Source organism: Triticum aestivum, chromosome 4A (genome assembly GCF_018294505.1).
Source record: "Triticum aestivum cultivar Chinese Spring chromosome 4A, IWGSC CS RefSeq v2.1, whole genome shotgun sequence".
NCBI classification, from domain to species: domain Eukaryota; kingdom Viridiplantae; phylum Streptophyta; class Magnoliopsida; order Poales; family Poaceae; genus Triticum; species Triticum aestivum.
In genome coordinates, this window is record NC_057803.1 from 751,571,695 (window position 1) to 751,715,873 (window position 144,179).

General features: G+C 43.9%; 6 protein-coding genes, 2 long non-coding RNA genes and 1 pseudogene across 11 annotated transcripts; 6 read left to right on the forward strand and 3 right to left on the reverse strand.

Moving 5' to 3' along the window:
* Nucleotides 1-37,845: 37,845 nt before the first annotated feature.
* Nucleotides 37,846-43,283, reverse strand: LOC123088641 (peroxisomal acyl-coenzyme A oxidase 1). The gene is made up of 14 exons (XM_044510848.1): nt 42,911-43,283; nt 41,797-41,905; nt 41,623-41,684; nt 41,107-41,316; nt 40,883-40,970; nt 40,638-40,800; nt 40,322-40,520; nt 39,977-40,174; nt 39,487-39,618; nt 39,267-39,387; nt 39,018-39,128; nt 38,830-38,899; nt 38,543-38,726; nt 37,846-38,431 (listed from the first exon to the last, which is right to left on the reverse strand). Exons 1-14 carry the CDS (start codon nt 43,058-43,060, stop codon nt 38,222-38,224), a joined length of 2,007 nt encoding a protein of 668 aa, XP_044366783.1. The 5' UTR covers nt 43,061-43,283; the 3' UTR covers nt 37,846-38,221.
* Nucleotides 43,284-67,370: 24,087 nt separating this feature from the next.
* LOC123088643 (uncharacterized protein At4g28440) lies at nt 67,371-72,838 on the forward strand. The gene is made up of 2 exons (XM_044510849.1): nt 67,371-67,751; nt 72,359-72,838. The coding sequence occupies exons 1-2, from the start codon at nt 67,475-67,477 to the stop codon at nt 72,568-72,570; spliced, it is 489 nt and encodes a 162-aa protein (XP_044366784.1). The 5' UTR covers nt 67,371-67,474; the 3' UTR covers nt 72,571-72,838.
* A 402-nt stretch (nt 72,839-73,240) lies between these two features.
* On the reverse strand, nt 73,241-75,821 carry LOC123088645 (GDSL esterase/lipase At5g45950). The gene is made up of 5 exons (XM_044510851.1): nt 75,126-75,821; nt 74,904-75,034; nt 74,314-74,547; nt 73,805-74,057; nt 73,241-73,714 (listed from the first exon to the last, which is right to left on the reverse strand). Exons 1-5 carry the CDS (start codon nt 75,676-75,678, stop codon nt 73,527-73,529), a joined length of 1,359 nt encoding a protein of 452 aa, XP_044366786.1. The 5' UTR covers nt 75,679-75,821; the 3' UTR covers nt 73,241-73,526.
* Nucleotides 75,822-77,735: 1,914 nt separating this feature from the next.
* Nucleotides 77,736-80,824, forward strand: LOC123088644 (homogentisate 1,2-dioxygenase). Its single transcript, XM_044510850.1, has 8 exons — nt 77,736-78,184; nt 78,287-78,532; nt 78,724-78,803; nt 79,117-79,284; nt 79,385-79,560; nt 79,746-79,815; nt 79,929-80,083; nt 80,169-80,824. The coding sequence occupies exons 1-8, from the start codon at nt 77,970-77,972 to the stop codon at nt 80,496-80,498; spliced, it is 1,440 nt and encodes a 479-aa protein (XP_044366785.1). The 5' UTR covers nt 77,736-77,969; the 3' UTR covers nt 80,499-80,824.
* Nucleotides 80,825-81,670: 846 nt separating this feature from the next.
* On the forward strand, nt 81,671-87,335 carry LOC123088646 (cycloartenol Synthase). Of its 3 annotated transcripts, none has more exons than XM_044510853.1 (19): nt 81,671-81,908; nt 82,062-82,309; nt 82,414-82,599; nt 82,756-82,845; nt 83,011-83,208; nt 83,467-83,551; nt 83,680-83,846; nt 84,044-84,232; nt 84,332-84,445; nt 84,559-84,678; nt 84,764-84,886; nt 85,029-85,127; nt 85,230-85,286; nt 85,420-85,466; nt 85,540-85,683; nt 85,923-86,100; nt 86,368-86,448; nt 86,682-86,765; nt 86,954-87,335. In XM_044510853.1, exons 2-19 carry the CDS (start codon nt 82,112-82,114, stop codon nt 87,065-87,067), a joined length of 2,274 nt encoding a protein of 757 aa, XP_044366788.1. In that variant the 5' UTR covers nt 81,671-81,908; nt 82,062-82,111; the 3' UTR covers nt 87,068-87,335. The 3 variants fall into 3 exon arrangements, with proteins under 3 accessions (XP_044366788.1, XP_044366789.1, XP_044366790.1); XM_044510854.1 differs by having other exon boundaries at nt 84,332-84,439; XM_044510855.1 differs by lacking the exon at nt 86,954-87,335 and having other exon boundaries at nt 86,602-86,727.
* Nucleotides 87,336-87,378: 43 nt separating this feature from the next.
* LOC123088647 (B3 domain-containing protein Os01g0234100-like) lies at nt 87,379-91,344 on the reverse strand. 2 transcript variants are annotated; one of them, XM_044510857.1, is made up of 11 exons: nt 90,837-91,344; nt 90,571-90,669; nt 90,388-90,468; nt 90,005-90,148; nt 89,687-89,824; nt 89,551-89,588; nt 89,260-89,407; nt 89,039-89,076; nt 88,827-88,950; nt 88,431-88,637; nt 87,379-88,311 (listed from the first exon to the last, which is right to left on the reverse strand). In XM_044510857.1, exons 1-11 carry the CDS (start codon nt 90,906-90,908, stop codon nt 87,880-87,882), a joined length of 1,521 nt encoding a protein of 506 aa, XP_044366792.1. In that variant the 5' UTR covers nt 90,909-91,344; the 3' UTR covers nt 87,379-87,879. The 2 variants fall into 2 exon arrangements, with proteins under 2 accessions (XP_044366792.1, XP_044366791.1); XM_044510856.1 differs by having other exon boundaries at nt 89,260-89,452.
* Nucleotides 91,345-91,756: 412 nt separating this feature from the next.
* LOC123084615 (uncharacterized) lies at nt 91,757-92,023 on the forward strand (annotated as a pseudogene).
* An 8,239-nt stretch (nt 92,024-100,262) lies between these two features.
* LOC123083655 (uncharacterized) lies at nt 100,263-100,768 on the forward strand. The gene is made up of 2 exons (XR_006439348.1): nt 100,263-100,406; nt 100,517-100,768. It is a non-coding gene; the product is annotated as an uncharacterized lncRNA (long non-coding RNA).
* A 7,547-nt stretch (nt 100,769-108,315) lies between these two features.
* Nucleotides 108,316-108,826, forward strand: LOC123083656 (uncharacterized). Its single transcript, XR_006439349.1, has 2 exons — nt 108,316-108,456; nt 108,575-108,826. It is a non-coding gene; the product is annotated as an uncharacterized lncRNA (long non-coding RNA).
* Nucleotides 108,827-144,179: the final 35,353 nt, after the last annotated feature.

A 144,179-nucleotide genomic window follows, 5' to 3' on the forward strand; every position in this document is an offset into this window, starting at 1 on the left:
TCAATTTTCTTCAGAACCTCCACCGGATGTCGAGAGGCGTCAGGTGATATGTGGCAATAGCAGTGAGGACGGCCTTAACAAGAATGACCCGACCCGCGGTGGCGACATGTCTTCTTTGCCAAGGGGGGAGCTTGCGGGCCACCTTATCCTCGAGCTGCTGAAAATGAATCCGCTTGAGATGCTTAACAGACAACGGCAGTCCAAGGTATCTCATTGGGACTGAGGTGCGAACAGCTGGGAAAGCATGGAGAATATCATCAAGATCAAACATCGTCGCAACGAATAGGAGCCACAAGGCTTTTGGTGCAGTTAGTGACGAGGACGGTGACCTCCCCAAAGGAGGCCAGGGTGGATGCAAGGAATTGAACGTCTTCTTTGACGGGCTTGACAAATATGGACGCGTCGTCGGCATATAGCGATGCACGGATGGTCGTGGCTCTTCCACAAAGCGGCTGGAGGTGTCCCTGAGTAGTGGCCTTGTTTAGGAGGTGGTGTAGAGGGTCAATCGCCAGGACGAAAAAAAGGGGAGATAGGGGGTCTCCCTGTCGTAGACCATGACCATGCTTCAGCGGGTCACCCATCATTGATCAAGACTCTTGATGTGGCCGTGGAAAGGAGGGCTGAAACCCACTCCCAAAATTTGCTTGGGAAGCCGAGGTGTCGCAGAAGATCAAGGAGGAAGTCCCATCGCACCGAATCAAAAGCTTATTGATGTTGAGCTTGAAGAGCAAAGTTAGGGTTTTTCGGCGGTGAAGCTTCCTCGCCAAGTTTCTGACATACATGAAATTATCACGGCTACTTCTCTTCTTTATAAAAGTGCTTTGGGAGGCTTTGCATGTGCGGGGCAAAACATGTGGACATCATCTTAGCGATAAATCTTAGCAATGGCGTGGATGAGACTAATGGGACAAAAATCTAAGATGCACTCCGCATCATCCTTCTTAGGGATGAGGGCGATGTTCACTGAGTTGAGTCAATGGAGGTTGGCAGTGTGCAGGTTGGAGAAGTGGTTGACCGCGACCATAATGTCTCCTTTGATGATTTCCCAACAGTCCTTGAAGAAGGCACCGGTGAAGCCATCCGGCCCCGGCACTTTGTCACTTGGGAGATCCCAGATTGCCCTCTTAATCTCTTCCTCGGTGGAGGCAGCCCCAAGATCCGAGAGGTCACATGCAGGGACCGGAATAGTACTCCAATTAATGTCAATGTTGCGAGGTGGACCCCTTTTTGTTACCTCCAAGAAGTGGTTTTGGATGACGAACTTCTTGTGATCATGATCGGTGACCCATCCACTATTGTGCTTGAGGCGGTGAATGAAGTTCTTTTTTCTTCTGTGATTGACACGGAGATGAAAAAAGCGGGTGTTGGCATCTCCATATTGAGGTTGGTGATTATCGAACATTGCCTTTTCCGGGCATGCTCAAGCATAGACAGACTAATCACCTTGCGCTTGAGCCTCCTACGAAGATCACGCTCATCAGCACTGAGAGGTCGGGATTCTTGGGCCTCATCCAGACAGAGAATTACCTCCAGAGCCATGTGGACTTGCACCTTCGAATGCGCGAAAATCGTCTTGCTCCATTTTTTAAGCGCTTGGCTCATCTTTTTCATCTTGTAGAAGAGAATGTGGTAGGGGTCCACATGCTTCACCTCTCTGCCCCAAACTCCTCGGACGATATCTTGGAACAGGCATTTTGGTCCAAAAGTTTTCAAAGCGGAAGCACTTGTTTCTCGGCGGCCCTTTATCATTGGCAAGGAGAAGTGGGCAATGGTCAGTGAGAGAAGAAGAAAGGGCACGTAGAAGATGTGTGCCAAATTCGATGTCCCAATCATCATTGCAGAAGAAAGAGTCGAGCTTGCTCATAGTTGGATCATTTCGCTCGTTGCTCCAAGTAAATTTTCGGTTTTGAAGGTGTATCTCTTTAAGTTCACACGCATTGAGCGCGTTGCGGAAGTGGACAATTCGACTCTGATCAACATTTGCACGGTTTTTGTATCTAGCTCTATATATTTGGTTAAAGTCATCGGTGACCAACCATTTGTCTCCACTGGGGGGCTTCTCCTGAGTCAGCTCCTGGAACAATGTGTCTTTGAGGTTGCTTCGAGTCGGGCCATACACAGATGTTAGCTTGAATGAAGTGCCTGATGAAGCGATGGTGACTTTGGCAGAGAGGAAAAAGGCACCGAAAGACACGTCCTGGACGGAGACAAAGGTCTCATCCGAGAGAAGCAGAATGCCGCCGCGGGTGCCTGTTGCCGGACGATGTGCGAAGTTCTTCAATATGTGCCCTCCCAGGTAGGAAGCAGTGAAAGGGTCGACCTGCTCGAGCTTGGTTTCTTGAAAACAAATGATATGACAGGAGTAGCATGGACAGTCTGGTAGATGGCAGCGTGACGATCAGGACATTTTAAGCCTCGGACATTCCAACTAAGAACACTCAAGTTTTGATCTAACATTGATGCACTCGGATCGCATCAGAGGAGCAGACCCAGCAGTGTCGCATTGATGGCGAAGGTAACCCTGGGAGTGGCAGCCAACACGACGGGGCAACAGCAGATTCGCAGGAATTCTCCACCGACTGCGAATCCGGGAAGAAGGGGGAGCTGGATCCAGCAGCCAACCTGAGCGACGAGGCTGGATCTGGCGACGCCTGGGAGAGCTGCGGAAAGAGCGACCGCACCAGCTCCTCTCTAGCGAACCTCGGGGAGGGAAACCGGCGAGGCTAAGGAGGGCGGGGCGGGGCCGCAGCTGGCGGCGGCGACGTTGGTGGCTGCGGGCGTCGGAGTGACGCGTCGCAGGAGCTGGGGAGCGTGCGCGAGGGACATCTTCTTTGTTGTTTTTCAACTCCAACATTTTTGTTTGCGTGAAATCTACTCCATCCGTAAACTAATATAAGAGCGTTTAGATCACTCCTTTAGTTATCTAAACGCTCTTATATTAGCTTACATAATATTTCGGAAGCCACTGAAATTTCCAGTCTCTCTTCTGTTCAGATCCCTAGCAATCTCTGTTCATTTATCCTTGTTTTGCCTTCAGTTACCGTAGAGCCACAACTATCTTTTTGCCAGTAGCCTGACATTTTTTGAGGGAAGACCATCATGGCTAGCTTTATTAAGATCAAATAATCAGTACATCATCCATTAATTTAGTTGTGAGGCAACCCGAGGGCTCCTCAGACCAGCTACTCGAAATTTTATTACAAAAGCAATACTTAGCTAGCTCATGAGCCGCTCGATTAGCGGACCGAAAAAAATGTTTAAACTTAACCTTCTCAATAGAAACACTAATATCCACACATTCCGCAAAGATTGCTGAAGCAGCATCCCACCAACGTGACTCACCAATGCAGAAATCTACAACGATGAGAGAATCTGACTCCGCTTCTACACAGTGAAGTCCCAAGTTGTTTGCAAGAATTAATCCATCGCACATCGCCATTGCCTCCATAGTTACCACATTTGCAGCATAGGGGGCATAGACACATTGAGCCGCCAACAGATTACCATGTCCATCCCTTAGCACTGCAGAAGTAGAACTCGCACCCTCATCTTCATGATATGCTGCGTCAACATTAAGTTTGATGAATTTTGGCTCGGGGTCTGACCCATTTATGTTCTCCTCCTTCAGGCTTCCGCACATACGAACGTTGGTAATTACTCGCAATTGCTAAAACAGAAACATGCCATCTTGTAAGGGGTTGGAGTAGCTTCATCATGAGTAATTTGCCTTCTGATCCACCATAAGTGCCAACACCCTACAGCAAGAATCTGCTTCATATCCAATTGTGGTTTTAAATGTGACAGACATTGCCGGTAGTAGCAATAGATATTCCATGATGGCCGAGCCTGAACGGTCAATGATGATAGGTTCATTAATAGTATCGAGCATTCCCAGCTTGCTCCACAACTCCTTCGCATGCATACGTTCGAACAGGAGGTGCCGAACATCCTCAGCAGCTTGATGGCAGGTTGGACAAGCTCCATTAGATCCAATATGTCTATTAGTAAGTATAGCTTTTAAAGGGATAATTCCGTGCAGGACCCGCCAACAAAAAATTCGGACTTTACGTGGGATTTGTAATTTCCATAGAGAACTCCATATAGGCAGGATTTGGGACCCTCCTGGCTGCGCCATAGTGTTTGCATGGGCCCTGTATTTTTGTATCCACTGAACATGATACGCTGACCGAACTGTGAATAGTCCCTTTCGGTCTGGATGCCATGCAATGAAGTCTTCAAAGGCTTGAAGATTACCAGGAATTTGCATGATTCTGCGAACATCTACCGGTATGAATATAGACCTGATTACCATATATTATGAGGCTGGGGCCTCCATCTCAGGTCCGACTTACTACCAAGGGCGACCCATCTCTCGTGCCGTAGAAAAGGCCCCCGTTTTGCTCCACTCGGGGCGACGCGGGCGGCGACGAAACCCTAGCCGCCAAGCCTCCTTCCCCTCCCTTTTCCCTCCTTGCCGCCACCAGAGGGGTCGCCGGCATAGTCCGTGCGGCGTCCCAAGGAAGGTGGTGGCGAGGCCGTGCTGCTCCGTCTCCGCGCGGAGGGCTCTCGTAGCCGAGGCGGCGGCCTCGGATGGTGCGGCGGCGCTGTCTCTGCGGCGAGCGGTGCTCGCTGGTGCTCCTCCTCTCCCCTTGGCCGCGCGGGTGGCGAGTGGTGGAGGCGCTGGGCGAGGGTCACGGCGGGTGGCCTGGTGCCCCTGGCTACGCGTCAGATCTGGAGGTCTCTTCCTCCCCCTTCCTATGCCTTTTCCCCTCTGGATCTGGGTCGTGGTGGCCGCCGGTCACCGAATCCATTGAAGGTGGGGATGCGGAGTTTGCGTGCTCGGACCGGGAGAAATCTTTGGCCGGTGGCGACGCCTGCTGGCACCGTTCCCCTTCTCGGAGGCGCCGTCGAGGTTCGTTTCCATCTCCCTCCCCTCTCATACCCGGGTGAAAACCTCAGCCAGCTCTGGTATGGGCGGCAGCGGCGTGGCTTGCGTCGTCACCTTCCTGAAGGTGTCGCCTTGGGCGAGTTGGGGGTGTGCCTTGGCACTTGGTTGCGGTTCTCCGGCACGCAGCGACATCGTAGTTGCCGATTTCGCTGGGATTCACAAGATTAGCTCCCTGTGGCGGTCCGTAGGTTCACTTGTGGGTTGCCATGGTTGGGGGAGGGGATAGGGTTCCTCTCCCTTGTGTACAGCTGCACGGCGTGGGCGCTTCGGACATGGATTATAATTTTTTGAGCTCTAATCTCGTATAAGCTCCAGTTGTTTATCAACTCTGCGTTTGTTTCTTTGGTGACCTCGTCCTTAATCAGCTTCATTTCTTCGTGTATGGACCATTGAGCTGCAGTGAGGTTCTCATCCTGGTGATCTTGCACAGTGGGTTGGTCACGCTGAGTATCTCCCAAGGTGCCACAACATCTCTACCGTTCTTTGCTCTAGGGTGAGCTGCTTCAATTTGCGACGGTCCGGCGCCCTTCAATCCAGGGCGAGGGGCAGGGGTCCCCTTCGGAATTGAAGGAGGGTTTGATCATGGAGGTCTCCTTTCGGAGTAGATGAGGGCTTGTTCATCTTCGCTGGGCGCGATTCCCACTATTAGGAAAAGGGCTATAGCTAATATGGACATTAATGACGCATCACAAATGTGGTGCGTCACTGCTATATAGTAGTGACGCATCATATATAGGTATGCCATTAAACTCCAAATACTAATGGTGCACCACACCCACGGTGCGCCATTACTAGTTTTGGACAATTTTTTTTATTTTTCCAAAACTAGTAATGGCGCACCAGGGTATAGTGCGCCATTACTAGTTTAACCAGTAATGGCGCACCACACACTCAGTGCGCCACTACTAACATTTTTTTTCAAAACTAGTAACGGCGCACAGAGGATAGTGTGCCATTACTAGTTTTAACTATTAATGGCGCACCATCCACTGGTGCGCCACTACTAACATTTACACATCACACCAAATGCACCCCTTGGACCGCCTTTTCAGTTTCAAAAAAATAAAAGAAAATGGTAGAGATGTCAAAAAAATAAAAGAAAATAAGATTCTCATGTGATATGTGGTCTAGTTGTTAGCAAAATTTACAAACATGAATTTTCGACTTTTTTGCAAAATCTCTTGAAAATTTGTAAAATGGGCATAACTTTTGCATACGAACTCCGATGAAAAAGTTTTTATATGAAAAATCATCTACTCGAAAAGTTACATCCGAATTCAACCGGGGGAACCTTGTTGAAGATTTTTAGAATCCTCAAAAACCTAACAGAAAAAAGTTACGGGGCTTTCAAGATCTGGAGAGGCAAAAAAATTCAAAAAAATCAAACTCAGTAATGGTGCACCTGCCCATGGTGCGCCATTACTATCTTCCCGCCTTCAAAATTCAAACTATATCAAAAAAATAAAAAAAAATTAGTAATGGCGCACCTGCCTAAGGTGCGCCATTACTATCTTCCCGCCTTCAAAATTCAAAATAAATCAAAAAAATTGAAAAAAAAGTTAGTAATGGCGCACCTGCCCACGGTGCGTCGTTACTATGCCGTATATATGGCTGGGCGGGGTCCTCTCCTCCTTACCTCTTCATTTTTCTCCTCCACTCCACCTCTCCTCCACTCCATCTCATCCTCTCCTCCACTCCATCTCTCCTCCTCTCCTCCACCATATTCTCATCCTCCTCTCCGGCGACCTCCTCCTCCTCCTCCTCTCCGGTGACCTCCTCCTCCCTCCTCTCCTCCCCTCCCCTCACGGTTTCTCCTCCCTCCTCTCTAGTGAGCTCCTCCTCCCTCCTCTCCGGTGATCTCCTCCTCCCTCCTCTCCGGTGAGCTCCTCCTCCCTCCTCTCCTCCCCTCCCCTCACGGTTTCTCTCCCTCCTCTCCGGTGAACTCCTCTCCGGTGAACTCCTCTCCGGCGACCTCCTCCTCCTCTCCGGCGATGTAGGCGAGCTCCTCTCCTGTGACCTCCTCCTCCTCCTCTCCGACGATGTAGGCGAGCTCCTCTCCGGTGACCTCCTCCTCCTCCCTCCTCTCTTCCTCACGGTCTCTGCTCGGCCCTCCTCTTGGGCGAACTCCTCTCCGGCAAAAGAACGTACAAGATTCAAAAACGAGAACAAAATTTGAAAAAATATCGTGCAAAAAAACGAGCAAAAAAAGGAGCAAAAAAAGGGCAAAAAATCGCGATCTAGATCCAAATTCAAAATTCAAAAATAGCAATGGCGCACGGTGGGGGTTAGACGGTGCGCCACTACTATTTTCCCGCCTTCAAAATTCAGAAAAAATCAAAAAAATAAAAAAAAAGTCACCAGTGGAGCACCTGTAGCAATAGTAATGGCGCACTACAAGGTGCGCCACTGTTACTTGCAATACTAATGGCGCACCAGAGGTGCGTCATTAGTATTTGTTACTAGTGGCGTGGTAATAGTGGCGCACCTATAGTGCGCCATTAATAGCCAAAATAGGTGCGCCACTAACAGCCCTTTTTCTAGTAGTGTCCCTCTTGAAGCTCGCTTGCTGTCATGCTTTGGTGCTTCATTCGCGTTGAAGGGCTCCATCAACATTTAGCTAGTCCTCATGTAGATCTCTTGTGCTGTCTGTTGTGGTGCCTGTAAGTTGTTTTTGTAGTACCTTGTATCTGCCGTTTTCAGTTTCTTTGTTTCTCTTTTCCGTTTCTGTTGTATGGGGCCGATGTAATTCCTGGCCGATTGATGGCTTCGTTAATTCAAAGTCGGGCTCTTCTTGAGGCTAGGGTTTCGTCTATACGAAGACCACTTTTCCTTTTTTGAGGGAATACCCTCGTTATGTTTTTTTTCAGACAATCTCGCGAAGCTTTATTAAGTCGTCACAATGTTTACAGGGACGAAATAAAGATCTCCGGAATGGCCTAACCAAACATGGCGGCCCACCCCTCGAGAAAGTGCATGCTTCGCTAAATTGTGAGCCTCAAAATTTGAGCTCCTAAATTCATGGCTAAACTTACAAAAATCAAAAGACGACGAGTGATCTATTATTTCATGTATGATTGCTCCGTACCGAGAGGCATTTTCCTTCGTAATGTCTTCAACCACCACTTCGCAATCGGATGCCACATGGATCCTCCGCAGATATAAGTCATCAGATAGAGCAAGTGCTTCTCGAATAGCCAATGCTTCAAGTGTTTCTGGTTCAGAGACATATCTGAAAACCAGGGCTGAAGCTCCGAAGAACACTCCTTCGGCGCTCCTGCATATCGCACCCACTACTCCGTATCTTCTGTGTTGTGGTGCCGCAGCATCAACATTTACTTTCGCGTTGTTCGCTACCGGCGGCTGCCAAACGGAAGGTCTTGGGGCCCACCTCGCTACCACCGGCTTCGATGACACTCTATTCACAACTTGCAGCTCGATCAAGTAGCACGTGATGAAGCCGTTAATTGATAACGGTGACTGAAATATATCCTCATGTATTGCTTTCCTTCTCGCTCCCCAGATTGCCCATGAGGTGATAACAAGCCGCACAAAATCTTCCTTGCTTAGTATCTCATGTAAAGCAAAAAGCCAATCCTTCGGGCTCTCCTCTTGTCGATCAACTAGATGTTGCACGAGGTGTTCAGGGGCCAACGCCCAAACACTGCTGGACATTGGACAAGTTAGTAGCGCATGTCTCCATGTGTCCCTCGCCCCACAGAGAGTACATGTATCCTCTGTCGACATATGGCGGTGCATCAGCAAATCGCCTGTAGGCATGGACTGCCTAGCTAGCCTCCATACAAACATCCTGAGCTTTGAAGGTACTTGAATATGCCAAATGCTGCTCCATTGCTTGCTTTCATGCTGAACATATGACGATCCCTCGGCCTCATGCAGCCATGCCTCTCTGTTTAGTTTTGTCCTCCAGATCATACGGTATGTCGAGCTAACACTGAAGATTCCTCGTGGTTCCTCCTGCCATGCCTAGAAATCTGAAATTGTACGCGTACAGAGTGGTATCTTGAGGATTTCCTCCGAATCAAAAGGAGTGAAGATAGACCGAACTAGAGCTTCATTCCAAGAAGCTGTCGTAGCAGTAATGAGTTGAGCAACTCTAGCCGGAGGATGCTGGACCAAGGATGTTATAGGCCTTTTAAAGCTCTCCCTCGGGATCCAGTTATGCTCCCAAATTTTTGTGGTTTCTCCATCCCCAATCCTTCTGATGATGCCTTGCGCCAAAATGTCCCGGCCATCCAAAATAGCCCTCCAAATCTACGACGGATGAGATCCTAACTCAGCTTCTAGCAAAGAGCAGTTTGGAAAGTAAACTGATTTGAGAATCCTTGAGCTTAGTGACAGTTCTGAGGTCAATGTGCGCCATGCCTGCCGTGCCAAAAGTGCCAAGTTAAAAATCTCCATGTCACGGAAGCCGAGGCCACCCATATATTTCGGCCTTGTCATAACGTCCCATGCCACCCAACTGGGTTTCCTTCTTCCCTGCTTACTCCCCCACCAGAATTGCCTTATGATTGATGTGATGTTCTCGCAAAGCCCTCGCGGTAAACGGAAGCATGCCATAGAATATACAGGAATCGCTTGTGCCACTGATTTAATCAGTACTTCTTTTCCCGCCGAGGACAGAAGCTTCTCCATCCATCCTTTAATCTTTTCCCAAACCCTATCTCTTAGGTATTTGAACGTTCCATTCTTTGAGTGCCCCACATCAGTAGGCATTCCCAGATACCGGTCAGACAAAGACTCATTTTGGACCTGTAGAGACTCCTTCACCTCTGTTCTGATGGGGCTTGGACACCCTTTGCTGAAAAATATAGAGGATTTCTCATGGTTTATCCTCTGTCCTGAAGCGTCACGATATTTCCCTAGCAGGTTTGACACTGCAAGTGCTCCCTCTACACTGGCCTTGAAAAGCAACAGGCTGTCATCTCCAAATAGAAGGTGGTTAATGGTTGGAGCCGTGGGGGCCACCTTGATACCTGCTAGTGATGACTGAGAACTGGATTTCAGGAGGCACGAAAGGCCCTCTGCTGCAATCAAGAATAAGTAGGGGGAGATTGGGTCTCCCTGCCGGATTCCTCTAGATGGTTTGAAAGGATCAAGCTTCTCTCCAGTGAAAAGAACTGAAAAAGAAACAGATGATACCATAGTCATGACTGTATTGATCCACTGTTCTGCAAAACCAAGTTTAGTCATGATGGCTCTCAAGTATGTCCATTCTAGCCTATCGTAGGCCTTCATCATATCCAACTTCAGTGCACAAAAGCTATTTGACTTCGCCCTGGACCGCTTCATAAAATGCAAACATTCATAAGCACAAATAATGTTATCCGTGATTTGCCTCCCTGGCACAAAAGCGGACTGCTCATCCGAAATAATCTCAGGTAATATGATCTTCAACCTATTAGCGACCACCTTGGATGCAATCTTATATAGTACATTGCATAGACTAATGGGTCGAAACTGAGATAAAACAGTGGGATTCGTTACCTTCGGTATAAGAACCAAAACTGTGTCATTGATGCATTCTGGGCTTTCTTCCCCACGTACTATGCTTAGGACGACCTTAGTGACCTCGTCCCCACACACGTCCCAATGTCGCTGATAAAAATGTGCAAGAAAACCATCCGGGCCCGGCGCCTTGGTAGGAAACATTTGAAACAGAGCATTCTTTACCTCTTCATTTGTATACTGAGCACAAAGGGATGTGTTCATCTCCTTGGTCACCTTCTGCGGGACATGTTCCAGCACTTCTTCCATATTATTAGCACCCTCCGTGGTATACAGATTTTGATAGAACGTGTTCGCCATGTCCCGAAGTTCAGCCGGGTCAGATATGACAACGCCCAGAGAATTTTGTAAGGCCTTCACCATATTTTTCTTCCTACGGAGGCTAGCCCGAAGATGAAAAAATTTGGTATTTTTGTCCCCCGCCGAAAGCCACTCGACTCTTGCCCTCTGTCACCACATGATCTCTTCTCTGTGATACATCTCGATCAGCTGTTAATTGATCTTTAATTCCACGTGAGAAGGCCCAGTTCTTAGTGGGTCGCACCTGAGCTCCTCCAGAATTTGCTTTAGCTTTTTAATCTCCTTCCTGACACTTCCGAAAGTGTCCTTGCTCCATCTGGCCAGCCCGCCTGCAAGGTTATGAAGCTTCTCCCGCATCTGTTCCACACTATTGCATGGTGGCTCCGATGCCCATCCCTCTGTCAAGAACGTTTTGAGCCCCTCATGTGTCTCCCACATTAGCTCATACTTAAAGGATCTCTCTCTTCTTTCAGTTGGTTTGCTTCCATAATCAAGCAAAATTGGGGAGTTATCCGATGTGGCACATGTAATATGTGATACTGAGGCCAAAGGGAACCTCGCTAACCAGTCGGCATTCGCCATAGCTCTATCTAGTCGGCACCTTGTATAAGTACCCCCCACAACCTTCTTTTCAAAAGTCCAAAAATTGCCCTTATACCCTAAGTCCACCAGCATGCAAGCATCCGTAGCGTCCCGGAAGGCCTGGATTTGAGCGTTACTACGCTGTCCAACCCCCTCGTGTTCGTTTGGACGTAAGACTTCGTTGAAGTCGCCTATACAGAGCCACGGAAGGGCACTCAAAGTACTTATGTTCTGCAGCACCTGCCATGTTTGGTGCCGCAGGTGAGTCTGCGCCTCACCGTAAACACAAGTCATCCGCCATATTTCCTGTTCATTCTCCTCAACCGACACATCTAAATGATAATCAGAGTAGCCAAGAATCTCCACTTTTATTGAATTATTCCAAAATAGTCCAATCCCACCGCTCCTACCACGGCTATCAACAACATATGATTTATCATAACCAAGAGTATTAGCTAAAGCTTCTACCCTAGCTCCTTCAATTTGTGTCTCAACTATACACAGTAGGGTAGGGGCAAGTTGCCTCGCGAAATCGCGAAGCTCGCGAACTGTCGCGGCGTTGCCCGCGCCACGACAGTTCCAACATAAGGCACTCATTGACCCCGGCGGCGCCCCTCGAGGCCCGCCACTGTTTGTTCAACCTTTCCTTGTACTCCAGTATTAGCCATGGTGTTATTCCCATCATTAGTGTGCAGCTTCGTTCTCTTAGGCTCCTTCTTGCTATTTGGGCTGGGAGGCACCGCGGGGGCTGGAAGCGCCAAAGTAGCGTGTTGTCCCTTGCTTGTGGCTACTGGATTTCCGGCCGGCAAACTCTGTCCCACCGCTAGATCAGACCCCCTCTTTCTGTTATTCTCTGCCTCCTTCATCACAGCATCCCTATCTTCCTCGAGATCCTCCTCAGAAGCATTTTCGCCGTAGTGAGGCTGGTACTGAGCACTCGTTTCTTGGCCACCTGATCGTCCTCCCCGTCGGCCTCCACTTCGGCCTCGTCCCTCCCCCGGCCTCCGGCCTGTACGCATGAACCAGCCTACCCGCAAATCTTTAAAGACTAAGGCTGAAGGAGGGTGTATCCCATTACCATGTTCCTTGAATTGGTGGCCAAGCATCCCACAGACCGCACACCAATCCGGCAGTTTTTCATATCTAACTCTGTAGATCTGCCTTTTGCCATCACGAATCATAGATACAACGTTCTTGAGGGGTTTGGACACATTGATCCTCACCCAAACGCGATAGAAGTTACCCTTAAAATCTTGTGACTGTGGCTCCGTGAACATCACTTCACCAATCTTAGCTCCAAGGGACGGCACCAGGTATGCATATAGCTGTGGCATATCATGAATTTGTGCCCAGATTTCGATGGTATCTAGTCGAACTGTGGACGGCTTCGTGATCCCATCATAGGGTTTGATGATCACCGCATCTCCCCTGAAGTGCCAAGGTCCATCCTGCATAACTCTCTCCCAATCCCCCAAGCACGAGAATTGGATGGTATATAGATTATCCTCCAGAGGCTTGAAATTCGCCTCCTGCGCCAGGTCCCACGCTGATCTCATATTCTTAAAGAACCAATATTGGCTGTACGTCTTCTCAGAGTGCACCCTTGCTAGGGCGATCCATCTAGCTGCTTCCGGCGGCGCCACTTTTTCATCATAGATCACATCATCAAGGTCTTCTTCTTGAAGCCCCAATTCCCTCATCATCTTTTCCACATCATCCGTCTCCGATGAGCCTGCGGCCGCTGCATCCTTAGCCGCGCTCGAAGACATATTCACTGGAACCCTAACCCGATGGAGACAACAATCGGGCCTTGAAGCAGCAACCCTAACCCCCCGATCCCCCCCTGCCTGCAAGCGCCCAGGAGGCAACCCCCTGAGACGATCGCGAGGGGCGGCAATCGGTGATCGAGGTAGGGGAACACGTAAAACCCTAACGAGAGGGAAACTGCGATAGTCACACTACGTTATGTCTCGTTGCAATGATTACTTGTACATCTCCGGGCCGGCCCATATGCTACGGTGCAAGAGAACACACTACAACCGTCCTATAAATAACTCAGATTATTTATTACGGCCTCCTCAAATATTAGGGCCGGCTAGACCTAACTAGCAATTGCTAGATCCCGTACGTTCCCATGCATGGCTTCTTTCTGGAGATTGTGTGAAGGAAGACGATGAAGGCCCGGCGGTTCGTGAACGTGGTGACGGCGGATAGCTATCTATTGAGCCGCATCAAGCTCAAGAACAATCTCTTCTACCCATCAGCCGAGGAAGCACAGCAGCATGCCGCCATGGCGGCCGCCAGCAACAAGAAGAAGGAGAACAAGACGGCGGCGGCGGCGGCGGCGGCGACGGAGGACGTCTTGCGATTACCCCCGTCGAAACTCAGGCTCAAACCATCTTCGCGCCCGTCCTTCACGAGGCTCAACTACATGCCCTTCTACGGCGTCAGCGGCGGCAGCGAGGGAAACGTCCTCTGCGTCGACGACTCCGGCCACGCCGCGCTCTACGACGCCGACGCCGACACCCTCGAGATGATGCCCGGCCTCATTGGTCCCAAGGGCTGTCGCCGCCCCATCTCTTTCTCCGTCGCCCGTGGCGCCCGCGCCGGCACGCTCTACGTCCTGGATCGCGTTTTCCACAGCCGCAGTCCCACTCCCAGCAGGTTCGAGGCCCTCGTCTACGACAACCCCGACCCCAACCCGAGCCCCTACGCCGGCAAGGAAGACCACGCCTGGCACTGGCGGCCGCTCCCTCCGCCGCCCGTTCACCGCGACTCCTTCGTCGGGTGCCACGCGCTGCTCCACGGCAAGGACGGCGGCAGCGGCGGCACCGTCTACGTCTCCTATTGTACCGATCGTGACCCCGTCGGCACCTACCGCTTCGACACGGGCACCGGAGAGTGGACCAAGGCCGGCGACTGGAGCCTGCCCTTCTTCTCCCAGGGTGTGCACGTCCCCGAGCTCGGTGACGACCTCCTGTTCGGCATCGAGCTCCACGATCCCTACCGCTTCTGCGCCATGGATATTGCCTCCGGCCTCGAGATGAACGGAGCTCCGGTGTTGCGGCATGCCTGGCTTGACATAGCTGAACCGCTGCCAGAGTGGCTCTCGAGGATCAACAGCGTGGCCTACCTCGGGGACGGCAGGTTCTGCATCCATAGGAGGTTCGACATCATGGCCGAATTCGGGATGGAGTCGGTGTCGGTCGACACGGTGGTCCTGCTCACCGGCATTGAGGTGGTGCGGGTAGGGTCCAGGCTCCGGATGATCAAGCACAAGTCCAAACGTCTCAACTGCGACATCGAATCTGTGCTCTGAAAAAATATATATCTGATTATTCTTGCAGGCAACATCTGCACCCAGCTTCAGGGAAGAGATTTGGATACAATTAATTGCATGCTTTGTGGCTACAATCGGATGGGTTAACAGCCTAAAGCACACAAGGATGTATACAGGTTCAGACCCTGGGATCGTCCTAGTAAAAACCCTATTCCTGTTTGGTGTCGATTGTATTCTGGCGTGTGAGGCGCTCAAGGAACAAGATGAAGCCCACTAGCGGTTCAGCTATAGAGGGGCCAACTTGAGGCTAGCATCGGATTTATTAGTTAGTTTCTGTACTTGCCATGCTCCCGTTCCTAAGGCTTCTAGAGAAGCAGCTGGAGGTGAATCTCCTGCCCTCCTTGCCCGGATAGGCAGGGGATGCCAGCCGGTCTGATTGGTCTAGCGGCGTTGTCCCTTTGCCGGCAAAGAGACCTTTTATTTATCAACCCCATCACTTGTTAATTAGGAAGAGACAAGCTCACAGTATTCAAAGAAAATTGCAGCAATTAGTGGATGATGAGTCACGGAGGACAAACAGAATTCAAATACCAACCTATTTTAATCAGTCAATAGCAGGTCAGTTTAGAACATGAGCCAACCTATTTTAATCAGTCAGTAGTAGTTCGGTTAGAACACGAGAAATGGTTAAAAAGGACAGGATGCTGTTCTAGATCCTAGAGCTGAAAGCATAACAAACAAACAAAATAGGTGGCATTGCCTTGAGGAGCGAATCATCGCGGCATGCCGATGAGGCTGCTCGGCAGAGGACGTAGGGCTAGAGGCGGCATAGCAGGGACTTGATCTGGCGGTTAGACTTTGGGGTTAAAAGTTTAAACCTTCACATGTCTCTTTAGGGCATGTACAATGATTCTATCTTAGGCATTGCCATATAGGATAAATGATGAGGTGGATGAGAGATAAATCATAAGGAAAGGCTTGTCTTTCCTTATTTAAGAGAAGACAAGAGATGATCTCTTAGCACAATATATCTCACCACATTCTTAGAAATAACTACTTGTTGAAGATAAGGCTAAGAAATGATCCATTGTAGACATGGTTTTTTGTTATCTCTAAATTACATGCAAGACTTAAGATAAGACTATTTTATCAACCATTGTACATGCCCTTACGACTAGTCCAAAAAGACCATCCTTATTAAATAGTACTCTGACGATGTTCATTTTGAGAAAAAAAAAACTTAATAAAACTTGCATAGGTTGGCTTATGACAAGATTAAGTGATCTATGAGCCGCCGAAAGATGCGATCCACTACACCGATGGGATGGGCGTTAACTCGGTTCTGGCTAAGGTGGGATGCGATCGTGTTAAGCACGCCGATATAAGAGCGTGTTAGTTCTTACAACGACGCTGACCATCATAATCAACTTACTCCCACGCGCTATACACTCACCCACCCAGACTCATCCTACTTCAGTTGCAACTACATCTTGGAGACTAAGACTCTTATCTTGGAGCTTACTTCAACAGTGAACCGAGGCTGCTGTGTGAAAGACTTGCCCACATCAAAAATATTGTAAGTGATCTATGAAGCTTTATTATCTAAATGCGGCCTTCGAAGCTTTGTTTACTTTGCACACTATGTACATCTGTTGTTGCAAATTAAGCAATAAGCAAGTCTACCCACCAAATTTCTATTTGTTTTTCGTGTTCCGGTTATCATCGTGGTATAGGGTCTTCATCTCCATTTCACTCATAGAGAGATTTGTTCTAATTATTCGGAAAACAAAAGTAGGTCCAAGATCATTCCACATGCAACATAAATATAAAAACACCGGCATACTCATCTTAAAACAGGTCGGTTACTCTTGCTGGTCTGGTTTGCGGGGGTGGTAGGCAGCAAGGTTAGTAACCATCGCTGGACATTTCAGCAATAAAGGCTGGGGGCAGGGCAAGGTTGGTCATGCCGACACGTTTTAATCGGCGGACCCACTCGATCGGGTCCAAGAATTGAAGGGGAGAAGGAGGGCCGACGTGCAAAGACACCGAGGAGGGTCTAAAGAGCAAGATGGGTTCTAAATAAGAACTTCCTGAATTTTGATATTTCAATTATATTGTGGTTTCGGGGTGAAAAATTATGAACTTTAGCATGAAGAAGAATCCTTTCTGTCTCACATCCAGAGGTTGCATTCTTTTTCCATTTCTGCCTGAAAAATAGATGTTGGATGTAATATACTTGGTTTTAGGAATGAGTATTGATGTACATCCAAGGAAAAAAAATAGCGCGCTACAACAAAATAGTGTTGGCCTCATAATACGCTATTAGCGTGCTACATCGCGCTATAGCGTGCTATTAGCCAAACGTTGTACATTGATTTATTTAGCAATGCAATTTCTAAATATGCTACAGCGTGCTATTAGCAACGTTATAGCGCTCTATTTTTTTCAGTGTGTACGTCTCGCATATTTGTGTGCGGCCATTGATTTTCCAACGCATTTCCAACAAACAAAAGATAGGGAAACTCAAAAACAAGATCGGTGATATCTGCTTTCCAATTAGATTTTGTCTAGTTCTGCATATTTGTGAATCTTTCTGTAACTTCACACTAGGATGTATATGGATAAAAGCTGTAGAATACATAGGTTACACCGTTAGTAGTACCCATAATATCGGTTTACGAAACCAGTTAATTACAATACGTAAGTTATAGCATTAGTAATACCCGCAAAATCAGCTTTACGAAACAAGCTACATATGCGCGGCATAACAACACAATTTAAGCACATTAATTACATTACATTACAACGAAGTTACACACTAGTATCACTTGTATAATGGAAAAGGTAGTACAGGTAACAAATCCAGTGTTGTCGACAAAACAACAAAGGCGATAGGTGAAGTGTCGTACGCTTGACATGTCAACAGCTCAAACATGTGATGCAGCACGGATGTCTGGACGGTGAACAATTCCCGCGTGCGTGAGCAGCGCCCAAAGGTGGGTCATGAACTCCCCGCCGGTAGCTAGGTGGTCGGCATGGACATCGGCCTTATCGGACGGCGCCAGGAAGAGCACCAGGTCGGCCCAGAAGGCCGCGAGCAGCTTCCACGGTGGCCGCTCGTTCTCTGCCAATAGCTTGTCAGCCAGGCTGGCTCCAAGGATCAAGATGGACACGTCTTGCTCCATCTTGCTGTTGTGTGTCTTTCCCAATTGTAACATCATTTTACATCTGTCCGACAATGAACTTTTGGTTGTGTCGAGGCGCTTTCGGGCATCTAGAATAACGGCGTCTAGGATCTGCGTGGCCGTGTAGCTGTGGTCGGGCAGCATGTCCGGGACGAAAGCAAGCAGGTAGGCGCAGTAGTTGGACAGTGTTGTTGCAACGCGGCGGTCGGAGTTGTTGGTGCCCTGGTCCTGGTCGACGCATATGGTGGTGGCAATGTGCCATACGAGGACCGTGCGCGTGCTCCTCGAGAGGTCGAGAGGCGCCCAGTCCAGCTGCAGCACCTTGTTCCTCAGATCGCCTGAACGGTCGACCGACAGCCGGCCACCACTTTTCTCGAGGGAGCTGAGAACCTCGTCCTTGATTTCGTCTGACAGGGTGATATCCTTGCCGCGCTTCCGGCCTTCTCCTGTCTTCTCCAGCAGGCGTAGGGTCAACAGGGAGAAGGCATTCGTCTTGTGCGCGGTGTAGCCGCAGGAGTTGAGCAGCGAGTACTGGCCGAGCTTGTTGTTCCACCAGTGTGCCGGATTTTTTGCCCGGCGTGCCGCCACCCATTTAATCAGCGCTCGACGAATGCCGAAGCCCCGTTTCCACCACCGCTTTGCCGTCATCCACCACCCCTTGTTGTCTATCCTCCCCTTGCTTCTCACGTAATCGCACACGTAGTGTACAATGGCCCAGTTTGAGTAACCCGTGGCAACGTCTTGCAGGATGTCAATGCTAAGAATCATGAAGACGACGAGAATGTTGTTGAAGAGGATGAAGACAACCGCGTGACTGGAGGAGTATCCCGTGTTATTCTCAAGGAATTCCGCTGGGATATTTGAGTACGATATGATGCCCTCGTAAACAAAATCCAAGAGGAGCACCTTGAACAAGACAATAAGGACGATGAAACGAAGGACGCGTAGCGCAGCTGGGGCCGCGGGGAAGAGCGCCGGGTACTTGGTGTAGAAGAAGTCGTACAGGAACGACAACTCGACCTCCACGAGATGGAAGGCATGCTTGCCCTTGGCGAGGACGAATTTCAGCGCCTCCGGGTCACCCTCCTCAGCGATGGGGAGCCCCGGGCAGAAGCGCCGCTTGAGCAACTTGAACAAGGCGAAGGAAAGACAAGTATCTTTCAGAGGCACAGGCTTCTGGTTATCGTCAGGAGTGGGACTCGGCAGCAGCTTGCCCTTGCTGTTCCAGATCATGTCGAACGTGACGAGCTTGCCCTTGCTGCCCACCTCTGAGAGGTAGGAGGGCGCCTTGGACGGTGGGCTGGAGTCCTTTTCCTCGCCGAGGACCAGATACTTGCACTTAGCCATGTCCATGGGGCTATGAATCCTATCATCAGAGGCATAGACATCTTGCATGTAGTCAGCCACCACCTTGGCGCTGCGCACAAGACCTTGTGCCGAGCTGGCCTTGCGCAACGCCTTCATCCTCTGGGCGACCCTCAAGATGCTATACACCCAGCAGAGGAGGAAGTAGAGAAGCAAGATCCACCCGCCCTCGGAGACGTCGCTCCGGCTGACGAGGAGCCAGAGCACAAGAACCGTCTTGATCATGTGCTCCGCCTGAACACCTTTGCTATTCTCGACCTCCTGTCGGGTGAAGGCCGACATGCCGTCCACGCTACCGAGGAGGAGCAGAAGCCCAACGGCCCACAACAGTTGGCTGTCAAGCTGTTTGGGCGCCTCCACGGACTGGACGAGGCCGATGGTGTAGACGAACACCGGGAAGGAGACAATATAAGCACCCCGCAGCAGGTTCACAATGATTTTGTTGCGGGAGCGCCGGCGCCGAGATCCCAACAGCACCTGGAAGCCGATCAACACAGCACTAAGCATGGCTAGGAGGTTGATCTGCAACCCTTTGTCTGCGTGGATCAGCATCAGCATGTTGCTAGGGCTCATTTCTGGCGCCGGGGTATCGGCGGCCACCGGCGCGCCCTCCCATGGACCTACCGACAGGTCTTCTACATCTCCTACGGGAAACATGTTGATGGACAGAATGGGATGATGGAAGTATAAGTACCATAGCACCTCCTCGACCGAGTACATTTTCTCAATCTAGCTAGCTGGCTGCTCTTAGCTCTAGGTGTCTTGGACTCTTGGGTCTGCCTGAGCTCTGAAGAAGCGTGCCATCTATATAGCTAGACAGAGCTTGACGAGGATGCTTAGTCTTATGAAAGGTGGTCAATCTTATTATTTTCTGTCCCCGCAAAAAAAAATCTTATTATTTTCTGAGAGCTCGCGCAAGAGATGGTGTGTGTGAGAAGAGAACCAAGGTAATGAAAAACTAACAGTAGCTAGTTTTCACACGATTAGCAGGTAAGCTTTCTTCCTCTCTTCTTATTTTTAAATTGGGATATTGATGTAGACATACATGACTTACAAACCTATCATTGCGTGTGCTGAACTGCTGATATAGACATGCATGACATGGTACATACAAGGAGCCATGTGAACCATATTTTGTACACGCTCATGCTAAAATGTTTGGGCCATCAGAACAAAATTTGGGCTAGAAAAAGCATGTTCCACTTTTGTTGGTAAACTTTCGATTTAGAATTGTATAATGTAAAGTATGTAAAACAATTGGTTATGCACATTATGTCCACATTCATGATCACCTCTATCATTTTCATTTGCTCGTAGCATATGCCACCAAGGAGAACTTGGGAACCGTGTACCCAACATCCGGTTATAGATCTTTTCCAATGACAATATTTCTGGACCAATTATATTGCAACAACACGTCTTCAAAGATGAAAAAAGAACAAAGAACATTTATTATAAACGTAAAACATATTTAGACTGTGATAACTGTCAACCATGTGGCAGATTGCAAAAAGTACCACACGACCCCTTCGATCTTCTGGGCTGCTGCACATGCACTGGCAGTAGTTTTAATATAGGCAAAAGCGAGAAGGGGATCAAACCCACACCCTCCCATAACAAATGTAACGACAACAACCAGCTGGGCTAGCTCCCTTGGTTGATTCCACAAAACTTACAAACTAGTTGTATGTTCTTGAGAAGAGATTGACCAAAAAAAAGAAGACTGCGATCACGAACTGAAAATCCAAACCAGCAGCCTCACTTGTCCGGATTTTCGGACTATACGCTCTAGTTCCATCATTTTTCCGCACGTTTCACACCGGTTCACATGGTTCACAAACCCGGTCGTCCCCTCCCTCCTTTTCACATGATGGCCAATTCCTAAAGACCAGACCCGTCAATTCCGCCAGACCTTCAAATGTGATTTTCACATATACTAATATGTACTGATAAGCATTGTTTTGGTTGTTTATTTCTTGTGTGTTCTTAAACAAGGACAAGCGCAGTGGCTAGGCGTTCGCACGTCAATTATATTCCAGAGGCGTGTGCACTGAGACAACCGGCCGGCCTACCACTAATCAAGCTGCAAGGGTCAATTTGGTGTCATTTTACCCAACCGCCCGTATTGTTTAAGGTATAGACTGGCAGGTTAGGTCAAGCATGGATCCAAAATTGTGTGAACATGCATGACCATATATCATGGTTAACCTGTCTTTCTAAAACCATGTGATATAGTATTGAGCAAGACATATCCAGTATGACATATTTCAAATCAAAACATACTAAGTCTTGATGTGGACGGGCGATAGCAGGTTAATCATCAATGTATTGTCGCGTCATACTCTACCACATGGAGCACCTCTGATGTCTACACCAGGTCTACAAGTACTTCTTTCTTGTTAACCCCTCCAAAGTATTGAAACCCAAGGTTTTTACCATGTAGACTTGCTGAATTTCGCTAATAGTTTGTTTCGAAAAGGAAATTGAAACGCCCGTCAAAATGATTCATACATACATTTTTATTATATTATCGAACAAATCCTTACAAAGTAATACACTGATTGAACCGGACCCACCTTCCTAGGGACAACTGTCGCTACAGCTACAAAGCTTAATGAAGGGGTGTCCATGATCGGGACCGTGTGCCCTAATCTCATACCTACTCACATCAGCAAAAATCCGCTGTCCTCATCAAGCTGTCCAACGGCGAGCCAGGAGCACAAACCGGTCCAGCAGTGCCTTAGCGAGCACCATATGCGCACGCTCCATAACCCGCTTGCGAATTGAACCTTATTCTCGATTGAGCAAGCTTCACCCGCTTGTCTGACCACTAGTGGCAAATCTTCAATATGTTATATCCAAACTTTGCATCGGCCAGTCCACACCTTGGACCCTCAAGGGCAACAACTTGGCCAGTCCACACCTTGGACACTCGACAGTCAACACCTAATCATTTAGAAGATACCAAATCTCCAAGGTTAACAAGGAAGGATAATTGTGCTTTTGGTAGATGCAGGATCATACTCACTAATTCTCTAAAAGGATAAGCATAAAAGCACGAAAGACCTAGGGAAGTTGGAGCAAGTGAATTTGGAATTCTATATATGTCCTCCAAGTTGCCAACCCTACCCATTGGGGCTCGGGTGCTATTTATACTAGGCGCTTCGGAGATCTAGCCATTAGGTAAATGTGGTTGTGTACGGACATGCGTAACGGCTAGTCTTCGACTATGGATGACCTCGAACAAGGATGTCCTCAGTAGAGGCTTTATGTATGGGGGAGTACCAAAGAGTCTTCAGTAATGGCCACGAAGCTCTTGACTCAGCAGTTCTTCGACTATGGATGACCTCGAACAAGGATGTCATCAGTAGAGGCTTTATGTATGGGGGAGTACCAAAGAGTCTTCAGTAATGGCCACGAAGCTCTTGACTCGGCAGTTCTTCGACTATGGATGACCTCGAACAAGGATGTCCTCAGTAGAGGCTTTATGTATGGGGGAGTACCAAAGAGTCTTCAGTAATGGCCACGAAGCTCTTGACTCAACAGAGGATATGGTTGTTCGAGGTCATCCATAGTCGAAGACTAGCCGTTACGCATGTCCGTACACAACCACATTTACCTAATGGCTAGATCTCTGAAGCGCCTATAAATAGCACCCGAGCCCCAATGGGTAGGGTTGGCAACTTGGAGGACATATATAGAATTTCAAATTCACTTGCTCCAGCTTCCCTAGCTCTTTCGTGATTTTATGCCTATCCTTTGAGAGAATTAGTGAGTACCATCGTGCACCTAGCAAAATCAAAATCATCCTTCCTTATTAATCTTGGAGATTTGGCATCTTCTAAACGATTAGGTGTTGACTGTTGACTGTCCAAGGTGTGGACTAGCCAAGTTGTTGCCCTCGAGGGTCCAAGGTGTGGTCTAGGTGTTAGTTAAACGGGTTTCAATACTCTGGAGGGGTTAACAAAAAGGAAATACGTGTAGACCTGGTGTAGACATCAGAGGTGCGCGCTCCATGCATGTAGTAGACTATGATGCAACAATACGTTGATGATTAACCTGCCATGGCCCGTCATCGACGTCAAGACTTTGTCTATTTTGATTGAAATATGGCCTACTACGGTCATGTTCACACAAATTCAGATCCATGCTTGACCTAACATGACAGCCCGTCGCTCGTATATACTATCTGAAATCTGAATAGATATGGAGTTTGTAGCCGCTGTTAGGCGGGTGGTCGCTGTATTTGCAGCTTGATTAGTGGTAGGCCGGTTGTCTCCACTCTGCGCTTGTCCTTGTTTAACAACACACAAGAAATAAACAACCAAAAGATTGCTTATCAGTACGTATTAGTATGTGTGAAACTAGCATTTGACGGTCTTGCGGAATTGACGGGCCGGGTCTTTAGGAATTGGTCATCATATATATACTGCAATTAGGCACCTTGATCGTACAGCAGTCGAAAGCATGACATATGAGGTCTTTTTCTTTTTTGAGGGGAACACATATGAGGTTGTTATACGATGTCCATTTGCGATGAAGTTTTGTGGTCACTCTTCTGCCAACCCCGCTTGTGGTGAAGTGGCAAAGTAAATACTACTGTGAGTTGTTATCCTAGACACACACTTAAGATTTTTTTTATTTTTTATTTTTGCATGGGATATGGATAACTCTGTAAGGACCGCACAGTTACAACACACTACATAGTTAACCTTAAATAATACTCCCTATGTTCCTAAATATAAGTCTTTCTACAGATTTCAATATGAACTACATACAGACTTATATTTAGGAACGGGGGGAGTACAAGTTGAAGAGACAAATCAGTACTATGCCTACAAGAGACAAATATCTGGCCCGATATTGGTTGCTTTAACGTCCTGAGCTTGTCAACTTTGTGAGCACCAGCATCATAGAGGTGAGTTCTACTTCTCCTTCAATGATCTCTATTTTCTGAAATATGTTTTACATTTATAATAAATAAGAGGATGTTCTTTGTTCTATTTTCATCTTCTCAAGACATGTTGTTGCAATATAATTGGTCCGGAAATATTGTCATTTAAAGAGATCTATAACCGGATGTTGGATACATGGTTCCCAAGTTTTGTTAAAAAAACATTTTTTTCTCCTTGTTGGTATGTGCTACGAGCAAATGAAAATGATAGAGGGGATAATGAATGCGGACATAATGTGCATAACCAATTGTTTTACATACTTTACATTATAGTACAATTCTAAATCGTAAGTTTACCAACAAAATTGGAACATGCTTTTTCCAGCCCAATTTTTTTTTCCTGATGGCCCAAACAGTTTACCGTGAGCGTGTACAAAATGGTTCACATGGCTCCTTATACGCGTACCACCATATCATGCATGTCTATATCAGCACACGCAATGATAGGTTTGTAAGTCTACATCAATATCCGGATTTAAAAATAAGAGGAGAGGAAGAAAGCTTACCTCTGCAAATCGTGTGGGAACTAGCGTTTTTGATTACCTTGGTTCTCACACACCCCATCTCTTGTGCGATTAGTAGAAAATAATAAGATTGACCACCTTTCATAAGACTAAGCATCCTCCTCGTCAAACTCTGTCTAGCTATATAGTTGGCACACTTGTTCAGAGCTGAGGCAGACCCAAGAGTCAAACACACCTAGAGCTAAGAGCAGCTGGCTAGCTAGATTGAGAAAATGTACTCGGTATGGGTGCTGCTATGGATCTTATACTCTAGTCTGCACATCAGCATGTTTCCCGAATTAGAGGGAGATCTGTCGCTAGGTCTGCGGCACGGCGATACCCCGGCGCCAGAAAAGAGCCCTAGCGACATGTTGATGCTGATCCGCACGGACAAAGGGTTGCAGATCAACATCCTCGCCATGCTTAGTGCTGTGTTGATCAGCATCCAGGTGGTGCTGGGATCTCGGCGTCGGCGCTCCCGCAACAAAATCATTGTGAACCTGGTGCGGGTCGCTTACACCGTCTCCTTCCCGGTGTTCGGCTACACCATCGGCCTCATCCAGTCCGTGGAGGAGCCCAAACAGCTTGAAAGCCAGCTGTTGTGGGCCGTCGGGCTATTGCTCCTCATCGGTAGCGTGGACGGCATGTCGGCCTTCAGCCGGCAGGAGGTCGAGGATAGCAAAGGAGTTCAGGCGCAGCACATCATCCAGACGGTTCTCGTGCTCTGGCTCCTCGTCAGCCGGAGCAACGTCTCCAAGGGCGGGGTGGTCTTGCTGCTCTACTTCCTCCTCTGCTGGGTGTATAGCATCTTGAGGGTCACCCAGAAGATGAAGGCGCTGCGCAAGGCCAGCTCGATGCACGGCCTTGTGCGCAGCGCCAAGGTGGTGGCTGACTACATGCAGGATGTGTATGCCTCTGGCTCTGGTGAAAGGAATCATATCCCCATGGACGACATGGCTAAGTGCAAGTATCTTGTCCTCGGCGAGGAAAAAGACTCCAGCCCACCGTCCAAGGGGCCCTGCTACCTCTCAGAGGTGGGCGGCAAGGGCAAGCTCATCACGTTCGACATGATTTGGAACAGCAAGGACAAGCTGCTGCTGAGTCCTACTCATGACGACGACCAGAAGCCTGTGCCTCTCAAAGATACGTGTCTTTCCTTCGCCTTGTTCAAGTTGCTCAGCCGGCGCTTCTGCCCGGGGCTCCCCATCGCCGAGGAGGGTAACCTGGAGGCGCTGAAATTCGTCCTCGCCAAGGACAAGCATGCCTTCCATCTCGTGGAGGTCGAGTTGTCGTTCCTGTACGACTTCTTCTACACCAAGTACCCGGCGCTGTTCCCCGCCGCCCCAGCTGCGCTCCGCGTTCTCCGTTTCGTCGTCCTTCTTGGCTTGTTCAAGGTGCTCCTCGTGGATTTTATTTACGACGGCATCACATATTACTCCAATGTCCCCGCGGACTTGCTTGAGAATAACACGGGGTACTCCTCCAGTCATGCGGTTTTCTTCACCCTCTTCAACAACGTTCTCGTCGTCTTCATGATCCTTAGCATCGACATCCTGCAAGACGTTGCCACGGGTTACTCAAACTGGGCCATTGTACACTACGTGTGCGACTACGTCTACATGAGAAGGAGGACAGACGGCGACGGCAGCAAGGGTTGGTGGATGATGGTGAAGCGGTGGTGGAACCGGGGCTTCGGCATTCGTCGAATGCTCATTAAATGGGTGGCGGCACGCCGGGCAAAGAACCCGTCGCACTGGTGGGATAACAAGCTCGGCCAGTACTCGCTTCTCAACTCCTGCAGCTACACCGCGCACAAGACGAATGCCTTCTCCCTGTTGACCCTACGCCTGCTGGAGAAGACAGGAGAAGGCCGGAAGCGCGACAAGGATGTTGCCCTGACGGACGAAATCAAGGAGGAGGTTCTTAGCTCCCTCAGGAAAAGTGGTGGCCGGCTGTCGGTCGACCGTTTAGGCGATCTGAGGAACAAGGTGTTGCAGCTGGACTGGGTGCTGTTCGACCTCTCGAGCAGCACACACATGGTCCTCGTGTGGCACATTGCCACCACCATATGCGCCAACCAGGAACAACAGGACCAGGGCACCGACCAGCTCCCCAGTAGCCGCCGTGTTGCAACCACACTGTCCAGCTACTGTGCCTACCTGCTTGCTTTCGTCCCGGACATGTTGCCCGACCACAGCTACACGGCCACGCAGATCCTGGACGCCGTCATTCTAGATGCCCGAGAGCATCTCGGTACAATCAAAACATTGTCGGGCAGATGTGAAAAGATGTTACAATTGGGAAAGCCGGACAGCAGCAGCAACATACCAGTGCAGCAAGACATGTCCATCTTGATCCTTGGAGCCAGCCTGGCAGACAAGCTCTTGTCGGAGAACAAGCGGCCGCCGTGGAAGCTGCTCGCGGGCTTCTGGGCCGACCTGGTGCTCTTCCTGGCGCCGTCCGACAAGGCCGACGTCCATGCCGACCACCTAGCCTCCGGCGGCGAGTTCATGACCCACCTTTGGGCGCTGCTCACGCACGCGGGCATTGTTCACCGTCCAGACATCCCTGCTGCATCAATTCCTTGAGCTGCCGACGTGTCAAGCGTACAACACTTTACCTACTGCCTTTGTTGTTTTGTCGACAACACTGTACTACCTTTTCGATTATACAAGTGATACTAGTTTGTAAGTGTAACTTTGTTGTAATGTAATGTTATGTGGTTAAATTGTGTCGTTATGCTGTGCATATATTGGACTTGTTTTGTAAAGCCAATTTTGTGGGTATTACTATAATTGTATAACTTACGTATTATAATGTTGGACTGGTTTCGTAAGCCGATATTATGGGTGCTACTGACGGTATAACCTATGTATTATACATCTTTTATCCATATCAACATCCTAGTGCGAAATTCCAGAAAGTTATTCACAAATATGGAGAACTAGACAAAATCTAATTGGAAAGCAGATATGTCTGATCTTGTTTTTGAGTTTTCCTATCTTTTGTTTGTTGGAAATGTGTTGGAAAATTAATGGGCACGCACAAATATGCAAGACATACAGCAATACTCATCCCTAAACCAAATATTTTCCATCCAACATCTATTTTCAGGCAGAAATGGAAAAAGAATGTGGCCTCTAGATGTGAAACAGAAATGATTATTCTTCATGCTAAAGTTCGTAATTTTTCACTCCTAAACCACAATATAAATGAAATATCAAAATTCAGGAAGTTCTTTTTTTAGACCCCATCTTGCTCCTTAGACCCTCCTCTCTGCCTCCTTAGACCCTCCTCCATGCCTCTGCATGCACATCGGCCCTCCTTCTCCCCTTCAATTCTTGGAGCCGAATGGGTCCGCCGACCAAAACTTGTCGGAGTGACCAACCTTGTCCAGCCCCAGCCTTTATAGCCGAAATGTCCACCGATGGCTACTAACCTTGCTGCCTACCTCCCCCGCAAACCAGACGAGCAAGAGTAACCAATATGTTTTAAGATGAGTATGCCGGTGTTTTTTTATATTTATGTTGCATGTGGAATGATCATGGACCTACTTTTGTTTTCCGAATAATTAGAACAAAGCTCTCTACGAGTGAAATGGAGGTGAACACACTCAGTGGCGGAGCTAGGGGGGCCAGCAGGTCCCTGGCCCCCCCTATGGCATTGTACAATACAAATGATTTTGTACTTAAGGCTAGTTTAGACATGATGTTTAGACAAAATTAGCTTTCTTGGCCCCCTCTAAGTGAGAATCATCATATTCGGCCCCATTTAAACTCCAATCCTGCCTCCGGCCCTGAACACACTATACTGCGGTGATAACTGGAACACGAAAAACAAATAGAAATTTGGTGGTTAGACTTGCTTATTGCTTATTTTGCAACAACAACATAGCGTGCAAAGTAAAGAAAGCTTAGAAGGCCGCGTTTAGATAATAAAGCTTGATAGATCACTTACAATATTTTTTATGCATGTGGGCAAGCCTGATTCAGGCAGCACATCAGCCTCGGCTCACTGTTGAAGTAAGTCCAAGATAAGAGTCTTAGTATCCAAGATGTAGTTGCAATTGAAGCGGCATGAGTCTGCTTTGTCTGGGTGGGTGGGTGAGTGTATAGCGCGTGGGAGTAAGTTGATTATGGAATCTTGTTCGTGTCCTCATCGGCATGCCCCAATGATTCGCGAGTCTCCTCGAGGCAACAATGACACCTATTTTGTTTGTTTGTTATGCTTTCAGCTCTAGGGTCATTCTGTCCTTTTTAACCATATATCTCCCGGGTTTGTTCTAAACTGACCTGCTACTGACTTACTAAAACAGGTTGGTATTTGAAATCTATCGGTCCTACGTGACGACATCATCCACTAATTGCTGCAATTTTCTTTGAATACTGTTAACTTGTCTCTTCCTAGTTAATAAGTGACGGGCTTGAGAAATAAGGGGTCTCTTCGCCGGCGAAAGGAGCAATCGGACCGGCTGGCATCTCCTGCCTATCCGGGCAAGGAGAGCAGGAGATTCACCTCCAGCCGCTTCTCTAGAAGGCTTAGGAACGGGAGCATGGCAAGTATAGATCAAGCCTCAAAAGCAGAGGCGGAGCTAGGATTTGAAAACAAGATGGTCCTTCCCAAAAATTAAAAAATTACGACAAACATGACATGCAAACATACTAAGCAATTACCAATACCACATATAAATAGATCAATATGGTCTTACAAACATACTAAAATTCTTAATTAAGTCTCAGTTTTGCATTAAAAAAGAAAAGGGTTAATTAGATAAACAATAATCCTACACTCACGGGCATACAACGGACTTTTACGGAGGCCTTAGTGCTAATTAACCTCTCCGCCCCCTGATTTTCAGGAAGGGTGGGGTCCTTCCTCTTCTTAATCCCAATCAAACGATGCCACATGTAACAGTCCGTGAAACCTGTAAAAATCCGTTCGTGTGTCTAGCAAAGCCCTTAGACAAATGCCACTCCAATTATGACGATTCATAAAAATGCCACTGCAATTTTCAAACTTTGAAAAACACAACGAGACACACCAACTAATAAATCAGACAAAGACCAAACTAACTAACAAGTCGCGTATACTCGCGTCAGTAACATACATTTGTAGCAAGTCTGTAAGGATTAGTCTACACCAAATAGCGCACTGGCGACAATGACAGGAAGTTAGCAGGCTAAGTGGCTAACACAAACAAATACGGGGGATCTGATGGTGTAGAGCTTAGCACGAAATAAAAGAGATTTCGGCTGTACGAATCAACCTTGCCGGCCGCCGGTGAGCTTCACGTGGACGCCCTTGTCCATGAACTTGGCCAGGCCAAGCGCGGTCTCCTTGCGCTGGCAGGGACGGCTGGGCACGCCGACGCCGGCGCTGCTTCGCGGCAGAGGCCGCGCCAGCGTGGGGTCGTGTAAGGGTGGCCGCCCCGGGTAATTTTTTCCACACCTAGTTTCCTCCCCCATCTAAGGAAAAATCACCTCAAAAAAATTTCTAAGGTCAGAATTACAGATATATATCCTTGCAACTGTCAGATAATTACAAGCTAATATTCCTGAATTATTAAGGTATAAGAAACTGATACGAACAAGGTCCAGCAGAAAGAAGCATGCCGGTACGAAGGGCCTCGGACGCGTCTCATCGGAGACGGTAGGAGCAGGCCTCGGCTTAGAGCATCTCCAGCAGTTCGGCATTTTTCAAGGGGGAAAAGCCTCTTGGGGCGTCGTCGGCGGAATTTTTGGCGTGGGGGGAGGGCGGGTACCGATTACCAACCATGGGGGGCGGGGGCACCGACGATGAAGCACAGTCGCTGACTCGGCGGGCCCATAGGGGGGAACCTGGTGTGGTTTGTTTTCGCGCCATTTTTCGTTCCCCCGTCGCCCCCGGCATGTTGGGTTCGGCCTGGATCCGCCGGCGTCAATTTCGGCTCAAACTTGCGAAACTTGGGCTTCTGGGGGCGCGACTGGACGAATTTTTTTTGCGCGGACGGAAAAAAGGCGCCTTGAGGGGGGAGGTGGAGATGCTCTTAGGCGCCAAGAATCCTCATAGTATATCCGATGATAGCTACCACAGTAGCCTAGCCTCAAGTGGGCCCCTCGATAGCTTGTACCTTGGGGAATGTAATGCGGCACCTTTTTTAAAAAAAAAGTAAGGTGGCACTGTCATAATTATAATGTTGCGCCACGCCCCTGTATAAATATAAAGGTACCTTCTCTCTTCGGAGAGGGGAGATCGATTCATTCACACACCAACAAACACATCCACGCATACTCTCCTCCAGAGTGACCACCATACACCCAGCCGGGCTAAGCCGCCAGGCTTCATCTAGCACCTTGAGCACCTCACACGCCAGAATACAATCGACGCCCAAACAGGAGTAGGGTTTTTACTATGACGATCCTAGTGATACATCCTTGTGTGATTGAGGCTGTTAACCCATCCGATCGTGGCCATAAGCTCTACCTACATACAAATTCACTTAGCCGGTAACAAAAACACCGACAACGTGAACATGACACACATTTTTTTTTGTCCTTTGTAGTTGCCCAAGGCTTTCGTTAGTCGTCCCCTCCATGCTTAGCCTACTACTACCTCTGTTTCTAGATATAAGACGCTTTAGAAGCTTAAACTGAAGTGACTGAACTTGTTATATTTAGGAAGTAATAGCTACGCATGCATCATCCACAACTCCTTGATGAGAGCCGTCTTTAGCTAGCGTACGTCTTCGACGCGGTCACCGGCTCCATTATCTTGTACCTCCTCCTGGGGCCATGCAATCAGCGCCTTCCAAGAATCAGTTGTTCCCAATCTAGGCTCTTGTGCTCGTCAATTTCCGTTACAATGCAGACTACATCTCTGGCTACGGTGTTCCTGACTGCCGCAGACCAAGGTTTATTGAATGGAGGCAAGTGTTCAAGCTCCTGGGATCGGTATTCTTGAATTGGATGCGTGGATCCAGTTTCGCGGTTCCACTGTGGTCGGTCTAGTGTCTGCAAATATATCCAGATCATGAGGAGCACCTACGGATTCCGTTCACATAATCTAGCATGCATTCCTCTCTGTCGGACATGCATGGTAGGAGTTCAGAGCTTGTTGTAGAGCACATGCATGGCATGTATGACCATAGAAGCTTGGAGGAGGAACTCAACCGACTGACAATGGAAGGCTATGGCTACGTGGTCTATGGAGAAACAAAGCAAGGTTTCAAACTAAAGAAGCCTCAGTATGCCGAAAAACCGAGCAATTTAAACGGTGTTGTAGCAGACGCCGCCACTGATCACGCTGGACAAGATCTGAGTAAGACTGTCCCATTGACCAGCCACAATCAATCTGGTTTAGATCACTAATTTAATGATCTAAATGCTTTTATATTTCTTTACAGAGGAAGTACTTATGATGTGAGACTTAATCTATACCTACACCTAGGGACGCAGCGATTCAGTGCTCGAGCTCAGCTGCTCCCGAAATCGCTGGCGTTGGTTCCTGTTTGGGGATTCGCACAATTCAGTCTGACACGTCTGGACAGATGCAGCGGAAAAACAAGATACTCGCTCGTATACATGGCGAACAGTGCGCCAAGCGGGCCCAAACCGTATGGGTCAGACGCCGTCCGCGCGTGGTTCAACCTGGTCCGTGGACCAGAACGTTTGTTTTTTGTGCTGAGCCGTGGAACAGTAGATCGGTACAAGGCCAGCCGCCGCTGACTGCCATCCCCCCAGCGTGGAAGATGCCGGTCTTAGCCCCCCCCCCCCCCCAAGATGCCGGTCTTAGCCCCCCCCCCCCCCCCCCCCCGGGCCGTGAGGTGGTGCAGGTTTCCCCTCCGGGAGGAGTTTGCGGACAGACTGGAGCATCCAGATCCGGTTCCTCTGGCGGTGATACCGCGGCGATCTGTGTAACTCGTGCCAATTGCCAGGCATCTTGTAGCGGCGGCAAATGGCTTCGAGAAGGAGACATGCCCAATGGGCAATGGGAAGCCGACGGTCAAGGTATGTGGCTGGGCGAGCACCCTTCCCATCCTCGGCAGCAGCTTCGTTAGCAATCAGACCGAGGCAGCAGTAACAAGGAGCAGTTTTGCTAGGGTTTTCTGTTTTGATCTGAACAGAAAATGTGCTAAAGTTGTATTTTCGGCACCCTTGGTTGCAGGTTAGATAAAGGGGATTTTGACACTTCTTGTTATGTTAAAACGATCCATTTTTAATCTCAGGCTAATTAAGTTGATCCCAACATTTTCTGATCTTTAATACTAGACAGATTGAGTCTCAGTCATTCCTTTTCTGAAGCTAGTTAAGTTTTTGTTCTCATGAATGAAACTTTCAGCAGATAGGGTCTTAATTATTCATTTTTTAGATACTTGTTTAGCATCCTTTCTGCTGAGAAAAGAATATCACAAAAAAAAAACAGGTCGTTCGGTGTTCGCATCTTAATATGTCAGAGTTTCTTCTAGTTGTGGCTTTTCAGGTTATGAGACAGGTGCTTCAGAATGTTCAGAACATCTAATTAGCTCTGAAACATCAAAGCCGCAATTTGTTTTACAACGCTGCCTATTTTTCTGAAAATGAAGCATGTGGCTGTACTTTATTTTGGAGTGGTATATTACAAATATTTGACTGAAATTATGTGCATATGTGACCATGTGAGACATTTTCTGCTAGATATTCACTACAACCCTTTATTATATTTTAAACTTGGCAAGAAAAATAATAATATCTAGTTTGTTTTGAAGTTGTTACCCAACTAATTAAGTGAGTGCAATATCACCAACAGTTATTTGTATTAAAATCGCACCTATTATTTCGTTATTTTTGTTCTGATATTTGTTAGTGAGTTTCATACCTTTTTAGCTTCAGTTTTTGTTTGCTACTACATGCAGTTTTTCCAATGTTGATTCTTGTGGTTTGCATCTCTTGTGCCATTTAGTCAAATAAAGCATATTCTATATATGCCTTTTTTCCTTTGTAGAGAACAATGGTATTGCTTCAACTCTATTTAAGATAGTGTGTGTTCTATTATTTTCTTGTCTGAAAATGTTTGATTTGTATATAATATTGACTCTTTTAGCTAACAATCATATGTTTCTGTACAAAAGAAAAATCAACATGATAGAGGTAAATAAACAAGCTTTCTGAACTTGATTACTACTAACTGGTGACATGGCTGGCAGACGGAAACAGAGCTATGGAGGTGGCAATCAGTAAAATTTATCCAGATAGTGTGCACCGTTGGTACAAATGGCACGTTCTGAAGCAAAGGAGAGCCTTGGACCGTTGGTGCGAATAGAGCGTCATGCTAGCAAAATATACACGTGAGCTATATTTGAACAGTTTGATCGGCTACTGATCGAAGGGACAACATGCAATGTTACAGAAGTTGAGAAGATGAGGAAGTATGTTCTGACACACAATAATGCAGCTAAGAGGGAGAAATGGAGCAGAGGCGTGTACGAGGTGACAGTGAAGGGCGACGGTTCAGATTTCGAGTGTGATGCGGGCAGTTCGAGCACATTGGCATGCTGTGCTCTCATGTCCTAATGGTAAGAAATCATGAAGCATATCATTTGTTCTCCCCCATTAAGCAAAAGCATTTGATTCATCTCTGTTTGGCAGTTTCATTAGTTTTCGAGATGACATTGTTTGTCATAAAAACCCATTGCGAAGTGGTGGACGAAGGATGCAACGGATATCCTGCCTGGACACCCTGTGCGGTACCAAAAAAACTAGTCGGTTAACAAGTCCTTTACTCGAACTCTGTGCGTGCATGCTATGGACGTTGTCAGGATGGGCGACGCGAGCGCCGAAGCTTTCGAACACATGTTGGGTGTCCTCAACGAAAACATATAATAGAACACCTGCACCCAGGCCGGTCCCTATCTAGCCATCCATTCTGCGCATCGCGATTCATGCAAACACATTTCTCTTTTTTGTTTCTCTCACATAAAACATGTTTTGAAGTTCAAACCTTTGCAGCATGGCAAAGTTTTCTATCTAGAATCTAGGATAAATCGCTCAGATTTTTTTGTCAAATATAAATATACAAATTTTGATTTTCTAATCTAGAAAAACATAATTTATATATTTATGTTTGACAAAAAAATCTGAACGATTTATCCTAGATTCTAGATAGAAGGCTTTGCCATGCTGCAAAGGTTTGAAGTTCAAGACATGTTCTATGCGAGAGAAACAAAAAAGAGAAAATTTCATATAAAAAGTTAGTTGTCTTGCACAGATCTTAAAGCAATATTGGACACCCAGGATAGCAGGGCCCGGGTGCAGATGTTCTAAAAATCCACGTCCGTGTCCTCAAGGCATTGCTCGGCACTGGAGCGCCATTCACGGAGAAGAGGAAAATATGCTCGCAGGAGTGCTGCCTGGGGATGGAGAAATTGAATTCGTTGCAAATGGGTGTTCAGATCATGAAGTCAGTGTCAGTGTAAGGCAGGCCGACATGACGAACAGCCAGGAAAAAGCAACGTATGAGGGACTCTGAGTAAACGGACTAGGTTCTGCAGTATGTGTCGTCGTGACGGCCATGAAAGAACAACTTGCCCGGACTGGGGTGATGCCCCTAAGCAGCCGTGGAAACCAAGAAAATGAAACAACTGTGGAGTGGAAGCACATTGCTAGAACACGTGCACGTGAAAACTAGATTTTAATTTCTGTATGTTGTGCTATGAGGATTTCTGGTGCTTTTCATTTGAGCTTTGCTTTGCTCCACGCTTGTTCGTCCACATCTGGCGCAGCTGCTCTGATTTGCTTTGCTTTGGAGAATTCAAACAGCTGCCTTTGCACAGGAAAACGACTGAGCCAGTTCCGCCCCCACAATTAATGCGCCAACGGGCTGGCTTTATTTTCGTGCGATACATGTGCTATACCAACAGAAATACAACGACCTGCACGCATCTACATGCTAGCTGACGGTTATGATTTCGGGATCAGCTGAGCCTGCGCTCAGAATCGAATATCCGTACACCTAGTCTCTATCTCTACTCTCTACCTAACAATAAAGCACGGAACACTTCTGGTCGTCTGTCATGCTGTTTCGCAGAAAATCCCATATAGTTACTGGTAATTAAGCCGTGGTACATGTTTAAGCCATAAACAGACCAAAACGTCTGCCAGATAAAACGTTTCTTGTTATGCAAAAAAAAAAACCTGCAGTTTCCTAAAATCAACCTGCGGTCCATATCATATGTTTTTTTTTAAATAGTCATATCTTTTAAACTGTAGTTCAGATTTTAACATGTTGCATATAAATTTTATTAAGAAAAATATGTAGAATCTGAATATTAAGTTATTTTACCTGTTAAACATTTTTTTAAAATATTATTTTCAGTGCAACCTTGATAAATAGTGCGTAATTCGTCTTTATTTAGCATCAGTGCAGATCCAAATAAAAATGAACGACTCAGCAAAACCAGATTGTAGACGAAAGAACCCATCTATAACCACGCATGCACATGATGGAAAAACCTCGCGGGGGGCAAAGAAATCAAATTTCTGATCTTATGCCAAGTGAGATACATTAGGATTGCCACATTCAAATGTGTTGTGATTGTGTTGGCATTGATGTCATGTTGAAATAAAGAACGTAGACCAATTGAGATCTTAAGTCATGATTATTGGGTTAGGGGCGTGTGTCATTTTTTTTCCGTTCCAACGCACGTTTTTTTTGCTAGTAATAATAAAAGGGTTATTGCTTCTGGCGATACATCATTAAAATTGCCCCCAAAATTGCAAAATATTGTCCACCGATGCCACCAGTAAGTGACAAAAAACGTTTCGCAGCGAATTCCCTGCCTGGGCCGGCCCAACCATAGGGACCTACTATACTGCGCTCTGCGCGCCAGAGAAGACACAGCGCACCCGATTGGACCAGCCCAGGCGCTGGCACTTTTTTTAGTTTCCTTTTTATTTTTATTTTTCTGTTCGGCTTTTTTCGACTTTAAATAATTTGGAACTTCAAAAAAACTTTGAAACTAAAAAAAAGAAATTTGAAATAAAGTGTTCTAGAAAATATAAAAATATTGTGAATTCAAGAAATACTCAGGATTTATTCTAAAAATGTACACATATTCTAAAAAATGTTCATAAAATCAAAAAACGTTCATGATTTTGAAAACAATCCATGCATTAAAAATTACTAATGAAACTGAACAAATTTTTTGCTAATTCAAATAATTTTCATCCATCTAAAAATGTCCTAAAATTTTAAAATAGATTGTGAATTACAATAGTGCTTATTGATTCATAAAATGTTTGCCGATTCAGAAAATGTTCATGTATTTCAAAAATTGTTCGTGAATTAAAAAAATCAATCAATTTTGAAAAAAAGTTTGTCTATCCTAGAATTGTTCGACGATTCAACAAACAATGTTTAAAAACCGTTCACATTTTTAAAAAATATTTGAAAAAATAAAAGAAATGTTCAGGCTTTTTAAAAATGTTGATGAATGATCGAAGGTATGTAGTTAAATAGTAATGCTGTTGAGTCTTTGTGACTATATACCCGCGTGAATTTTAAAGAAAAATTATCTGTCGGGGTGGATCGAAATAATTCTTTAAATTTATAGGATGTTTTTTATAACGTTTCTTGAAATTCAGAATAATTCTTTGAATTACCAAGTTTTTTCACAACCACGATATTTTTTTGAAAATTTGAACATTGCTTCAATTTGTGAATAAATTTTAGAAAAAAGAAACATTTTCTTGCATTTGTGAAAAAAATTCAAAATCATGCGATGAAATGTTAACAAAATGTGGTCATCGCCATTGAAGATTATGATTTTCCTTTTCCTCCCAGTGCAACGCACGGGGCCTTTTGCTAGAACTAAAATGTCCTAAAATCATAATCTTTGGGACTATATACCCACGTGAATTTTGAAGAATTAACTGCCCGAGTGGATCGGGATATTATAGTATGTTTTTCTAAACATTTCTTGAAATTCAGAATAATTTTTTGAATTACCAAGTTTTAACATTGCTTCAATTTGTGAATAAATTTAGAAAAAGGAAATATTTTCTTGCACTTGTGAACAAATTTTCAAAATCATGCGATGAGATGTGAACAAAATGTGGTCATCACCAGTAAGATTAGGATTTTTTTTCCTCCCGGTGCAACGCACGGGCCCTTTTGCTAGTACTAATTTTTTTTAAAAAAAAGAGCAAGGTATTGACATGAATGCACCTAGATAGAAAAAAACAGGGAAATTTAAGATAAACCATTCCATCCATTATTCTCCCCATTTTCCTCCTTGTACATTCCAGAAAAGAATCCATCCACACACTTGTTACTGATAAGTATCTCAATAACACTGGCACTGGCTAAACATGCATTAACCAAAATGACAACCACAGCAACCTTACTAATACTGCCCAATATAATGCTGCTAATTACCCAGGAGGTAGGGAGGGAGTACAATCCTCTTTTATTTCTTCTAACAACGACGTCTGTCTGTCCCTCTTGCTTGCCTTGCCAAGTCAACAACAACCAATCGCCTCTTTCCTTGTGATAAATTATTACTGCTTCACATCCACAGTCCAACGTGGATAGGTGGATACATTCAGAGATGAAGGATCTATCGTATCATAGCCTGGAGAGCTTGAGCTGCTGCTTGAGCAGCGGCCGGAGGTGCTCCTGGTACCCGTCCGGAACCACCGTCTCGTTCAGCGGGTCCTTCCACGCCTCCTCGTACAGCGCCGGGTACACGTCCCCATCATACCGCCCCAGCACCGACCCCAGATAGTGGTCCGTGTAGTCAAACGCGTCCACCAGCGCCACCGCGTTAGGACGCACCTGCACAACATTCAGTTCAGTCAGCGATAGCTTCATCAACTATGTCTCTCGGAGGTGTTGCTGCCACGCAGAGGCGGAGACGGTCGATCGATTGGCCTTCATTCTTCTTACCTGCGCGTAGAGCTTGCCGAGCAGCTCGTTGGCCAGCGCGCCCTGCCTGGCCGTGACGCACCCCGTCGACAGGAAGTCGCCCAGGTGCTTGTGAAGCAGGTGGAGCGCGTAGATGCTGCACAGCTTATGGAGCTGCTCCTTCACGCCAGGGCCAGGGATGTCCTCCTGCAGCTTCTCAATGAACCTACGACACATAGGAGGAGGCAGAAGATGAATGAAATGAATGATTGGGTTGTCCCGGAAAATGGATATACAGCAGCTCCGGCCGCCTAAGACCGACTACTCACTTGGTCACGATGATCAGCTGGACGTGAGCCACGGCAGCCTCGAGCAAATCAGGGGACAGCTCAGAGAAACCTGCAAGGCACCAGACCATCCATGTCACTGACTGCAACCAAGTAATTCACCGACAGATGCTACAACAGCACCCATGCTTTCATGTTTCTAATTACTGATGAGCACGTGCAACACCGACCTTCTTCCTGGCTTGGCGCCTTGCTGATGTTCTGGGCACAGTTTACCGCCATCCTCAGGGCCCTAGCTTCAAACACCTCCTTTATGGCAGCAGGATTCAGCCAGTCTTCAGCTGCGGAGAATCATTGTACGACGATCAATCACAGGGTCAATCGCTTCACCAAAAAGAAGCTCCAGACAAAAACGTCTCATACAGTTGCAGAAGTTATGTTATAAGAACGAGAGTCTGCCTGAAGATCTAGCTGCATACCTGTATTTACAGCGCTTTTGCATTGCATCAAGTGCTGTATGTTGCCCATGTAAGCTATGGTCCCGACAGGTTGCTTCCCAGCGGCCACCTGAGCAACGGTCTTCATCAAAAACCTTGCAACCTGCAGAGAGCACCAAATGTTGTGATTACACTACTGGCCAATACTGAACCGAGGTACAAAAAACAGGCTAAAGCGGATCAGGTGCAAAACGACACTAACCTGCAAGAGCAAAACGACATTGTCTCCTTCATAGGTGCAGGCAGGAACATAGACCGCAAACAGTTCTGGAAGCCCACTGCTGTTCAGGTAACCATGTCCACCACAGAGCTTTCGGCACTCTTCAATCGCATCCTGCATAATAGAGAGACTAGCTTTATTATTACAGAACATTAAACTGTGAAATGCATCCATTATAATAACTGGCTAGACCATGCATGTGACATCCTAATTATAAGCTGTTACTAGACAGTCTGTAAATTTCTTAGGCTCCAATGGAGCTTCATCAACAACTACATTGACAAGCTCTAGTATCAAAATTAGCAAACAGGGAAATCGAGCCCAGGTTTTGGTTGACATGCTATAAACAATAAGTGATAAAGATGAAATGATGAAACTGGAAGGTTCAATTTTGCAAAATTCAGTATGAAGTATAAACCAGTAAACAAGTATAATTGTTAAAGGCATTGATGAATTAATTGATTATACGTACAGCTGTGGCAGATGTTGTCACAGACTTGAGCCCAGCGGTACAGGCATGAGCCTCTGGCAGCGTTGAGTAATCCTTAGCCTCCAGCTTCTGTGTGACATCCGTGTACAGCCACTTCAGCCACTGACCCACAAATCTATATGCATAAGCTGAAGCCAGCAAAGGGAAGAGCCTGCTCTGTTGAGTCTTGTAATTGAGGACCTGTAAACAGTGTAAATACATTAGCCACTTGTTCGTAGTGGGAAGTTGTCTTGCCATTTTATCCAATTTCTTTTACTTCTAGTTCCGAGTGTTGGCCAGAGTAACAGATTACTTGAGAATGACAATCAGAAAGGCTGACTGTAGTACCTGAGTCTCAGGGCCACCATCTTGGGAACCGAACTGCTTCCGGATAGCACTATACCTTACAGCAATGCAAACAGCACGGGACAAAGCCTTGGAAGCATCTGCGACAATTGTCTGACGAACATAAACCATTGTCCCGTATAGCAGCTGCTTTGGCACATCTGAGTGCACATACTTTCCCTCCCTTGTAACTTGGGAAAGCCTAGAAGAAATAAATAACCATGGCATATTTTAGTAGGGTTACATCAAACTGACACGATATATTTGGTAATAAACAACATGAAGCGGCAGGAAAAAAAAAGCATGCCAACGGACCAACCTCATCAACATTTGATCCCTTGGGATGCGCACATGGTCGAAGCGCAGAACACCATTATCCATGCTGTTATACGCCCCACTGCCAAACTTTCCACCAATATCACCGAGAGTAACTCCAGGAAGCGGAGAGTGGTCATCTAAGCTTCGCAACTGCACGATGAAACCTGAAATATGGATCTGCACGAGTTACAGTTTGCAAAGGAAAAGCCCACTTAAGTGTCAACCATAAAATGCAGAAGGCTTTACCATGTATGCCATAGTCTTTTCCTTCCGTTATGAGACGAGCATAGACAACTGCATGAGTGGAAGCTTTTCCCAAGCCACCAGGCCACCACTGCACATTGGAGAGGGGAAATCATGAACCATGCAAAAGGAGGACCTTGAGAAATTTCGGAGGAAATATATAACTAAGGAAGCAAAGTCCTAAAATAAATAAGTAAATTATATAAGCAGGTTTACAAAATGTCTACCTTGCTAGAGGTCAGAGTTGGGCTGTGCATAACAAACTCATCTGTACTTGGATCAAATGTGGCAGTTGTCTCAAGACCCTGAACATTTGAACCATGACCAAGTTCAGTCTGAGCATAGCATCCAATTATTTGGAACTTGTAAGCCATCGGCAACCACTTCTTCTGTTGCTCTTCAGTCCCTTGCCCTTTTATGGCAGGAACAAACATGCCCTGCAGCCATAAATATATTCTATTAGTTGCAGTCATAAAATCAAAGATGTTTGAAGCGCACTGAGGATAAACTTATCAGAATTCAAAAATGTGGATGAAGCCTGCACAAAGAGAATCTATCTGTTGACCAATGTGGTATGTTTTTTCTAAAATAAACTACTTCTGAAAGGAAGACCCCAAGTGGCAAAGGATTCTACATCTACATGAGAAGCAACCCGTAGAGCACATAAGACAAGTCAAGAACAGCCAAATGTGTGAACATTATACATATTGAGTAATGAGTATATAAAGAATGGATAGACATACCCAATGGAGATCGACATAACCGGGCTGGTCAACGTACAGCCTCAGCAAGTTTGCTTCCTCCTCTGTTAATCCACAAAAAAGAACACGGACGTACATCAGTCAAGAGCAATAACAAACATAGAACAAATAAATGCTGGAGAAAGCTTGGGGGTTGGTGTTGGACATCTGCAGGACCTGTGAGACGCAGCTCGACGATGCGCTTCCAGGCGTGCGCAGCCTTCTTGAGCGTGTCCTTGAACAGCTCCTTCCTGGAGAGCATCGTCCTGGTATCCTTGCGGAACACCTGGAAAGGAATTCATCAATATAAGCAAGCCAGTTCTGCCAGACGTCATCCTCACGTGAACAAAACATGCTTCAATCCTGATACAAACATCTTGCAGACAGTACAGGATCCAAAACCAGGCGACAGTTTGGTTCAGTGTTAACAACGTTTGGTAAGAATGAGTCTTTGGGCAGACTGAAATTAATAGGTAGTTGTGGCAGTAGCTTACTGTTGGCCGTACTATGGGTGGACTGTCAAGCTTCCAACAGGAGAAGCAGAGCATACGTATCATGGTAACCGAATTGTTGACAGTGATCCTGGTAAGCGAATGAGCATGCTCATGAAAGCTACTTTTTGTAAGTCAGGAAGCGCCAATCAGAAGGGGGTACTAAAAAAGTTGAGAATGAGTGGAATCCTTGAGCATATTCCTGGTGGTAAACACAGGCAGGGCAGGGAGGTGGAGCATCCAAAGCTGTCTGCGATCATGGCTGAAGTTGACAGCCGGTACTAAAGTAGCTGCGTGCTAATATAACTAGTTGCGTGCTGCGGACAGACAATTCTTGCGCGCTGCACGGCTGTGTCCTCCCTTGGAGGGGAATATAGTTCCAAGCAAGTGAATCAGGTGGGAGAAAAGAGAGGGATCGCGCATGACTGAATGTATCCTTCCTCCGGTAGGGTGGTTTATTGTACTGGATTAATCGGTCCGACCAGTGTTATTATGCAAATCTCTAGTCGAATCGAAGGGAATTAACAAAGCATGGTGACGAATTGTTGAATAGTAGCACTGAATACTAGTTGGTGTTTGGGATCGGAAGCATCCCTCCGTCCTCCCATCCCAAGCTGGGGAGGTGGTGGTTGGTGGGGGGACAATTACGCACACCGGCACACGCGCATTTAATTTAATCGAACCAAATCGAATCTAATCTGGAGAAGCGAGTGAGATCTATGGCGCTCCTCCGTCCATGGAGCGGAACTCGGCGGGATTGGGAGGGAAGAGGGGGAGGGGGATGGGGCGTTGCTCCTTACGGGGTCGGATGCGACGAGTCGGGCCATGCGGTCGGCGACCTCGACGGCGTGGCGGGAGCCGGCCCAGGCGACCTTCATGCCGTCGACGTCGAACTGCGCCGTGGCCCTCTCCCCCGCCAGGTGGTCCGGCTCCCCTCCGCCGTCCGCCATCTCAGTCCTCCTAGCTGCTGGCTGCCGGCGCGTGGGTGGTTGGGGGCGGGGCGAGAAGCACGAGGGTGTGGTGGTGTGTGGCGGTGGGGCGGAGCACGGGGGGTGGAGGTATTAATGGCGTGCGCGGCGTGGGCGTGGGCGGGTACAGGTCTCCTCTCTTCCTCCTCCCGGTAGCGGTGTGGATGGATGGGTAGGTAGATGGCCGGCGGTGATACCACTATCGCGATTGGGATTGATTTCCCTCCCCCTTTGCTTATTATTGTGTTGCTATTTGTTGTGCATCACGTGTGGTTTTGTTCATTCATTCACACCCGTTGGATGTCGCGTTGTCTCAACCAGTCACCGCTCGTACTCCCCTTCTTCCCACGTCAAGAAGGCAATCCTCCTTTCCAAGTCCAAGTCAAAATTCAAGTTCACTTCCCAGTTCCTAGCCAAACCATACCTTGTGTTCCATTTTACAAAGAATTTTGTTGTTGTGTACAGGCGAGCTGTCGTGCCCGGTTGCTAGCCAACCTATACCTTGTGTTCCATTTTACAAAGATTATGTTGTTATGTACCGGCGAACTGTCGTGCCCGGTTAGATAAACGGTGGAACGGGACGAAAACTAGTCGGAAAATCCGGAGTATCATGACCCACTATGGTGTCATATACATGGGCCCTGCATGCGTCGCGAAGGTGCTGTGTTTTTTTCTCAGTCGATGAGAGACAAACCCTCGGCATCCACGCCAAAACCGCTTCCGCAACGGCGCAACTTACTCGTCCTTCTCGTTGCTTGCCTCGTCACAATGAGTGTGTGCGTGCGTGTTCTATGGATAACATCCGGCGGACCACCCCTGATGGTTTCCCAACTTCTGCGGACAAGACATTTGCTCTCAGGCTTCGCTTCCATGCACCAACACATGGATGCATGGAGTTGATGGTTAGGGAAACTCCAACGCAGCACACCAAATCTGCCCCTGAATGTCAGACGCATTTGGTCATCCATCAAATGGGAGTCATAAAATGTCCACGGGCCAATTCGGATGTCTAGAATCCCACAAACCGGAGGGGATTGATGGGTGCGTGGTCTCACCCAAAAAATTGCCTAGCGGGTCAATGGTACAACCACATACTCAAAGTAACCACGGGCTCAATTCACAAACTAAACTTAGATCGAACGTCCATGGACATTCCAAACACAAAATCCGACGGCTTCGTGAGTGAGGATGTATGAGAGGGTTGGCAAATGGTTCGGTTTCACTGTCCTAAATTATTTGGCAATGTCATGTTGTGCACATGATATCTAAATGGTGTATCTATGCATGCAAACATTAAGCTAACATGGTACTTAACTAGAAGCAAAACGCGCGCTTTGCTACGCCGGTGAACAGCAATGAAGAATCAAACATGCTCTACTGACATGTTTTAATCTTTATTCTTTATTTGAGTGACAAAGTACACACCTTCTCATTCCATTTATATACATATAAAGCGAGAAACCAAAAAAGAAACTACACATTGCTAACTCCTAAAGACACCAACATTTTAGAACATTTAGTATCATCAAGGCAGCTCTCAACATTCTTGCATCTTCACTCGTGTCACCTTTTTTTGTACAAAGCGCACTTACATAAAAAGAAATTGTCCAATAATAGGCAAGGGGGAGGATACCTTTGCAACCTTGCTCACCAATAGTAACTATGTCATCTTACTTAACGTGTTACTCTGTTTGTATGAACTTAATACTTTGAGATGCATGATGGATAGGGGTCTTGGGGTGAAGTAATAGTAGTAGATGTAGTTGGATTACGGTCTACTTGTTACGAACGAAATGCATGTATGTTGATTATGCCTTGAAGTGGCGGAGCTTGAGGCAAAAGGTTGGGTGGGCCAAGCTGGCTAATCTATAGATATTACCCTTTGATTATCCTTGCACCGCCCAAAAGTAAGTGTACAATGAAGAAAATCATGCTGCGCTGGGCGGGCCGGAGCACATGTTGGCCCTGACGTAGCTTCTCCCCTGATGCCTTGGATGATCATCATAACTATGTGCAATTCTGTCAATTGCCCAACGGTAGTTTGTTTACCCGCCGATGCTATTTGAGAGATGCCTCTCGTGAGTCTATGGGCCTTCGGGTCCATTCACTTCTACCATAAAACAAATCTTACAATTCATCGTTGTTTTCTTTTACTTTTATTTATTATATCTATCACTACCAGATTTGATACTTGCAACTGGCAATAACAAGAGGAGTGACTCCCCTTACTTTGTTGGGGTGCAAGCATTTGTTTGTGTTTGTGCAGGTACTTTGTCTGTGTAATGTGTCCTTCTGATTCAATAAACATTGGTTCTTAACTGAGGGAAATACTATATGTTACTATACTACATCATCATTTCTCTTCGGGGAATCCCAACAATATCACAAGTAGCAATGCCCTAACCATAATACCTAGATGTTTGGTTACAATTCGGTTAATTTCGTTTCAGTTTATTGGTTCGGTAACCAAACACCCGGAGCTAGTTGTTATATGAATCCAACACAATTCAAGCTTTTAATAGTAGTGGAGATATTCTAGAAAATAGTATGGCAGAGGTATGAGAGGAGGCGGGGGGCTAGTGCCCCCCCCCCCCGACCAATCACAACTTAATTGTCTCCTAGTTATATGCTTATGTATTCATAACAATTCATACTTCTTGTAGTGTGTGTGGGGGGGGGGGGGAGGGGGTTATCATAGCAAGTATCACGCAGCCCCATGCAATGCCAACTAGACATATTGCTGGCATGTCATACTTCACGATCTCTCATAGGGACAAGGCGGTCGGCTGCTCCTAATTCTTGCCGTTTTGGTTAGTATAACATATCCAAGTTCAACCTTTTTAAAGGAATTATTGCTTCTCTTTCAGCTTCACATCTACATCATATTGATTTACGCTACTACTAGGGAGGCTAAGGGCATTCCAACATCCGACAACAACGGCCGTTATAAGATGCACTGTCCTGATTTGGACGTGATTTTCTTTTTCTCTAAGAGTGTTATTTTTTGCGGGGTGAAGAGGATTCTATTACTTAAGGCGGCATATCAGCCAACACCAGTTTTACAATCCCATTCAAGCCGGAACCCAGTCATACCGTGGTACTATAAGAGTGTGTTTGTAAGGACTTGTCAATTGTCATACTTAATATACGGCCATAGGCCTTTTTGTAAAAAAAAAAAAATTCGCCATGAACAACATATATAACTATTTTACACATGCAGAGTGAAATCAAAATGGAGGCGTATGCTGCTGGAATTTAGTCTATTTTGGGACAGCCCAATAACTATTTCAGAAATTCCTAAATAAATCCTAGAGGCCCACTTAGCCCATTTGTGCAAGGCAAGGGATACTACTAATGTTTTAGTCCCACATTGCTAGTTGAGTGGGAGTTGGACCTCCTTATAAAGGAGGCTTTTTCCCCACTTGTATGAGCATGAGAACAAGGGGGACATCCACGCGTGCTCCTCCTCCGCCGCCCGCCTCGCCTCGCCTCGCCTCGCCTCGCCTCGCCTCGACCTCCTATGTTTGAGGGTATCCACTATAAGAGGTGGCGCGTGAGAGCAGTCTTATGGTTTCAAACCATGAGTTGCTATGACGCCATTCTAGACAAACCTGAAGGAGAGCAAGATGCCCAACAGGCACAAGCTTTCAGAAAATGGATACCTTGTTTAAGGCTGCTCTCTTGAGTATTCTTGGTGAGAACATAGTTGATGCTTATGCGTCAATTGACAATGGAAAAGATATGTGGGACGCACTCGAGGCCAAGTTTGGGGTCTCGGATGCCGGCACTGAGCTGTACATCATGGAGCAGTTCTATGATTACAGGATGACTGAAGAGCGTTCTGTGGTTGAGCAGGCTCATGAGATACAATCATTTGCTAGAGAACTTGAGCACTTCAATTGTATCCTGCCGGACAAGTTTGTTGCCGGGGGTATCACCACTAAGCTTCCTCCTTCGTGGAGGAACTTTGCTACCTTACTGAAGTATAAGAGACAGGAGTTTTCCGTTCCGGATCTCATTGGTACTCTTGATGTGGAAGAAAAGGCGAGAGCAAAGGACACACGTGCTCGAGGTATTGAGGGAGGATCTAGTGCTAATCTGGTACAGAAGAAAAACTTCTAGTCCCACAAGTTCAAAAACAAGGGCAAGCTTGATAGTAAAGCAAAGTTTGATGGGAAGAACAAGGATGTACAACACACGAACTTCAAGAAGAAGAGTGACAAGAAGAAAGGTGATACGTCTCCGTCGTATCTACTTTTCCAAACACTTTTGCCCTTGTTTTGGACTCTAACTTGTATGATTTGAATGGAACTAACCCGGACTGACGTTGTTTTCAGCAGAATTGCCATGGTGTTGTTTTATGTGCAGAAAATAAAAGTTCTCAGAATGACCTGAAACTCCACGGAACACCTTAGAAAAAACAATAAAAAATCCTCGCCAAAGATGAAGACCAGGGGCCCCACACCCTGTCCACGAGGGTGGGGGGCGCCCCCCCTGGGCGCGCTCCCCTACCTCGTGGGCCCCCTGGTGGCCCTCCGATGCCAACTCCAACTCCATATATTGGCTTTCGGGGAGAAAAAAAATCAGAGAGAAGAAATCATCACGTTTTACGATACGGAGCTGCCGCCAAGCCCTAATCTCTCTCGGGAGGGCTGGTCTGGAGTCCGTTCGGGGCTCCGAAGAGGGGGATTCGTCGCCGTCGTCATCATCAACCATCCTCCATCACCAATTTCATGATGCTCACCGCCGTGCGTGAGTAATTCCATCGTAGGCTTGCTGGACGGTGATGGGTTGGATGAGATTTATCATGTAATCGAGTTAGTTTTGTTAGGGTTTGATCCCTAGTATCCACTATGTTCTGAGATTGATGTTGCTATGACTTTGCTATGCTTAATGCTTGTCACTAGGGCCCGAGTGCCATGATTTCAGATCTGGACCTATTATGTTTTCATGAATATATGTGTGTTCTTGATCCTATCTTGCAAGTCTATAGTCACCTACTATGTGTTATGATCTGGCAACCCCGAAGTGATAATAATGGGGACCACTCCCAGTGATGATCATAGTTTGAGGAGTTCATGTATTTACTATGTGCTAATGCTTTGTTCCGGTTCTCTATTAAAAGGAGGCCTTAATATCCCTTAGTTTCCAATAGGACCCCGCTGCCACGGGAGGGTAGGACAAAAGATGTCATGCAAGTTCTTTTCCATAAGCACGTATGACTATATACGGAATACATGCCTACATTACATTGATGAACTGGAGCTAGTTCTGTGTCACCCTATGTTATAACTATTACATGACGAACCGCATCCGACATAATTATCCATCGCTAATCCGGTGCCTACGAGCTTTCCATATACTGGTTTTCGCTTATTTACTTTTCCGTTGCTACTGTTACAATCACTACAAAATACCAAAAATATTACTTTTTCTGTCTTTACTTTTGTTACCGTTACCACCACTATCATATTACTTTGCTACTAAACACTTTGTTGGAGATACTAAGTTTCCAGGTGTGGTTGAATTGACAACTCAGCTGCTAATACTTGAGAATATTCTTTGACTCCCCTTGTGTCGAATCAATAAATTTGGGTTGAATACTCTACCCTCGAAAACTATTGCGATCCCCTATACTTGTGGGTTATCAAGACCTTTTTCTGGCGCCGTTGCCGGGGAGCATAGCTCTATTCTTTGAGTCACTTGGGATTTATATCTGCTGGACACTATGAAGAACTTGAAAGATGATCGAACTACTATTTTGCCCTCAACTACGAGGGGAGGTAAGGAACTGCCATCTAGCCTTGCACTAGGTTCTCCTTCTGTTATAAGTAAGCTTGCAACACCTAAACCTGCTACTACTATTAATTCTGATATGTCGCATGTTATTGATGATGCCACTTCTGCTATGCATGATACTTATGATGAAACTACTTCTATGCTTGATACTACTGTGCCCCTTGGTGAATTTCTTGATGAGCAAATTGCTAGGTCTAGAGAAAGAGAAATTATTGAATCTGAATATGATGATGATAGTGATGATGAAAATATGCCTGCTATTCTCGAGGGTTATCTTTTTGATGCGGAATCTTCTGCAGCTATTTTCGCTTGCCAAGATAGATATGAACTTAAGAGGTTGCTAGTTAAATGGAGTAAAGAATCTTCTAAAGATAGAATGAGACCCGACCCTGCTTTTGCTACTTCACCTATCTGTGTTCCCGATAAGGATTATTATGATTTTTCTGTTGATCCATATATAATTACTTTGGTTGAATCTGATCCTTTTTATGGCTATGAATCTGAAATTGTTGTGGCACATCTTACTAAGTTAAATGATATAGCTGCCCTGTTTACTAATAATGAGAGATCGCGCTACCTTTATTTACTCAAAATATTTCCGTTCTTATTAAAGGATGATGCTAAGATATGGTTTAATTCTCTTGATCCTGGTTGTGTGCAAAGTCCCCAGGATATGATTTATTACTTCTCTGCTAAATATTTCCCTGCTCATAAAAAACAAGCTGCTTTGAGGGAAATATACAACTTTGTGCAAATTGAAGAAGAGAGTCTCCCACAAGCTTGGGGGAGGCTTCTCAAGTTACTTAATGCTTTGCCTGATCATCCTCTTAAGAAACCTGAAATACTTGATATATTTTATAATGGAATAACTGATGCATCCATAGATTACCTGGATAGCTGTGCTAGTTCTCTTTTCAGGGAAAGAACACCGGATGAAGCTGAAATTCTATTGAATAATATGTTGACAAATGAAAATAATTGGGCACCTCCTGAGCCAGTTCCAGAGCCAATTACTGAGCCTATTCCTAAACCAACTCCGAAGAAGAGAGGTGTTCTATTTCTCAGTCCCGAAGATATGCAAGAGGCAAAGAAATCTATGAAAGAAAATGGTATTAAAGCTGAAGATGATAAGAATTTACCTCCTATTGAAGAAATACATGGTCTTAATTTACCGCCTGTTGAAGAAGTATATGATCTCAAGTACTTATTTACTGAAGAAGCTCCCGATATCCCGACACAGGTAGTAAAGGTAAACTCTCTCTATAGATATGATAAAGCTGAAGTCCCTCCTACTAAAATTGCTAGTCAGTGCTTGAATGAGTTTGATGACTTTATGTTTAAGCAAGATGACTTTAATGCTTATTTTGGTAGACAATTAAAACAGAATACCTTTATGATTAAACGCTTGGGAGATTATATGGCTGATATTAGACGTGAACTTAAACTTGTTAGCAAACATGCTTCTATGGTTACCACTCAAGTAGAACAAGTACTTAAAGCTCAGAAAGAAGTGCTTGATGAAATGAATAGTAAGAAAAATGATTATGCTGTTAGAGTGGCTACCAGAACTGGTAGAATGACTCAGGAACCTTTGTATCCTGAAGGCCACCCTAAGAGAATCGAGCAAGATTCTTAGAGAAATAATATTGATGTACCTAGTTCTTCTAAAAGGAAGAAAAAGAAAATTGATAGGACTTTGCAAACTTCTAGTGAACCTATTGCTGAACCACCTGAGAATCCGAATAATATCTCTATTTCTGATGCTGAAACACAATCAGGTGATGAACAGGAACCTAGTGATAATGTTAATGATAATGTTCATGTTGATGCTCAACCTAGTAATGATAATGATGTAGAAGTTGAACCTGCTGTTGATCTTGATAACCCACAATCAAGGAGCCGGTGTCAGTGTTATGCCTCTTTCCTTATATCGTAGACTTGACTTGAATAAGTTGACACCTACTGAAATATCTTTGCAAATGGCTGATAAATCAACTGCTATACCAGTCGGTATTTGTGAGGATGTGCCTGTCGTGGTTGCAAACGTTACTATTTTAACGGACTTTGTTATTCTTGATATTCCCGAGGATGATAGTATGTCTATTATTCTTGGAAGACCTTTCCTTAATACTGCAGGGGCTGTTATTGATTGCAACAAAGGCAATGTCACTTTTCATGTTAATGGCAATGAGCACATGGTACATTTTCCGAGGAAACAACCTCAAGTTTATAGTATCAACTCTATTGGAAAAATTCCATCGATTATATTTGGAGGTTTTGAATTTCCTCTCCCTACTGTCAAGAAAAAGTATGATATTCTTATTGTTGGGGATTTTCATATCCCCGTTGAGGTAACTTAGTGTTATTCGAAATTTCTCCGGTTCCGTGATTATTCGGAATGAGTTTGTTAACAAGACTTGATCAACCTTGTTAGTGGGTTCATTTTGATGGTCACGAGATGGATGAAACTAGAAGCACAACCTTCTGTACCCTCTTTATATTTTTTGTTATTTAGTAGAAATAAAGTAAAATAGTATTTTTCTGTCTGTTTCCTGACTTATCCGTGCAATATAAAAATACCTCGAAAATAAAAGTCCTCAGAATGCCATGCCAATTTAATATGATTTTTTCGGGAATATTTGAGGATTTACTATGCAAAAATTACCGCGGGGGGAGCTGCCACCTGGCCACGAGGGTGGGGGGCGCGCCCTACCACCCTGGGCGCACCCCCCTACCTCGTGGGTCCATGGTGGCCCTCCTCCACTTATCCCTGCACCTATCTTCTTCCTCTGCCTCACACAAACATGAAAAACTAACTCAAGCACGAGTTTCAGCCCCCGTTGTTGTGATTTTCGATCTCCTTGCTCAAAGCACCTCTCGCAAAACTGCTTGGGGAGATTGTTCCTTGGTATGTGACTCCTCCATTGGTACAATTAGTTTTTGTTCTAGTGCTTTATTCATTGCAAATTTGTGCTGCATAGGTGACCATGTTCTTGAGCTTTCACGTCAAATTTATATGGTTCCAAGTAGTTCCAATGCTTTATATAGGCTCTAGGCACTTGTGGGAGTTGTTACTATCAATTTTATTGAAGTTGGTTCACTTTTATTTGAAGTTACTAAAAATTTCAGATTGTTTCAGAAAATAATGAAGAGACTTTTGAGGGGATCGTCGAGCCGAAGCTCGAAGGAAAAACAAAAGGAAGAAGAGCAGAAGCCCAAATTTAATTTGCCTCGCACCGTGGAGGTCCGGCCGTGTGAATGGCCTTCTGATGACTTTTTGAGGAGAGCCAGGATTTATGAGGATTTCTATTTATTGATTGAGAACGCCGGCCTCACCTACTTCCTCCGCGACCAACGTCATCAGTATCACTTACTCACAAATACTTTTGTGCAAAACTTCTATTTTTTCCCTAAGAAATCACCTCCAAAAGTAGAATTTCATTTATATGACGTTGTTAAAGAGATGACATTAGCTGAATTCTGCGAGGTTTGCAGAATACCTTTTGAGGGCACCTTAGATGAACCCCACCATAATGAAGTAGAAGCTTTTATTAACACCACCACTGTGGGAGAAACCAGGAAGGTTTCTGATGCAAGGATCACTAGCATACATTTTCCTGTTTTATGCTACTTTGTCTTATTTGCTAGTCGTTGCTTGATTGGATGCGGGAACTGTGGGAACCTTAGTATTCCTGATATTATTATTTTGTTCCATGGTTTATACCGCAATAACTCTGTTAGTATGGGTGGAATTGTTGCTAGACGGTTAAGTCTGAACCGTACTAAGGGCCCCATCTTTGGAGGCATTTATGCTTCACGCCTAGCTGAACATTTTGAAATACCTATTAGGCATGAGGAGAAAGAAGAAACAACACTGCCCCGTGCTTATTTAGATTATAAGAGTATGATAGCGCATGACTTTCTTGTTAAGAGTCGCGAAGGGGAGCTCAAATACAAATTATACTTTGATAAACATCACCCTGAGACTATTACTTTGCATGCTCCTTCTTTGTTTAACTTATCTGCAGGTCCTCACATCGTTCCGTGGTTGGCTGTTCAAGCCTATCGGAATCCTGCACCAGCCCCGGAACCGGAGCCACAAGACGAGCCTCCACGACTATCTGTTTATTCTTGGGATCCAGAGGAGGTTGCCAGCCAGTGGCAGCCGAAGCCTTCTGCATCACAGTATGACCCCAGCTTCACCTACGGGTATCCGCCAGGCTATCCCTGGCAATAGACCAACTTAGGCCAAAAGCCTAAGCTTGGGGGAGTACGTATTTCCCACCGACATTACATTTATGTTCACACACACTCATTGCTAGATGTCGGTGCTCATACTCTTTCACTGTAATATCCATGCTAGTTTATTTTCTTTTTCCTGCTTTCTTCTTGTGTGTTTAATAAACCTTAAGAAAAAACCAAAAAAATTAGTAGTAGTTTATTTCTTTGCTGTAGTAATTAAAAAGAAAACCCCAAAATATTTCCCGTTCTTCTTTTGCTTGTTGGGAGCTTTCCCGTGTAAATAGTTTTTATTTCTTTTCCTTTTTTTGGGGGGTCGAGAAGACCATATTGAAAATGCTTAGTGGCTCTCATATGCATGATTGTTTATTTAACTTAGAGCCCATATTACTTGTCTTCTCTCTTGAGTTGAATGCTTGCAGATTCCTGCTTAGTCCAATGCAAGTGCACTCTTATTATTATACACATCATTCGGTCGTGCAAGTGAAAGGCAATAATGATGATATATGATGGACTTATTGACATGAGAAAAGCTGGTATGAACTCGACATCTCTTGCTTTTGTAAATATGGTGATTCATCGTTCCTGAGTCAGCTATTATGAAGTAAACATATTTGCAATGACATTTAGAGACTATAGTTGCTTGTGTCATGCTTGATTAGCTATGAGTTATAATGGTTTACCTTGCATGCCAACATGCTATTAGAATGATTATGATGTGGTATGATGGGATGGTATCCTCCTTTAAATGAATTGAGTGACTCGACTTGGCACATGTTCACGCATGTAGTTGAATCAAATCAACATAGCCTTCATGATATTTATGTTCATGGTGGATTATATCTTACTCATGCTTGTATTCGATGTAAATTAATTTTAATGCATGTTTACGACTGTTGTCGCTCTCTCAGTTGGTCGCTTCCCAGTCTTTTGCTAGCCTTCACCTGTACTAAGTGGGAATACTGCTTGTGCATCGAAACTCCTTAAACCCCAAAATTGTTCCATATGAGTCCACTATACCTACCTATATGCGGTATTTACCTGCCGTTCCAAGTAAATTTGTATGTGCCAAACTCTAAACCTTCAAATAAACATTCTATTTTGCATGCTCGATTAGCTCATATGTCAACCAGAGCTGCCGTTATCTTCCGTGTTAGGCGGGTTATTCTCAAGAGGGGTGGACTCCGCTCCTCATTCACGAGAAAATGGCTGGTAACCGGGATGCCCAGTCCCATGCTTTATGCAAACTAAATCAAAATAACTGCAAACTGTTGGGGAACGTAGCAGAAATTCAAAATTTTCCTACGTGTCACCAAGATCTATCTATGGAGAAACCAGCAACGAGGGGAAGGAGAGTGCATCTTCATACCCTTGTAGATCGCTAAGTGGAAGCGTTCAAGAGAACGGGGTTGAAGGATTCGTACTCGTCTTGATCCAAATCACCGGAGATCCTAGTGCCGAACGGACGGCACCTCCGTGTTCAACACACGTACAGCCCGGTGACGTCTCCCATGCCTTGATCCAACAAGGTGAGAGGGAGAGGTTGAGGAAGACTCCATCCAGCAGCAGCACAACGGCGTGGTGGTGATGGAGGAGCGTGGTAGTCCAGCAGGGCTTCGCCAAGCACCGCGAGATATGAGGAGAAAGAGAGGTAGGGCTGCGCCAACAGGAGAAGAAACTCATGTGTTGGGCTGCTCCTATGCCTCCACTATATATAGGGGGAGAGGGGGCTGCGCCTCCACCTAGGTTTCCACCCCTAGGGGGGGCGGCCAGCCCTAGATCCCATCTAGGGGGGCGGCCAAGGGATGAAGAGGGGGAAACTTGCCCCTCAAGCAAGGTGGGGCGCCCCCTCCCCAAACCCTAGGCGCCTTGGGTCCTTGTGGGGGGGGGGCACCAGCCCACTTGGGGCTGGTCCCCTCACACACTTGGCCCATGCAGCCCTTCGGGGCCGGTGGCCCCACTTGGTGGACCCCCGGGACCCTCCCGGTGGTCCCGGTACGTTACTGATAAAACCCGAAACTTTTCCGGTGACCAAAACAGGACTTCCCATATATAAATCTTTACCTCCGGACCATTCCGGAACTCCTCGTGACATCCGGGATCTCATCCGGGACTCCGAACAACATTCGGTAACCACATACAAACTTTCTTTATAACCCTAGCGTCATCGAACCTTAAGTGTGTAGACCCTACGGGTTCGGGAACCATGCAGACATGACCGAGACGTTCTCCGATCAATAACCAACAGCGGGATCTGGATACCCATGTTGGCTCCCACATGTTCCACGATGATCTCATCGGATGAACCACGATGTCAAGGACTCAATCGATCCCGTATACAATTCCCTTTGTCTAACGGTATTATACTTGCCCGAGATTCGATCATCGGTATACCGATACCTTGTTCAATCTCGTTACCGGCAAGTCTCTTTACTCGTTCCGTAACACATCATCCCGTGATCAACCCCTTGGTCACATTGTGCACATTATGATGATGTCCTACCGAGTGGGCCCAGAGATACCTCTCCATTTACACGGAGTGACAAATCCCAGTCTCGATTCGTGCCAACCCAACAGACACTTTCGGAGATACCTGTAGTGCACCTTTATAGCCACCCAGTTACGTTGTGACGTTTGGTACACCCACAACATTCCTATGGTATCCGGGAGTTTCACAATCTCATGGTCTAAGGAAAAGATACTTGACATTAGAAAAGCTTTAGCATACGAACTACGATCTTTGTGCTAGGCTTAGGATTGGGTCTTGTCCATCACATCATTCTCCTAATGATGTGATCCCGTTATCAATGACATCCAATGTCCATGGTCAGGAAACCGTAACCATCTATTGATCAACGAGCTAGTTAACTAGAGACTTACTAGGGACATGGTGTTGTCTATGTACCCACACATGTATCTGAGTTTCCTATCAATACAATTATAGCATGGATAATAAACGATTATCATGAACAAGGAAATATAATAATAACTTATTTATTATTGCTTCTAGGGCATATTTCCAACAGTCTCCCACTTGCACTAGAGTCAATAATCTAGTTCACATCGCCATGTGATTAACACTCACATGTCACATCACCATGTGACCAACATCCAAAGAGTTTACCAGTGTCATTAAACTAGTTCACATCATCATGTGATTAAGACTCAATGAGTTCTGGAGTTTGATCATGTTTTGCTTGTGAGAGAAGTTTTAGTTAACGGGTCTGCAACGTTCAGATCCGTATGTACTTCGCAATTCTCTATGTCATATTGTAAATGTTGCTACCACGCTCCACTTGGAGCTATTCCAAATGGTTGCTCCACTATACGTATCCGGTTTGCTACTCAGAGTCATTCGGATAGGTGTTAAAGCTTGCATCGACGTAACCCTTTACGTCGAACTCTTTATCACCTCCATAATCGAGAAACAAATCCTTATTCCTCTAAGGATAATTTTGACCGCTATCTGGTGATCCATTCCTTGATCACCTTTGTACCCTCTTGTCAGACATGTGGCAAGGCACACATCAGGTGCGGTACTTAGCATAGCATACTGTAGAGCCTACGTCTAAAGCATAGGGGACGACCTTCGTCCTTTCTCTCTTTTCTGCTGTGGTCGAGCTTTATGTCTTAACTTCATACCTTACAACTCAGCCAAGAACTCCTTCTTTGACTGGTCTATCTTGAACACCTTCAAGATCATGTCAAGGTATGTGCTCATTTTGAAAGTATTATTAAGCATTTTGATATATCTTATAGATCTTGACGCTTATTGTTCATGTAGCTTAATCCAGGTTTTCTATTGAAAAACACTTTTCAAATAAACCCTATATGCTTTCCAGAAATTCTACATCATTTCTGATCAACAATATGTCAACAACATATACTCATCAGAAATTCTATAGTGCTCCCACTCACTTCTTTGGAAATACAAGTTTCTCATAAACTTTGTATAAACCTAAAATCTTTGATCATCTTATCAAAGTGTATATTCCAACTCCGAGATGCTTACTCCAGTCCATGGAAGGATCGCTGGAGCTAGCATACCTTTTAGCATCCTTAGGATCGACAAAACCTTTCTGATTGTATCACATACAACCTTTCCTTACGAAAACTGGTAAGGAAACTCATTTTGACATCCATCTGCCAGATTTCATAAATGCAGCTAATGCTAACAGGATTCTGACGGACTTAAGCATCGCTACGGATGAGAAAACCTCATCGTAGTCAACTCCTTGAACTTGTGAAAAACTCTTCGCCACAAGTTGAGCTTCATAGACGGTGACATTACCGTCCACGTCCGTCTTCTTCTTAAAGATCCATTTATCTCAATGGCTTGCCGATCATCGGGCAAGTCCACCAAAGTCCATGCTTTGTTATGATACATGGATCCTATCTCGGATTTCATGGCTTTTAACCATTTGTCGGAATATGGACCCACCATCGCTTCTCCATAGCTCGTAGGTTCATTGTTGTCTAGCAACATGACCTTCAAGACAGGATCACCGTACCACTCCGAAGCAGTACGCGTCCTTGTCGTCCTACGAGGTTCGGTAGTGACTTGATCCGAAGCTTCATGATCACTATCATAAGCTTCCACTTCAATTGGCATAGGCGCCACAGGTACACCTTCCTGTGCCCTGCTACACACTAGTTGAAGTGATGGTTCAATAACCTCATCAAGTCTCCACCATCCTCCCACTCAACTTTTTGAGACAAACTTTTCTTGAGAAAGGACCCGATTCAAGAAACAATCCCTATTGCTTTCGGATCTGAATTAGGAGGTATACCCAACTGTTTTTGGGTGTCCTATGAAGATGCATTTTATCCGCTTTGGGTTCGAGCTTATCAACCTGAAACTTTTTCACATAAGTGTCGCAGCCCCAAACTTTTAAGAAATGACAACTTGGGTTTCTCCAAACCATAGTTCAAACGGTGTCGTCTCAACGGAATTACGTGGTGCCCTATTAAAGTGAGTGCAGTTGTCTCTAATGCCTAACCCATGAACGATAGTGATAATTTGATAAGAGACATCATGGTACGCACCATATCCAATAGGGTGCTACTATGATGTTCGGACACACCATCACACTATGGTGTTCCAGGCGGTATTAATTGTGAAACAATTTCCACAATGTCTTAATTGCGTGCCAAAGCTCGTAACTCAGATACTCATCTCTATGATCATATCATAGACATTTTATCCTCTTGTCACGATGATCTTCAACTTCACTCTGAAGTCATTTGAACCATTCAATAATTCAGACTTGTGTTTCATCAAGTAAATATACTTAGTATCTACTCAAATCATCCGTGAAGTAAGAACATAACGATATTCACTGCGTGCCTTAGCACTTATTGGACTGCACACATCAAAATGTATTACTTCCAATAAGTTGCTATCTTGTTCCATCTTACTGAAAACGAGGCTTTTCAGTCATCTTGCCCATGTGGTATGATTTGCATATCTTAAGTGATTCAAAATCAAGTGAGTCTAAACAATCCATCTGCATGGAGTTTCTTCATGCATATACACCAATAGACATGGTTCGCATGTCTCAAACTTTTCAAAACGAGTGAGTCCAAAGATCCATCAACGTGGAGCTTCTTCATGCGTTTTATATCAATATGACTTACATGGCAGTGCCACAAGTAAGTGGTACTATCATTACTATCTTATATCTTTTGGCATGAAAATGTTGTGTATAGAAAAAATGTTCACCATGTATTAAATAAATGTTAATATTTCATTTGAAAAATCTTAATCAATTGTTTTAAAAATGTTACATGTGCATAGAATAATGTGATCATGTCTTAAAAAAGGTTAATATTGTATATAAAAAATGTGTATAGAAAAATTGTTGACCATGTATTAAAAAAATGGTAATCTTGTATTTGAATAATGTTAATCAAGCATATGAAAAATGTTAATCAAGCATTTGAAAATTGTTGAAAATGTGTATAGAAAAAATGTTGACCATGTATTCAGAAAATGTAAAGCTCGTATTTAAAAATATTAAACCTGTATTTGAAAAATGTTCTTGACATATACGAAAATATCGAATGAAAACTAAAAGAAATAAAATAAAATATTTTATAAAAAATGCTCATCTTGTATTTGTACAGAAAAAATGTTGACCATGTATTTGAAAAAAAATGAAAAACTCAAATTATAAGAAAGTTTAATGTGTATTTTGAAAACTGTTCTTGTCGTGTACAAAAAAATATAGAATGAAACTAAAGAAAGAAAAGAAAAACAGAAAAAACAATGAAAACTGAAAAATAAACCAAGGAAAATGAAATAAAACCGAAGAAACAAATGGATAAAGAATGAAAAAATAGTAAAAATCAATAAAGGGAGAAAGGATAACAAAAAAATCGAAAACCAAGAAAAAAACGAAAGAAAAATATGAAGAAAATGAGTAAAAAAGAAAAAGGGTTTAGGGTTTAGAATTTAGGGTCACACCGCGCCCATGTCGCGTTGGCTCAGCCAGGCACCGCTCGTACTCCCCTCCTACATCAAGAATCCTCCTTTCCATCCAACTTCAAGTTAGTTTTGCGGTTGCCAAACTATGTTGTGTTGTTCAGTTTTACAAAGATTATGTTGTTGTGTACTGACGAACTGTCGTGCCCGGTTAAATAAATGATGGAACGGGCGAAAACTAGTCGGGAAATCCGGATTATCATGACCCACTATGATGTCATATACATGGGCGCCGCATTGCAGAGGTGGTTTTTGTGTTTTTTTTTCTGGACAATGATGGGACCAATCCTCAGCAACCGATTCCGCAACCCATCATCCTTCTCGTCGCCTACCTCGTCACGATGGGCGCGTATGTGTTCTACAGATAACAACCAGCCACCCAAAGACTGTTGCCCGGCTTGTGCGGAAGAGACACTCGCTCTTGGGCTTCCCTTCCGTGCGCCGATACTTACATAGATGGCATCGATGGTTAAGGCAACTCCAATGCGGCACACCAATTCTGCACCCTGAATGTCTGGGCGAATAGTCCGGACACATTTGGTCATCCATCCATTCATGCACCAACACATGGATTCATGGCGTCGATGGTTATGGCAACTCCAACCCGACACACCAATTCTGCCCCCTATGTCCAAACCAAATAGTCAATGGGAGTCATCAAATGTCCACGGACCAGTTTGGATGTATGGAATCCCACAAACCGAATATGATTGATGGGTGTGGGGTCTCATATTAACCACGGGCTTCCAGAAATGGTACGGGAGTAGCAACCCATTAGGATCTAAACTCGGATTGAACATGCATGGACGTTCCAAAACACAAAATCCGACGGCTCATTAGTGAGGATGTATGAGAGGGTTGGGAAATGATTCGAAAAAATAGAGGATTGGAAAATGGTTCGGTTTTACTGTCCTAAATTATTTGGCGATTTCATGTTGTGCATAGGATATCTGATGGTGCATCTATGCATGCAAACATTAAGCTAACATGGTACTTAACTAGAAGCAAAATGCGCGCTTTGCTGCGCCGGTAAACAGCAAGGAAGAATCAAACATTGCTCTACTCGCATGCTTTAATCTTTATTCTTTATGCGTGAGTGACAAAGTACATAACTTGCCACATTGTTGTGAGTATAACATATCCAAGCTCAACCCTTTTATAAGAATATTGTTTCTATTTCAGCTCTGCATCTCTGTCGTATTGATTTGCACTACTACTGCCGAGGCCAAGCACATTCGAACATCCGACACATGTGTTTGTTATAGGAAGCACTCTCCTGACTAACCAATCAGTATTTGAACTTACAAGTAGTAACAAATAGTGGTTTCCTTTTATGACTATGTTGCTACTGCCAACTAATATATTTCTAATAATAGGTGACATGCAGGTTATTTCCAAATAGAAATTCATACACGTTTGTTAGTTAATGATTTGCATTTTACTCGTCACACCAAATAACTATTTGCATTTTACTCGCAGCACCAGATTTGGACGTAATTTCTTTTCTATAAGGGTGTTTTTTAGCGGGGTAAAGGGGATTCTATTACTTGAGGCAACAAATTAGCCAACACCAGTTTTACAATGTCATTCAAGCCCGAACCCAGCCATACCTCAGTACTATGAGGGTGTGTTTGTAAGGACTTGTGATACGTACTAGGAAAATTGCCCGTGCGTTGCAACGGACATACAACTACTAATGTTACTCCCTTCGGTCATTTTTAGTCTGCATACAAGTTCTGTCCAAAGTCAAAGTATCTATACTTTCACCAAACTTGTAGAGAAAAGTATCAACATTCACAATGCCAAATCAATATTGTTGGATTCTTTATGAAATATAGTTTCATAGTATACATATTTGGTATTGTAGATGTTGATATTTTTTAATATAAATTTGGTCAAACTTTACAAAGTTTGACTTGACAAAAATCTAATACGCGGAGTAAAAAGGACCGGAGGGTAAACAAACAAAGGCATGTAAGGTAAGCAAACAAAGGCATGCGAATTGTTAAAATTTCTTGGATTTTGTAAAGCAAAATTGAAGTGCATTGGTAAACCTCTTGGATTTAGTTATTAATGCCAAAGTGTCTTAGACTTAAAACTGCATCTCCCAGGGATATTAAACCTCATGGCCAAAATTTCATTGCAAGGCATTAACATTGCTCAGTGGATTATCAAATGTAACCTACCCCATAATATCTAGAGCTTGCCTTGTTGATTGTAACAGTACTGACCCCATAATATCTTCTTTGTGTTTTTAAATTACAATCTGAAAAAATATTTTAAACTGGTATCTCAACAAAATCACTTGACTTCAGAAGAAACAAGTAAAAAAAATAAAGGAGTCTAATATATGCATATTAGTTTGAATCAGTACTACTGAACTTGAGAAATGAAAGGGAAAGGTTATCTTAGAAGTATGAGCCACCAAATTACATATTGTTCAACTATTTGCATACTGATAAGGGATAAGATGCTTCACATTTCTCGTTTTCTCCCTCCCTTTCTATGCTTAGCAACAATTAGTCAGTAGGAGATGGACTTGTTCAGGATGGAAAGTCTTTCTACTCTGGAAGAAAATAGTGCATGATTCGATGAGCGAATTTAATGTTATATCCATCACATACTTTCCTTTTTTCGACCTACGAAACAAATAAGAGGAACTACAAGCCTCGTCGCCCCGAAAACTAGAGCTTTTCTGCTCTACACCCTACAGTGGACAACAGAAATACAGAGGAACAACAATGCTTGTTATTTTCATGTCAGTGTTGCTTCAGGGATTATAATACTACTGAGGGAAGAAATATCAAACAAACTGTGCCAGGAAATAAATTAGATAAAGTTTACGCGGTAGAGTGTGCACATTCTTCAATAGCTAGGACATAAATTTTTGCATCCAATGAGGTAGGCTTGTTGAGAAATTACAGGTAAAAGGGTCCCTTACTCCTTTATCAGTGCAATAACCTAGTATTAGATTTTTTTAGAACGAAGGCTCTAGAGGAGCCCGGCTTTGAATTAACAAAGCCAACAACCGACCAGGAATAGTAATACAAGCGCGAAACCAACACAAGAAAACAGAAAAACGACAGGTACAAAGACGCTGGACAGCAGCTCACAAGCCACACACACACCAAGCTAAATAAGATTGAACATGGAGACACGCAGCTCGGAGATGTGTAGGTCCTCAATCGCGTACGGGTCACCAAGGAAGTAGGAGAATGACAGCACAGGAGTAGCACTTCCGACGGCGAGGAGGGGCACGCCGTCGCCAAATCGCCAACGGCCCCGACATGCCATGACCTCCCAGCTCCACTGTCAAAGAAAGCCCCTGCCTCCTCGATCGAAGGCGCCGAACCGTTGACAGTGTCGCAGTTCACCCTAGAACCTGGGAGGAAGGACACCGGCAGGCTGCATCTGGAGAAGGAACCGAGCGCACCCGACAAGCCACGGGGTGCTCACCTGGAGCAGAGCACCACCAAATCCACGGACTGGACATGAATGAGAAAGAGATGCCGGAACGGGCGGAGAAGAGCAGTAGCGGCCAGCTACTCCGCCGCTGTGCACCCACCACATCGCCGGGCAAGCCTAATGCCCACCTAGTTCCCAAAGACGGCGCCTTCAGGAAGGAACGCGACGCCAAGGGTGGCGCCGCCGCCCAACAGAGTTGTGGTTTTCACCCGGGAGACTAGAGGGGAAGGGGACGGCGGATCTGACCTGAACGGCGCCTCCAAGGAGGGGAGCGGCGCCCTCGAGCGTCGCCGCTGCCAAGATCGGCGAGGCCGGCCTGGGATTTCTCCCGGTCTTCGAATCCCCGCCACCCTTACCCCAACGGCGCGAGACCCGGTGGCCCGCAGAGGAGCAGGCCGGATCTGGCCGGGGAGGAGCTCGCCAAACAGGGAAGCAGGGGCGGCCAGATCTGGCTGCCGATCTGCCACTGCACCACGCCACCCGTCCTCCGGGACACCCGCCGTCCACACGGCCAGGTTCGCCGGCCCACCGCCCCCGCCACCCTGCCACGAGTATTAGATAGAACCCTATATTTCAGTTGTAACCAAAATTATACCAACAAATCTACCCAGTAGATCTTGACCTCGAAATTATATCAATAATATCTTGGATTTGAGAAAATAAAAGCATATATGAAGTTATTGTTGATGACGCTACTACTCAAACATCCAAACAATAATTTAGTCAGATTCAGCCTACCCTACATGATTAGCTGTAGCCTTATACTGAACAAGACTAATTTTATGGAGAAGACATGACCAAATCATCCAGTCTGTCCCTGCCATGTTTACTCACGGCCGGAAGATTATGCAGGCGTTCTTGACGGTGTGAATTTCGTAGAGACATCAAAACCGGGCTCCTATGGCGACCTCCGAGAGACCGATGGGCAGTTAGCGGAGGACCAACTATAAACTCCAAAGTGTGGAAATAGATGATGGAATTTGTAGAATCTAAGTGTGGAAACAAGTACATTAGAATCTGTAGTGTAGTTCGCACCCAAACACAAAAATCCAGATGATAAAGAATGGAGAAGATCACTCCGTTCTCAAAAGAAAAAGAAAAAGGAAAACACTCCATAGGTCGGGGTGTTGTTCGATTTCAACATTTGTAGTCTATGAGGCCAATGTTACAGCTCTGATTATGTTGGAAGACTATATATGCGTTGCAGGCGTCACAGATTTTCCAAATAAGGCTGAGTATGATGAAAGAGCTGAGTGAAGTAGCCATTGTCGGTTGTGTTGTAGAGTTCCAGGTTTCTTCAAACGGTGTTACGCATTGTATTTATGCTCATCATGTCTACATGAGGAAGATCAAATATCTTTAAACTGGTTCTACAGAAATAAGTGTGAAACCTTTTGAATTAATAGTACGTAACATTTCTTTAAAATTACACAAACACTTCTTTACACTGCATAAACATTTTGAAAGACACGCTTCAACTTTTTCAATATATCTATTTATTTTCAAATACACGATGAACATTTTATGGAATGATATGACTCATTTTTTAAACTATGTTAACATTTTTTTAACATTGTATAATTTTTAGAAAATGTACACGTGTATATTTTTGAAACAACTAAACATTCCTTTGCAATGTCAAGAGACAGTTTTTTAAGTTAGGCAAAAAAAAAAATACATTGTATAAACGTTCTTGAAAAGAATGCCACAAACATGTATTTGTGAAATGCGTGAATTTTTTTAAATGGCATGAACATTTTCTTAATGCTAACAACACTTTTTCAAATTTGGGCAAAAAAATTCATTGGCATGAACATATTTTTAATGTTATCTACATTTTTTTACACTTCAAAACATTTTTTTAAATGTATGATGAACATTTAAGGAAAAATTTAATTAATTTTTCAAATATATGTATTTAGAATATTCCACCATATAAACAAATTTAAAAAAATAAAAAGAAAAGAAAAACGAACCAAGCTAGTAATCGTTCGAACTAGCAACTCGAACGCATGCTGTCATCCAGCTGCTCTCTCCTGTCTCAGTGCTTTGAGACAGAAGACGACTCCCCTAATGCGTTGAAATTGATGATGATACTTGTCAGACTTAGAGACGGGTCTAACCTGAAGAGAGATAAGACTCTGTCTCATATAATTTTTTCCCTGGGTAGGGGGGCAAGTGCCCCCCTAGTAGTTCTTCTGTGTACGAGATATTGATTCTAACATATGTAATCGCTAATTCTCCCTATCACTGCTCGTACGATTCTAATTCTAATTATAGTGGCGGTTGGGCTCTAGCAAAATTACAATATATACACACACGGAATCGATGAAGCCGCTACGCACGCAGCCCACTCGGAGGATGATCTATCCTCACCAGATCAGTATCGTGACTTGACGCGAGAGTGTTGGTCCCAACGTATGATGAAGCGTGCAGGAGCGTGCGCTCCCGGGAGCACCAACGGATTTCCCGTAATGCGAGAGTGGCGTTTTGGCACATGGGAGCGCGCGCTCCTGGTTTCTAAAATGTGTTTTAAACATATTTTGAAATGTCAAAAAAATTCAAACAAAAACTTAGCGCATACATCTCGATATTGTACATGCTCACAAAGTCGTTTCGCGAAAAACCGACAACTTATGTTTTCACAAGACATCATTTTATCTTTTTTACACAAGTCACAAAAAATATCAGTTTTCTCCAAAACTTGACGTGCACACATTTAATATCGAGATGTATGCGTCAAATTTTTGTTTGAAATATTTTTACGCTTCAAAAAAAAATCACGTGCAGGAGCGTGCGCTCCCGGGAGCACCAACGAATTTCCCCATGTAATGCTCAAGTTAGTAGCAATCTTGGTTTAGCGCACGTATTCAGGCAGGACAACAAAAGAAAGAAAGGAGAAATACTAAATTCTAAGAGAAGCAAGACATCATCGAGTTCAACATCGTCACGAGATAATCGATTTCAATGCATTCATGAGACCACCAAAGATAACCACTTGACATTAAGTTTATTACTAGAAGTGCAAACATTAGAGAGCAAGTACTAAGTGCAGGATATGAAGTACAAGAGGAAAACTCGCTAAAGAGGCTGTGTTCACAAAAGGAGAGGGAGATCACGCGGTAGTTTACATGGTGCATCACAGGAGCCGGTGGCATGACGTATCACTTGGTACTCGCCAAAGTTAGAAGAATAGGTGACCGGTGACGTCCATCAACGATCAACACCATGGCCTCGGTGTGAAAGTAACTGGTTCAAACACCTAATGCTATTGTGCGTGAGACCCTCTTTTTATGGCGTGCAACCTCTTCTCCAGATGATTGCTTATGTCCTCATAGTTATGTGCCACCACTTTAATATTCATAAGGGTCTCATGGTTATGCGCCACCACTTTAATATTCCTAAGGCTCTCGTTTGTCGATTTATCCGCGGCATGGTAGGAGGAAGCCATGTGCTATCACATTATGAAGCTGATCTGAGAATGCGCTCATGTATCTCACATCATAGAAGTAACCCTTGGCAAGCTTGTTTACAATGTAAAAATGACTCAAAGAGCCTGAGTCTCAAATGCCCCTCCCGGTCCAATCATATCCAACCCGATAACACAGAACACACTATCAATTTCGCATTGTTGAAACTCAAAACCTTTTTAAAAATACAGGAACTATTTTTAATTTTGTGAACATTTTTTGAATTTGTGATCAACTTTTGATTTTTTTAGCCAGGAGCGCACCAAGTGGTACGCCCAACCGCCGCCACACATTGCATGCTGGGCGCTCCCTGCGGATTTTGGTTTTCTTATATTCCTGTACATGCTTTTGGGATTTAGATATTTTTTGTTTTTTTGGCTTTTTTATTTTGGCCTACTTTTTCTTATGTTTTGGAAAATATTTGGTTCCAAAAGAGAAAAAATAAATATATGTACTTCCACGAGAAGCACATATTTGCTTCCATGAGCTATGCTTCTCAAAAAATGGCGGAAAAGGTGAAAAACCACAATCATCCTTCCGAACTCCCGGTTTTTCCTATTCATTTTGTTGTTGCCGTTTTTTTGGTATTTTTTTAGTTTTTCTTAAAAGAGTTCGGTAAAACCTATTAACATGGAGGCGTAGTCCAGTCCACTAGGCGGTTGCTTGCTTTTCCATCGTTTGTTTTGTTGAGGAGGCCCAGTTCAGTCCACTAGGCACAGACACTTGAACCTGGGCCTGCCAGGCCCATATACGACCCGTCTGTCCATTCGCCTCCTGCTCCGCTCATTTATACAGGAGCCATTGCTCAAAAAAATAAAAAAATTTATACAGGAGCCGAACCATCTCCATCCCATTCGCCTCCGAGTAACCGCCAGCCCCCACCGCCGGAATCCCCCTCCCCCTCCGCGCTCGCTCTCTAGGGTTTAGGGTTCCGGCGAGATGTCGACGGCGAAGCCCCGCCCCGCCGCCAACCGCGCCGCACCCTCCCCCTCACCCGCGCAGGCCGCTGCCGCCGCGAAGCCCACCGTGGTGCTGCGCAAGCCCGTCTTCACCACCATCGACAAGCTGCTGCCGCAGACGCACGGCCACAACCTCACCGCGCGCGTCCTCTCCGCCCGCGCCGTCCTCGACAAGCCCGCCGCCCGCACCCGCGTCGCCGAGTGCCTCGTCGGGGACCCCACCGCCACCGTCCTCTTCACCGCCCGCAACGCCCAGAGTAAGCAATCCCCTTTTCCTCGCCCGTATCATCCGCGCCGTTTCGCCTCGCTTTGCTTGCCCCATGTGTGGATGCAAAATGTACCTTGCCTCTGTCCCTTAGCTTGGTGCACGGGCGGACGGATGGATTCGCCTCGCGCTGTTTGCCTAGATTATTATTTAACTGCTTGCTTGCTTCTCCTCATGCCATCTGTAGATGATTTGTGTGTAGATCTGCTTGCTGTTGTGGCTTCTGTCCTGTTGGACGGAGCAGCTTCATCTTCCTGCGGTTGCTGCATCGTTGTTTAAGTTGTTATTATACACGCTTGTTGATCCGTCAGACTGTTTGGGGACAGAAATTTGCTTGCAGTTGCTTACCATGGGAGCAGTCATTGTTTGGTTTTCTCTTTCACTGATGTTGGTAGCGATGTACCGGGTCCTGCCTGCATTGTGGGGAGAAAGCTCCTTTGGCGACCTTGACTGTGTGAATTTCGTAGAGACATCAAAACCGGGCTCCTGTCCTGTAGATGATTTGTGTGTAGATCTACCTGCTGTTGTGGCTTCTGTCCTGTTGGATGGAGCAGTTTCATCTTCCTGCGCTTGCTGCATTGTTGTTTATGTTGTTACCTGCTTGCTGACCCATCTGACACTTTAGGGACAGAAAATTGCTTGCAGTTACTTACCATGGGTGCAGAAATCATTTCGTTTTCTGATTCACTGTGTTGGTAGCGATGTACTGGGTCCTGCATTCGGGGAGAAAGCTTTCAAACCGGCTTGTATGTACATGTTGATTTTCAAGGGACATGTAGCCTAGTTACAATTTGCTGCTTACAATACATGCTTGTTTATTCATCGACTGCTCGTGAATCGGTTGCAGTTACCATGTGTGATTCTTTTTGGGTCCTGCATTGCAGTACAAGGCTCTAAATTTGTCTTGTATGTACATGAAGATTTTCAAGGGACATGTAGCTTATGTTGTTGTTTAAGCTGTGTGCTCATTTATTCAGAATCAGTTCTGGTAGCCATCTTTTGATTTTCTGGTAGACTAGTATTGGTACGAAAGCATATGTTTCCCTGTGGAATATGGGCTAGCCTGCATCAAGGAAATTATCTGTAAAATTGACTGACTCGTGCACTTTTTGAAGGTCCATGGACAAAATTGCAAGTTAGAGCGTAAAACTGGAGCGTAAAACTGGATGTATGCTTAACTGGAGTAAAACTCACATCTGGGGGACATGCTGCATTGTTGGTTATGTTGTTTACATGCTTTTTGATCCATTGACTGTTTGAGGACAGACAATTGCTTGCAGTTGCTTACCATGGGTGCAGTCATTTTTTGATTTTCTGTTACACTAATGTTGGTAGTGATGTCTCATGTCCTGCATTGGGGGAGAAACCTCTGAAATCAACTTTTGTGTAGATGATGATTTCAAGGGACATGTAGCCTAGCTACATTGTTGCTTTTATTATCAGTTGCAGTTACCATGCTATCATCACTTGATTTTATGTTGCACTAATGTTGCTATTTATGTGTTGGGTCCTGTATTGGGGGAGAAATCTTTGAAATTGCCTGCGTATACATGATTTCAAGGGGCATTTAGCATATAAACTGTTGTTAACAGTGCATGCTTCTTTATTCTTAAACTGTTGGGGATTCAGTTGTAGTTACCATCTATGTTTTTAAGGCGGTAAGGCGAGGCGAGGCGCTGGGGGGGCGCCTCACTGCCTAAGCGCTGAGGCATAAGGCGAGGCGACGCCTTAGAGACTTGTAAGCAACAGAATTAAGTAGAATTTGGTAGGCATTAAGCAACTAGGCATACAGCCATACACACCTTGCAACTGATTGTTGTAGAGCCCCCATCCTCTTTGCACTTGCTTTTCTCCCCAACAGAATTCTGCATCAACATGAAGTCATGAACAAATATGTTAGAATAATGTATCACTTACCAGTGCACATTCCACAAAAAATAGAAATAAAAGTGAGGCAGCGAACAAGAGTGGAAAGAAAGATAGCAAGTATGAGTGCAACTGCAATCTGCAATGCATGGCATATTACATAACCATTAACCAATTCAAATGACACAAGTCCAGTAGTCCACATAAGACAAACAGAATAATAGATAATTCCAGCATAGCAAAAGGGATAAAGGTGGCCAGCTCAGCTCTCTCATGTCTCTCCACTCTCAAAGTCTCAATCAAAAGTCATCATCATCAAACTCATTGGCATTGGTGTTGTCTTCACCATCTTGGTCAACATTAGTTGGCTCTTGATCGTCATTGCTCACATCATCATCATCCTCAACGTAGTCTGAATCCTCCCCCTCCGCATTGGGCATACTGTTGCTCTTGCTTGTTGTTGCTGTACTGCAGAGGAGGAGGAGCTGCTGGACAGGAGGATGAGGAGGAGCTGCTGGACAGGAGGAAGAGGAGGAGCTGCTGGAGAGGAGGAACCGTTGGAGAGGAGGGGGAGGAGCTGCTGGAGAGGAGGAGGAACCAGATCTGCTGGAGAGGAGCCACTGAAGAGAAGGAGGGGGAGGAGTGTGTGGATTGGGGGCTGTTTCTCTCTCTCTCTTTCTCCCCTCTTACCTGTTGGCGCCAACATGATTCCAGTTTCCCGCCAAAACTCTGTTTCCCGCCTAAAACAGCTCCCCTGCCTGCCTGGCAAGCTAAGGCGTCCAAAATGGACTAAGGCAACGCCTCGGACGCCTAGGCAGACGCCTCGGACGCCTTATAGCTTAAGGCGGACGCCTTAGACACCCACCTAAGGCGAGGTGGACGCCTTGCCCTCGCAGGGCGCCCTGACGCCTAAGCGTCGCCTAGGCGACGCCTTAGGGACGCCTTGAAAACAGAGGTTACCATTGGTGTAATCGTTAGCATTTGATTTTCTGTTATACTAATGTTGGTGAGAATGCATTGTTTTGCCTGTGCAATATGGGTTAGCCTGCATTAGGGAAAATATCTCAGAAATTGACTTGCTTATGTATGATTAAAGTTGCAAGTTAGAACATAAAAGTTGCTTGTATGCTTAACTGAAGTAAAACTCAGCATTTGTGATGGGTAACCAATGGGGGTACACAAAGCCACTTGCTTGCAATTGCTATGGGTCTTAGCAGCATTCTATTTTCTGTTCCATTCTTATGAAAATGTGCTACTGCCACATGTTCAGGATGAGTGTATCATGCATGCTTTACTTGTTCATGTGATATGTGTCTATATGGGTTGATATACCAAATCAAGCTGGGTTTGTCCGCCCTGTTGAAGCATCCGTAAAATTGCTGTATAGGCTGTAGAGGGACTTGTATGGGGCAAATTTGTTCTTATTCCGAGTTAGATTGCCATTTACGCATATCATCATTAAGGCTTGTTGAAATGAAACTGTGGATGCTGAAAGCACCTTATGCATATATCCTGTTAATAGAGGATGCCCATAAGGTGATCATTGGAACCCGCTGGTTGATGCACAATTTACGCTTTCACTTACTGATATAGAAACTGTACTACATAATCTGTTTTCCCTATGTATAGTGACTGATGCTGATTTCTAACTAATTAAAGTCAGTTTTGTTCATCACATGCTAACGGAATATTTATCTTAGTTTAGTTTAGTTTTAGTTTGATAGATAACATCTTGTACAGTTAATTGCTTGCAGTTGCTTACCATGAGTGCTGTCATTGTTTGATTTCCTGTTACACTAAAGTTGGCAGTGATGTCTCGGGCCCTGCATTGGGGGATAAATTTTTGAAATCGGCTTGTGTATACATGATGATTTCAGGAGCCTACCTACATTCTTGCTTGCATTATATATGCTTCTATATTCTTCAACTGTCACGGAATCAGTTACAGTTACCATGGTATCATTGGGTCCTGCATTTGGGGAGAAATCTTTGAAATTGCCTTTCTAAACATGATTTCAAGCGGCATTTAGCGTGTTTTGTTGTTAACACTGCACGCTTATTTATTCATGAAATGTTGGGTCTCTATTACAGTTACCATTGGCGTAATCATTGTCATTCGATTTTCTTGTATTCTAATGTTGGTCAGAATGCATAGGTTTCTCTGTCGAATATGGGTTGGCATGCATCAGGAAAAATACCTGATAAACTGACTTGCTTGTGTATGATTTGAAGGGACATGCACAAAATTCTAATTTCTTAGTACATAAAATGTGCGCGCATGCTTAACTGAAGTAAAACTCACTCTATTATGGGTAACCAGGGTGGGACATGAATGGCACAACCCCACTTGCTTGCAATTACCATATGGGCCATAGCAGCATTATATTGTCTGTTACATCTGTCTTATCATGCTTTATGTGTTGATATGCCAAATACAGATAGATTGTCTGCCCTGTTGAAACATCTGTAAAATTGTTGTACATGCTGTAGATGGACATGCATGGGGCAAATTTCTTCTTGCTCCGAGTTAGATTGCCTTTTATACACATCATCAAGGCTTTTTTAATGACTGTTGCTGATTTCTAATAAGTAACGAAAGTCAGTTTAGTTGATCGCATTCCAATGGTCTATTTATCTGATTTTGAACGGATAACATTTTGTGTACATTTATGCGCTGTGCGTACAAGTCGCAGCACATGGCTCATCTAATAAGTGCCATTTCCCTGTCAACAGTTGAGATGCTGAAGCCAGGCAACACGGTGATCTTCCGCAACGCCAGGATCGACATGTTCAAGGACACGATGAGGCTGGCGGTGGACAAGTGGGGCCTGATCGAGGTGGTGGAGGAGCCCGCCGACTTCAAGGTGAACGAGGACAACAACATGTCGGAGATCGAGTACGAGCTCGTGAACGCGCCGCCGAAGAAGCAGGAGCGCAAGAAGTGAGCGTCGGACCGGGACGGCTCTCTCTGGCTGTGGACATAGATTTTGGGAGGCAGTGGGTAGCAGTAGTAGGTTCGCTTCATTATCCTGGAAAAGGCTTCAGCAGGAAGGAAGGCCTGGTCTCTTTGGGTTTATGGATGGATCGTGTTCTGTGTCGGTGGTGGCGTCGTGTAACTGGCCAGCCTATTAAACTTTTGTTGGTATGGAGTTTTGGATGCTGTTCTGATGGCAATATTTCTGGGATTATCAAGTGACGTGCTCTTCTGAATCATGAGTACTAGTGTTAATCTGTCAACTATTGTCATCTACTCCTTCCGTCCGAAAATACTTGTCATCAAAATGGATAAAAAGGGATGTATCTAGAATCAAAATACATCTAGATACATCTTCTTTTATCCATTTTGATGACAAGTATTTCCAGACAGAGGGAGTATCTATCTATGGCTCTGCAGGTTGTTTAGTTAGAAGATGAATCAGCCATGAATCCTGATACTTGTCTGATGCCATATCATACGGTTTCTCATGGTTGCCTACTTGTTGTGTCAATTATTATCATTTCCACAACATTGACCTGATTAACATTTGTGATTTCATAGCAGGATCGTATTCTACACTGCTGGCTCCCTTGTCCGTGCATTGACCTCTACTCCATGGGGAACAGCGGCAAGAACCCTGGTAAGGAATTGACCTGCCATTAATTTGTTCATTCATGCTATTGTTCCAGCCTAGTTATTCTGTGTCTTTTTCTTCAGTTGCAAAGTTTACAGTAACACATCTTCACTCTAGTCTTACAACTCAACTAAACTGCAGTACAGTTAGATATAGCACATGACACTTGAAGTACAGTTGAATATCATGACACTGATGTAAAAGAATGAAAGAAAGAAAGCAGAAATTGTCCCAGTAGTGGCCTTTACACTTTAGCTTGCTACGCAAAGGATCCTCTTGAACTCGGGTCTCTAGCTGTAGATTCCGGCAATGGAGTCCAGCATCAGGCTTGTGATAAGCTGGTTCGTTGTCTCTGTCGGATGGACAGCATCCCAGTACAAGTACTTGCTCGGGTCTGGGCATGTCCTTCGCCCTCTGCATGTCTGGCCGACCTCGATCATCCCTGATCCGCAGCACCCTCTCGACACCTCCGTCAGCCCTACATTTCATCCATTCATTCATTCCACAAAACAGCACATCTTCTACAGCACATCTTGGCAATATTCAGAAGAGATGTGAAACACGCTACCGTAGTTCTGAGGGTTGTCTGTTGCTGCCCGTATGATTGTGTAGGTGTCTATGTAGGCGCTCCTCATTCGGGGCTGGTAGTTGACGAAATTCGACAGCTGAATCAGCCTCGAGTTGAAGGAGGCTGCCAACTGGTTTAGATCGCTGTCGCATCCATCTGGATCCCTTCCAAGCAATGTTCTCGCGATTGGCAGACAGCCGATCGGGGGTAGCCCGACGAACATGAACCTTCTCGCTCCAAGCATCCTCATCACCTGCATTATAATACGTCCAGCATTGATCACAGAGCATCCAAGATTTATATGTGCTGGATCGATGCTAGCTACTCCCTCCGTTCCTACATATAAGTCTTTGTAGAGATTTCACTATGAACTACATACGGATGTATGTAGGTGCATTTTAAGTGTGGATTCATTCATTTTGCTTCGTATATAGTCCACCTAGTGCAATCTCACAAAGACTTACATTTAGGAACGGAGGGAGTAGTTCTGATCCAAAGTCCATGCGTACCTGGGTATAATTGCCAAGGCGTGCTATCAGGTGGTTCTCGTACCGCAGCATGGCGATAGGGCCAGCTGATCGGTTCGACGCGATGTAGTTTAGGAGCATGTCATTTGTGCCAGCGCTTATGATGAAGGTAGCCCTGTTGACAATCCGTTCTGCTCTTCTTGTTCCAAGCAGTGCTCGGATCAGTAGCTTGTAGCGCCAGAAGTGCCACAATTGTCTCCGGAATGGCAACGCGCTCTGCAAGTAAGAACCTTAGCTAATAGCTACCACAGCACAATTCATGAATGAGTATCTAAATTTCATTTAGATTTCTTCAACAGCATCACTTTTTTTGTCCTACAGGGAATTTTTATCTGCCAGTGAGCAACAAGTACTGAACCTTTTTTGGGTCCTGTTTAGGTCAACCTTGTTGCATGACCAGTCATGCCTACTCTATGAGTTTATCTCTATTAGGAGGCAGGTTTGTTTTTCATGTGAATGAACTACACATATGATCTTTGTACTTTACCAATTCACTAACATTTCTTCAAATAGATTACATTTTCATGCAGTGATATGACTGAAAATATTAACAGATGATGCTGATGACGTACTAATGTGGTGGCAGTGCTATCGTCGTATCCAGAGCCCGCCGACGCGAAGCTCACCCCCTTCCGGAGCTGCCCCAGCTTGAGCGTCGGGTCAAGGAAGCCCGGGATGGTCCTCATTATACCGAGCTTGTCCGCTGCACAAACACCGCGACTCTGCCAAGTCAGGTATCCTGGCTGAAACAGCAGCAGCAAAAGGAGACAGAGGAAGAAATGTGAGACCGTTACCCAGCATATCGGTGGCCAGCCGGCCGTTGGAGAAGCGGCCGGTGGGCCTGCGGCCGTAGAAGTTGACGCCGTAGGGCGGGAAGTTGGCCTTGGCCGTGGTGCGCAGGCGGTTGTTGTTGCCAGGGTCCACCGTTGAGTCCCCGAACACGAGGAGCGTGGTGCAGACCGCGGAGCGGTTGCCGCCCCTGGGTGGCATGGGTGCTCCCACGTCGGGGTCCTGAATTGGTGGCACGAGCTGTATTGGCGGCATGATCTGCTGTGGCGGCGGTGACGGAGGGTCCTGCTGCTGCTGCGGCGGCGACTGAGATGGAGGGTCCTGCTTCGGCGGTGGTGGCGGTGGTGATGATGGAGGGTCCTGCTTCCGGGGAACCGGTGGGGCTCGTCCGTGCGATGGCCGGTGTCGCCGCGGAGGCGATGGTGGTGCGTGCTGTGGTGGTGTGGGCGGTGGCGCGGATGCCTTTGCTGGTGGCGCTGGTGCTGTTGCTGCGCAATGCAGTTCCCCGGCGGCGAGCAGCAGCGCCAGCAGTAGGACGGCCAGCGGGAAGCCCCTCATGACTTTGGTTGAGGGTAGCAGAGTGTGAGGCAGCAGTTAGTTTTGAGGTGTGGAGGATGCAAAATCGTGTGTATATGTGGGAGAAGAGGTGGTGAGAAGAGTGCGGGGGCAGGCAGCAGCAAGGTTGGGTTGGGGTTGGGATTGGGATGTGACGGGATGATGCAAATGCAGTGGAAGGAAGCAATGCAATGCAAAGGTGGCCTGGTGCCTGGTAGGTGGGTGCTTGTTGTATCTGGGCTGGGTTCACTTTGTGTGAGCAGCAGCTTTGGACTAACTGGGAGGGAGGATTGTTTCTAGGTGTTTGCGGAGCAGGGCAGAGCTGGTCAGGGCATTGCAGTTTGGTGGTTTGTTTTCAGCACATGCAGCAGAGGGTCTGCCGACACATACTGCTACCTACATATTCATCAGGACTGACAGTGTGCATATTTTTTTTTGAAGGTCACAGGGTGCATATTTTTAACAGCAGAGCAGACAGTCTGTAACAGGTAAAAACGCATGCTCCGGTTTGTTACAAGTTGACGCACCATTTTTTTATGAATATATTCTGGCTTTTTTTTACCAAAAGATGAGTGCGCCTTAAAAAAACCGGACAAGGCTTCGGTTCTGGTTTTTTCCGGTTGGGCTGCCGATTTGGTCCGGTGTTTTGAACTATGGCTGAAACTGATGAGGATGGTGATGCGGAGTACCGCGAATCTGTGATGAACACTGTTCCTTTCTGGATCAATGCATGGAGCTTTTTTTTCTTTTTTTGCGGGTCAATGGATTTTAAAATAAATGTATTATCTTTAGTAACTAATTTTTTTTGCGGGTCAATGGATTTTAAAATAAATGTATTATCTTTAGTAACTAAAGTTAGTATAAAATCGAGACTTATTTTGAGACGAAGATTATGAGACTAGTACTCATACGCCCGGTCGGCGCCATTGTCCGGTTGCAAAAATTTGACCTAGACGGCGCCTCAAATGGCCCTCAAACACCCAGACTGACCGGCACCCCTCATATCCAGCCCAAATATGGAGAGGATATGGGCGCCCTGGCACGCCCACCACATCGTACCATGTGGCCTTTTCCGACCCCACATATGTTCGTCCCCATCTGCTCACCGGAGCAAACACTAGCCACTTCACTCCAGTCCCCTCCGTCACCAGAGCTCACCTCTGGCGGTTTTCGGCCTTCTTCGGCATGGCAGGCAACGGATTGGACTTCGAACAATCTGGATCCGTCGACTGGGGTGTCACCCCGTGCAGGTTGGACAAGGCAATGGCAGTCTGCATTGCACTCCGTCGCTCCTGGGAGGACATCAGCCGCCCGACGGACGGATCTGTCCACCCTGACTCCATAGTGTCGGCTCAACGGGTGCTCGGGTCCTCTGGGGCTGGATCCTCGCGGTCCTGGCAATCAGAACCCCTCTCCTTCCCCGTCACCTGTCTGGCAGACTATGAGTCCCACCGGGAACTGGTGGCCCGCGGTGGGAAGGAGAGGATAAGGGCCGTTGAGGCCCGTATCGTGGCGGAAATGGCAAGGCGGAGGCGGCTGATGCGGCCGCAGAGGAGGAAGCCATCCACACCCGCATTGTGAAGAAACGACAGCGGAGGAACACGAGCGCCCTTGCCCGAGAGCAGAATCGGGCAGTCCGTGCCATGACCGGACTGCCGTCGAAGGAGGATAAGGCGGACAGCTTCGGCGACGAGCAGATCCGGCTCGATCTGTACTGCGTCTTCGACCGGCACTTTCATGAGAAGGGAAAGGGAAGGGCAGCCGTGGATGAACTCCCTCATAGCCAAAACATGCCAAATTTTGGTAGTATGATGGCATGTTTAGTTAGTAGTGATGGATTAGCCGGAGAATGTTTGTGCATCGATGGTAGTTGCGTATGGATTTGAGATAGTACGAGAGATTACTCCCTCTGTAAACTAATATATGTGAACTAATAAAAAAAAGTGTTTAGATCGCTAGTTTAAGAGTACATTACTTAAGGGGTGCCCGGTCAATGTCCGCGGGTGTTGGAGGGCCGGATTTACCAAGTCGTGTGTAATAATAAAGCATTTTGGGATGAGATGGGAGGCTACGGCGCCGCGGAGTCGGCAGCACCGTGAGTAGTAGTGCTTGGCTGCTTGCTATTGGGATTTGGGAGAGAGTTTTCAACTCAGACACTTGCTCCATCCTGTCCATTGGCACGGCACGCTAGGCGACGGCCACCACCACCAGAGAGAGGCTCCTCACTCCCACACGCCTCGCCTGCTTGCCACTCGCTCCTCGCCGGACACTCGCTTGCCACCACAGCAGACACCATGTCCGCCGACCCGACAAACCAGCCGGAGCCGGAGCAGAAGGGCGACGGGTACGCGTACCTGTCGGGGCTGGGCAACAGCTTCGCGTCGGAGGCCGTCCCGGGGGCGCTCCCGGCCGACGGCCACAACAGCCCGCTGCTCTGCCCGCTGGGGCTCTACGCCGAGCAGCTCTCCGGCACCCCCTTCACCACCCCGCGCCACCGCAACCTACGAACGTACCTACTACTGCCTTCTTCCTCCTTTCTTTCTTCCAGTGGAGGCTGAATCAAGATCCGCTCTTTCTTTCTTTCTTTCTTTCCGATTTGATTTGGCTGCAGGTGGATGTACCGGATCAAGCCGTCGGTGACCCACGACCCCTTCCACCCGCGGGACCCGCCCAACCCGCGCCTCCTCGCCGACTTCCACGACCCGCGCGCCGCCCTCGCCACCCCCACCCAGCTCCGATGGCGCCCCGCCGACCTGCCGCCGCCCGATGGCCCGCCGGAGCTCGACTTCATCGACGGCCTCTACACCGTCTGCGGCGCCGGCAGCTCCTTCCTCCGCCACGGATTCGCAGTCCACATGTAGAGTACCTACTCTGCTCCTCTGCTTCTTTCTACTGTAGCTTATTAATTGCTCAACTGAACTGAACCATCCTTCAGACTGTTCAGCTCGCCACTCCACTCCACAGTTCATTCTGTTCACCAGCTCGAAATTTCAGACCAAAATTGATTGGCTGATTGACCCTGTTAATGCTCATGCCCTGTTGTTCCAGGTATGCCGCCAACAAGTCCATGGACGGGTGCGCCTTCTGCAACGCCGACGGCGACTTCCTCATCGTGCCCCAGCAAGGGAGTGAGTCCTCTAGGCTTCAACCCACCAAATTCAGACATAACGCTGTCTTTGTCTAGCTACCAACCTGTTGTTGCTCTGTTCATCCTTGATTGGAACTGTCTCAGATATTCAGCCACACTACCACTAGAGTTATCATCACAGCTTTCTGTTGTTACCCAAAATTCTGTCCTTTTCAGTGTCCCAGCCTTCTGTCGTTATGTGCAATTGATTGATAGCATACTTAAAAAAGGACTAAAAATTCCTGTTCAGTTATGCTTACATTGATGGGAATGTCCATCCTCATCACCTTCTACGGTTTTGGTGTCAAGCCCAGAGTTGTTGATCACAACCGAGTGCGGAAAGATGCTGGTGCCGCCCGGCGAGATCGTCGTCATTCCCCAGGGCTTCCGCTTCGCCGTCGACTTGCCTGACGGCCCTTCGCGCGGCTACGTTTCCGAGATCTTCGGCGCCCATTTCCAGCTCCCTGATCTTGGCCCAATTGGTAATATACTCGTGCCTCCGCCTTCTGTATTCTACTGCAAGACTGAATTGGCATTCTGTGCTGTTATAAGGTACCTAGCTGATGGGTGGTTGGTGTGCAGGTGCTAATGGCTTGGCTTCGGCAAGGGATTTCCTCTCCCCCACGGCATGGTTCGAGCAAGCACACCGCCCTGGGTATGTCATAGTGCAGAAGTATGGTGGCGAGCTTTTCACCGCCACACAGGATTTCTCGCCGTTTAATGTGGTCGCCTGGCATGGAAATTATGTCCCTTACAAGGTAACAAACCCATTCCAGCAGTGTGGACGCCTCGATCTATCGAGTCCCTTTTTAACTGTTAAAACGTGTCTTTTTCTTGTTTAAATAAGTGATTAGGAATTTTATAAGTGGTCATATGTGGAATGATTTTCTTTGGCCCTACAGCTTGCCGTGTGTGCCTAACTTGAATTTTGTTTTCCTTTCAGTACGATCTGAGCAAGTTCTGTCCGTTTAACACTGTCCTGTTTGATCACGCTGATCCGTCAGTGAACACAGGTGACTGCTTCTTCTGACTGAGATGATAATACAGTTGGGGGGAGCATTTGAGCTGCTTCTTGTGTTATGTGTCTGATAACCGTGTGCATATGAATTGTTCCTCACATTTTCAGTGCTGACTGCTCCAACTGACAAGCCTGGCGTGGCACTGCTTGATTTCGTGATATTCCCGCCTCGGTGGCTGGTGGCCGAGAACACGTTCCGCCCTCCGTACTACCATCGCAACTGCATGAGCGAGTTCATGGGGCTGATCTATGGCGTATACGAGGTAATAAATCTCTAGTCTCGGTATAAACTGAACTGAACCCGTTATCTGTTTCCTGAATGCCTGAACTGAGCTTTGCAACACACAGGCAAAAGCAGACGGCTTCCTGCCGGGAGGCGCGAGCCTGCACAGCTGCATGACACCCCACGGGCCGGACACCAAGACGTACGAGGCGACCATCAGCAAGCTCGGCGGGCCGGAAGCCAACACACCGACGAGGCTGAGCGGCACGCTGGCCTTCATGTTTGAGTCGGCTCTGATCCCGCGCGTGTGCCGCTGGGCGCTCGAGTCACCCTCCCGGGACCTCGACTACTACCAGTGCTGGATCGGGCTCAAATCGCACTTCTCGCATGGCAAAGATGGCGGTTATGATGGACCGGCGACAACCGGCGGTGACGACAAGGATGGCGAGAAGTAGCTCTGTTTCCACAGGTAGGAAATGAAATGAAATGAAATTCCTAGGCCATGTATATGTATGTATACTACTAGTTGTTACCTGTGTAAAGGGAGAAAACAAACAGTAATCAATCCAGTAGGGATAAATAAGCAGAATGTGCAGCATGCATGTACAATCACCATCCAACATGCCAATGTGTATACCTAATAATATCATTATAGCAAGCAAAAGCATGTACATTTATGGTGATGAGCAGTCGTTTTTCTTTTCTGGTTAGCAGCGTATTTATTGGCTGATTGTACCCTGGCCACTTTTGTTGAATAAAGCTCCCCTGGTTAATTCTGTAAGGAAGAGGATGCTACTATAACTGTATTGAAAGAGGATCCTAGTTAATTCCTGAATAATGTGGCTGCACCTTCAGTCCTCTGCTTGTGGTGTTGTATTGAAATCAGTAGTCCAAACCTGGAGATGCATTTGATTCCAACCTGTAGCTAAGGCTGTGAGTATAATGTGATTGTTTCATGGAGCAGCTAGCTTCTAGCTAGTACTGAAGATTGTGCATATGAGGTAGGTAGGGAGGGAGGGAGGGTCCTCTGAATTCTTGGCAACTTGCTCTGCATTTTTTGCTAGGTCGACCAATCGATCGATGTTTTAGTCTCTGTATGTAATTAATGCTCGAGTACGTATTGCCTTCTTTGAATTCCCGTTTGTAACTCTGAACTATGGTGGTTTATTGTTTGTATCTACTGTAACAGACGATGCTATCATGATCAATTGTTAAAGCATACTATATTCTTTCAGACTTGGTGAATGCAGTTTAGCTGCTCTGTTGGTCTTCCATGATCAATTCCTAGTAGTCAGCACTGATGCTGATATTGCTACAATTTGTTCACGTTGAGAAAGAACATTATTAACGAATCGTAAGGCGAAAGGGGGCGACAAACTCCACAGCGAAATCGGCCAAACACATCGTCGGAAGCGCACACGATTTGTTTCAGAGTGCACCTACACAATTCACACTATTTCGTTTCATCGAATTTTCACAAACCATTTGAGCAAACGAGATGGGTGATGCGCCGCACTCACACGGCACGCACCGAGAATCGCATGACGGTCGAGCATGCATAAGCCATTTCCCCCTGGTTTTCAGCTGCCAAGCAAGCTCCATCGCGATCGAGCACGCAAAAGGAAGGGACTCATCGCTTCCATGTGATTTGCCCCCGCCCCATTTCCCGGAGATATAAACACATTCGGCCCACTCTTCATGCATCATCCATGCTGCTGCTCTGACCGACCGACCGAATGCGCAACATTCTACTCATCACCCTGCTCCCTTCATTCGGCGTTGGTACGGTGGGTGATGCGCGCGCTCTTCTATCGATTCCCTTCCGCCGTGATCGTTCCTTCTAACAAGTGCGATTCAAATATTCTGTAAGTGCTGTGATGCTCTCTTATTTATGTGAGTACTTCTTCAACGTTTACATGACATCTTTCCCATTACAAAAAAAAAACATTATACTCCTTTGCGGTTACGGATATTCTTTCCAATGTATCTGACCACTTAAATCCTCCTTCTGCCATCAGATTGGTCAGTGGCAGAAGAACAGATTGTGTTTGTGCTGTAAATTATATATATGTGGAAGCTCAAGATCGCCGAGGGCGGCCCGTGGCTCTCGAGCGGCAACAATCACGTCGGAAGAGAAACATGGGAGTTTGACCAAAACGATGCCGGATCAAGCGAAGAGCGGGATGCGGTCGACGCTGCACGGGCCGAATTCCAGAAGAACAGGTTCAGGACAAGGCACAGCTCCGATGTTTTGGCTCGCATGCAGGTAACTAAAATGCACTGATATGTATGCACCTTTGCGGTCTCTGATGATATTTGAAGCTTTTTATTATAAGAAACTGAGTACATGCTCTGTTTTTCGTTCTGCAGCTAGCAAAGAAGAATAACTTCAGCCTTGATCAGCAGAAACCAAATGATGAAGCTACTGTCGACATCAATGTAGCTACGGTATCAGAGGCACTGAGAAGGGCACTCGGATACTTCTCCGCCATACAAGCGCATGATGGGCACTGGCCAGGAGATTTTCCGGGGCCACTCTTTACCACAGCAACCATGGTAATTAAGATACATCATAATTAAAATTTCTGTTTAATTGTTTGGGTCATCACCATCAAGTTAGTTATAGCCAACATTTAGATGCTCATGCACACTGTATTCTCATATTCTTGCACTTCCACATGACATTCTTATGCTTATTCCTTCCTGCTGCAGATCATAGTTTTGTATGTCACCGAGTCATTAGGTACTACGCTGTCATCGGAGCATCGCAAGGAGATCTGTCGTTACTTGTACAACCGTCAGGTAATTAAGCTGCACATTTTCCAGGAAACTAGTCATGGATAACTAGGAAGTTCTGTTTTCCACAATATATATTTTGACTGAAACTGTTTCTCTGGATGTCTTCAAAAAATTTTAGAAGAAAAATATATCATCAAAAATAGACTGACCCAATTTTTGTATCATCAGAATATAGATGGAGGCTGGGGACTACACGCAGAAGGCGAAAGCTCCATGCTCAGCTCAGCTCTCAACTACACTGCTCTAAGACTACTTGGTGAGGGCGCTGATGATGGACCGGATATGTCCATGCCGAAAGCTCGGAAATGGATACATGACCATGGTGGTGCAACAATGATACCAATCTTGGGAAAAGTGTGGCTCTCGGTAACAATCATCACCCTTGTGCCGGCCCCAACTTTTTATTTTCAGCAAGTGATTCACAAGTTAGCTTGATTCGCCAAACATTTCACCGCTTCTTGTTAATATACTCGGAGTAAAAATTATGTTCTTGTTAACAAGCAAGTCTAAAACTGCATGCTTTCAGTTATGCAGAATTCTTCAACAAGAGTAAAAATTTGACGAAACTATTTATGTCGATCGACCCAAAGCGCATCTGAACTGTGTGCATGCCTGATGCTGCAGGTACTTGGGGTTTTTGAATGGTCAGGTGTAAACCCTATGCCCCCAGAATTGTTCCTTCTGCCATCCTTCGTTCCTATTCAACCAGGTACGCAGAGTTCTTCGCCGGCGCGTTAAGTGTTCAACCATGTCACGACAGTTAATTACTTGGTAGGTCTGAACCACATTAGGAAGAGCTTATTTTATGAGAACAATCATGTTGTTTCTCAAGTGCAGGACGGTTGTGGAGTCACTTCAGAATGGCTTTCATCCCCATGTCCTATTTATATGGCAAGAAGTTTGTTGGCCCAATAACAAAACTGGTTTTGTCATTAAGAGAAGAGCTGCATATTCACCCCTACAAAAAGATTAACTGGAAGCAAGCGCGCAAATTATGCGCAAAGGTGAGTCCACTAAACTATATAGTTTTACCGCTTGTTCGGCAAATATTCCACGTGATTTTACACTTAGATTTAATTTCGTATGTAGAGTTCTGATCTGTCACAATTACCATTTGTCCTCGCAACTAGAATCAACTGTCAGTGAATTTCTTGTTCAATTTTAAAGGATCGGTGACAACAGATTATGAATTCAAATGCAGGAAGATGCCTATCATCCACATACCTGGCTCCAAGAATGCTTGTCTGACTGCCTTTACAGTTTCGGTGAACCGTTTCTGGCATGTTGGCCGGTTTCCTACATGAGACGAAGAGCTCTACGACAAATTGCCGATTTCCTGAAATACGAAGATGATATTTCACGGTATATCTGCATCGGCGCCGCGCAAAAGGTAAGGCTTACGGAGGTCTTCACAAAATAATTCAGTGCTGGGTTTTCAGTGAGCTGTAAATGAACATCATTTCCTGACAGAGAATAAACATTATTACAGGCATTATCCATGTTATGCTGTTGGTCTGAGGATCCCAATTCAGATGCATTCAAGCGCCACTTGGCTAGAGTCGCTGATTTCCTATGGCTCAGTGAAGATGGCATGAAAGTGCGGGTAAATTTTAATAACTCTTGTTTATGTAATATAGTCCATTTATGTATCCCAGTCAAACTGAAATTTGTGCACAAACTAACTGATATTACACGACTTCATTGTTCGTTCGAAAGGTATGTGCGGGCCAATCATGGGATGTTGCTTTTGCCGTACAAGCGATATTAGCGTCTAATGTTGCAGAGGAATTTGGAACTACTCTCAGGAAAGCACATCATTTCATAAAAGCATCCCAGGTAATATATTTTTACCAGAACTGAATCTTGTTACTTATATTTATCTTGACTTAATCCCTAATCCTACTACCTTAATTTTGTTAAGATTGTGGACAATCCTTCAGGTGACTTCGCCAGAAAGTACCGTCACATCTCTAAAGGAGGATGGGCCTTCCAGGTTGCAGACCAGGGCTGGCAGGTTTCAGATTGCACAGCAGAAGCTCTCAAGGTGCGATACCAAATTAACTAAAGATGCAAAAGAAAGTGAACAAAACTAAAATGGAAACATGCCTTTCATTTTGCTACTACAAAGTAATGCATTTCATTTTGTTTCAGCCTTTCAGGCTTTTGTAATTCTTCTTCTGTTTCAGGCTCTGTTACTGCTCTCGAAGTTTCCGTCAGATATCGTGGGTGATCAGATGGAAACATGCCGCTTCCATGATGCGGTGAACGTATTACTATCTTTACAGGTGTGTAACCACATGTTGTACTTCAGCAGTTCCGCTACAAATGTACACCAATGCCAAGCACCGCGCAGAGTAAAAATGATTTGACACTTAGGTTGTATGCAGAATCCTAATGGTGGCTATGGAACTTGGGAGCTAGCTCGTACATATCCATGGATGGAGGCAAGTGTTCTGGAAACACTTGCGCTGTGCGCTATTTTTATTTGGAATTTAGGCATCTCAATTTAACATGGGTAATGAGATCCCGCAAAAAAAAACATGGGTAATGAGACTTCTAACGTTTTCCCCTTTTCAGAATTTAAACATGACAGAGATATATGCGGACATCATGGTGGAGCATCAGTAAGATATGTACAACCTTTCTTAGCAATAGCTCTTGCATGTGACTCGATATTAAGATGCACACATATCGCAGGTACGTCGAGTGTACCTCATCGGTCATCCAAGCATTGGCCCTGTTTCGGCAAAAGTACCCCGGGCATCGGGAAGATGAAATAGAACAGTGCATCAGGAGAGCGACAGAATTCATTGAGAAGTTGCAGAATGAAGACGGTTCATGGTCAGTATACTATCAACAGTGTTATAGTGTTTATATTAACATGGAGAAGGTGACACATTGCTGCTGCTTGGGTTGCCCTTTAAGTTTTCACATTACACTGACCAAATATTGATAATTATAGCTGATGAAACTAGAAAGAAATTAATTAAACAAATGGCACATATTGAACTTTTGGCAAAATGTTGCAACTTCTCTTGATGGAGAAATTGATAATCAATGATCAATAAGTTGTTTTGCAGGTTTGGATCATGGGGTATTTGCTTCACATATGGCACATGGTTTGCTATAGAGGGCCTATCAGCAGTTGGACAGTGTTACAATAACAGCACCTACATTCGGAAGGGTTGCCAGTTTCTATTATCAAAGCAGCTAAGGAATGGTGGATGGGGTGAGAGCCATCTTTCATCCACAACCAAGGTAAACGCTGTCGAATGGCTTCTTATGTTGATGAACAGAAAGTGCTCACTTCTTTGAGAAAATCAAGCATCCTGACAAAGAAAATATTCTTTATTCTTCTTTTTATCTTTTTTTGAGGGGTTATTCTTTCTTACCCGCAAAAAAAAAAAGAGAGGGGTTATTCTTTCTTCATTTTTTTCTTCAATATAAGTTGAAACAAGATACTGGCAAAAAAGTCTGCACTTTCTACGGTAACTGACCACAGATGTCATCTCAAAATCTAAACAGGCATACACCAACCTAGACGGGGAGAAATCACACATAGTCAACACCGCATGGGCGATGTTGGCGCTTATGAAAGCTGGACAGGTGATCACTTCTCTTTCTCTCTCCAAAGGTTTCACACGGTCAAATTCCAAAAGACTAGTATTATGGTAAAGCGCAGTATGGTTAATGCACCTTTGGCCCCAGAATAGTTGAACCGATCTATAGTATAACTTCTGATCTTGGAAAAAATTATAGGAGAACTTCAAGGTGCAGGTTCTAATTCAGTTGAACTACGAAGTAGTATCGAATTAATCCCAGCTTTTCTTCGACTTCAGGCCGAAAGAGATCCGTCTCCTTTGCACGAAGCTGCAAGACTTATCATGAGCATGCAGCTTGGCAATGGTGACTTCCCACAGGAGGTAACTGCTACAATTAATGTTTTTTTCTTTCAAAAATGAGGATTACCCCCGGCCTCTCCATCGAGTTTGCTACAATTAATGTACCATGGCGTTACACGATTTAAACCGAAATCTTGAATTCTTGTTTTCTTAATAATTCTATAGTAAAAATGATTGGAGCTGACTCAATCTTGTATATTATCATGTAGGAAATGATTGGAAGTTTCTTGAAAAATGGTCCCTTGTGTTATATGGCTTATCGCAACATATTCCCCATATGGGCCCTTGGAGAGTATCATAGATTAGTACTTTGCTCTGGCTAAACTAGTACCTTCTGGTATGAAGGAATTAAATGTCGCTCCTCTGCTGGCAATGCTGAAAGAGCGATGTCTTGATTTACATGTCTTGAAGAAAGAAACAAGAAGATAGTCGTGTAATTATAGGTGGTGTGCATATCTGAAGTTCATACATAATAGTATAAGACTATGTTGTAATCGATTCATTAATTTGTTGTATGGTTTCTGCCAATTGTACAAGATTCCTCGAAAGTTTTTGTACATTCCTTGTAATAAAGATGTTATCTGCAACACATATGCATCATCGTTACAACTCGAAATTTAGGACCACACCATGGCATCCTAGTAATATGCTCTAACTCTTGGCTTTGAATGACATCAAAGAAGATATTTGCTCAGATTTGAAGCTTCCTTTCCACTGGTGTGTGGTGGACTACAAAATGCCTCATCTTTGAAATTTGCTGATACACACAAAAGAAAGCGGACATCCTTAGTGTATTTGAGATCTCTCTGAATGACCAAGTTGATTCAAATGAGCTCAAAGAAGTCGAAATGCGAAGAAAGTTTACATCTAAAGCAATCTGATGTTAAAGCTCCTATTTGCCACACATGTTAGAGAAGATCAACATCCATCGATCTGCGGGATTTCAGAAAGCTGGTTTGGTTCAGAGAGGATAAACTGAAGATTCAAATGGAGGACACAAGAAACCACAACATATACGCAGTTGAATATATAGAGTTCAGATTCACGCGCTCGCGGTGAGGAGGCCGTCGACGCGCTCGCACAGGAATGCCACATCCATGCCCACGACCTCCAGCGCTTGCAAATTCTTCTTCCACTACGCAAGGTCCTCGCGAGAAGCGGGCGAGGAGGCCCTGACGCCCTCGGCGATGCTAGCGGTCTCCACCATGGCTCCGATAGCCATCTTGGGGTTCACCTCCTCAAGCAGGTTCCGGTGGAGGCACGCCTTCTGGGCAAGACAGAGCTTGTAGTATGTCGCGCGCAGGTGGTCCGGGAACAATTCACGGTTGGTGTCCAGCACACTGTTGACGACTATGTTGAAGCTGCTGAAGCTCACCATGCTGTCAACACCGCCGTCTGGCTCTGAATCGTCTGGAGATATCATGACGTCGACATTATCTTTTTCGCCGGCTGCTAGGTTGTTGATATCATCACAGGTTGTTGTGCTGGTTGTAACCTCCGCATCCTCTTCCTTAGACCTGACATCATAATCTGTTGTTGTCAACTCACCCTCTCTTACTATATACACCTGAAAAAAGGCATCCATCGGTTACATACTTCAGCCTATTGCTTCTGCCGCGCATTTGATAAAAAATATTACAAAGAAATGATGTAGCAATTGATAAAACATGAATGGGAAGGACTCACCTTGAATTTTTCCGAGCCCACGAGTCGAAAGACCAGGGCGTCGTCGACCTTGAGTCTATGATCTTCCGCAAAGTGTTTCCAACCACCACTAAGACCATCTCTTGCCACAAGGTAGTTTGCAGGGTAGCTGCGCCCTTCCTCGTCTTCTAAAGTCATTACAGTATCTTGCTTTGGAAGATGCTGTCTGCAAAAGCTACGCGGGAGACCCTGCAAGAGGATCAATAAGAATGTCAAATAGTACAGAGGGACAAAATAAAAAACCTAAATTGACCGATGTACTCTCTTTGAAGTTGGATCTCACAAATCTAAGCCACCTCTAAACTTGGCACCAATTGGCATGTAATTTAATTGGCATTTACTATAAATTCAAACAGCAACTAATGAAGAGAGACTTACCATCCAAAAAACCCTGTCAACATGTGACGGTAGCATACGCCTGACCAAGCTTACTTCTGTTCTTGGCAATTTCTTATTTACCTCCGAAGCTCTTTCAAAAGCAGAGCCACGCATATCTTGGAAACTGCAATTTATTTGAAGATTTAGCTCACTTGAGATCTTTTATTTTTAAAGCACTCTACTCACAGAAATATCAAAAAGATATTAAGTACCTTTCATATTTGTTTCGGTGGCCATCAGCATCAGGTGTCTGTCAAATCAAACGTGTTCTTAGTTTGACATACATATTAATCTGTACTGTTTTCTTACAAGCATTTGATTTGTTTTTTATTACCAAAAATGAGTTTGATATATGAACATGTAATTCTTTAAAGCTTCGAATGAAGAAAATGTCCTAAATCAAGAAATTTAAATGGTGGATGTAGGACCTTACCGTCGGGTCATAATCATCATCATTGTTGTTTCTTTCAATCTCGCTCTCACTACTGCTACTAATGTTGATGTTGTCGCCGCAAACAAACTCCGGGTTACGCCACATCTTGCTCTTAGCAGACTTGGCGCGTGCGGGCCTCCCTCGAGATCTTTTATTCGTACATTCAGTTGTGTGAGTCAAACACACTCGAGATCTTTTATTCGTACATTCAGTTGTGTGAGTCAAACACACTCGAGATCTTTTATTTTTAAAACACTCTACTCACAGAGAAATCAACTAGTGATGAATTACCTTGCACATTTCTTTGGGTGGCCATCAGCATCAGGTGCCTGTCAAATAAAAACTCGTTCTTAGTTTTAATTACATATTAAGGTGCGCTTACAAACATTTGTTTTCTTATATTTTTATGAGAAATGAGTCTGTGTACCATCGGATCATAATCATCATCTTTGTTTCCCTCGCTCTCACTGCTGCTAATGTTGTAGTTGTCGCTGTAAACAAACCCTGGTTTTCGCCACGTCTTTGTCTTTGCAGACTTGGCGCGTGCCTGCCTTCCTCTCTTCCCCTGTACCACAAGTACACAATTTACTTCATAAAAATCAATCTGCTTACAAACATTAGTGGTGTCCTTTTTTTTTTCTATACCAAAAAAGAGTTTGATATATGAACATGTAATTCTTTCAAGTTTTGAATGACAAAAATGGCTTAAACCAAGCAATTTAAAATGATCCATCAAGGACCTTACCGTCGGAACATAATCATCGTCTTTGTTTCCCTCGCTCTCGGTCTCACTACTGGTAATGTTGATGTTGTCGTTGCAGACAAACTCCGGTTTACACCACATATTACTCTTAGCAGACCTGACGCGTGCCGGCCTACCTCTGTTCCTCTGTTACACAAGTAGAAAATTTACTTCGTAAATAATAATCTGCTTACAAACAATTTTCTTTTTGAGAATCTGCTTACAAACAATTGCGGTCGGATATGTTTAAATATGTGGCTGAAGGTAAAAGATATATAATCTGAGCAGAACCATTGTGAATTCCAGGATACCACAAGCACAAACACAAGAATGTTTTTTTTTTTGCGGGAACACAAGAATGTATTTCTGGGAGTGTATCAACTTACTTTCTTTGTTTTAGGTTTATGTGCACATACTTTAACCCGCCCACCGGGGCGCTTTTGCTGCTCGTCGTCTGGCCTCACGACCTGTCACAATGAGGTTAATTAGATTGATCAAGAAAGTCATGTCATTATAGTTTACAAAATCATGACTCTACTGAATCTGAAGTAGAGCCAGTGAGCACTTACCCTGAGAGGGACAAAATCGACCTCGCTTTCCGGATCATCGCATTCATTGACCGCCATAGGCTGTTGGCCAGCAATGATAGCGAGCGCAAGCCCCTCATCCTGCGATCATCAGATTCTTTTTAATCGTTTCATTGCAAAGAAGTTTCAATTCAGAATAAAGATCCAATTTTTTTTTGAAACAACGATCCAAAATATTGATGAGTAAATAACCATAATAGGTATTAATAAATAAACATATAATAAAGGAAGAAGGAGATGATACATACGTGTTCATCATCATGCGTGGGAGGTGGTGAGACGGAGGAACTCCCTGCTGCATCCAAGAGTATCATCGCCATGGCTCTGCCTCTGCCTCTGCTGTTGTGCTGCACAACGGGGGGATCGGAGGAGGAGGAAGACAGGCACTACTTAACGGAACGGAACGGAGCCAGCAATCGACCGTTGTGCGGCTGGCTAGAGCTAGAGTGATTCACGGAGCTTTCGTTGGTTAGTTTACAAAAAGTACATGCAAACGTTCAAAAACAGTCCAAATTAAACGAGCTGGAAATCAGAGGATTTGTTGCCATTCCATGCGTGCGCCGGATACAGTATGTCTTTTCAAAATTAAACAGGGGATCCTTCCTTTCCTTCCGGGCTTGTTGGCTGGTAAGTTACAATTTGTGTCACGGTCATATCACACACACAGTTGATTTTTTTTCTTTGAGAAAAACATCCGAATGTTTTATGAAAAAATCATCAGAAGTGCAAACCATCCCAAACGTAATAAAAATTACATCGAGGTAGTTAGACCACCAAACGACCAATGTGACGGGATACCCTAACTAACTATCTTGCATGCTTTGAGATTCGTTTCTGCACGTGTCACGCGATGGAAAGGGTCTCATGATCGACAGCGTGCGACATAAGATTTTTTCCGCACCACTCTGCTACCCAGTCCCTAAAAAAAATGCTAGCCAGCGGGGCTGCATGTGTGCTCTCCCCGACGGCGACGTGCCCTGGCTTGTCGACCGTCGACGGCGAGCAGCATGCAACAGTTGCGCGCGTGCATGGTCCTCCCTTGCCCGCGGCTTAGCGCGCGCGCTGCTGCGGTCCGCCGGAATCTCCCAGCGGGTCAGCCTGCCTGTTTGCTCGCGAGGTGCTTGCCTTTATTCCCAAATCCCAGCTGACTCAGCTTGGGTTTGAGCCCATGGTGTACACGCTGCATTTCGACACGACGGTGACCATGATAGGGTGCTTGCTGCGGTTCGACATGTCCGGCTGCAACTTCGGGTGGGGGAGGCCGATGGCAGGGCTAACAAGTTCGACGGCAAGACGTCGCTGTACCGCGGCCAGGAGGGCGGCGGCAACATCGACGCCGGAGAACATGGTGACCCTCGAGGAGGACGAGGAGTGCTGGGCCGCCTTGACCCCAGATGCGCCGGTGTCGGTGCCGGCGCCCGAAAAGAAGGCTTGAATCATCCATGCAAATCTGCTCTGCTCTGCTACTTGTCAATTTCCCTTTTATCTATATATGTGATGTGATTGCTTAATCCACCCATAGGTCTATATACAGAATGTGATGAGGACATCATCCTTAACTTAATGTATTTGAGAGGTCTCTGATGAGCAAGCTCGTCTAATAAATGAGCTCAAAGGAATTAAAGTGGGAGGAAAGTTTACAACTAAAGCAATCTGATTCAAATGGATAGGAGAAATTGAAGATTTAAATGGAGGACACAGGCATGCAGTTGAATATATAAGGTTGAGAACCACTCGATATGACATCGAGGCTTGAGAGATTGGATGTGGCCATTAACTTGACAAGTTTCTCAAGATGAAGTTAGTAAGAATGCCAACTAATTAAACATTCCATGTCATGGCTTCATCTTCTGCCCTCAACTTCACAACCTTCCCACCTAGCACTAAGTCACTTGGTGAACCAAACCAGCTGGTTTAAAGGGCTGTGATCTTTAATTTGTCACTCACAACCGATCATTCATAATTTTTTCCATTTACTTTCTTCAGTGCGATTCCAGACAGGTCCCCTTACTAGAGCAGTGGTAAAACTGAAACTGACCAGTTTGTAATTGTAAATCAAACCGGCATCAAGAATAGAATTAGGCTATTTAAAGAAGCTGCACACTAGTAGAAAAAGGGTCAAATGTGAAGCACAATAGTGTCGGTTGGAATTTCAGCCGGCACTAATGTGTACACTAGTGCCGGTTCGTGGCGGCGATCAATAGCACCGGTTCGTGGCGAACCTTTAGTACCGGTTCATGCCACGAACCGGTACTAAAGAGGCTGTGTCAGCCTGCGGTTAGGCTATGGCCCCACCACCACCATTTAGTGCCGCTTCGTACCACGGACCGGTACTAATGAGGTTATGGCAAGCTGTTTTTTAGTCCCACCTCGCGAAGTGAGAGGGACTAGGAGCGGTTTATAAGCCCTGAGTGCAGAGACGATGAAGAAGAGGCTCAATGCTCACGTTGCTTAGCTTCAAGCCTTCAGGAATACGGTAGACTGCATGGAGCTATGCGCAGTGCAGTTTACACTATTCCGAAAGGCTTGAAGCAAATTAACGAGCATTGCACCTCTTTTTTATTTTTAATAACTTATTACAACTCTGGACTTCTTCTGTTATGGCAAAAACTAATTGCACGTCGATATTTCTTTTTTTTTTAAGTTATAACTCCAGACATTGACCATCAAGTTTTGCAGAAAAGAAAAAATAGCAGAAAAGAAGAAAAACTATAGCTGAAAAGAAAAAAACAAAATAAAAAAACTACTCATAAATAAATAGAAGAAAATAAATATAGCAGAAAAGAAAAAACTACTCAAAAATAAATAGAAGAAAAAATAAAGCAGAAAAGAAAAAAAATTATATTTGCTATTTTTCAATCGTTTACAAAATGACCATGAAATTGAAAATCACTACAAAAACTCTGAAAATGTTGAATTTTGGCAAACTAGATGAAAAACTACTCACAAATAAATAGAAGAAAATAAATATAACAGAAAAGAAAAAACTATACAAAAAACTACGCAGAAATAAGAAGAAGAAGAAGAAGAAGAAGAAGAAGAAGAATAAGAAGAGGAAGAAGAAGGAGGAAGAAGAAGGAGAAGAGGAAGAAGAAGAAGAAGAAGAAGAAGAAGAAGAAGAAGAAGAAGAAGAGGAAGAAGAAGAAGAGGAAGAAGAAGGAGAAGAAGAGGAAGAAGAAGGAGAAGAAGAGGAAGAAGAATGTTGGGGCGCTGCCCTGTGGGCCTGCCAGACCTTGGGTGTGCAAATACATGCCCAGTAGGGCCAGCAGGCTCACAGGGCAGCACGCCCTAGTTAGGCCCAGAAGTCTGCTAAATAGAGGAGTTCGAAAGGGCAGCCGCGGCTGGGTTTATAAACCAGTGCGGCTGCCCTTCGCTCGGTGAGGTGGGACTAAACATAGCGCACTGCGGTGGCAGTGCACGGCCATTAGTACCGGTTAGTGGCTCCAACCGGTACTAATGTGTTGCCCTTTAGTACCGGTTGGAGCCACCAACCGGTACTAAAGGCCAATTTTGGCCAGCCCAAGCGGCGGGAAACTGGGCCTTTAGTACCGGTTGGTGGCTCCAACCGGTACTAAAGGCTCCCCCTATATATATGACACTTACGAAAAATCAGTTATCTCGTCGCCGCTTCGTTCCACTTCTCGCGCGAGAGAGTCTCGATCTCGACGACGACACCGACGCCGTCGCGCCGCCGTGCCGTCGCCCTCGCCGCCCCCGCCGCCCGTCATCGTCGTCGCCGCGCGCCCCCGCCCCCGCCGCCCGTCGTCGTCGCCGCTCCCACCGCGCCCGTCTTGTCGCCGTCCCTAGCCGCCGCCGCCCGTCTCGTCGCCGTCCCCGGCCCCCGCCGCCCGTCGTCGCTGCCCCCGCCACCCGTACGCACCCGGCCCACTCCATACACACACACACACACACACATACACACACACACACACTACACACACACACACACACACACACACTACACGTACACTACACATGTACGTACACACACGTACTACACACAAACACATATATTTTTACTTATTTTCTGTTTTCTATAATGTTTAGATGAATTAGAACTATCTAGTTTATTTTTAGAATGTTAGAAATGTTATCATCGATGAATTAGAAATATGTTAATGTTTAGTTGAACTAGTTGAATTAATATGTAGAACGAACTAGTTTATTTTTAGTAAATGCTTAGTTGAACTAATTGAATTAATATAACTAGTTTATTTTTAGTAAATGCTTAGTTGAACTAGTTGAATTAATATATATAACTAGTTTATTTTTAGTAAATGCTTAGTTGAACTAGTTGAATTAATATAATAACTAGCTTATTTTTAATAAATATAATGCTTAGTTGAATTAATAGAAGTAGTTGAATTAATTGAATTAGTAAGAGTTTAGTTGAACTAGTTGAATTAATATATAGAACTAGTTTATTTTTAGTAAATGCTTACTTTGAACTAGTTGAATTAATATAACTAATTTATTTTTAGTAAATGTTTAGTTGAACTAGTTGAATTAATATATAGAACTAGTTTATTTTTAGTAAATGCTTACTTTGAACTAGTTGAATTAATACAACTAGTTTATTTTTAGTAAATGTTTAGTTGAACTAGTTGAATTAATATATAGAACTAGTTTATTTTTAGTAAATGCTTAGTTGAACTAATTGAATTAATATAACTAGTTTATTTTTAGTAAATGCTTAGTTGAATTAATAGAAGTAGTTGAATTAATTGAATTAGTAAGTGTTTAATGTTTCGCCTAATATGAACATAGGAAATGTCGTCTGACGACGGAAAATTTTCATTATGTGCGAATACTGTGAAGACTAGCGCAGCCAATGCGACAGAAATTTCCTTGTTGATGGTAGGCGATTCAGCATCAAGCTGGATGAGACTTTCGAATTTGATACAGTAAGTCACAACGACAAGTCTGTTTTCGTAATTAAGCATGAGTTATATATGCTTCATCTGCCTGACTTATAATTTTTAATTTTCACTATTCTACTAGCGCATCCCCTGCCATGCAAGAATTTTTGTCTTGGATAAGATATGTTTCAAATATATGGAAACTATGGAGGTAAAGAGAGCTTACCTGAAAACTGAGCATGATGGTTATACTTTCAACGTCAAAGTATACAATGCACACACGTACACCTATTTTGAATGCAAAACTTGGCAAGCACTATGCAAGGCTTATGCATTTGAGTCTGGTATGGTTATCACCTTTGATATTCGTCCGGAAGATGATATTGAAGGTAATAGAGACATATGGATCGATGTGCAGACGCCTCCAGTTCTACCATTATGTGAGTTCTTCTCAACTATATTTTTGTCTTTGATATTGCTTATTCAAAAATAACTGACAACTAATTTCTATTGACAGCTTATCTCCATTCAACTAAACATGTCCGGCGCTTGGTAGACAGGACCTACTACTGTCCCGGCGCTGAACTAAACTGCGAGGAGATAAGTCATTATGTTTCATGACTTGAGGATCTTCATACTGTCAAGACAAATTTTCTTTCTGCACTTAGAAATGTTAGTACTCAAAACGTGCGACCAATAGTGATGGTATTGAACTACGGTCACATCTATTTAGGAATGATCGTAAGATATTTACTATTTGTCCTCAGTGCATATTTTGCATACATATTTTTTTGCTAAACTTTCGTTGCTAAGTATATTAATTAAGTACTATACGATGTTCTTCAACAGGGACTCCCGATGACAGTTGTGCCTCAGGGGATCGAGACTAAAGGTCATATGTCAATTGTTAGCTTACGGCCAAGATATCCTGCATTGCAGATGAATGCATTCAGGATTTCTAGAAGCGATGAATGCTTAATAGTGAAAGATTGGAGGAAAATTGTTAATGATTGCAGAGAAGTACTAGGGAGCAACAATGAGAAGCGCAACCCACGATTAGGAGACGGGTTCATCGGCATGCTCCAGTATGATCAATCAGGAGAGCTATACATGTTCTATGCTATTTTACCAGAGAGAGAGAGTAGCTAGTAAGAGTGATTTAGCTAGTTCTTCATGCTGCTCTTAATTAGTACTTGTCTTTTCATGTCCGTGTTCTTCGTTCTGAACTTAAGTGATTTGCTTTTGTGGTGTTATATATGAACGCTTATAATATCATGACAATCATGTTGAACTCGATGATTGGTTCTAATAGAAATTATTTCAAAAACAGTCCAAACGAGCTGGAAATCAGAGGATTTGTTGCCATCCCATGCATGCCGTGGATATATATAGTATGTTTTTTTTTCAAAATTAATGAGGATCCTCCCGTGCTTGTTGGCTGGTTTGTTACTGTTTGTGTCACAGTCATATCAGACGTACAGTTGATTGATTCTTTTTTTTGGGGCGAAAAATACGGTCGATTAATTCTACATACAATGGCATCTCCAACGTGGATTACCAAAGGTAAGTGTTTGGGGACGGTGCGCCGGCCGAAACGGCCGGTCGCTTCCTTTTTTCGCGCGCGGCAGGTACAGGGTGTGGGCCTCGTGCGACAGCTGGCCCATCTGCTCGCCCGAGCCCTCCCGATCCCCTTCTCTCGCTCATCGCTCGTCTTCTTCCTCTAGATCCCCCTCCCTCTCTCAGCCGCTCCTCAACTTCCGCCTCGTTCACATCCCGCTGCCGGCTAGTCCCAATCCCATGTGAGTCTTCGTCTTCAACATGTGCGCCCATAAACACTTCTTCCACTGCTCCGGCTTGCAGATTCCTTCCGCCCCGGCGAGCCGGACTTGGGAAGCTTCCATGGACATGCCATCTGCGAGCTGCAGTACACAGTTTTCGTACGCTGGAACCGTCCACTGGAGATGCTACAACCACGGCAACGCGATCTCCTCCCCCCACCGCTGCACCATGTCCTCCCAAAGCAAGCCTGGAAGCATTTTTTTCTTGCTCCTCCATTGATGCTGCAATCGACTACCAAAAAGCTACAACCCTTTGATCGAAAGCTTCAACCTGCGGCATATAAAGTTTCAACCAGACACCATGCATCGAAAAAGCTACATTCATTCATATAAAAGCTGCAACCGTAGTTTTAAAAAGCTTCAACCTGCTTCTGTAGACAGCTTCGACCGGCTGAAAGCTTCGAGCCCCGCAGAAAAGCTGCAACCCCCATTGAAGGTGCTCGAACCGTTGTGCAGAAAAGTTGCAACTTGCAACCCCCCAAGTGAACGGCGGCGATGGGAAGCAAATTAATCAGGCAACCAACGACAAGAACTTTGCTGGAAACGGCCGAGGTTTTTGCTACAACCGTCGCCAAATTTTGCTACTACCAACAACGGAATTTGCTACATCTATCACTGCGGAGCTGCGACGTACTATGCGGTGGCTTTTTTTGTTGCAACCGTCCTCGGATTTTGCTACTAACGGCGTGGGATTTTGCTACATCCATCCATGGCGGAGTCGCGAGCAGCAATGGCGGCGCCGACGAAGAATTGCTACAACCATTTATTCTTTTTTGCTTCTACCGGCACCGGAGTTGCCATGGCCGATAAGCGCGGCCGCCAAAGGATGCGACACCGAACACGAGGCCTAGAACGAGCGCGGGTGGCCAAGGAAACGGCGGCGAGCGCGGGTTGCCGGCGAGCACGAGGACGAGGACGAACACGGGTGGCGCGAGTGGGGACCGGCGACGAGGACCGCCGGCGAGGATGGGGACCAGCAACGAGCGCGCGTGGCGCCATGGCCGGGGTGACGAGCGCGCGTGGCTCCATGGCTGGGGCGACGAGCTCCACACGCGGCCAGGGCGACGAGGACGGGAGGTGCCAAGGCGGCAAGCGCGGGTTTCGTGGTCACGCATCCATGGCGGCCTTGACTGGCTCGTTCCTTTCTCTGTGTGCTGGAGACGGGGATAAGGTAAGGAAAAATAAAATAAAAATATGAGCTGTAATCTGACGGTCTAGTGCAGCCAGATCGGGCGGCTGGGGGCAGACCGGCCGAAACTTTCGGCCGGCGCACCGGCGCCCAGTGCTGGCCATTACCAAAACGCCCGCAAATATTCTCACAAGAGTGTGCCAACACTTTTTAAGCATCCAACACGAATCACCAAATCAAGCAAGACGGTTCTCGATGTTCGAAATCGCACAAGCCGGCCCTAAATCAAGGGAGCTTTGGGGAGGCAACGGAGGTAGAGCTGGATTGCTGCTCTGAGGAGTCCATAGCCTTGGCGTCGAATGTGGAAGCACGATATGTTCCTTTTTTCATAGAATGGTACTTTTTCTAGCATCTCCCAGTTCAGTCTCCCTTTCACCTGTAGGGAAGTCAAGCTCCAGCTGCTCAAATCCCTTGATAACTTCATCCACCCTGACAACAACATAGCCATCTGGAATCGGAGAGCAATGGTAAGTTCCGTTAAGTACAAGAGGTAAGGCAAAGCAGACCGCCACCTTCACGGATATGTTCATGCATTTCACATGTAGCTTACAATTTTCCCTCCGCGTGATATCATCCATGGGGTAGCGAGGAGCCGTGATATCATCTATGGGCCGAACGAGCTCCGTGGACGCCACACTGCTTTTCCGTTGAGTTGGTGGGCCGGCAGTATCCAATGCAGGATCTTCGTGCCACTGAGATGGGCCGGTAGCTTGCTGGCTGGTAAGTGCTCTGTTTGCTTCTGCTGCAACGCTATTTTTTATTCTATCTGCTGTAGCCAGTCTGCATGCTATTTCTTTTTTCTCCCTTGGCTTCTATAGGTGTCACTACAGTCGGGAAACCCAACCTTCCACGGAACGGAGCCTGATGTGCCTTGTGTTCGTCCACTGTGTTCAGCATTCCCGTGGGGGCTTGTCAACTCGTCGTTCTCTCTTTCGGGATTGAACTTCCTGTCCTGCACGTCCTTCATTGGAGCTTTAAGGGCTTTGAAGTGTGTTGCAAGTTGATCTTTTGTAAAAATACACTTCCCTGTTTCTGGGTCCAACTTTACCCATGCCCGTAGAACCAAGTCTTTTCCCGTTCCGCCCACTCCAATGCATCTGGATCGATCTCTTTAGCAATCAGGTCGTTCTCTTTAGTACTTTAATAGCTATTGATAAGACCGGTACAAAAGAGAACACAAGTTGAAAGGATTTACTTTTTAATTCCTAATATATTATTTTCTGCATAGACACTTGCAAAAGTGGTAATCATAAGAAAGTGAAATGCCAACAATTGCATACAAAATTCCATGGCTCTAATGTATGGTAAAGTAATGAACGGTTAATATCATGTATCTGACCCACATGCGGCTTATATATAGATCACATCACAACCATATATGCATTGCAGCCAATTTGTTCGAACGTTTCTAAAATTTCTTAAAATATCATGGAACAATTAAAGTCGAGAAGCTCGGTTAGCTAAACATTTCTATGAATTGATTTTTCATATAAAAAGGAAAGGGAAAATAATATTGATATCTACAAGATGTGCTTGTGTATCTGAATAAATGCACCCAGAAAGGATCACCGAAATGGGGCGGAAAAGGCAAACCTTAGAACGGTGCTGCTTTTGACATAAATGAAAAAAAAATCGCCAATATAGAGAACATAAATAAATAAGCTATTTGTACATGAATAAAATCCAATCTATCCATAACATAAATGCATGATTTTAATTGACCGTTTCCCATGATTTGTTTTTGTTAATATATATATCACAGCCCGAGCACGACAATCATAAGCATAGTGTGCAAAACTGAAGTAGTTTTCTCCTTAGTCCTGACCATGGCAGTCATCAAGAGCAATCGTACGGATGCCATGGGTTGTTCAATCTGCGTTCTTATTATGATCATGTCTTCCACTTTGATCTTACCAACCTCTTGCTATGAACGTACGTATCTCCGAACATCCTTTAATCTTTTTTTCTTACTTAATGCATTAATTTTACTAAATAGACCTTACAAGACATTTGTAATAAGTATGCATTGCCTCAATGTTTAGTTGATCGTCACGAGAAGTGCATGCCTACTCAAGTCTGCCATTGGAATGTCTGCAAGATCATGTGCAGATACACCGGCAATCCTTGGATTGGGGCCTACTGCAAGATGAAACCAGGCGATGTGAAACTGTGTTGTTGTGTTTATTCCTGAATCTCTAGCGATGCTAGTTGTTGTTTGGGGCATTAATATTGCCGTTTCCTATATCCACCCGCTTGGGATGCATTCTCAATAAAATAGTTTTTTAGCGACTCAATCAAAATTTCATTATTATGAACAACGTTATTTGTGTATGGTCGATATCATGTGCGCATACCTAGCTTGTGGCTCATCTTTACGTCTTAAACCAGCATTGAAAAGATTATTATATCGATTGTCATGCAATTTCTCATTATTCTACTTTGAAGATCGTGATTGATATCTCCTGTCACAAAGAGAGGTTTCCACACAGAAACCCTCAAGATCTACCCTTTTTGTTAATAAGTTCTCGCACATTAGCCCCACTTCGGTACAACCCCCTCCCCTCACTAAACGGATAAAGGGTATGGACCTTTGAGAAATCGTACCCACTTTCGTATATATGGTGGGTCGCCCGCCGGACCTATTTACTTTGCCCCCTTTTTTAAAGCTTCAAAATATATTGCGCCAGTTGAGATTCGAACCTGAAACAACTAGGTTTGTTTCTGGCCGCAATTACCAGCTGGGACAGAGAAGCAATTGTGCATAGTTCTACTTCTTTTTCTTCCGGTCGTGTACATCTCCGGTTCTGGTTCTGCAAGGTTAATCTAGGAAATTTTTCTTTTGGTTTCTTCCTGCACGGGTTTTGTTCGGTTTTCTGTTTTTTTTTTCTTTTTGCTTTTTTCATTTTTATTTCTCACGAAACTTCTTTTGAATTTGTGAAATTTTAAAAAACTCCCAAAAATTTTTAAAATCAAACTTTTTCCAAGTTATATTTTCTAAACTCATCAGCTTTTTTCAAATTCATGAAATTTCTAAAATTGTAACTTGTGAATAATCTTAAAATTCGTGAACTTTTTTCAAACTTTTAAAATTCTTTCATGCTCAGGATATTTTTAAAAGTTAACTTGTTTTAATTTCCAAATTTGTGAAATTTTACAAACTTGTGACCCTTTTCAAGTTCATGAACTTTTTAAATTTTTAACCTGTGAACAATTTTCATAATCGTGAACTTTTTGCAGACTTGTGATTTTGTTTTAAAATTTATGAAATTTCTATATTCGAATTTACGAACAATTTCCACATTAGTGGACTATTTTACAAACTTGTGAACTTTATTTGAATTCATGAACTTTCAAAATTTTGAATTTGTAAACTTTTTACAAATTGATAAATTTCTGTTAAATTCGCCAACTTTCTTACACATTCATGAACTTTTTTCAGATGCAAAAATTCATGAACATTTGTTACAAGCCGCGAACGTTTTTCAAATTCTTGAACTTTCCTTAAATTCACTAACTGTTTTGCAAATCCAAATATTGGGTACATTTATTCTAGTGCGAGATATTTTTAGATTCACATATTTTTCAAATTCATGAACTATTTCCAAATATGTAAATGTTTTAAACTCATTATTTTTGAAAAAGTACAACAAAAAACCGACTGGTTTTTTTCCGACAGACGAACTGCAGAAAAATTCGGAAGAAAAGAAGCTTCTTTTTCTTTTCCAGAGAAAGAAAAGAAAAGGAAAAAACTAGCGTGTGAAGGAACCGAGCTGAACGGGAGAGCGGGTGAGCGAGCTGGTGCTAGGGCCACGGCCCATTGACATGTGCATGAGCGCCAGTTACATAACTGGTGTTTAAAGCGCTGACTAGGAGCTCCCCCAAATAGATGACGCACGCACAGGAGACTGCCTGAATTGGCCGGCCCATTTTCATGCGCAGAAACAAATCACCAAAAAAGGCAACGCAATGCAAGGGAACGAAACACTGTCACTCTGATTAATGGCCGCTCGTCGCTAGCCACACCGTCTAGTAACCTTTGTTGTGTAACTAGAGAGCGCAGACTACAAGAACTATCCCTCAATGAGCGGTCTATTGTAGCGAACCAGTTCTACTCACTATTTCTTTTTCTTTTGTTATGTTTGTTTTTTGTTTCTTTTTTTCAAAAACACCTGTCCTTTTTTACAAAATATCAAAAAAAGTTCAGATTTTCAAATTTCGTTCGAAAATGCAAAATAATTGCATTTTAGAAAATTGAACAAAAATGTCAAAAACATTGTTCATGTCTTTGAAAAAAGAGTGAACAAATTTTGAACACAAAACTTTTCTAAAATTTTTGAACATTTTTCTAAGAAGGCTCCGTTTGAGAGCATGTTGTTTCTCAATATCGTTCAAGTGACTCCATTTTTCTTCGTTGGCTTGTATGACCAATTCAGGGCACCATGCTAAGTTTCTTAGATTTTCAAGAATTTTTATATTTTCTGGAGTTTTCTCGGTCAAAAAAGGTCGATACATGACCCGACGTGTCGCAACTTGCATACGGTGTGGGCAATTGTTCAAACATGACATGGATGCCTACCATGGGCATGCCCACATGCTTTTAAAAGTTTGATCATTTTAAGGATGTCAAAAAATATACTATGTTCAATGAAGGATGCTCGGGTATGTGAGAAGGCTCCATCTAAAAGCACGTTGTTTCTCGACATCCTTTAAATTACCCCAATTTTTTCCATGGTCTTGTATGACCGATTCAAGGTACCATGCTAAGTTGGTTGAGTTTTTGACAGGTTTTGCATTTTCTGGAGTTTTCTCGTTGTAAAACTGCTGATAAAAGGATGGACGTGTCGCAATGTGCAAATGGTGTTGGAAGTTATTCAAACATGGCATGCCCACCTACTTGCAAAAGTTGGGATCATTTTAAGCATGTCCAAATATAGATCATGTTCAACGGAAGGTGTTCGGGTAGGCCAGAAGGCTCTATCTGAGAGCATGTTGTTTTGGGACATCCTTAAAATGGCCCAATTTTTGCCATGGCATTGTATTACCAATTTAATGCACAATTCCAAGTTATTTGGTTTTTTGACAAATTTTATATAAAAAATAGAGTTATCTCGGTAAAAAAAAAGGCCAATACATGGTCGAACACGTGTCACAACTTGCATCCGGAGTCGGAAATCATTCAAATCTGACATGATTCCTACCATGGGTATGCCCACATGCATACAAATTCACTATTTTTACCTTTTGAGAAACGTTTAGCACGACTTAATGACTTTTCCTATACACGTTGGCGGTAGAAATATGAAGGCTACTGCAATGGTCAACGACGGTATACTTCTGGCCAATCCTCGGTGTAAAAGATGATGTGACAAGTGGCTACCGCCATAGTCTTTGCCGGTCGCACTTGGAAGGTATAAATAAAGCGTCGTGGATGCTACTACTGAACCTATTTGTTGGAAAGTTGGCTAGCGTGCAAGTTTGGTTTGGTTGGTCCACAGTTTATTTTTTGCATCCAATAAAAATAAAAAAACTGTCCACTTAATGTTAGGATATGGATTATTGATAAAAAAGATATTATTTTAGTTATCTATAGCTGTTTTATAAAATTCTCACAGAGATATAAATGAATATGATGGGTACGTTATTTGCACTTGCGAGATGGTGCACGCGTTTATTTATTTATTTTTCTGCCCAATAAAAAAAATATGTCCATTTAATGTTACGACATTGATTATTGTTAAAAATATTTTTGTTATATGTAACTGTTTTATAAACTTCTCGTAGAGATATGAACGAATATGATGGGATATTTGGGTGTGTGTATTTGTGAATAATCCATACCCTAACATTAATTAGATAAATTGTTCAATTGTGTTGGGTAGAAAAACTTGTGTTTAGGGAGACTCAAACCCAAGACCAACCAAACCAAACTTGCACACGCTAGCCAACTTTCAAGCAAAGAGATTGAGCAGTAGCAGGCCTGCCAGAGCACAAGGATGAACTTGAAGGTTTCGAATTTCCCCTGGCAGGGGAGGAGCCAGGATTTGAGGTTGGGGAGGGGGGGGGGGGTAATTAGTCTTAATTATTCCCGATCGTACAAAAACTATGCTACCTCACATAGGTTCGACGTGAAAGTTGGGGGGCGTGGCCCCCCTTGTCCCCCCTTAGCTCCGCCCCTGGCCCCTGGTAGACTGCAATAAATTTGTAATGCACTATTAGACCTGCAGGAAGAACTAAAGCTGTCAACAAGGCAATTCAAGAGCAGCATGATGCGGTTGAAGCTGACAAGTGTGCTTATTTCATTATGCGATACTTTGTCCCATGTTCTTAATTGTAATGTCGCCAATTATGAATCAGAGCTGTGAGAACAAATAATGAAATTTATTCCAATTTGGAAGCAAATTTAAATATAAAACAAATTACCAAAGTCTAAAAATTGTGACAGTTATGGATACTGTCACCAGCGTATGGACCCACATGTAAGAAACCACGTCACCCAACCCCGGTCACACATGTAAGAACACACGTCAGCAAATTCTGGGCCCATATGTTAGTGGCGTTGGCTAGTCAAAACTGACAACCGACTTATTACTGATGGGCCCCGTTGGTGATAAAACCTCGGCCGGGCCCAAATGTAAGGTGCACGTCAGCATATTATGGGCCCGTATGTCAGAAATATTGACTAGTCAAACATGGCTGGTTGGTTGTTTGTGTCGGATGTATCATCATCAAAAACTACGATGAGGGAAGAGCATGTCGTATATGGTGGCAGTTCTAGTGATATTTTTGGGCCATGACAGAACATAGCTTCGACAGTGAATTTCGGTTTGTCACCTAAGATGCTGTCTTGCGTGATCGAGGAAGTGTTACCGTCAAGATTTTATTTTTTGTGACAGCGCTTCAGTGACGATGGGGGTGAAGGCCGGATAACATCACAGGCACATTTTTCGTCATGAAAAATGGTTTTACACAACACAAGTGAAATGTCACAAAATAGAGCAAATTTTGTTGTGAAAGGCAGGAAGCATCCTCCTTCTACATGTTCGCAAAAACAATATTGTTTAGAAGAATACCCAGACAACATGGCAACTTATGTGTTAGCATAGAATGCAATAAGATTAGAGTTGCATGTACCTGGGCAAAATGCATCACAATACAAAGTGACAGTTGCCATGAGCACAAGAGCCAACAAGCAGTGGGCACTTGTGTTTATCTTGAGTATTGCCATGAAGTGCTTTTCCCCTCCTCTATGTTATGTGGTTCTTCTGAATTTCTCTAGGTTGTAATGCTCTCTTTTCGCAGTACTTGTGTAGAAGCAAATGGATGCTTTGGAGCACCATAAATTTGATTCATTTAATATTCTAATTAAGGCAATATGAGAAGCCAATAAATATTGTAAATTATTGTTGGGGGTGGGGTGGAGATACGATCAATTTGAGAAGGAACTCGACAATATTTATTTGCAGGCCATTATTGCCACCAAAACATGCATGAAGTGATGACATGCAGCATCGCGCCATGAATCTATTTTTGGAAGGCCGATATACAAAATAAAGGAGCATCACTTATGATCTACCTATAGGACATCAATGCGAAAAAATAACGTACAACAAAAAGTAGCACAGTTGGGTTATGTCATAATATCAAATATATCCAATCCGGAGATATACCTTCCTAATAACATTTCTACAAGGCCCAAAAAATACAAAGAAATGCAAGACACTGACATTTTTATGCTGAAGGGATATAATCTATTAATAAAATACCCTTATCAATGATGACATTGACATTTTTATGGCGAAGGGATATAAGTTATTGCCTTAACAATGATGACACACAATATATGCTATAAAAGAGCCTACCTACATGGCAACACCAAACTAGTTATTAGTTCTTGATATATAGAAAGATGAACAAATATTGCCTCTGTATAAATACTACTCCCTCCATCCCATAAAATAAGGTGTTATTACATGGGTGTAAAAACATATTATAGTATCGGATGGAGGTAGTAGTATAAATGCATGTGTAACATGTGTTTAAAATAATGCAAACTACTGCCATAAACAATTGCAAACAATATTTTCTCAATTGCACAAAATATTTGAAAAAATATAAACAAAAGAGTCACGTAATAATTACATAAAGGTAACCTTCTAGAGATAATTTCCTAAGAAATTCATACAAGATACTATTCATGTGGCGCCACCCGACCTTGAAACCAATGTAACATAACCTTCTAGAGGAAATTTCCTAAGAAATTCATTATCCTGGAAGGGCGATCACCCCTAGAAATCACTACATAGTTTGAGTTCAAAAGGATCATATAATATCTTAAGTTTAACTTAGAAGGTAGCAATTAATAAGGAAATATTAATTTATGAGTAAGACTTTCATACCAAGATTTATCTGTGCATATCAAGAACTACATTCAATAGGACCATATGAATATATAAGGGACTGTAACCTAAGGCTTTGTGGTAAATGTTGAAATGAAACATAAGACCACTACAAAAGAGAGAACAAATCCAAAGGATTTACTTATTAATTCCTAATATATTATTTCCTGCATAAACACTTGCAGAAGTGGTAATCATAAGAAGAGTGATATGCCAACAACGGCTCTGTAAGAAGGTGGACGGAAACAGCCTTGTGATACCTCACTCCCGTCTTCAATGGGGTCTGCTTTGTTTTAGGAGAGTATGCCAATGATTGCTTGTATCTGCTTTGATATTTCCCCGAAGAGGAGATGATGATGCAGCACAACAATGGTAAGTATTTCCCTCAGTTATGAAACCAATGTAGCAATCCAGTAGGAGCACAAAGCAACACTATGTAAACAAAACTTGCACACAAAGAACAAATACTTGCAACCCAACACGTAAGAGGGGTTGCCAATCCCTCCTCGGTATTGAGATAGATTAAATTGTATGAGATTGGATAAATAGATATTGCAAAAACACAAAAATAAAATAAATAAATAAATAGTGCAATAATATATTTTTGGGTTTTTGGAATAATAGATCTGAAAACAATATGATAGAATATAGACCCGAGGCCGTAGATTTCACTAGTGGCTTCTCTCGAGAAAATAACACACGATGCAACAACTTACAGTTGGGCGATTGATAGAAGAGCAAATAGTTATGACAATATCCAAGGCAATGATCATGTATATATGCATCACGTCCAAGATTAGTAGACCGACTCTTGCGTGCATCTATTACTATTACTCCACACATCGACCGCTATCCAGCATGCATCTAGTGTATTAAGTTCATGGAGAAACAGAGTAATGCAAGTCTCATTCCGAATTCCATTAAGGTTGGTGCATACAAAGTTTTCATGGCTCTAATGTATGGTAAAGTAATGAACGCTCAAGATCATGTATCTGGCCTGCATGGGGCTTATACATAGATCACGTCACAAACATATCTGCATTGCAGCCAATTTGTTCAAAAGTTTATGAGATTTGTTAAAATATCATGGAATAATTAAACTCAATAAGCTCAGTTAACTAAACATTTCTATGAATTGATTTTCATATAAAAATGAAAGGGAAATTAATATATGATATCTGCATGATTTGCTTGTGTATCTGAATAAATGCACCCATAAGGACCATCGAAATGGGGTGGAAAAGGAAAAACCTTAGAACGGTGCTGATTTTGACATAAATGAAAAAACTATATTGCCAATATAAAGAACATAAATAAATATGATATTTGTACATTAATAAAATCCAATCTATCCATAAATGCAGGATTTAATTGATTATTACCTATTATTTGTTTTTGCCATTATATATATCACAACCTGAGCACGACAATCATAAGATTTGTATGCAAAATTAAAGTAGTTTTCTCCTCAGTCCTGTCCATGGCAGTCATCAAGAGCAATCACACACATGCCATGGGTTGTTCAATCTTGATTGTTGTTATGATCATGTCTTCCACTTTGATCTTACCAACCTATTGCTATGAACGTACGTATCTCCAAACATTCTTTAATCATTTTTTCTTCTTACTGAATTCCTTATTTTTGCTACAATAGACCTTACTAGACATATGTAATTAATATCATTGCATTTCCTCAATGTTTAGTTGATCTTCATGAAGAATGCTTGCCTATTCAAGTCTGCAATACAAATGTCTGCCAAAACTTATGCAGACACGACGGCAACCGTTGGCTCAGGGCCTACTGCAGGACTGGACCAGGCGATCTGAAAATATGTTGTTGCGCTTATTCCTGAATCTCTAGTGATGCTTGTTGTTGTTTGTGGCACTAATATTGTCGTTCTCTGTATCCACCCGCTTGGAATGCATTCTCAATAAAATAGTTTTTTAGTGACTCAATCAAAATTTTAATTATTATGACCAACATCATATGTGTATGATCGATATCATGTGCACATATCTAGTTAGTGGCTCGTCTTTACGTCTTAAACCAGCGTTGAAAATATTATTGTATCGACTGTTCTTCAATTTCTTATTCTTTTGCTTCGATGACCGCAATTGATATCTCCTTCCACAAAGAGAGGTCTCCCCACAAAATCCCTCCAGATCTACCCTTAGAAAGCAAGCAATGCCATGAGAAGTTATATTGTGGATAAGGTTTTCACATAATGGCCATATCTTCCTTTTGTTCTTTTGTATCCTGAATTCCGATTAAATATAAATGATCTTCATTCCGATTGAACCTAATTGATCTTTCGTTCCGATCAAATCTACTCGATCTTCGTTAATTAGATCCCGCACAAGAACCCTGCTACTATACAACCCCTGTCCCACCCACCTTAAATCGTACCCACTTTCATATATATGGTGGGCCGCCCGCCGGACCCATTTACATTTTTTTCCTTTTTAAGCTTCAAATTATATTGCGCCACTTGACATGTGATCCTAAAACTACTAGGTTTATTTCCGGCCGCAATTACCAACTGGGTCAGACAACCAGTTGTGCACAATTCTACTTCTTTTTATTCTTGTTGTGTACATTTTCGGATGAAGTTCTGCAAGGTTATTTTGAGCGATTTCTCTTTTGGTTTTTTCATACAGGGTATTTGCTCGCATTTTCCCCTCTCATTTTCCTTTTTCATTTTATTTTCCCTTTTTTTCATTTTTATATCTAACGAACTTTATTTTGAATTTTTGAACTTTTTAAAATTCACGAAGCATTTTTTGAAATCGGCAAACGTTTTCCAAACTTGTGAACTTTTTTAAAATTCATGAAGTTTCAAAAAAATAACTAGTGAACAATCTCGAATTCATGAACTTTCAAAAAAAATAACTTTCGAACAATCTTAAAATTGATGAAATTTATCCTAACTTTTCAAATTCATTATACTTCTAAAAATTAACTCATATTAATTTTCAAATTTGTGCACTTTTTTAAAACTTGTGAACGTTTTACAAACTTGTGAATTTTTTTGAATTAATAAATTTCATTAAATTTGTGAGCCCTTTAAAAATTATAATTTGATAAAAAAAATCAAATTTGTGAACTATCTTTCAAGCTCTTGAACATTTTTAAATTCATAAAATTTTCAAATTTGGAATTTGTGAACCTTTTTCAAATTCATCAACTTTTTTCAAATACACCAACTTTCTTAAAAATTCACGTACATTTTTTAGATAAAAAAATTCGTGAAGATTTATTCCAATCCGTAAAAAAAATCAAACTCCTGAACATTTTTTAAATTCATGAAGTTTTTGCAAATCCCTCAGTGACCGATCTACTGTATCGAACCATGTTTTTCTCGCTATTTTCGTTTTTTGTTATGTTTTGTTTTTGTTTCTTTTTTTGTTTTTTGTTCCTTTTTTCTTTTCAAAAAACACGCATGCTTGTTTTTCAAAAAGTCAAAAAAAAACTTTTCAAATTTTATTCAGAAATACAAATATTCGCATTTTAAAAATTCAACAGAAATTGCAAATAAAATGTTCATGTCTTTTAAATTTCCTCATAATGTCAAAATAGAACATTTTAAGAAAAGAGCAAGCAAATTTTAAACACACACATTTTTGAAAATTTTCAAGCATTTTTTAAGAAGGCTCCGTTTGAGAGCAAGTTGTTTCTCGACATCATTCAAAAGCCCCTGATTTTTTTTGCATTTTCTAGAATTTTCTCGGTCAAAAAAAGCCGATAAATGGCCGGACATTTGCAACTTGCATACGTTGTCAAAATTTGTTTAAACTTAGCATGGATGCTTACCACGGGCATGCCCACTTGATGAACAAATTTGGGGTCATTTCAAGAGTGTTCAACGTAGGGTGTCCAAGTAGGCGAGAAGGATGCGTTCAAGAGAATGTTTATTCTGACATCCATCAAATGGCTCCATTTTTGCCATGGCCTTGTATGTCCAATTCAAGTCACCATGCTTAGTTGCTTAGGTTTTCAACATGTTTTCCATTTTCTGAAGTTTTCTCGGTCAAAAAGGTCGATAAGCTGAGATGGACATCTTGCAACTTGCATACGGTGTCAGAAATTAGTCGAACATGACATGGATGCCTACCATCGGCATGCCCACATGCTTGCAAAATTCGGGTCATTCGAAGAATGTAAAAAAATAGAAATTATTCAACGAAGGGTGTTCGAGTATGCGAGAAGGCTCCGTCTGAAAGCACATTGTTTTTTGACATGTATATATATACCTATACTAATGTGGTACTCCCTAAAAATTCCCATGTTAATCAATAATTAGGAGCCGTTAATCTGGTGGCACCAAATTATTACGGTCTAGATCTCTCTTCAATTTCTCCCCAAAAGGAAAAAAGTTCTCTATACCTATACTAATTTGGCACTCCCTAAAAATCCCCATGTTAATCAGTAATTAGGAGCCGTTAATCTAGTGGCACCAAATTATTACGGTCTAGATCTCTCTTCATTTCCTCCCAAAAGGAAAATATTCTCATGGATATCTCCATCACGATCTAGATCTCTCTTGAATCTCTACAAAAAAAACTCATGGATATCTACCGCACGATCTACATAATAAAGTTCTTTATCACAAGCGGCAATATAAAGTGACGTTCTTTTGCATTAAGATTTTATATATCCAACCACAAAAGCGCATGACAACCTCTGCTTTTCTCTACGAAGGGCCTATCTTTTACTTTTATCTTCTACCCTTATTTAAGAGTCATGGTGATCATCACCTTTCTTTTTTACGTTTTTTCTTTTGGTAAGCATTATGTGTTGGAGAGATCCATATATATATCCACTCAGATGTAGGTTATCATAAATTATTATTGTTGACATTACCCTTGAGGTAAAGGGTTGGGAGGCGAAACTATAAGCCCCTATCTTTCTCTGTGTCCGATTGAAACTTTGAACCCATAAGTATCGCGTGAGTGTTAGCAATTGTGAAAGACTAAATGATAGTTGAGTATGTGGACTTGCTTAAAAGCTCTTATATTGACTCTTTCCGATGTTATGATAAACTGCAATTGCTTCAATGATTGAGATCATAGTTTGTTAGTTTTCAAAGAAGTTTATGATTCATACTTTACCTTGTGAACGAATTGTTACTTTAGCATAAGAATTTATATGACAATATATGTTGCTGTTCTAAAGATGATCATGATGCCCTCATGTTCATATTTTATTTTATCGACACCTCTATCTCTAAATATGTGGACATATTTTTCGATTTCGGCTTTCGCTTGAGGACAAGCGAGGTCTAAGCTTGGGGGAGTTGATACGTCCATTTTGCATCATGCTTTTATATTGATATTTATTGCATTATGAGCTGTTATTACCTATTTAGGTACAATACTTATTCCTTTTCTCTCTTATTTTACAAGGTTTACATGGAGAGGGAGAATGACAACTGCTGGAATTCTGGGCTGGAAAAGAAGCAAATAGACCTATTCTGCGCAACTCCAAAAGTCCTGAAACTTCACGGAGAGTCGTTTTGGAATTAATAAAAAAAATTGGGCAAAGAAAGCATCAGAGGGAGGGCACCTGCCATCCACAAGGGTGGGGGCGCACCCCCCCTGCCTTGTGGACCACCTGGCAGGCCCCCGATGTGCATCTTCCGCCATATGGTGTGTTTTGACCTGGAAAACATCAAAAGGAAGCTTTTGGGACGAAGCGCCGCCGTCTCGAGGCAAAAACTTGGGCAGAACCAATCTAGGGCTCTGGCAGAGCTGTTTTACCGGAGAAACTTCCCTCCGGGAGGGGGAAATCGAAGCCATCGTCATCACCAACGATCCTCTCATCAAGAGGGGGTCAATCTCCATCATCATCTTACCAGAACCATCTCCTCTCAAACTCTAGTTCATCTCTTGTATCCTATCTTTGTCTCAAAACCTCATATTGGTACCTGTGGGTTGCTAGTAGTGTTGGTTACTCCTTGTAGTTGATGCTAGTTGGTTTATTCGGTGGAAGATTATATTTTCAGATCCTTAATGATAATTAATACTCCTCTAATTTTGATTATGAATATGCTTTGTGAGTAGTTATGTTTGTTCCTGAGGACATGGGAGAAGTCTTGTTATAAGTAATCATGTGAACTTGGTATTCCTTCGACATTTTTATGAGATGTATGTTGTCTCTCCTCTAGTGGTGTTATGTGAACATCGACTACATGACACTTCACCATTGTTTGGGCCTAGGGGAAGGCATTGGGAAGTAATAAGTAGATGATGGGTTGCTAGAGTGATAGAAGCTTAAACCCTAGTTTATGCGTTGCTTCGTAAGGGGCTGATTAGGATCCATATGTTTCATGCTATGGTTAGATTTATCTTAATTCTTCTTTCGTAGTTGCAGATGCTTGCGAGAGGGGTTAATCATAAGTGGGAGGCTTGTCCAAGGAAGGACATCACCCAAGCACCGGTCCACCCGCATATCAAATTATCAAAGTAACGAACGCAAATCATATGAGCATGATGAAAACTAGCTTGACAGTAATTCCCGTCCGTCCTCGGGAGCGCTTTGCCTTATACTCCCTCCGTTCCAAAATAGATGACCCAACTTTGTACTAACTTAGTACAAAGTTGGGTCATCTATTTTGGAACGGAGGGAGTATAAGAGTTCGTCTAGTCTTGTCCTTTGCTACAAAAAGGATTGGGCCACCTAGCTGCACCTTAGTTACTTTTGTTACTTGTTACCCGTTATAAATTATCTTATCACACAACTATCTATTACTGATAATTTCAGTGCTTGCAGAGAATACCTTGCTGAAAACCGCTTGTCATTTCCTTCTGCTCCTCCTTGGGTTCGACACTATTACTTATCGAAAGGACTATGATAGATCCCCTATACTTGTGGGTCATCAGCCACTAACAAGGGGCCCTACAAAGACGATAATTGAATCACTGTACCCAGAACTGCATCAATCTTGAGGCCAAGCCGATCGCGATCATGCTGCCTCGAGAGCGGGTGCTAGTGTTGTAGAAAAACAAGGAATTTTAAGGAGTAAGGCGCCTGCCTAAGAAAGACTGGCTCAATCACCATTTTATTATGTGTCGTCCAAAGATTCCATGACGTTGCCACAAAAACAAGCCAGAACAAGCGATGATGTCGCATACGTTGTTTAGCCCTGATCTAGAGGAACTCTGCGAGGTTCAGAGCCTCCCAGTAGGGCCCCAGTGCCTCGCGAACGAACGTCCATAGGACCCACGCCGCTGTACATTAGGATAGGATGTGGGTCCTAGTCTTTGCTACCTCGCATAAGATCACCCGGGCCATGCCGCTTAAGTACCTCAGTCCCGGAAGGGATATGCTACTTGTGAGCTGCGTTGGAGAGGGTGAAGTAGTACAGTAGAGATAAGTATCTCCCTTAGTTAAGAACCAAGGTTATCAATCTAGTAGGAAAACCACGCAAAATCTCTTTAGCAGTACCTACACACACGCAAGCAAATACTTGCACCCAATGCAAACGTAGGGGTTGTCAATCCCCTCGGCGCTTGATTGCAAGGATCAAACCTCGTAGTGATAGATAGATTAAAACACAAAATGAAATAACGGTAAACAAATTGCAGCAAGGTATTTTTGGATTTTATATATGATAAAAGTAGACTCGGGGCCATAGTTTTTACTAGAGGCTTCTCTCTTGAACAAAAGCATATGGTGGGCAACAAATTACTGTTGGCCAATTGATAGAAAAGCACATATTTATGACAACATTCAATGCAATGATCATGTATATAGGCATCATGTCCGAGACAAGTAGACTGACTCCTGCCTGCATCTACTACTACTACTCCATCCATCGACTGCTATCCAGCATGCATCTAGGGTATTCAGCTAATTAAAAAATAATAACGCCTTAAGCAAGATGACATGATGTAGACAAAGTAAACCCAATAAATATGAATAAACCCTATCTTTTCATCCTTAATGGAAACAATAAAAATACGTGTCATGTCCCTTTCTATCACTGGGATTGAGCGCCGCAAGATTGAACCCATCGCAAAACACCTCTTCCATTACAAGATAAATCAATCTAGTTGGCCAATCCAAATGAATAGATCAGAGGGAAATACAAAGCTATAACAATCATGCATAAAAGAATTCAGAAAAGACTCAAAATATTTCTCATGAATAATCTGATCATAAATACACAATTCATCGGATCCCAACAAACACATTGCAAAAGAAGATTACATCGAATAGATCTCCAAGAACATCGAGGAGAACATTGTATTGAAGATCAAAGAGAGAGAAGCAACCATCTAACTACTAGCTATGGACCCATATGTCTATGGTAAAATACTCACGCATCATTGGAAGGGTAGCAAGGTTGATGTATAAGCCCTCCATGATCGATTCCCCCTCCGACAGAGTACTGGAGAAGGCCTCCAAATGGGATCTCGAAGGAAGAGAGGCTTGCAGCGGTGAAAAAAATGTTTCGGTGGCTCCTTGATGTATTGGGAATTTACAGTAGTGGAATTAGGTCAAGAGGTTCCACGAGGGGCCCACAAGCCCAGGGGCACACCCTTCCTCCCCAGGGCATGCCTGGCAGGCTTGTCGCTCCCTCGTGACTCTTCAGGTCTTCTCCCGATGCTTCTAGGTTCCCTTCTGGTCCATAAAAAATTGACAAGAAGTTTCATAGCGTTTGGACTCCATTTGGTACTGATTTCCCAAAAAGCCAAAAACAAGCAAAAAACAATAACTAGCACTGGGCACTAGGTAAATAGGTTAGTCCCAAAAAATGATATATAATTGCATATAAAACATCCAAGATTGGTACTATAATAGTATGGAACAATAAAAAATTATAGATATGTTGGAGACGTATCAATTGTTGGGGAACGTAGTAATTTCAAAAAAAAATCCTACGCACACGCAAGATCATGGTGATGCATAGCAACAAGAGGGGAGAGTGTGTCCACGTACCCTCGTAGACCAAAAGCGGAAGCGTTATGACAACGCGGTTGATGTAGTCGTATGTCTTCACGATCCGACCGGTCCAAGTACCAAACGTATGGCACCTCTGAGTTCAGCACACGTTCAGCTCGATGACGATCCCCGGTCTCCGATCTAGCAGGGTGTCGGGGATGAGTTCCGTCAGCACGATGGTGTGGTGAAGATGATGATGTTCTATCGACGCGGGGCTTCGCCTAAGCACCACAACGATATGACCGAGGTGGAATATGGTGGAGGGGGGCACCGCACACGGCTAAGGAACGATCACGAAGATCAACTTGTGTGTCATGGGGTGCCCCCTGCCCCCGTATATAAAGGAGGGAGGGGGAGGTGCGGTCGGCCCCCTAGGGGTGCGCCTGGAGGAGTCCTACTCCCACCGGGAGTAGGACTCCCCCCTCTTGCCTTGTTGGAGAAGGAAGGGGGAAGGGGGAAAGAGGAAAGGGGGGCTCCCCCCCTTCCTTGTCCTATCCGGACTAGGGGGGGAGGGATGCGCGGCCTGCCCTGGCTGGCCCTCCTCTTCTCCCTTATGGCCCATGTAGGCCCATTAACCCCCGGGGGGTTCCGGTAACCCCCCGGTACTCCGGTAAAATCCCGATTTCACCCGGAACGATTCCGATATCCAAATATAGGCTTCCAATATATCAATCTTTATGTCTCGATCATTTCGAGACTCCTCGTCATGTCTGTGATCACATCCGGGACTCCGAACAACCTTCGGTACATCAAAACTTATAAACTCATAATAAAACTGTCATCGTAACGTTAAGCGTGTGGACCCTACGGGTTCGAGAACTATGTAGACATGACCTAGAACTGTTTCCGGTCAATAACCAATAGCGGAACCTGGATGTTCATATTGGCTCCTACATATTCTACGAAGATCTTTATCGGTCAAACCGCATAACAACATACGTTGTTCCCTTTGTCATCGGTATGTTACTTGCCCGAGATTCGATCGTTGGTATCCAATACCTAGTTCAATCTTGTTACCGGCAAGTCTCTTTACTCGTTACGTAATGCGTCATTCCATAACTAACTCATTAGCTACATTGCTTGCAAGGCTTGTAGTGATGTGCATTACTGAGAGGGCCCAGAGATACCTCTCCGACAATCGGAGTGACAAATCCTAATCTGGAAATAAGATAACCCAACATGTACCTTCGGAGACACCTGTAGAGCTCCTTTATAATCACCCAGTTACCTTGTGATGTTTGGTAGCACAGAAAGTGTTCCTCCGGTAAACGGGAGTTGCATAATCTCATAGTCATAGGAACATGTATAAGTCATGAAGAAAGCAGTAGCAACATATTAAATGATCAAGTGCTAAGGCTAACGGAATGGGTCAAGTCAATCACATCATTCTCCTAATGATGTGATCCCGTTAATCAAATGACAACTCTTTTGTCCATGGCTAGGAAACATAACCATCTTTGATAAACGAGCTAGTCAAGTAGAGGCATACTAGCTCTGTTGGAAAAGGCAGTGCCTAGGAGGCGCTTAGGCACGCCTAGGCGTTGGGCAATGGCCAAACGCCTCGCCTACGGCATAAATGGAGGTCAAGGCAGGGAAAGCAAGGAATTGCCTACCCAAGCAAGAAATCATGCCACATACTGCCCTGATATGCCCAACGGGTTATATTCCAATGACAGTAGATGTTATTAACTTATTTATATGCCCTAAACTAATATCAACACCCATATAATAATCATAAATACACTACGAGTAAAAACTATATTACCGCCTAGGTCGTGCCTAGGGCGCTTAGGCACTGCCTAGGCACTAGGCGAAGGCCAACCGCCTCGCTTACGCCTACCGCTTTTTCCAACCTTGCATACTAGTGACATTTAGTTTGTCTATGTATTCACACATGTATCATGTTTCTGGTTAATACAATTCTAGCATGAATAATAAACATTCATCATGATATAAGGAAATAAATAATAACTTTCTCATTGCCTCTAGGGCATATTTCCTTCAGTCTCCCACTTGCACTAGAGTCAATAATCTAGTTCACATCGCCATGTGATTTAACACCAATATTCACATCTGTATGTGATTAATACCCAATAGTTCACATCGTCATGTGACCAACACCCGAAGGGTTTACTAGAGTCAATAATCTAGCTCACATCGCTATGTGATTAACACCCAAAGAGTACAAAGGTATGATCATGTTTTGTTCGTGAGAGAAATTTAGTCAACGGGTCTGTCACATACAGAGCCGTATGTATTTTGCAAATATTCTATGTTTTCAATGCTCTGCATGGAGCTACTCTAGCTAATTGCTCCCACTTTCAATATGTATCTAGATTGAGACTTAGAGTCATCTGGATTAGTGTAAAAGTTTGCACCGATGTAACTTTTACAACGAACTCTTTTATCACCTCCATAATCGAGAAACATCTCCTTAGTCCTCACTAAGGATATTCTTGACCGCTGTCCAGTGATCTACTATTAGATCAAAATTGTATTCCTTTGCCAAACTCATAGCAAGGTATACAATAGGTCTGGTACACAACATAGCATACTTTATAGAACCTATGACTGAGGCATAGGGAATGACTTTTCATTCTCTTTCTATTTTCTGCCATAGTCGGGTTTTGAGTCTTACTCAACTTCACACCTTACAACACACGCAAGAACTCCTTCTTTGACTGTTCTATTTTGAACTACTTCATTTTATCAAGGTATGTATTCATTGAAAAATCTCATCAAGCGTCTTAATCTATCTCTATAGATCTTGATGCTCAATGTGTAAGCAGCTTCACCAAGGTCTTTCATTGAAAACCTTTTATTCAAGTATCCTTTTATGCTATCCAGAAATTCTATATCATTTCCAATCAACAATATGTCTTGCACATATAATATCAGAAATGCTACAAAGCTCCCACTCACTTTCTTGTAAATACAGGCCTTTCCAAAAGTCTGTATAAAACCATATGCTTTGATCAACTCATCAAAGCGTATATTCCAACTCCGAGATGCTTGCACCAGTCCATTGATGGATCACTGGAGCTTGCTCATTTTGTTAGCACCTTTAGGATTGACAAAACCTTCTGGTTGCATCATATACAACTCTTCTTTAAAGAATCCATTGAGGAATGCAGTTTTGACATCCATTTGCCAGATTTCATAAAATGTGGCAATTGCTAATATGATTCGGACAGACTTAAGCATCGATAAGAGTGAGAAAATCTCGTCGTATTCAACACTTTGAACTTGTCGAAAACCTTTCGCAACAAGTCAAGCTTAGTAGATAGTAACACTACTATCAATGTCTGTCTTGCTCTTGAAGATCCATTTATTTAACATGGCTTGCTAATCATCGAGCAAGTCAATCAAAGTCCATACTTTGTTCTCATACATGGATCCCATCTCAGATTTTATGGCCTCAAGCCACTTTGCGGAATCTGGGCTCATCATTGCTTCCTCATAGTTCGTAGGTTCATCATGGTCTAGTAACATGACTTCCAGAACATGATTACCGTACCACTCTGGTGCAGATCTTACTCTGGAAGACCTATGAGGTTTGGTAGCAACTTGATCTGAAGTTTCATGATCATCATCATTAACTTCCTCCCTAATTGGTGTAGGAATCACTGGAACTGATTTCTGTGACGAACTACTTTCCAATAAGGGATAAGGTACAATTACCTCATCAAGTTCTACTTTCCTCCCACTCACTTCTTTCGAGAGAAACTTCTTCTCTAGAAAGGATCCATCTTAGCAATGAATAACTTGCCTTCGGATCTGTGATAGAAGGTGTACCCAATAGTTACCTTTGGGTATTTTATGAAGACGCACTTCTCCGATTTGGGTTCGAGCTTATCAGGTTGAAACTTTTTCACATAAGCATCGCAGCCCCAAAATTTAAAAAACGACAACTTTGGTTTCTTGCCAAACCACAGTTCATAAGGCGTCATCTCAACGGATTTTGATGGTGCCCTTTTTAAAGTGAATGCAACTGTCTCTAATGCATAACCCCAAAACGATAGTGGTAAATCGGTAAGACACATCATAGATCGCACCATATCCAATAAAGTGTGGTTATGACGTTCGGACACACCATTACGCTGTGGTGTTCCATGTGGCGTGAGTTGTGAAACTATTCCACATTGTTTTATATGAAGGCCAAACTCATAACTCAAATATTCTCCTCCACGATTAGATCGTAGAAACTTTATTTTCTTGTTATGATGATTCTCCACTTCACTCTGAAATTCTTTGAACTTTTCAAATGTTTCAGACTTGTGTTTCATTAAGTAGATATACCCATATCTGCTCAAATCATCTGTGAAGGTCAGAAAATAACGATACTCTCCACGAGCATCAACACTCATTGGATCGCATACATCGGAATGTATTATTTCCAATAAATCAGTAGCTCGTTCCATTGTTCCGAAGAACGGAGTTTTAGTCATCTTGCCCAAAAGGCACGGTTCGCAAACATCAAATGATTCATAATCAAGTGATTTCCAAAAACCCATCAGCATGTAGTTTCTTCATGCGCTTTACACCGATATGAACCAAACGGCAGTGCCACAAATAAGTTGCACTATCATTATCAACTTTGCATCTTTTGGCATCAATATTATGAATATGTATATCACTACGATCGAGATCCAACAAACTATTTTCATTGGGTGTATGACCATTGAAGGTTTTATTCATGTAAAGAGAACAACAATTATTCTCTGACTTTAAATGAATAACCGTATTTCAATAAACATGATCAAATCATATTCATGCTCAACGCAAACACCAAATAACATTTATTTAGGTTTAACACTAATCCCGAAAGTATAGGGAGTGTGCGATGATGATCATATCAATCTTGGAACCACTTCCAACACACATCGTCACTTCACCCTCAACTAGTCTCTGTTTATTCTGTAACTCCTGTTTCGAGTTACTAATTTTTAGCAACCGAACAAGTATCAAATACTCAGGGGCTACTATAAACACTAGTAAGGTACACATCAATAACTTGCATATCAAATATACCCTTGTTCACTTTGCCATCCTTCTTATCCACCAAATATTCAGGGCATTTCCGCTTCCAGTGACCATTTCCTTTGCAGTAGAAGCACTTAGTTTCAGGCTTTGGTCCAGCTTTGGGCTTCTTCACGGGAGTGACAACTTGCTTGCCATTCTACTTGAAGTTCCGTTTCTTTTTCTTTGCCCTTTTCTTGAAACTAGTGGTCTTGTCAATCATCAACACTTGATGCTCTTTTCTTGATTTCTACCTTCGTCGATTTCAGCATCACGAAGAGCTCGGGAATCATTTTCGTCATCCCTTGCATTATAGTTCATCACGAAGTTCTAGTAACTTGGTGGTGGTGACTAGAGAACTCTGCCAATCACTATCTTATCTGGAAGATTAACTCCCATTTGATTCAAGCGATTGTAGTACTCAGACAATCTAAGTACTTGCTCACTAGTTGAGCAATTCTCCTCCATCTTTTAGGCGAAGTATTTGTCAGAGGTCTCATACCTCTTGACACGGGCATGAGTCTGAAATACCAATTTCATCTCTTGAAACATCATATATGTTCCATGACGTTTCAAAAATGTTTTTGTAGTCCCGGTTCTAAGCCATAAAGCATTGTGCACAAAACTATCAAGTAGTCATCATATTGACCTAGCCAAACGTTCATAACGTCTGCATCTGCTCCTGCAATAGGTCTGTCACCTAGCGGTGCATCAAGGACATAATTCTTCTGTGCAGCAATGAGGATAAACCTCAGATCACGGACCAAGTCCGCATCATTGCTACTAACATTTTTCAACTTAGTTTTCTCTAGGAACACATATAAAAACATAGGGAAGCAAAAAAATAGGGAAGCAACAACACGAGCTATTGATATACAACATAATTTGCAAAATACTACAAGGACTAAGTTGATGATAAATTTAAGTTCAATTAATCATATTACTAAAGAACTCCCACTTAGATAGACATCCCTCTAGTCATCTAAGTGATCACGTGATCCAAATCAACTAAACCATGTCCGATCATCACGTGAGATGGAGTAGTTTTCAATGGTGAACATCACTATGTTGATCATATCTACTATATGATTCACGTTCGACCTTTCGGTCTCCGTGTTCCGAGGCTATATCTGTATATGCTAGGCTCGTCAAGTTTAACCTGAGTATTCCGCGTGTGCAACTGTTTTGCACTCGTTGTATTTGAACGTAGAGCCTATCACACCCGATCATCACGTGGTGTCTCAGCACGAAGAACTTTCGCAACGGTGCATACTCAGGGAGAACACTTCTTGATAATTAGTGAGAGATCATCTTAAAATGCTACCGTCAATCAAAGCAAGATAAGATGCATAAAGGATAAACATCACATGCAATCAATATAAGTGATATGATATGGCCATCATCATCTTGTGCTTGTGATCTCCATCTCTGAAGCACTGTTGTGATCACCATCGTCACCGGCGCGACACCTTGATCTCCATCGTAGCATCGTTGTCGTTATGCCATCTATTGCTTCTACGACTATCACTACCGCTTAGTGATAAAGTAAAGCAATTACAGGGCATTTGCATTTCATACAATAAAGCGACAACCATATGGCTCCTGCCAGTTGCCGATAACTTCGGTTATAAAACATGATCATCTCATACAATAAAATATAGCATCACGTCTTGACCATATCACATCACAACATGCCCTGCAAAAACAAGTTAGACGTCCTCTACTTTGTTGTTGCAAGTTTTACGTGGCTGCTACGGGCTGAGCAAGAACCGTTCTTACCTACGCATCAAAACCACAACGATAGTTCGTCAAGTTAGTGTTGTTTTAACCTTCGCAAGGACTGGGCGTAGCCACACTCGGTTCAACTAAAGTTGGAGAAACAGACACCCGCCAGCCACCTGTGTGCAAAGCACGTCGGTAGAACCAGTCTCGCGTAAGCGTACGCGTAATGTCGGTCCGGGCCGCTTCATCCAACAATACCGCCGAACCAAAGTATGACATGCTGGTAAGCAGTATGACTTGTATCGCCCACAACTCACTTGTGTTCTACTCGTGCATATAACATCTATGCATAAAACCTGGCTATGATACCACTGTTGGGGAACGTAGTAATTTCAAAAAAATTCCTACACACACGCAAGATCATGGTGATGCATAGCAACGAGAGGGGAGAGTGTGTCCACGTACCCTCGTAGACCGAAAGCGGAAGCGTTATGACAACGCGGTTGATGTAGTCGTACGTCTTCACGATCCGACCGATCCAAGTACCGAACGTACGGCACCTCCGAGTTCAGCACACGTTCAGCTCGATGACGATCCCCGGACTCCGATCCAGCAGGGTGTCGGGGATGAGTTCTGTCAGCACGACGGTGTGGTGATGATGATGATGTTCTACCGACGCAGGGCTTCGCCTAAGCACCGCAACGATATGACCGAGGTGGAATATGATGGAGGGGGGCACCGCACACGGCTAAGGAACGATCACGAAGATCAACTTGTGTGTCATGGGGTGCCCCCCTTCCCCGTATATAAAGGAGGGAGGGGGAGGTGCGTCCGGCCCCCTAGGGGTGCGCCTGGAGGAGTCCTACTCCCACCGGGAGTAGGACTCCCCCCTCTTGCCTTGTTGGAGAAGGAAGGGGGAAGGGGGAAAGAGGAAAGGGGGCGCCGCCCCCCCTTCCTTGTCCTATTCGGACTAGGGGGGAGGGGGCGCATGGCCGGCCCTCCTCTTCTCCCTTATGGCCTATGTAGGCCCATTAACCCCCCCCCCCCGGGGGGGGGGGGGGGTTCCGGTAACCCCCGGTACTCCGGTAAAATCCTGATTTCACCCGGAACGATTCCGATATCCAAATATAGGCTTCCAATATATCAATCTTTATGCCTCGACCATTTCGAGACTCCTCGTCATGTCCGTGATCACATCCGGGACTCGGAACAACCTTCGGTACATCAAAACTTATAAACTCATAATAAAACTGTCATCGTAACGTTAAGCGTGCGGACCCTACGGGTTCGAGAACTATGTAGACATGACCTAGAACTATTTCCGGTCAATAACCAATAGCGGAACCTGGATGTTCATATTGGCTCCTACATATTCTACGAAGATCTTTATCGGTCAAACCACATAACAACATATGTTGTTCCCTTTGTCATCGGTATGTTACTTGCCCGAGATTCGATCGTCGGTATCCAATACCTAGTTCAATCTCGTTACCGGCAAGTCTCTTTACTCGTTACGTAATGCATCATTCCATAACTAACTCATTAGCTACATTGCTTGCAAGACTTGTAGTGATGTGCATTACCGAGAGGGCCCAGAGATACCTCTCCGACAATCGGAGTGACAAATCCTAATCTCGAAATACGCCAACCCAACATGTACCTTCGGAGACACTTGTAGAGCTCCTTTATAATCACCCATTTACGTTGTGACGTTTGGTAGCACACAAAGTGTTCCTCCGGTAAATGGGAGTTGCATAATCTCATAGTCATAGGAACATGTATAAGTCATGAAGAAAGCAGTAGCAACATACTAAACGATCAAGTGCTAAGGCTAACGGAATGGGTCAAGTCAATCACATCATTCTCCTAATGATGTGATCTCGTTAATCAAATGACAACTCTTTTGTCCATGGCTAGGAAACATAACCATCTTTGATAAACGAGCTAGTCAAGTAGAGGCATACTAGTGACACTTAGTTTGTCTATGTATTCACACATGTACCATGTTTCCGGTTAATACAATTCTAGCATGAATAATAAACATTCATCATGATATAAGGAAATAAATAATAACTTTATTATTTCCTCTAGGGAATATTTCCTTCATCAGCATCCCCAAGCTTAATTCCTACTCGTCCCCGAGTAGGTAAATGAAAAAAACAGAATTTTTCATGTGGAATGCTACCTACCATGTTCATCATGTAATTTCTATTTTGTGGTATTAATATTTAGATCCAAATGATTCAAAGAAATAGTTTATAATTTTATATAAATACATCAATACTCAGGCATACCAACAAACAATCATGCATTTCAAAATAAAAATGCTAAAGAAAGTTATCCCTACAAAATCATATAGTCTTGTCATGCTCCATCTTCTTAACACAAAGTATTTATCATGCATAACCCTGATGACAAGCTGGGAAATTGGTTCATACTTTTTAACGCGCTTAACCTTTTTCAACCCCCACGCAATACATGAGCGAAGCCATGGATATAGCACAATCGGTGGAATAGAATGTGGTGGTAGAGATTAGTAAGGGGAAGAAAAAAGGAAGAAATTCTCACATTGACGAGGCTAATCAACGGGCTATGGAGATGCCCATCAACTGATGTCAATGCAAGGAGTAGGGATTTCCATGCAACGGATGCACTAAGAGCTATAAGTGTATGAAATCTCAAAATGAGAACTAAGTGGTTGTGCATCCAACTTGCTTGATCATGAAGACCTTGGGCATTTGAGGAAGCCAATCATCAAAATATACAAGCCAAGTTCTATAATGAAAAATTCCCACTGACATATGGAACCGAAAGCATAGGAGACTATCTATGTGAAAAACATGGTGTTGCTTTGAAGCACAAGTGTGGAATAGGATAATAACATTGCCCCTTCTCCCCTTCCCCCCCCCCCCCATTTTTTTTCTTTTTTGGTGGGCCCTTTTTGGCCTCTTTTTTAGGGCTCTTTTTGGCTTCTCTTTTTTATCTCCTCACTGGGACAAGGCTCTCATAATGAATAAGGATGATCATCAGACTTCTATTTACTTACAACTCAAATATATAACTCGATACTAGAACAAAATATGACTATATGAATGCCTCCGGTAGTGTACCAGGATGTACAATGAGCCACAAATACTATGTCAGCTATATGATCATGCAAAGCAATATGAGAATGATGATGTGTGTCATAAAAACAGAACGGTGGAAATTGCATGGCAATATATCTCGGAATGACTATGGAAATACCATAATAGGTAGGTATGGTGACTGTTTTAAGGAAGATATAAGGAGGCTTATGTGTGATAGAACATATCATATCACGGGGTTTGGATGCACCGGGGAAGTTTGCACCAACTCTCGAGGTGAGAAAGGGCAATGTACGGTAACGAAGAGGCTAGCAAATTACGGAAGGTGAGAGTGCATATAATCCATGGAATCACACTAGTCATAAAGAACTAAAATACTTATAGCAAAAGTTTATTAGCCCTCGAAGCAAAGTACTACTATGCATGCCCTTAGGTGGATAGATTGGTACTACTATGCATGCTCCAACTTCTTAGCATAACTAGAGACCATACGTGCATGCTTCGGGAATCACAAACCTTAACACCAATATTCTTACTAAACCACAATCATTCACTAGTACCTCCCACATATTACCATCTTAATATCGCAAAACTATTGCAAGGAATCAAACCTATCATATCCAGTGATCTACATGAAAGTTTTTATTATATCCTTCTTGAATACCTATCATACTAGGACCAACTTCATAACTCGTGCATATTGCCATTACTATTTATCAAACTCTCCAAATGATATAAGTGTAGCACGAGAGTGCAAGTATTTCTTTAAAATATAACAATCACCGCGCTCTAAAAAATATAAGTGAAGCACTAGAGAAACTACCTAGCTCACAAATATAAGTGAAGTATAAAGATTATTCTAACAAATCACGAATGGGTGTGTGTCCCTCTCAAAATGTGTGTCCCTCTCAAAATGTGTGTCCAGCAAAGATGATTGTGGCAAACTAAAAAACAAACAAAGCAAAGACTCATATAATACACGACGCTCCAAGCAAAACTCATATCATGTGATGAATAAAAATAGAGCTCCAAGTAATGTATCGATGGTTGGTAGACAAAAAAGGAGATGCCTTCCGGGGCATCCCCAAGCTTAGACACTTGTGTCTCCTTGAATATTACCTTGGGGTGCTTAGGTCAACCCCAATCATAGGCTCTTGCCACTCTCAATTCCTTCATCCATCGCGAGATCTCACTTAAAACTTGGAAACTTTGGCACACAAAACTCAACAGAAACCTTCATGAGATCCGTTAGTATAACAACCAAATCACCAACTTCATGTACTATTATGAACCCATTCTATTTTATTATTGCATAATACCTACTGTATTCCAACTTCTCCATGACTTATACCCCCCGATACTAGTCTCACTACACTGGGTATTTCAGACAACCAACTAAACGGTGCAATTCCATGGTCCACCCTGATATTGGAGAATCCACATAGTCTTGGCCTCAACGGAAATAATATGTGTGGCCCCATCCCATTTCAGATGGCCATGCTCAAGAATATACAAAGATTGTTCCAATATGACAACAGATTCTCTGGTTTCATACCAGAGAGCACTGGTAACCTAACCAAGTTAGAACCCATGCTACTATCTCACAACCAACTATCATCAAATATACTGCCAAGTTTGTTTCATCTTGATTGCCTCATCCAACTACATCTATCACATAATTTATTGACCAGTGCATTACCAGTTGATATAGGTTCTTTGGAACAAATTTGCAACATGGATCTCTCTTCCAACCGCTTGGTTGGTAGTATCCCGGAGTCGATTGGACAGCTGCAAATGATAGAGTAAACTTATCACACAATTCATTCTATGATTAACAGTCTCTCTTGTACAATACCAGAGTACCTTGTCAATTTCACCATTCTAACTAGCACTACTAGGAAAAAGCCTAGTAGTGGCACGGGGCCCAATGCTACTACTATCGTGCCACAGCTAAAAATTTAGTAGTAGCGCGGGTGTCACCACGCTCTACTACCAAAAAGTTAATAGTAATGTGGATGCCACCCCCGCTACTACTATTTCGCACCCGCACTGCTACAAACGAAATAGTAGTAACGCGTCTAACGCACTACTAGTATCCTAAATACAAGTAGCACGCAGTTTTTTCTCTGCGCTTGTACTAACCAATTAGGAATTTAAAAAGTTCACCAATTCCATTTTATGCATACAATTCTACAACTAAAACAAACCCAGAAATGTGATCCAGTTACCAACGTAGAATCGATTAGTATCATCACAAGCATACAGCCGAGTACTTAATTTATCGCAATGTAAACATAGATATCACACGCACATCACAGTTTGGGCAAGGCAATACAAGTTCGATGGAGAAGCTTCTGGCGGAGCGCTACTAGCTACTATGCCCAGAAGTTGTCGTGCAGCCTGGGAGAGACACACTACTACTAAGCGAGGCCCACCAGATGGCCTCGTCTATCCATAGTAGTAGAGCGGGTTGTCCCACCTATGCTACAGCTATCCACTTAGTAGTAGTGCGAGTTTAACACACGGCGCTCCTACTATTGTCTGTCCGAAGGGCACCGTGGGAGGAGTATTCTCAAACATCAGCCAGCAATCCTTGATCGAAACTCAGGTTTTTGTGGTCCCCCGAGTTTGGAATTTTCACCTTCTCCAAGTTACATTCGTAGAACCAATGGGCATATGCTGAGAGTTCTTCTACTGACTATCATTATTGTTACTAGGCTTGTAGCTCTCTGTATATTTGTAGAGCAGTTTTAGCATGCTCCCTCTTACCCCCTCTTTTCACATGAGAGGTAAGAGTATGTAGTAGATCTGAGCCGTTGATCACATTAATTAGTGGTCGGATTAACTCTTACCTTCTTACCTCATATGTAAAAAGAGGGGATACGAGGGAGCATGTTAAAATTTGCCATATTTGTAATGATTATATAGAAAATTCAGAAGCGTCAGGGTATGACAGCTTCTGCCGGTATGGTTGACATGATCAACCCTCACTTGGTATCCAGCAATGAGATTAATCGGCCCACTAATGATTTTAGTGAGAGAAACTTGTTGGGATCGGGAAGCTTTGGAGAAGTTTTTAAAGGCCAATTGAGCAAAGGTATGATAGTTGCAGTCAAAGTCCTAAACATGCAGTTGAACAGGCCATGAGAAGCTTCGATGTTGAATGTAGTGTGTTGCGCATGGCACTGCATGGCAATCGAATTAAGATCCTCAGTACATGATGCAACTTGAACTTTAGAGAACTATTCCTTCATCACATGCCCAATGGAAGATTAGAGGCACTCCTACATAGGTCTCAAACTATAAGGCACTTGAGCTTCCTCGAGAGGCTATGCATCATGCTCGATGAGTCCTTGGCGATGGGGTATCTGCACCACGAGCACTACCAGGTGGTCTTGCATTGTGACTTGAAGCCTAGCAATGTTTTGTTTGACAGCACATGTGGTAGATTTTGGCATTGCAAGCTTGTTGCTAGGTGATGACTACTACATGATCTCTGCAAGCATGTCTAGAACAGTTGGCTACATGGCACCTGGTACTCAGTGGCAGAGCATGACAACAATCTACGGGGCGGGGGGGGGGGGTGCATAACAAGAAAAGGGTTGGCCTGCTGACCGGCTGACATCGATGACCACTGGCCAGTGGCAAACAGCCAAAGACAACCGTCTCAGGCGTTCCCTTGTTCCCTCTTCTGACCTGCTCGGTGCCGGGATGTTCCCGGTGGCTCGCGTGGATCAGAGGCAAGCATCTCCTCGGCGCCAGCGTCATCGCCGAGCCAGTGCGATGGCAGAGTGGTTGGTTCCAGGATGGAGTAGGGCACTGCGGCGAGCAGCTGTGCCCAAGCGTGGTTGAGGAAAAGAGAGATGAAGCAGCCGAGCAGGGTTTTTTGTCGTTCGTGATGATGTCAAACGTGTGGCCTTCTGTGTGTATGTAGATGGGGCCATCCAAAAACTGCAAGCCGATTACTACTACCTTGTAAAATAATTGCATTTGGGTTGGGGAGCCACGTCCCCTCAGACTTATACATATCTCTGCCGTTGCATGTACTTACATAGAGATCCCGCAAAAAAAAGGTACTCCCTCCTTCTATCTATATAGGACCTAATGCGTTTTTCGAGAATAACTTTGACCAAATGTTAGAGCAATAATATATGACATGCAACTTACACAAAGCATACGGTCAAATTTGTATGTGAAAGAAGCTTCCAATGATATAATTTTCACAATATACATATCATGTACTATTAATCTTGTCAATAGCCAAAGGCTGTCTTGAAAAACACATTAGGCCATATATAGATGGAAGGAGGGAGTACTTACTTCGAGAAACACTTTTAATTAAAGTTATTTAATCCAGTTCTTGTTAAGCCGCAAATTAACTAGGGTTATTCAGTTCTCCTTTAATTTTCTATGAATACCTTGAGAACGGTATGGGGCTCTTGGAAAGGCATCACGGAAGAGTAACGTCTTCAGCTATGGCATTATGCTCCTTGAAGTCTTCACTGGAAGGAGACCCACAGATAATATTTTTATTGGAGATCTAACCCTCAAGCAATGGTTACTGAGGCATTCCCTACAAAGCTTGTTTGTGTTGTGCACGATCAACTATTGCAAAGATCTTCCACAAGCTGCACTTTTGAAAGCTTTCTTATGCCGATATTTGAGTTGCGTTTGCTCTGCTCCAGTGACTCGCTAGCCCAGATGATGACTATGAGCAATGTAGTCATAGCTCTGAATAAGATCAAAGTGGATTACACCAAATGGCGGATTCCAACCAGTGATTGATCATCCTTGCCTCTATGTATGGGCATCTTTTTTCAGCTTCAAAACTAACAGTAACACCCAACAAGCTACAAAAACTACTCACCTTTCCGACAGTTCAAAGTCTTTGACGGGTGACATAGAGTCAATTTATCTGCAGCTTCGATTTTGCTAGCTATATAATTTCTGCTGAGAAGGTCTGTACCTATACACCGAGCAAAGTTTCTTCTTTATTTATCCTTTCGTAAAAGGAAAGCTGCCATTGTACACCTTTTTGGAACGGCACTTCCTCTAGAGTGTTGGCTTTTTTTAGGGAAGTGCACATAAGCTGCACCCCAATCATGTTCAGATAGAAGATTAGCCATGGATTACTTAACTATACGCAAGTTAAAAAAGGGTGGGGGTTGTCCTTAAGCTTGATTTTGAGAAAGCTTATGACAAAGTCAACTGGGACTTCCTGCTAGAGTGCCATGGCTTAGAGGATTTAATGATAAATGGTGTGGCTGGGTTAAACAAATTATGTATAATGGCACGGTCAGTATCAAGCTGAATAACAGTGTGGGCCCTTATTTTCAAAGTGCAAAAGGGGTCCAACAGGGGGACACATTCTCTCCGTTCCTGTTTAACCTTGTTGCGGAGTGTCTTACCAAGATGATTAAAAATGCACAAGAAAATAGGCTCCTGGTTGGACTGGCTCTGGACCTTATCCCTAAAGGGGTTGCAGTTTTGCAATATGCCGATGATACAATTATTTGTCTTGATCATAACTTTGATAATGCTCGCAATCTTAAGCTCCTTCTGTACATCTTCGAGATGATGTCTGGGCTTAAAGTCAACTTTCAAAAAAGTGAAATTTTGACGGTGGGATGTGATGAGGTGATAGACAAAACTTATGCTGATATCTTTAACTGTGACATTGGGCATTTTCCTTTGAAATATCTGGGCATGCCAGTGAGTTTTACTTCCCTGAAAAACTCCGATTGGGAGTTTATTGTTGTTAAATACCTCAAAAGGTTTGGCGGCTGGGTTGCAATGTTGCTTCTAGTGGGGGGAGACATACCCTGCTGACTTCAGTTGTCACTCAGTTATCTCTCTACCACATGTCTATGTGGCTGATGAACAAGACGTTCATTGAGAGGCTAGATAAACACATAAGACGTTTTTTTGGGCAAGGTTGTCACAAAAAACGTCGGTACTACCTAGTGAAATGGAGTAGAATATGTCGATCTAAGTGCAAAGGGGCGCTCGGAGTGAAGGATCTCCGTAAGCAAAACATTAGCCTTATGGTTAAATGGTGGTGGAAATTAGACACCCAAGATGGGGTGTGGCAGGATATAGTGAAGGCCAGATACTTACGAAACCATTCTGTTGCTTCTATTACCCCCCGTTTTTCGGACTCCCCGTGTTGGAAAAACTTGTTGAAAATCAAAGAAGTGTATATGGCTGGGAGGAAAATTGGTACTAAGTCTGGGAACATAACTAGACTATGGGAAGACTCCATTAATGGGCTGACCCCGTTTATGAGGAACAGTTTCCTCGCTTATTTAGTATATGCACGGACCAAGAATGCATGGTGAACTGCCTACCTAGGGTGGACAGGAATACCTTCTTTAGAAGAAGGCTTGACCCTGAGCTTGTGAGTCACTGGGAGTCAATTTGTAACATGGTGAATGACCTGGGGCTCACACAGGAGATTGATATTGTTTACTGGGGGCTGAATAAAACAGCTTGATATACTACTAAATCGATGTACAGGTGGTTGGAGAAGCCCCTTAGTGGGTGTAATTTGAAATGGATTTGGGAGGCAAAACTTCCTCTCAAAATCCAAATTTTCCTATGGCAGATGTTCCAGAATGCCATTCTTACCAGGCAGGTGATGAGATCTCGCCGTTGGCCTGGTAATCCGATTTGTTCCTTCTGTCGGGAGATAGAAATAACACAACATCTCTTCTTTGGTTGCTCAGTTGCCAAAATAGTATGGAGAGCGATTGGGGTGACGCTGGGTACTGATCTATGCCCACAGAACCTTTGGCAATTTCATTCTTGGTGCCATTCTTTCCTCCCTGGTTATGGCAACTTTTATACTGTTGCCCTTGGGGCTGTTACTTGGGCAATTCGGTTAGCCCGAAACAGAGCCACTTTTGAGAAGAAATTGATTAAATCTCCTTTTGAAATCGTGTTCTCGGTCTGCTCTCTTCTTCTTTATTGGGCAGGTCTACAGAAGGAAGGCGAGATGATGAAACTTCGTGCCAGAGCAGAGATGGTTCGCGCTGGGGCCATGGCGCTGATGAGGATATGTGATGCTACTACAAGAATTGGTGATTGCTGAAGCTAGATGCTACTACAAGAATTGGTGATTGCTGAAGATAGATGCTGCTTTGCTCTGGGAATATGGCATGATTAGTTGCTTCTTTTGAGTCGTTTTCTCTTGGTGGTCTTATGGAGGCTGGTTATTTTCACTTGTCCTGATACTCTGGCTGCGATCAGTCTGTAATAGGGCTAGACTATTTTGGTGCTGCTAGGTTTTCGCCCCATAGCATTCGTTTCGATGACGGGCGGATGCAGTGGGTTTTCTAGTAGTGCGTTGAACTCGCTTTCTCCTTACCTCTCTCGTTTCTCCTGATACTATGTAAGACTGATGTATTTCCGTTCTCTGTAATGGAAAGGGGGTTAGCCCGGTTCAAAAAAAAAGATAGAAGATTAGGCCGAAAACCATACAACACCCACATCTAGCTAATCTAGACCTTCATTGCACCTCTTTTACGGCGGCAATTACATGCATTACGCATGTTTCAGCGCAGCAACCCAACACAAACCAACTGGAATAGCAAAGCTCCACACGGATGGCCACAGGCCCACAGCGGGACAATACAACCATCAAACGACCCACCCTGCCGAGCCTAAAGCAGTAAGGTGAGAGGCCAGTAATGGTAGACGTATAGGCACTTACAGACTGAATTTAGTTACACGCTGACATGGCAAAGTGGGATTGGAAAGAAGGGAGTGAGGCGGGCCGCCCCGGTGAGAAATCAGGGGCGGGGGGGGGGGGGGGGGCAAAGAAATTTAACGAAGGGCCCCATGAACTGCGTGTAACAAAGCCCGTATGTCTAGGATTATTTGGTGAGAGGCAAGGCACATACATAAGAAACCGCACCACCGCGTAGCACAAAAGGTAGAACCGTAGTTGCTTGCGCAAATAGCGAGTGTCTTCTTCCCTCTATGTTAGCACTAATCTTGATTCATGTATCTGCATGTTTATTTTCAGTTTACATGTAGCTTAGCTAGACTAGTGAGTTGTTGTCCAGCGAGAATTCAGCAGAGACGCAAGGACAGTGAGATGTCAGGCGACTGCGCAAAGCGGTGGGCAAGACGTGATGCTGCGGTGCTGCACGAAGTTCACGGCCGTGAGAACCGGCAAGGCGCGTGGTGGGCTGGAGCACTTGACGGATCTGTTTGGAGCAGAGGAGAATCAGCAACTAGGAATGGATTGCATCGTGTGCATGTTAGAGGTTGTTAGCTAGCTTCATGCAAGTAGATAGGTGTGGTGTTGAGAAGAGGTTGCGCAAGTGCTGTGCATGGCGTGCGTGTAGGTAGTGGAGTAGTGGGTCAAAGTGGCGTGAGTTTGCATGGCATGGTTGCCACAAGCTTTGTGTGTGTGTGTGTGTGTGTGTGTGTGTGTGTGTGTGTGTGTGTGTGTGTGTGTGTGTGTCTGTGTGTGTGTGTGTGTGTGTGTGCACAATATGCATTGATGAATGAAAATGAGCCATGAGGGCACAGCCACAATGTAGTCTTTGTAGTCACTAGGGAGTGTCTCTTTGCAAAGCAAAGTTGTTTCTCTCTTGGTGGATGGGTGTGTGTGTGTATGTGTGTGTCCAGGTCTAGTGTGTTCTTGAGAGTAACCTTGAGAGAAACAAGATTATGCACCATCCTTTTCTTTGAGCAAAATACCATGCGTTACTATCCATTCTAGTAGTGATCATATAATCCATTAGTACCAACCCATATTTCCACCAATGGCCCGATGGCCTCTTGGGCCAAGACAGCCCTAAATAACTAAATGTTATGGATTAGCAGTAAAAATATGTTGTCCATCTCCCTTCTAATCCATATTTTCACACATCGGCCTATGGACTCTTTGTCCTAGTAGTAATTAGCAAGAAATCAATGACATCCAATTATAGTACTCTACATAAAAAGGTTTCAAATTAAGAGTAATAATTTGCCTCGCTGCATTTGGGGCAATCAATTAAGAATAATATCAAATTAGTGTGGAATTAATGGCCGCTATGAATTCTGTATCTTGCTAGAAATGAATAGGTCACGCATATATAAGAAAGACCAAACAATGATTCCACAATACATGAATGAGGTTCTGTTAAAAGGAGTACCAAGCCTCTCCATCTTCTTGCTCCCTATATCTCCGATCTATAATGGCACTTCTCAGTAAGGATAGCACGGTTATGTTCCTAGCAGCTCTTGTTGTCATGGCCATGGCTATGATAGTTTTGTCATCATCCTACGCACAAGGTAAAATATGACGTTATAGATATCAGTACATACATATACATATTTTTGTTCTCATATTCCAAGTTGAACTACTTGTAGTATGTAGGAGTATCACAATTAACCAATATTTATTTGCAGCCGATTATTGCCACCAGATCGTACCATGCAACGAGTCGACTTGCAGCAATTTCTGCTCGAAGAATAACTTCAAGAACTTTGTACCGAATTGCTTGCCAGGAAGGATGTACGACTACTGCTGCTGCAACATAACCAGGGGGGTAGACTTTTGATCATAATATCCGTAGATGGAAATTAATATAGTATGGAGCATCTTCTGCTTCAAAATTACATGTAATCGTGAATGTGGAATGAAGGAGAGATAATAATATTGCTCCGCATAATTTTATTTGTTGGAGAGATGCTTTGTATGATTATTAATCACAACATTCTTGGGTTTCCAAACACAAGAAGCAGAAAACAATCACGCACGGAACAAGATATATATATAATTGGATTGAGCCCATTAAAAAACAAGCCTTGCTAAGGGTCCCCTGACCCGGCCCAACACAAATTCCAACCAAATGATTTTCACAACTAATGGCGTAAATAAGGAATGTATCAAGTGAAGATGTCGGAGCACAAACTCCTGCGCAAGCTTTAAATTCATGCGACTTTGCCCTGCAGTTTCTCTAACTCTCCTACTCCAGGTTTAGGGTTTAGGGTTTAGGAGTATTTATTTTTTCGGTGTTGGGTTGGATAATTAGTTTGTGGGAGGGGGTGACAAGCAAGGTATTTTCGGCAAAATTTCAGAAATTTGATTTGTTTTGGCAGGTTCCAATATTCGCCCTCTTACAACTATAGTTTTGGTTTGTATCAAATTTGAGTCAAAAACAAGTGGTAACATAGTGAAAAGTTGGTCTCCGCCCTATTATTTGCGCCCCTGGTTCAAAATGCCAGCTCATCCAACATTTACTCAGCTTTTTGAACATCTAGGTAGAAAACTAAATACTTCCTCCATGCCAAAATAGTTTGTATTCTAGACCAAAAAATTGTTTTCACATTAATCTACTTGCGAACTTTGGGGCATTAACTATCTCCAAGTAATTAACAATAGCAGAATACAAAGCAGTCTCTCTTCCTCTTCATTGCATGCCACTAATGCTAATCTGAATTTGATTGGTTGTTTACATGCATATAAGATTTGTCTAAAGTCAAGCCTCGTAAAGTTTGACCAACTTTATAGAAAAATACCAGTATTCACAATGTGAAATAAATATCATTAAATGTGTCATGACTTAAATTTTCAAATTCTATAACTTTAGCATGGTAGATGTTGATATTATTTTTTAATATAAATATGGTCAAACTTAGTTTGACTTCAGACAATTCTTATATGCAGAGTAACGACCGAAGGAAATAGTACTAAATGACTTGTTAATTTCTCTTAAAATTTCTAAAATCTGGACTATTTTTTGCATGGAGCGAGTATGCGAGTACGAGTATTAAACCCTTGGTCGCACCACAACTCGGCGCATCACCTACGAAAGCAATATCACGGATGACCTGCTCGAATTTTACATCTCAATCTTCTTATCTATCTAAAAAGTAATTTACTGGATCACCGGAAAAAAGATAGTACTCTAGAAATTACCACAAAAATTAGAGATATCCGGCTGTTAATTAATGTAATTAGCTTATCACAACTGTTGGATTTCTGAATTAATCTATTGACGCTAAAATGTAAATTACTTACCCACCAATGCCCCTCATTAGTTTCTAAGGTTAACTCCACGGTCAAAGCAAAATAAAGAAAAAAAGGGAAAATCTACTTTACATAGTGCACATGAGTGCCCTCCCGTGCGGCGGCATCCCAATGGGGTTTTTCCTATATAGAGAGAGCACATGCATGCAAACTCTTAGACATCATCCTAAATTGTTGCGAACCAACCTGTCCTTGGATGGTTAGGAGGATGTGATATCCCCGGCCCATCAGGGTTCAAATCATGTTGCTCGCATTATTTTTGGATTTATTTCAGAATTTTCGGCGACACATTTTCAGTGGGAGAAGACGTTTCCGTTGACTACGAGGCGCCTGTGGTGACTTTGTCAATCTTAAGATGGTATGCCGGCTCAGTCTCCCGGAGGTACTCATAGGGGTAGGGTCTGTGTGTGTATGCTCATAGTGATGAGTATATGCGCGTATATATGAGCACCTGCATTTGTACTATGGAAAAATCCTGAATTGCTTCTTTTAATTTTTGAAGATGATTTATCTCACAAACCGTTAGTCCGATCAGTGATTCGTTTTCACCGGTGAGTTCCTCTCGGTGAGGGCTTCAAAATGAGATTCCTTGTTGGCATGTTTCCATGAAAAAAATTGGCGTGTGTAGTTGCCAGAATGTGTTTGTAGAATTGTATTGAATAATTGTTGATGCAATATTGTGCCGGTACAAAAAGTATATATAAGAGCTTAGCCGCACCTGACCTAGCCTTATTACAAACTGAGTAGGAGTCATAATCCAAATACAAGTTGTATTCTAACATCCGCCCGCGGTGTCAACGGTAGACTAGACGACGCTGAGACTGAAACGAATGTCTTTAAACGGAGTAGTCGCCAGGCCTTAAGTAAAGATATCAGCAAACTGAGCAGAAGTAGGCACGTGGAGAACGCGAACTTGACCGAGAGCCACCTTCTCTCGAACAAAATGAATGTCGATCTCAATATGCTTGGTGCGACGGTGTTGATCCGGATTCCCTGACATGTAGACAGCTGAAATATTATCACAGTAAACAATGGTAGCTTGCTCAATAGGACGGTGCAGCTCCGACAGCAACTGGCGCAACCAAACCGTATAAGAAACCGCATGAGCCACAACACGGTACTCGGCTTCAGCAGACGAGCGGAGACCGTAACCTACCTTTTTGAAGACCAAGAAACCAAATTGTTAGCAAGAAAAGCACAAAATACGGATGTGGACCTACGAGTATCTGGACAGCCAGCCCAGTCCGCATCAGAGTAAGTTGTCAAGGAGGTGGGAGAGGATTTGTTGATATGAAGACCTAAGTCTAGTGTGCCTTTGAGATACCAAAGAATACGTTTGACTTGATTGTAGTGGGGAATACAAGGATCATGCATGTATAAATAAGCTTGTTGGACAGCAAAAGAAATTTCAGGACGAGTGAGAGTGAGATACTGAAGTGCACCGGTAAGACTATGATAAAGAGAAGGATCAGAGAAAGGATCACTGTCGGCAGAGAGTTTGGAACCTGTATCAACAGGGGTACGGGAAGTTTGACAATCAAGCATACCAGCACGAGAAAGAAGATCCAGAGTGTACTGACGTTGAGATAAGAAGTGGTGAAGAAGACCTAAATCTGTCATAGAGAATTCGTGGCGAAGAAGAGAGATAATATGATCTAAAAATTATTGTGAGGAAGCTGTGAGGATAATATCATCAACATATAAAAGAAGGTAAGCAGTGTTGTTGTTGTGATGAAAGGTGAAGAGTGAAGTGTCAGAACGGGAAGGGGTAAAACCGATGGTTTGAGCATAAGTAGAAAAGTGTTGGAACCAGGCACGTGGTGCTTGTTTAAGACCATAAAGAGATTTTTGAAGAAGACAAACATGATTAGGATAGGAGGAATGTTCGAAGCCAAGAGGTTGTTGACAACAGGCTGTTTCTTGAAGAGAGCCATGAAGAAAAGCATTTTTGACATATAGTTGATGAACTGGCCAGGAAGAAAAGACGGCGATGCTAAGGATAGTGCGAATAGTGTTGGGCTTGACAACTGGAGAGAAATTCACATCATAATCGATGTCGTGTTGCTGAGAGTAACCACGGCATACCCATCGAGCCTTATAACGTGCAAGACTCCCATCAAAATTAAATTTATGGCGACAAACCCATTTGCCTAAAACGATATTTGTATTGGAAGGACGAGGAACTAACTACAACGTGTTATTCTGTAGAAGGGCATCATATTCATCTTTAATAGTTGCGACCCAATTAGGATCTAATATAGCTGATTTGTAAGATTTGGGTAGAGAGGAAGGAGATAGAGATGCATGAAGGTTGAGACGATCTTTTGAAGGTAAACGAAACCCAGACTTGGCACGTGTGCGTATGGTATGATCGTTAGTCGGAGCTGGAACGGGAATAGCATTAGTAGGAGGGATGGGGGAAGATGTGGTGGACACGTCCGGCGCAGCGGAGGAAGCAGACGCGGGAGATGGCGGTGAAGACTGCGGCGGTAGGAGGTCTGCCGCGACAGAGTGTAATGGGTTTTCCTCTACCGTAACAAAGGTGATGACAGAAGTGGTCACGGCAGGATCCGCTACCGCGGCAGAGGATTCGGCTGGTTTCGCTGGATAGGTCGGCAGGTGAAAGAAGGGAAGATGATTGCAACGAGAGGGACTAGTGGATAGCGTGGGTGAGTTGGGATCTAATTGTTAACGCTCGGAAAAGGGAAAAAAGTTTTCAATGAATGTTACATGACGAGACACATGAACACGACCACTAACAAGATCTAGACAACGATAACCCTTGTGCTCGTCAGAAAAACCTAGATGGACACACGGGGTAGAGCGCGGGAAAGTTTGTTAGGAGAAGTGGAGTAGGAGTTTGGGAAACAAAGACAACCGAACACGCGAACATCGGAGTAATTTGGATGAGAGAGAAATAAAGAGAAGTAAGGAGTAGTTTGTGGGTTAACTTTGGATGGACGAATATTGAGTAAATATGTGGCTGTGTGGAGGGCCTCAGCCCAGAACTGCGGAGGCATAGAAGATTGAACAAGCTGAGTGCGAATTATGTCATTAAGAGTACGAAGAGAACGCTCGGCTTTGCCGTTTTGAGGGGAGGTATAAGGACAGGAGAAATGCAAGAGAATTCCATATTGTAGAAAGAAATTTTGATTTTTAAAGTTGTCAAATTCACGACCATTATCACATTGTATGAATATTATAGGGAGGAAAAGGTGGACCGAGACATAGCGCCGAAAGTTAAGGAATATATTATGAACGTCGGATTTGTTGCGTAAAGGAAAAGTCCAAACATAATGAGTAAAATCATCAAGAATCACGAGATAATACTTAAAACTAGATACACTTTCTATTGGTGATGTCCAGAGATCACAATGAAGTAATTCAAAAGGAAAAGTACTAGAGGATTGAGAGGAACTAAAAGGAAGGCGAACATGTGTGCTCAATTGATATGACTAACCAATAGAAGAATTATGAGAGTCTCTATTACAAGGTATTGAAAATTCACTAAGAAGTGCGGATAACACATTTTTATTGGGATGGCCGAGACGTTGGTGTCACAGGTCAACAGAGGCCACCATAGATGTTGGAGGAGCAGCGACCGGAACATCATGGAGAGAATATAAATCAGCAGAGCTATTGAATTGAGCGATCTCGGCCTTGGTTGGGTAGTACTTCACAGGCAAACCAAAGGGGTCAAACTCAACAGAAACATGATTATCAGTGGTGATTTGGCAAACAGAAATCAGATTTTTAATAAGAGCAAGAGCTACAAGAACATCACGAAGAAGCAAAGGCTTAATTGGGGATTGGATTTGAGCCTGACCGACACAGTAAATAGGAATAGAATATCAATCACCCAGAGTAATAGAGGGAAAATACGAAGGTGTGCAAGAAGAAAGCAAATTACTCGATGCAGACATATGACGAGAAGCACTAGAATCGAAAATCCAATCCGTACCTGAGTTCCCTTGTGCAGCAAAGTTGTTCATGGCTTGTAGAAAAGCAGCTTGGTCCCAGGTCGGAGTCGAAGTAGAGGCCGGTGTAGTCATGGGAGCTTGCGGGTGTGGTGGCGTCGGCAGTAGGGTCGGCGTCGGCGTAAAGAGAGAGAGACCATCATTTTACTGTTGCATGTAGGGGGGCGATGGAGCTCCATAGGATGCATAAGGACTGGTGTTGTAGATCGGTGGCGCATAGTAGGAAGCAGCGTGGTATGCGGCCGTCGGCTATCGGGGCGTGAGGACGGGCGCGCCGGTGTGAGGGCGAGCACCGGGCTGCCAGCCACCGGTATTGGCAGGCGGGGCACCATATGGCGTAGGGGCGGACCAGGGCATAGGCCACGCCTGGACTAGCCTTGTCCATGGATCAGGAGATGGGCGCCATCCGGGAGGCGGTGGTGGTGCAGTTGATGAAGCCGGGGGCGGTGGTGGTGCAGATGGTGGAGCTGGGGGCGAAGCAGGAGCGGGCGCCATTCGGAACTGCGGCGGCCTAGGGTTTTTGCCCCGGTTATTGGGACTTGGACGCTAGCCGGATGGTTGAGGAGGTGCTGATGGTGGAGGTGGCGGTGGTGGCATCGACATAGGCGGGCGAGGAGAAGCAGTGAAGACCTGAGGACAGGAGTGCTACATCTTGAGCTTGCGTTGGTTTTCCTCGAAGAGGAGAGGGTGATGCAGCAATAGTAGCATAAGTATTTCCCTCAGTTTTTGAGAACCAAGGTATCAATCCAGTAGGAGGCTCCTCAAAAGTCCCACGCACCTACACAAACAAACTGAGAACTCGCAACCAACGCGATAAAGGGGTTGTCAATCCCTTCATGGCCACTTGCGAAAGTGAGATCTAATAAAGATAGTAAGATAAGATAAATATATTTTTGGTATTTTATAATATAGATGCAAAAAGTAAAGTTGCAAATAAAAGTAGATTGGAAGCAAATATGATAAGAGATAGACCCGGGGGGCATAGGTTTCACTAGTGGCTTCTCTCAAGATAGCATAAGTATTATGATGGGTGAACAAATTACTGTCGAGCAATTGATAGAAAAGCGAATAATTATGAGATTATCTAGGCATGATCATGTATATATGCATCACGTCCATAACAAGTAGACCGACTCCTGCCTGCATCTACTACTGTTACTCCACACATCGACCGACTCCTGCCTACATCTAGAGTATTAAGTTCATAAGAACAGAGTAACGCATTAAGCAAGATGACATGATGTAGAGGGATAAACTCAAGCAATATGATATAAACCCCATCTTGTTATCCTCGATGGCAACAATACAATACGTGCCTTGCAACCCTTTCTGTCACTGGGTAAGGACACCGCAAGATTGAACCCAAAGCTAAGCACTTCTCCCATGGCAAGAAAGATCAATCTAGTAGGCCAAACCAAACTGATAATTCGAAGAGAATTGCAAAGATAACTCAATCATACATAAAAGAATTCAGAGAAGATTCAAATATTATTCATAGATAAACTTGATCATAAACCCACAATTCATCAGATCTCGACAAACACACCGCAAAAAGAGTTAACATCGAATAGATCTCCACAAGAGAGGGGGAGAACATTGTATTGAGATCCAAAAAGGGAGAAGAAGCCATCTAGCTAATAACTATGGACCCGTAGGTCTGTGGTAAACTACTCACAACTCATCGCAGGGGCAAGGATGTTGATGTAGAAGCCCTCCGTGGTCGATTCACCCTCTGACAGAGTGCCGACGAAGGCTCCAAGATGGGATCTCTCGCGGATATAGAAGGTTGCGGTGGTGGAAATTGTGTTTCGTCCGCCCCCCGGATGTTTTCGGGGTACGTAGGTATAGAGGATGAAGAAGTACGTCGGTGGCCGCTCGAGGGGCCCACAAGACAAGGGGGCGCACCCTATAGGGGGCGCCCTCCTATCTCGTGGGAGCCTCGGCTGCTTCTTGACTTGCACTCCAAGTCCTCTGGATCACGTTCGTTCCAAAAATCACGCTCCCGAAGGTTTCATTCCGTTTGGACTCCATTTGATATTCCTTTTCTTCGAAATACTGAAATAGGCAAAAAAACAGCAATATGGGCTGGGCCTCCGGTTAGTAGGTTAGTCCCAAAAATGATATAAATGTGTAAAATAAAGCCCATAAACATCCAAAAGGGGTAATATAATAGCATGGAACAATCAAAAGTTATAGATACGTTGAAGACGTATCAAGCATCTCCAAGCTTAATTCCTGCTCGTCCTCGAGTAGGTAAATGATAAAAAAGAAATTTTTGATGTGGAATGCTACCTAGCATAATTCTCAATGTAATTTTCTTTATTGTGGCATGAATGTTCAGATCCAAATGATACAAAATAAAAGTTCATATTAACATGAAAATGTTGATACTTCAAGCATACTAATCAAAGTAATCATGTCTTCTCAAAATAACATGGTCAAAGAAAGTTATCCCTACAAAATCATATAGTCTGGCTGTTGCTCTATCTTCATCACACAAAGTATTTAATCATGCACAACCTCGATGACAAGCCAAGCAATTGTTTCATACTTTAATAATCTCAAACTCTTTCAACTTTCACGCAATACATGAGCGTGAGCCATGGACATAACACTATATGTCGAATAGAATGGTGGTTGTGGAGGAGACAAAAAAGGAGAAGATAGTCTCACATCAACTAGGCGTATGAACGGGCTATGGAGATGCCCATTAATAGATATCGATGTGAGTGAGTAGGGAATGCCATGCAACGGATGCACTAGAGCTATAAATATATGAAAGCTCAACATAAGAAACTAAGTGGGTGTGCATCCAACTCGCTTGCTCACGAAGACCTAGGACATTTTGAGGAAACCCATCATTGGAATATACAAGCCAAGTTCTATAATGAAAAATTCCCACTAGTATATGAAAGTGACAACATATGAGACTCTATCATGAAGATCATGGTGCTACTTTGAAGCACAAGTGTGGAAAAAGGAGATAGTAGCATTGTCACTTCTCTCTTTTTCTCTCATTTTAATTTTTTCCCTTTTTTCTTTTTTTTTCTCTTTTTTTTTTCTTTGGCTTTTTTTTTCTTTTTGGCCTTTCTCTTTTTTTTTCTTTTTTTTTGTAAAGTCTGAAGTCTCATCCCGACTTGTGGGGGAATCATAGTCTTCATCATCCTTCCCTCACTAGGACAATGCTTTAATAATGAAAATCATCACACTTTTATGGATTTACAACTCAAAGCTAGAACAAGGTATGACTCTATATGAATGTCTCCGGCGGTGTACCGAGATATGCAATGAATCAAGAGCGACATGTATGAAAATTATGAAGGTGGCCTTGCCACAAATACAATGTCAACTACATGATCATGCAAAGAGCAATATGACAAAAGTAATGTGTATCATATGAACGGAACGGTGGAAAGTTGCATGGCAACATATCTCGGAATGGCTATGGAAATGCCATAATAGGTAGGTATGGTGGCTGTTTTGAGGAAGGTATATGGTGGGTGTATGGCACCGGCGAAAGTTGCGCGGCACA

Bases quoted from the DNA above. Each gene is read 5' to 3' on its own strand.
- LOC123088647 (XM_044510856.1), bottom strand. From the start codon at position 90,908: ATGGCGATGATACTCTTGGATGCAGCAGGGAGTTCCTCCGTCTCACCA. The intron at 90,670-90,836 runs GTATGTATCATC...TGATGATCGCAG, and splicing joins CCACGCATGATGATGAACAC to GATGAGGGGCTTGCGCTCGC. The intron at 88,951-89,038 runs GTACTTAATATC...AATAAATTGCAG, and splicing joins CACCGAAACAAATATGAAAG to TTTCCAAGATATGCGTGGCT.
- LOC123088641 (XM_044510848.1), bottom strand. From the start codon at position 43,060: ATGGCGGACGGCGGAGGGGAGCCGGACCACCTGGCGGGGGAGAGGGCC. The intron at 41,906-42,910 runs GTAAGGAGCAAC...ATTCCTTTCCAG, and splicing joins GACTCGTCGCATCCGACCCC to GTGTTCCGCAAGGATACCAG. The intron at 40,801-40,882 runs GTAAAGCCTTCT...TCCATATTTCAG, and splicing joins AAAAGACTATGGCATACATG to GTTTCATCGTGCAGTTGCGA.
- LOC123088643 (XM_044510849.1), top strand. From the start codon at position 67,475: ATGTCGACGGCGAAGCCCCGCCCCGCCGCCAACCGCGCCGCACCCTCC. The intron at 67,752-72,358 runs GTAAGCAATCCC...CCCTGTCAACAG, and splicing joins CACCGCCCGCAACGCCCAGA to TTGAGATGCTGAAGCCAGGC.
- LOC123088645 (XM_044510851.1), bottom strand. From the start codon at position 75,678: ATGAGGGGCTTCCCGCTGGCCGTCCTACTGCTGGCGCTGCTGCTCGCC. The intron at 75,035-75,125 runs GTAACGGTCTCA...GTGTTTGTGCAG, and splicing joins GCTGGCCACCGATATGCTGG to CGGACAAGCTCGGTATAATG. The intron at 74,548-74,903 runs GTACGTCATCAG...TCTTACTTGCAG, and splicing joins ATAGCACTGCCACCACATTA to AGCGCGTTGCCATTCCGGAG.
- LOC123088644 (XM_044510850.1), top strand. From the start codon at position 77,970: ATGTCCGCCGACCCGACAAACCAGCCGGAGCCGGAGCAGAAGGGCGAC. The intron at 78,533-78,723 runs GTAGAGTACCTA...CTGTTGTTCCAG, and splicing joins CACGGATTCGCAGTCCACAT to GTATGCCGCCAACAAGTCCA. The intron at 79,561-79,745 runs GTAACAAACCCA...TTTTCCTTTCAG, and splicing joins GAAATTATGTCCCTTACAAG to TACGATCTGAGCAAGTTCTG.
- LOC123088646 (XM_044510853.1), top strand. From the start codon at position 82,112: ATGTGGAAGCTCAAGATCGCCGAGGGCGGCCCGTGGCTCTCGAGCGGC. The intron at 83,847-84,043 runs GTGAGTCCACTA...ATTCAAATGCAG, and splicing joins CGCGCAAATTATGCGCAAAG to GAAGATGCCTATCATCCACA. The intron at 85,128-85,229 runs GTGTGTAACCAC...GGTTGTATGCAG, and splicing joins ACGTATTACTATCTTTACAG to AATCCTAATGGTGGCTATGG.